Genomic DNA, 108,163 nt, shown 5'->3' on the forward strand with positions numbered 1-108,163 from the left:
GTGTTAATTTTTCCAAAGCAGGAAGTCCAAGGACCCGACATAGCTAAGGTTCTGTTTAACCACTTCAAAAGATGCCAGTGTGTTAATTTTCCTAAAGCAGAAGGTTCGAGGACCCGGCATAGCTAAGGTTCTGTTTAACCACTTCAAAAGATGCCAGTGTGTGTGTTAATTTCCCCAAAGCAGGAGGTTCGAGGACTCAGCATAGCTAAGGTTCTGTTTAACCACTTCAAAAGATGCCAGTGTGCGTTAATTTCCCCAAAGCAGGAGGTCCGAGGACCCGGCCTAGCTAAGGTTCTGTTTAACCACTTCAAAAGATGCCAGTGTGTGTTAATTTCCCCAAAGCAGGAGGTCCGAGGACTCGGCATAGCTAAGGTTCTGTTTAACTACTTCAAAAGATGCCAGTGTGTGTGTTAATTTTCCCAAAGCAGGAGGCTCGAGGACCTGGCATAGCTAAGGTTCTGTTTTAACCACTTTAAAAGATGTCAGTGTGTGTTAATCTCCCCAAAGTAGGAGGTCCGAGGACCCGGCATAGCTAAGGTTTTGTTTAACCACTTCAAAAGATGCCAGTGTGTGTTAATTTCCCTAAAGCAAGAGGTCCGAGGACCCGGCATAGCTAAGGTTCTGTTTAACCACTTCAAAAGATGCTAATGAGTGTGTTAATTTCCCCAAAGCAGGAGGTCTGAGGACTCGGCGTAGTTAAGGTTCTGTTTAACCACTTCAAAATATGCTAGTGTGTGTTAATTTCCCCAAAGCAGGAGGTCCGAGGACCCGGCATAGCTAAGGTTCTGTTTAACTACTTCAAAAGATGTCAGTGTGTGTTAATTTCCCCAAAGCAGGAGGTCCGAGGACCTGGCATAGCTAAGGTTTTGTTTAACCACTTCAAAAGATGTCAGTGTGTGTTAATTTCCCCAAAGCAGGAGGTCCAAGAACCCGGCATAACTAAGGTTCTATTTAACCACTTCAAAAGATGTTAGTGTGTGTGTTAATTTTCCCAAAACAGGAGGTCCGAGGACCCGGTATAGCTAAGGTTCTGTTTAACCACTTCAAAAGATGCCAGTGTGTGTTAATTTCCCCAAAGCAAGAGGTCCGAGGATCCGGCATAGCTAAGGTTCTGTTTAACCACTTCAAAAGATGCTAGTGTGTGTTAATTTCCTCAAAGCAGGAGGTCCGAGGACCCGACATAGTTAAGGTTCTGTTTAACCACTTCAAAATATTAGAAGATATCAATATTTACCTTCAAGAACTAGCCTCGCTGCAAAGCCCCTTTGAATTGCTCATATGTTGCTGCCACTTCCTCTAATGGAGGTTTAGAGAACTCGGCCACCAAATTCGCGAGGACCTGGCCCCTGACAGAGGTACGAGACATGTACTTGATGTCAAAAGCTCCCAGAACTGTGCCCCATTCAGCAATCCTCCCCGTATAATCGGTACTTTGTAGTATAGACCTGAGCGGAAGCTAAGTTAGGACAACAACTGTGTGCCTCATGTAGTAACTTGCTCACATATCAAACTGGCCACCATAATGGCTTTCCCCAGGGACTCTTACTGATGGGGGCGTAATTGTATCATATTTAACCGTTGCACTCACTATCACACAAGCTCTTCCCACAGATGGCGCCAATTGTAGGGATACAATTTTCAGACCAAGCCCAAAATGTAAAGGATCTTGGCCCAGTGAACCCAGTATAATAAATTTGTAGAGAGTAGGTCAAAAAGCTAGGCTTTAGTGCTTGGATAACGATTAATATGGTTTTGGATGATGAGCCAACAAGAATTGAACCCGGTTTGTGCGAGAAAGTTGGTTCTCGGCACAGTCCGAGGATTCTGTTCTAGCATATATTGGATGAAAATGGTTACAAGAGTTGTTGAGATTGCTATAGTGCTTTCTCTCCTCCTTTTTTTCATCCCCCCTTCTTTGGGATCTCTACCCTTATTTATATTACATCTCTCCCTTCATCCTTACCCTATACGTGGACCACTTGTGGACAGTTGATGGTTGTCCCATCAGCCCCCTCTAAAAGTCTTCTAGGGTGGCTGTAAGGCTGCCATAATACTGTTATGAGGTCACTTCCTCATTAATGCGGTGGTAGCAGTTTTCCCTTAGATATTTTTGAGTCCTTATCCCTCTTGTACGTTCATGATGCTCATTGCCATCATTAGAACTTCCTAGAAGGTCATCCTTGATCATTAGGATCTATACTAGATTTTGGCTTTATCCGAGGAGATAGTACTCCTCGGACTCAGACCACTCATGCTTTTCGGCCAAAACCACATGCTCTCGGTCAAATCCCAAAACCACGTGCTCTCGGCCAAATCCCAAAATCCATGACCCCACAAAACTCTTAAAAAAAATTGATTACAATAAAAAAAATTTAACCTTAACAAATGCATTTTGAGTCTCGTTATCTGAACTTGAAATAAGCAAAATTTAAACTCATTTTTTAATAAGTTCTAAATTGATTTTAGTTGATACATAATAAATATCCTGTCAATATATATAAATAGTCATGGTCTCGAGGGAGTTAGGGTCAGTTTGGTTAGGCGTTTTGAGAGATTAAAAGAGCATGTTTAATATCTAAAACTCTTTTTTGCAACCGTAACTCTTCATAGCATTTTATTTATTTATTTATATTTTTTACAAACACTTGTTTTAAATTCAAAACATAGTTTTCCAACAATTTATACAAAAGAACCCTTATTCTTGGACCACAACTTTTGTACCACAACTTTAATGTGTTGTAATTAGTTGTCTATAACTTGCACATGAACACAACATTTTTATAGAAAATTTCTGCTAATGAATGCTTTAAGGGTATTAGTTTAGAACATGTTTTTATAAATTTTTTAAGAGAGAAGAAAAAAAAAATTTAAATATTTTTTTTATAAAAGTGGAATCAAAATTTTTCTAAAATAGTTTATTAACAAATACCCTAGACCATTCGTTTACTAGACCCTTTATAAAATAAATAAATCTAGTACCACAAACAAAACCACAATTTTTGTCACAATTATCTACATGATGATTGAAAATCATGTAGTTAAATCATAAACAATTGCCTTAGACCATTCGTTTACTAGACCCTTTATAAAATGAATAATTCTAGTACCACAAACTAAACCACAATTTTTGTCACAATTATCTACGCGACTATTGGAAAGCATGTGGTTAAATCATTAACAAATGCCTTAAACTATTCATTTACTGGACTCTTTATAAAATAAATAATTCTAGTACCATAAATTAAATCAAAATTTTTATCAAAACTATTTATGAGACGGTTAAAAAATATGTAAATAAATAATTAAATTTATTATATCCCAATCATTTAATTTTTTTAAAAAATTAAAAAATTAAAAATTTTAATTATAACAAAAGTGGTGGCTTTAGTAAACCTTACTATCATTTTTGTTATAGAATTATTGATCTCATCTCATAGCTCTAGCTTTGCTCCACTCTATTATGTGAGAACGCGTAAAACGATAAGATTCATATTCATTGTCGAGCTCAGACCCTCTCTCTCTCTCTCTCTCTCTCACTGTCACTGTCACTGTCACTGTCACTTGACAATTTTGCTAGTTCATGAGTCTGAGAAGCTGGTCGTGGTGGACCCACAAAGCCGAGACAATATTAACTATTAATTAGGCCACCTAAATTACCCAAAAAACATAAATGTTTTTTGTTTTGTTCTTGAGTGTTTTTGTGGTCCGAAGAAAAGAGTGTCGGTTCTTTCTTGGGTTCTCTGCTTTACTACTACACAGTCTACACGTACACTCTTTCCATTTCCAACTGAAATATATAATATTCTTTAAAAAAAAAAAAAACTTTTCTTATTTCTTCAGTGTTTTTGTGTTCATATAAATAAAGCACTACTCTCCCCCCCCCCCCCCTTCTCTCTCTCTCTCTCTCATTGTGGAAGCTCCCACTTATACAAACTGGTTTTTGCATTGTCGGGAGCTCTCAGCTCTATACAGGGTATTATATTTAGATTTGTTAATTACTAAACTGGGTTTTTTTTATATACATTCTTTCAAAACAAGTTTGCTTGAGATTCCCTCCTTTTCTTGGTAGTTCTAGCTAGTTCAGGTACATGTGGTGATTCTTTTACTCTATATCTACTTTTCTTTTTTCTCCTCTTTTTGACAAGCCACCTTTATTTTGTTCACAAATTTGGAATCTTTTTTCTGTTTGTAAGTATTAATAATGGTCTTTCAATATGGTGCAATGGATTGATTTTTTCTTCTTTTCGTTTTGCGTTTGTGATGAAGAAGTTGCTGTATATATGTGTACAGTTTAGTGGGGTGGTAGTATACTGCTTATTGTGTTAATTGGTGTCTGTGTGTGGTGAAAGTGTTTTTTTTTTTTTTAAAAAAAAAATTTATGGGAATATGTTTATTTTGGATATTTCCATGGGTGGAAGTAATGATGGTGATGTTTCTAATCAATTCCATCAATTATTTCACCAAGTGGATTTTACTATTGTATATAATTGATTTCTCAATCTTGATAATGAAATATGATAGATATCACTGCATGATAAGGATTAAGTTTGTTTTCATATCTTTGGTCTGAGAAGCAGGTGTCATTTGCAATCTATTTCTTTTTCGTTATTGATAGTAGTGACGCGTATTTGATTATAAATCAGATATCAGTAATTGCATGTATTTGTTGATTATGGACAACTTAGTTTCTATCTTTGGTCTGAGAAGCATGCGTCATATACTCATATGTGAATCTATATTTTCATTATTGATAGCAATGATGTGCCATTTTATCCTATCCTTTGTTTCTTTTTCTTTTCCCTTCTTTTTAATTTTTTGTTTTATGTGTAAATAATTTATCAGTATTTTGTACCTATCTGGGCATTTACATTTCTGGATTTACCACTGATGTAATTGAGTTAAAGTATTTGTTCATAAGCCAATCTTATCCTATCCATCCCAACTTTGTCAGGTTACTATTTTGTTACCCCATGATGATATATATATATAAGTAGCACCTTTAAAGGATTTTTTCATGAAAGTTTTGATTTAATTGGGTTTTGGTTTTGTCAAATAACTCAAGTAAGTATTTTACACTAATGATATCATGTCAGTGCAAGTTGATTATCCATGGTAATCATATTATAGATTTTATGATTTCCAAGCAAAAGAAGAGGAAGATGGAATTGATATATTTTTTTTGATGCATGCTTCATATCAAATTAGTTTATCAATTTACTCAGGATTATGATTCTATTATCTATTTGGAAATTATGTATGGAATGAAGTCATTAAGCTTTTTTTTTTTTGGGAAGTCATTGAGCTACTTGTTGATCAATTTACTCATACTTATAGAAATTTCTGAAAACAATGACCTGATCTGTTTTCTCCTCTGCGTTATCTTAGTTTTCTTCAGAATTTTCTGTATTTTGAACAATAAATTTTGATATGCACAGAATGGCTGGGACAAGATTAATCCAATGGTTTAATCTTCTAGTATTTGCACTTGTAATGCTCAAAACAGAAGGTGTTAACGTGGGAATTACTTTTATCCAGAGTGCAGTGGCAAAAGGAGCTGGTAAGAAACCTCTTGAAAAATAAACTCAATAAATCCTTTTCCTTTCATAAACAATAAATTGTTTCAAATCTTCATTTCATTCTGTTCTAAAATTTGACATATGGAGCAGTTTGTCTGGATGGAAGTCCCCCAGCTTATCACTGGGATAAGGGAGTTGGTGCAGGAATTAACAATTGGTTGGTTCACTTTGAGGTTTGTCCTTTTGTCATATCCTGTCTCGTGTTTAGCAATTTCTTTACCAACTAAAGAAACAATGGAATGATTAATGCTTGAACAAATTGCCTACGGAAAAAAGAAAAGGGTAAAGTTGCTAATACTCTCCAACAGTGCAATAATGCAAATTCATCTGCTTTTATTGATTTTTTCTAAATAAAACTAATAGAAAAGGCTGAATATTGTAATTATCCTAAAATGTTATGACATTTGATTTGAATGCAAAAATTTTCTTTCAATTCTACTTCTTGAGGGCTTTAACAGTTTTTTTTAGTTAAATTCTTAAGTTATAAAATATTTGGTCAATCTTAAATTTCTAATATCTTTATGTTATCTATATGTTACTTTTTTTTCCGGTTCGTAGGGAGGTGGATGGTGCAACAATGTCACCACTTGCCTTTCCCGTACAAAGACTCGTTTAGGTTCATCTAAGCATATGGACAAGGAAGTTGCCTTCTCTGGGATTCTGAGTAGATTCCAAAAGTTTAATCCTGGTATGACTTAATTGTTTATTGATTTAGCTATTTTTCTTAAGCTTTTGACAACCTTGTTCGCTGAATTCATTAATGGAATCTGTTTCAAATATCCAGACTTCTACAATTGGAACAGAATCAAGGTTAGATACTGTGATGGGGCATCATTTACCGGTGATGTGGACGCAGTCAATCCAGTAAGTTATTTGAAATTCAATTGGAATTTCAATTTATAACTTCAGATGAGAACCTGATTCTAGTGTATTTTTTTGTTTATTTTTTCTTTTCTTGTTGGGTTTTAATTAAATAATAATTTGATCAGGCTACTAATCTTCACTTCAGAGGAGCAAGGGTTTGGCGCGCCGTAATTGAGGACCTATTATCAAAAGGAATGAAAGATGCAAAAAATGTATAGTCGATCCCTATAATCATTAGTTGATTTTTCCCCTCCTGTAATTCTCACCCTATAACTCGTTAGGACTTGACTACAGGCTATTCTCTCTGGTTGTTCGGCTGGTGGATTGACTTCTATTTTGCATTGTGATAACTTCCGATCTCTTGTACCTGTTGGTGCTAAAGTTAAATGCCTAGCAGATGCTGGTTACTTCATCAATGCGTAAGCTCATATATTTGTTCTTCTACTTTTACGTCATAACCTAATCAGTTTGAGAGTTGGTGTTGTTACACATTCATGTAAATTTCCCCAAACGTTGTCTAACAGGAATGATGTTTCTGGAGCACAACACATTCAAGAATTCTACAGTCAAGTGGTTGCAACACATGTATTCATACCTCTCTCTCTCTCTCTCTCTCTCCCTCCCTTGGATGAGGAACTTTTGTTTTGCAATTTGATGGTTTTTGCACCTATACTGCTATGATTTGGCAATTTATTGTTTATTTTCCCAGTTCCTCACTTATTCAAGTGTCTCTTTTTTATATATAGCAAGACAATAGAATTTATCCATTCTCTCTTTCGAGAAAGGAGAGCTCCTCCATTTTGTCAAGCTTTTATTCTATTTTAAAAATTAATACCTATTCTCCACCAAAAAAACAAAATCAATACTTGATTCTCAACGTAAATCTTTCTTTTGGATTCTAGGGTTCAGCAAAGAATTTGCCTTCATCATGCACTTCAAAAATAAGCCCAGGGTTGGTAAGTGCGTCTCTTGTGGTATTAGTTTCACACTTCACCATTTGCTTTTCAACGTTTCCAACTTTTACCAACATTTCTCAATTATATTGTAGTGCTTCTTTCCCCAAAATATGGCACAGCAAATTCAAACACCAATCTTTTTCGTAAATGCAGCCTATGATTCATGGCAGGTAAACTCATTGTAGTCTATGACAATGATTACTATTTCTTGAAGTTCTTTTTAATTAGATGTATTAGATATTTACATGTACTCTTCTTCCTCTGCTTCTAGTCTATTGTGAGAATTCCTTTAACACTTTCCTTCAAATAGATACGCATGATAATTCCATTGCCTTGAAGGTAAAATAAATGTATGAACTGAAAATTAGATAAGTGGCCACTAGCTTGGTTTAAGAAGTATGAATTTCTTCTAGAATTGGTATTTCACTTGCTGTTGAACTTATGTGCATTATTACTTCCTAAGCAACATTATTGACATTATTTAAACTTTGAGAAGCAATTTCAAATGTCATCTTTTGAACTCTGGCCTTATGGTTGATGTAATGTAATTCATTTTCTTTTAAAATAATATATATTGAAGTTATCTCATTTTTAGTGAAATTGGAACCCAAGGTCAGCCCCAAATCCACCTTCACTCACCTCATGTGACTCTGTGTTTTTGGATTTATCTGTTTTTCTCTTAGTGGGATGTACCCATTTAGTATTTTTTCCCTCTAAAACTTATATTCTGCTTCTGGAAAAAGATTTTGAGAAGCATTCTCTGATAATGAAAAAAAAAAAAAAAAAAAAACCTCAAGAACAATATGATGGAAAAGCATCATGTGATTATTGGACGTCTACTTTCTTTCTTTGGTGATTATCCTACTTCACAATTTCTTTGCCCAATTATTTTCATAGTAGTGACAAATAATCGCACGCATTCTTAAATGCTGATGACAAATAGTAACACGCATATCTATAAATGAAATTATTACTTTTAGTGTTTACTTTCAGTGAAAAATTTCTCCCTTTCATTCCTCTAATTGAATCTATAAATGAAAAAAATTTCTCCCTTTCATTCCTTTAAGACCTGAATTCATTGTATTCTTTCAGGTAAAAAACATTTTGGCACCAGGCGTAGCTGATCCCCATGGCACCTGGCATGAGTGCAAACTTAATGTAAAGAACTGCTCACCCAATCAAATTAAAACCATACAAGGTGAATACCAAAGGCCTCTTTCTTATCCTTGAACAATTCTTCAAGGAGGCAAGCATAGAGTTCTTCAAGCATGTAGAATACCATTGCTATATATCGAGGAACAGGGTTGGTAATGATAATAATTGGCTTCTGGATACTTATTATTATGATGTTTATTTTCAGATTTTAGGGTGCAATTCTTAAGTGCATTAAGTAAAGCCGGGACCTCTTTATCTAAGGGACTATTTATTGACTCTTGTTATGCCCACTGCCAAACCGAAACACAGGAGACATGGTTAAGGGATGATTCTCCAGTGCTGGGTAAAACGGTAAGGAGCAGCTTTATCCCTTTCTTCCTTTTTTGTTGTCCATTATTTTACTATCACATTTTTCTTCATCTTATTTTTAACCTTTCATTGTTGATTTCCTTTTTTATTTGCTATGGAGAAACTCATTCCATTATTTGTATGAAAAACTATTCTGCAGACAATTTCAAAGGCAGTTGGAGACTGGTATTATGACCGAAGTCCCTTCCAAAAGATAGATTGCCCTTACCCTTGCAACCCCACTTGCCACAACCGTATTTTCGATCCAAAAGAACATCCAGAACTATAGATTTATGTAAAATTTATCATTTCTATGAATGATAGTTATAGGTAAAATGAGCTTGAATAAGAAAAAATGAAAAGAAAATTAATGATTTATCAAGACTTCAAAATAAGCGAAAGGCACCACTGCACCAAATTGTGTGCTAGGCATCTTTCCCTATTGTTTATGTATTCAATATTTACTCGAGACAAAAAAGAAAAGAAATCAACACATTCAGTGTTGATTCTATTATGAGCAGCTATATCATGTTGTAAAAGAATTCTATTATGAGCATCTATATCATATGGTAAAAGAATTCTACTCTGAGTATCTATATGTAGCACTGGGTGTTTATCAAAAAAATATGTAGCACTGGGTTTAGCTCCAGCCATCTTGCAACGATGTAGTACATCAAAAGTATATTTAGTTTGAGAAAGGTATAAATTGGATGCATTGCTCCATTTCTCATACCCGATTTATCATAAGTAAACAAAGATTAATTAACTGAATCATAAATTAGAATGAAAATCTTCATACCCGATTTATTAGTAGTAAACAAAGAATGATTAACATAAGATTCAGTGTAACCAAGACTGAGTAAGATTGTGTAAGTCAATTAAACCAAGCACGCTTGAAGATCGTTGATGGTTCTTCAATTTGCACATGTAATTTGGAAAAGTCGAATCAACAAATCCCATAGGTTGCTCCACATAAACCTCTTCTTCCAATGTCCCATGTAGGCAGGCATTTGAGACATCTAATTGTCTAAGAGGCCAATTAAAATGAATTTCAAGTTCAAGTACCACTCAGGTTGCTGGTTTGATAACAGGACTGAAAGTCTCTTTGTAATCCAAAGAAACCATCTGTTTGTTGGAATCCCTTAGCCACCAATCGGGCCTTGAACCTCTCAATAGAGCTTGCTTCACTTTATAAACCCATTTGTTGCGGATTACATTCTTGTTGGTTGGTCTTGGACATAGGCTCCAACTATCATTAGCATGCAATGCAGAAAATTCATCCTGCATTGCCTTTTGCCATTCCTTAAACTTGACAGCTTGAGTGTAAGAAGAGAGTTCAGTAGTAATTGCAAGAGTATGCAATGCACAATGAATGTTTAGTGGAATAATAAACTTGATAGTCTAGAAAGGTCTTTGGGCAATGAATACCAGATTTACTAAGTAACCACAGGGTGATCATTGTGAGGTGCAGAAGATGAGTCCAATGAGGAGTTTGATGATAGGGTGGTATCTGTTGTGGGTTGATTTGATGATTCAAGAGGGGTTGTAGGGCTGTTACAACAGGTGTTAAATAAGAATATGGTCGACGGGTCTTAGGTGCTGCTATATGTGAATGAGGCAAGGTAACAGCAGGTAGTGAAATTGTAGTTGAAGGAAAAGAGGATATTACCTGATTTGTGGAGTTGGAGTTGCATGGATTCTGTCTCACTTGGTCAGAATCTGTTGCAGCAGACTGAAGTAAGTTGAGACTCTCCCTTCGGGCAGGAAATTGAAGTTCATCAAAGACCACGTGTCAAATCATGTACACTCTGTTGGTACTTGGATCAAGACACCTATATGGCTATATCCTCTGTGATTAGCACTATTCCACAAGAATATGCACCCTTTGGAATGAAAAAGCAGATTGTGGATTGTCATAAGGCCTGAGCAAAGGATAGCAAGCACAACCAAAAGTCCTAAGAATGGAGTAATCAGGTGTTTGACTAAGGAGCACTTGAAATGGTGACCGATTATCCAAGACTGTTGTGGGTAATCTATTAATAAGATAAATGGCTGTATCGAAAGCTTCAACCCAAAATGTTTTTGGTAGATGAGATTGAGCAAATAAAGACAACCCTGGTTCCACCAAATGTCTGTCTTTCCTCTCAGCTAGGCCATTTTACTGAGGAGTATGAGGACAAGATATGTGATGCATCATTGTTAAGGATAAAGATGAGTTTGTTAGTGACTCAATCTCCAAAAGAAGTGCTGGCGTTATCTTCACTTAGTGATAGACTTTGCAAATTGTATTTGTCATGTAATTTGAATTGAAAGACTTCAGAGTGGAAGATCTAGTGTGTGTAATGCACAAACATGAGCCATTTCTTGCAGTAATCTCATCACCGAGGTATGGTACACTTAGTTCCAAGTTATTTATATCAGCAGTGATATGATTTTTTGCTCCACTATCAGCAAACCAAGTTTAATCTTCATCTGAGTTGAATTCAGCAGCCATAGCTACCCAATTGAGCTGGTGGGTATCGTCCTTAATAAGCAAAATCCATTATGTGAAAGCAATCAAGAGCTTGATGTCCATGCTTACCACAAATCTGACAAATTGGTCGGCTGTTGGCTAGAAAGGTAGAAGAGCCACTGCCTGGATTTTGTGAAGGATTCTTCTTCTGATTTGATAGAGAACCTATAGATTGTGAAAAATTTTGACAAGGAGGTCCAGAGGGTTTGTTCTGTGAGTATAAAGAAAATCCTCCAAATGCTATTCACTGGACTGCCTATGATTAGTAACATGTCACAATTAAGTTGTTCAGCTTGAAACTCATCAAAGGACCATTCATTGTGACTGAGTGGCTACTGTATAAAATGTGATAAAAGGATGATAGTTGATCAACCAATACTTAACTTGCAGCAGGAGATCAGAACAAGACATGGATCCTTGCTGCAGGGACTGCAATTGGCCCTTGAGCTGTGATATTCTTGATTTGGATGGAGAGGCAAATCTGCTGGCCAGACAGTCCCAAACCTGCTTAGAGGTATTGAGACCATAAACTGAAATAACACTCTCAGTCATGGTGGAATTGAACCAACTTAACAAGAGCTGGTCCCCCTTTTGCCAGAGAACAAAATCTAGATTGAGGGTGGTATTCTTTTTGTCATCATTAGAGATGAGCTTTGGTGGACACAGTAGTGGCTCCAGGATATATTTTTAGGAGATTAGTAAGATGATGCATATTGGGTAAAAAAAAGTGAATCTCGTGGTCTACGTGATTTCTTTATTACAAAATTTTTCATAATACATACTAACAAGAGAATAAAAGACAAAAAGTACTATATTCACTCCATTTTCACTCCACTTTTCCAACAAATTTTAGGGGGGGGGGGGGGGGAATGCTCAAAAACTCCTAAACTTTAAGTTAGCGGCCATTACACTCCGAACTATTTCAACTTTGCACATGTGCGAAATTAGTAAGCGTGCATTTAGATTGGGTGTTTGATGTTTTGGAGCCCTAGTCTCATGTACTGTTTATGTAACAGGCTCTACAGAAAAATGCAACAAGTGCATATACTGTTTACAGCTTTTAAAAAAAAAATATTTTGTTATAGTGTTTTTAGTAATAAGTTTTTAGTAAAATAAGCGAGATTAAAAAGTACCGGACTAGTCGTGTGGGACACACATGAACATAAAAATTATCTGAAACCAGTGGAAAGGAGAGAGAAACCTGCGTTCAGTTTAGAGAGAGAAAGATACCTAGGAGAGAGAGAGAGAGGATCCCTCTCAATCCAACCGCACCATCCCTCAATCTTGCCACTGATCTCGCCTTTTTTAATCTCAAAGGAGCTGAATTTCTTTGCCCCGTTGCAGTTTGTGTCTCGTCGTTTGTGGGTTAAATTTTCTGCAAGAAATCGTGGTTCGTGGGTTCATGGTCATCAGTTGGTCACACTCTATTAGCAACTAGGAGTAGGAGATGTTAAGCCCATTTAAAATGTGTCACTGAAGAAGTGTGAGGAGGAAGGTTTTGTATCAGAGGTTGAGTCAGTATATGACTTGAAAAAAACAAAAAAAAAAACTGAGGAGATCCTCTTTCTCTCTCTCAACTGAATGCAGGTTTATCTCTCTTCTCTCCACTAGTTTCAACTGATTTTTTTATCATCATGACTGTCTCACATAAATGAAGTACTAAGTTGGGACATTTGTAAAGTTTGGGGAGTAAATTGGCTAAAATGAAAGTTTAGAGTTTGTAATGTCCATTAAACTAAAGTTTAGTGGGTGTTTTTGCATTTTTTCCAATGTTAGGTTATAAGTTGATATTAGATATAATTTAAACTTATTATTGAAATTACTTTTTTTTTTTTCTAAATCAGTAACAGCAAGCAGCAATCTGTCACTTAGACTTTGCTGTAAGTGAATTACGAACATAACGTTTCTCATATAAGATAAATTATAAGTTTATTGCATATTGTTTATTGTTTATTAATATGATGAAGATACTAATTATTGTTGCTAAGATTAAATTTTGGAAATCATCTATTGTTTTTAAATACAATCAACATATGAATTATTGTTGTTAAGTGAACTCCAAGCGATATCAAATTACAATATTACAATAAACTTTTATATATTAGTTTATTTCAAATTTGTTAAGATCTATATGATTTTTTTTAGATTTAAGATGAACAAATTTATATTTTTGTTGTTAGGCTTACTATTTTTTGCCCCATATTTTAGATCAAATTGGTTTGTTATTGGGGTTTTTTTTTTTTTTTTTTTTTTTAACAAAAGACCAAGATATTGTCAAGATGACTATATTCAAGTTCATTTCAGCTAGGCTTGATTAACTCATAATTAACTGAGTCTCATTGCATTAGAAAGTAACAAAAACTAATAAATAAATACTTTTTTCACGGAATGTTATGTAGCTCTCCAGAAAATATTAAGGGCCTGTTTGTTATACCATTTCAAACTCACATTTTTATATTTTAAACAATATTACACACATTTTCATATACTTTTTTACCCACACGTATTTAAAAAAAATTACAAAAATCTCATGTCAAACTACTCTATCAAACACCCCTTAATGATTGCAATAAAAAAACTCAACCTTAATCATTGACACTTGTTAACCACACCCTACAAGAAATAAGCAAATCCAAACTCATTTTTCAATGAGTTCTTAATTTATTCTTATCAACGCATAACATAATTGACTTCAATAGTAAATCCATATAATAATTGATATTACTCTATTTTGTAAAAAAAAAAAAAAAAAAAGTTATGAGTCTCGAGTTATTCTAGGACTGCTATTTTTGCCACCACTCATATGACAGGTTGTGACTAGATGTCTATCATTTTAACAGAGACTCACTATCTTTTCTTCACCATTCAAGCTCTAGACTTGCTCCACTCATTTATGAGAGAACGACGAAACATGATAAGATTCTTGGTGTCCATTTGGGAATTATTATTTTTGTTACTGGTATCTTATTTACATAATACTAGCTTCTAAGCATGTGTTCTTCTATTATTATTCTTTTTTATAAAAGGAAACACACCTCTTTGTAAAGAAAGATGATGATGAAAAATTGTGGATATCAAAGGAATTGTAGAAAGAGACTTGAGAAAGAAATAAATAAGAAGAGATTTAAAAAAAGCATAAGATTAGTAAAAAAATACTGAAACAAAAGTACACAAACTAACATAATAATAATTTAACAATATCAAAGGAAACAAACCTTTCTAAAATTGGATATGGCGATAAAGTAAGCAAAAAGTTGAGGCAATCCAAAAGCCTTGTGCAAGGAAACTAACGTGTGAGATAGATGGTGTGTGTTAATTTTTAGGAAAAAGATACTTGTGTGAGATATATCTAAATAGAGATAAAGTGTGCTAACTCTAGAGTGCAAGGGAATTTTTGAACCATGAAAAGTCCATCCCAAAAAAAGCACCTTAAATAATAGTATAGATAAGATAAAAAGTTAAAACCTAGTCACAGCCTGTCACGTGACATTTCCTTCTTTTAAAAAACTAAAATTTATATTATTTAAATTATAACGGAAATAATAAAAATAGTATGAGACTCACAAACCTTGAATAACTTAAAAGTTAAAAACTAGCTTTTAATAGGTTGTCAAACGCACTCATCTCTCTCTCTCTCTCTCTATCTCTCTCTCTCTACAATTTGTTGAGAAGTTGGTCCGGTGGACCTGCAAGCCCGAGACAAGCACACCTAAAGACCGAAAAAACATTAATGTTTTTGTTTTGTTTTGAGTGTTTTGTGGTTTGAATGAATGAGTGTTGGTTCTTCGGTTATTTGATTACTATTAATTACCCTCTTATCTTGTCCAACTGAAATATTTGAAATTATTAGGTCTACCAGGTTGACTATTGACATGGTCTACCTGACCTTCTAACTAAAAAAATGCTGTTATTTATGCAAATGTGGCATCATCTGATAATTTTTATTTTTTATTTCTCATGCTGAATAGGAAGTTCACACATATATTTACATAAATGACATCATCTCATTAGTCAAGAAGGACCACATCAGCAGTCCTCCCAATGTAAATAATAATTTCTCCTAAAATACATCGGTAAACAAAAGAAAATTATTACGTACTCCGAGAGTTCTATTAGTGGGACTCTCAGCAACGTATAATTACCCGTAAACAAAGCACTTTTCTTATCTATTTCGTGTGTTTGTGTTTACGTAAATAGGAGCTCTCTCTCTCTCATCTTGTATGTAGAAGCTCCTACTAATTCAGTTCTTTCTCTTCATTACTAACAAACTGGTTTTTGCATTGCTGGGAGCTGTATATAGGGGATTATATTTAGATTACAAAACTGGGTTTTTTTATTTCACATTCTTTCAACAAAAAGAGAAAGCTCGCTTGAGATTCCCTACATTTTTTGCTAGTTCTAGTTCCGGTACATGTGGTGATTCTTTTACTCTATATCTACTTTTCTTTTTTACGTCCATTGGGTTATGTAGCCACCTTTGTTTTGTTCACAATTCTGGATTTTTTTCTTTTCTGTTTGTAAGTAATAATGGTCTCTCAATATGGTACAATGGATTTTTCCCTCTTTTCGTTTTGCATTTGTGTTGAAGTTGCTATATGTATGTATGTGTGTGTGTGTGTGTACAGTTAAATGGGGAGGCAGTATAATTTGGATATCATATCTCCATGGATGGAAGTTATGATGGTGGTGTTTATAAGCAATGTTAAAGGTGGGATTTTGTTGGTTGAGACCAGATTGCAATACCCTTTTTCTGGTCAGAGAAAATCATCAAGTCGATTTAACTAATATATGCAATTGATTTCTTAATCTAAATAATGAAATATGATAGATATCATTGATTGCATGTATTTGATGTGAGAGGCATGTGTCATGCAATTGACTAATTGATTGCATGTTTCATTTATCAATCTATTTTTTTTCCCTGTTGATGGTAATAGCGGGTATTTGATCAAAATTCAGGTATCAGTAATTGACTAATTGCATGTTTTTGATATGGACAACTAAGTCTTGATCTTTGGTCTGAGAATCATATGTCAATCTATATTTTTACTATGGATAACAATGACGTGCTATTTTATCCTATCCTCTGTTTCTTTATTTTTATTTTTTTTAATGTGTAATTTTTTTTATCAGATGTTTGTATCTATCTGGGTTTTTACATTTTGGGAATTTCAATTGATATAAGCGTGATAAAATATTTGTTCCTAAGCCAGTCTTATCATATCCATCCCAACTTTGTGAGATTACTATTTTGTTACCCATGATGATATATTAATATAAGTAGAACCTTGAAAGGATTTTTTTCATGTAAGGTTTGACGCAATTGGGTTTTGGTTTTGTCAAATAACTCAAGTAAGTATTTTTCACTATTTTGATTCTATTACCTATTTGGAAATTATGTATGGGACAAAGTCATTAAGCTTCTTCTTCTTTTTTGAGAAGTCATATAGCTACTTGTTGATCAATTTACTTATACTTAATAGAAAATTCTGAAAGCAATGATCTGATCTGTTTTCTACTTTGTGTTATCTTAGTTTTCTTCAATATTTACTGCATTTTGATCACTAAATTTTGATATGCGCAGAATGGCTGGGACAAGATTAATCCAATGGTTGAATCTTCTAGTATGGGCACTAGTAGTGCTCAAAATAGAAGGTGCTAATGTATCAATTACTATTGTTGAGGATGCGGTGGCAAAAGGAGCTGGTAAGAAATCTCTTGCAAGATAAACTGATCAAATTTAGACCTATATTCTTTTCTTTTCAAAAACAATACATTCTTTCGAATCTTTGTTTCAATATGTTCTGAAATTAGACATATGGAGCAGTTTGTCTGGATGGAAGTCCGCCAGCTTATCACTGGGATAAGGGATTTGGTGCAGGAATTAACAATTGGTTGGTTCACCTTGAGGTTTGTCCTTTTGTCACATCCTGTTTAGCCATTTCTTTACCAACTAAAGAAACAATGCTATAATAAATCCTTGAACAGATTGCCTACAGGGAAAAAAGAAAAAGAAAAGAAATGGGTATTAATACTGAAGCAATTTTCCTAATGCCAAATAGTAACAATAAATATTACTCTTCGTCTTTTATGGAAAGAATCAGAAAAAGCTAAATATTGTAATTTTGATCACATGTTATGACATATGAATGCTAAAAATTTCTTTCAAATCTAGTTCTTGAAGGCTTTAACAGTTTTAATTAGTAAAATTATTAAGTTGCAAAAAAAAAAATTGAATAAACTTAATTTTCTAATATCTTGATGTTATCTGTATGTTACTTTTGTTCTGGTTCTTAGGGAGGTGGATGGTGCAACAATGTCACCCTCTGTCTTAATCGTTCAGAAACTCGTTTAGGTTCATCTAAGCATATGGACAAGTCAGCTAATTTCACTGGGATTCTGAGTAGAGTCCAAAATTATAATCCTGGTATGACTTAATTGTTTATTGTTTTAGTTAATCTTTCATGCTTTTTTCAGCTTGTGTCACCTCTGTTCTCCTGAGTCTTGCCTTTTAATGAAATTAATAGAATCTGTCTAAAATTTCCAGACTTCTACAACTGGAACAGAATTAAGATTAGATACTGTGATGGGGCATCATTTACTGGTGATATAGAAGCAGTCGATCCAGTAAGTTAATTGGAATCTCAATTTTTAATTTCAGGGGAAGACCTGATTCAAGTGTATTTTTCATGTTTCTTGGTGGGTTTTAATTAATAATAATAATTTGATCAGGCTACTAATCTTCACTTCAGAGGAGCAAGAATTTGGCCTGCAGTAATTGAGGACCTATTATCAAAAGGAATGAAAGATGCAAAAAATGTATGGTATATGTATATCCCTATTATCATTTGTTGATTTTCCCCCTCCTGTAATCCTCACCCTGCCTATAACTTGTCAGGCTTTTCTCTCTGGTTGTTCGGCTGGTGGATTGGCTTCTATTTTGCATTGTGATAGCTTCCGAGCTCTCATACCTAGTGGTGCTAAAGTTAAATGCCTATCAGATGCTGGTTACTTCATCAATGTGTAAGATCGTATATTTGTTCTTCTATCTTGACTTCATATCATAAACAGTTTTGAGTGTTGGTGTAGTTAGTAGTTACACATTCATGTAATTTGCACCTAGCATTGTCTAACAGGAATGATATTTCCGGAGCACGACACATTGAAGAATTCTACAGTCAAGTGGTTGCAACGCATGTATTATTCAAACCTCTCTCTCCCTTGTATGAATTGGCAATTTATATTGCAGTTGTTTTTTTAGTTGCTCACTTATTCAAGTGTCTCTTTTTTATGTCCAACAAGACAATAGAATTTATCCATTTTTTCAAGCTTTCATTCAATTTAAAAAATTAATACCTATTCTCCACCAAAAAAAGAAATAAGCTATACCTGATTCTTAATGTAAATCTTTCTTTTGGTGTGTAGGGTTCAGCAAAGAATTTGCCTTCATCATGCACTTCAAAAATAAAACCAGAGTTGGTAAGTGTGTCTATTGTGGTATTATTAGTTTCACAGTTCACCATTTCCTCTTCAACGTTACCAACATTTCTCAATTGTTTTGTAGTGTTTCTTTCCCCAAAATGTGGCACATGAAATTAAAACACCAATAATTTTTGTAAATGCAGCCTATGATTCATGGCAGGTAAGCTCATTGTATTCCATGACAAAGTTACTATTTCTTGAAGCTGTTTTCAATTTGATGTGTTACTATCCTCTGCTTGCAAGAAATCTTTTAAACTTTCCTTCAAATATATACATAGGGTAGCTCCTTATCCTTGAAGGTAAAATAAATGTATAAACAGAAAACTGGCCACTAGCTTGGTTTAAGAAGTATGAATGTCTTCAAGAATAGGTATCTCACTTGCTTTTGAACTTTTTTGCATTTAACATGAGATGGTTTTGATATATGGAGACCACTCCATTTCTCATCCGTAAATAATTAAAAGAAGGATAAAATTGGTATTGCCTCCCTAAGTTTTCTCATCTTAGAGGATATATAGCATCATAACTTCTTAAGCAACAATACTGACATAGTTTAAACTTTGAGAAGCAACTTCAATTATCTTCCTTTGGACTCAGGCATTTAGCTTGATGTAATGGTAATTTGTTTTCATTTTAAAAATCTAATTTAAGTTAATCTGATTTTTAGTGAAATTGGAAGCTAAGGCCAACCCCAATCCACCATGCTCATTTCCCCACCTGAGCCAAGGCCTTGGTGCTTTGAAGAATGGTTAACCACCTTCACTCACTTGATGCGACTGTATTTTAGGATTTATCTGGTTTTTTTTTTTTTGTTGTTGTTGTAACTGGGATGTTTCATTCAATATTTTTCCCCTCTAAAACTTATATTCTGTTTCTGGAAAAAGCTTTTGCGAAGTTTTCTCTGACAAATGAATAGAAAAAACAAAAATAATATGATGGAAAAGCATCATGTGATTATTTGACGTCTACTTTCTTTTTTTATTTTTTTGTGATTATTCTACTTCACAAATTTTTTGCCCATACTGATGACAAATGGTAACACATATCTATAAATGAAATTATTATTTTTAGTATCTACTTTCATTTCAAAATTAATCCCTTTCATTCCTCTAAGAGCTGTACTATACTCATTGTTTTCTTTCAGATTAAAAACATTTTGGTACCAACTATAGTTGATCCTCATGGCACCTGGCATTACTGCAGACGTAATATAAAGAACTGCTCGGACAATCAAATTCAAACCATGCAAGGTGAATACCAAAAGCCTCTTTCTTATCCTTGAACAATTTTTCAAGGAGGCAAGCATAGAGTTTCAACAACATCATCTTGTCTTCAAGAATAGAGTTCTTCAAGTATATAGAATACCATTGCTATATATTGAGGAACAAGATTGGTAACAATAAGAACTGGCTTCTGGAAATTGGGCTTATTATCTTGATGGCTATTTTCAGGTTTTAGGCTTGACTTCTTAAAAGCATTGGAAAATGCTGGCAACTCTTCATCTAAGGGACTATTTATCGACTCTTGCTATGACCACTGCCAAACCGAATTGCAGGAGACTTGGTTATTTGATGATTCTCCATTGCTGGCTAAAACGGTAAGAAGCAACTTTATCTTCTCCATTTCTTCTTCTTCTATTATTTTATCAATTATTTTACTATCACGTTTTTCTTCATATTCTTTTTTACCTTTCATTGTTGATTTCCATTTTTGGCTGTGGAGTAACTCATTCCATTTTTTTGTATGAAAAACCATTCTACAGACAATTGCAAAGGCTGTTGGAGACTGGTATTATGACCGAAGGCCCTTCCAAAAGATAGATTGCCCTTACCCTTGCAACCCCACTTGCCACAACCTTGTTACCATTTAACAAGAACACCCAGAACTATAGATTAATGTCAAAATTTATCATTCACACGAATGATAGTTATAGGTAAAATTAGCTCTGATAAGAAATAAAGAAAATAAAATAGTTGATTAATCAAGTCTTCAAAATAAGAAAAAGGCACCACCGCACCAAATGGTGTGCTGGGTGTCTTTCCCCGTTGCTTTTGTATTCAGCACTTAATCAAGAAATTTTTTTTTTGATACATTCAATGTTGATTCTATTATGAGCATCTATATCATATTGCAAAAGAATTCTACTCTGAGCATCAATATGTGTATAATAAACAATTTCACGTTGGATGAAATATACCATTAGTTCTTCTTACAACTTATTCGAATACATAAATAAATATGTTCCATCACAATTCAACCATCCTAAAGTCTTTCAAGATTTTTTTCAAAATGCATAATATATTTATATGTTTATTGTCAATACTTTGGAATGGGAACTTTTTGGTTAGGAGCTTGTTACTCTTCCTAGTAGTTGTGTATTTCTCTACATCATATAACACAATTCATTAGCATGAAACATCAAATTGATTTACACAACGCTTCATGCGCTTGAAAAGGCAGTAAATCTATTGCTTAAAGGTGCTCATTTTCAGAGTTCACAGATCAGTTAGTTTGTAGTACAGTAGGGCCAACTTCCTATAAAGTTCTTAAAATGAACTTCTCATAAGCTTCTCTCTCCCCCACCCTTCCCCCCAAACACCCCCATGCTGCAGCTTAGATTACATGCTCAAGAACAGATTTTTAAGGTCTGCTGTTGTGGATGTTGCTTCAGATGCTACATTATGTGGGTGTCGCAGAGGATAAGGTGTATGTGTACTTCTTACTATTACATAAAGGAGTGCATAGAAACAGTACTTGTTTCCTTATGATACAGAGATTGAAATGGGATAGGCTTATTATTTGTAAGGTACAGAGATAAGGAGAAGGCAAAACATACATATTAGATGAAGTCATTTAAAAGAAAAAGAGGAACTTTTATTCTTCAGTGGTAGGGATATGAATTATTCATTGTTGGCATGGTAAATCAGCACGGGCAGAGTCAGCAGACTATAGCTGGGATATTTACAAGATTTGTTATCAGAAATATTCATACTTAAAATTGGTATCTGCTAAATAACTGCACTTTGTGATCCTTATTTTGGTGAAAGTTAGAGGGTTTGGTTGCTACTTCTAATTGCTTTTATGGTTTTCCTTATTGTTGAACTGCTTAACTTCTCTGTTTAATTTTATTAATATTTAAGTGAGTAAACTCATTGTCGCTGCCCCAAGGGTTTTAAGGAAAAATGGGTTTAGGGAGGTGTGATGTTACCTGTTGTGTGTTGGTTGTTGATTATTAAAATAAATAAATAAAAATAAAAGGATAGTGGTGAGGTTAAGCACAAAGAATACATTCCTATCTCAAGCCTTCTATCGATTAACTAACAGCAAAATCAATCGCTAAATACAAAAATAGGACATAGAATCTAATGGAACTTCAAGCCACTATAGAGTTAGGACGAAATAGCAAAATAACCCTCAGTTTCTAACTATATAGTTAGCAGGCCCAGTTTGCAAACTATATCATAAACTAGCATCTCGAGTCTAAAAGACTCGGATTTGAGGCTATAAATCGAGTGTTTAATGCTCGATTTTTATAGTCTAATTTCATCTGATGTGGCATATTTTCCACGTGGCGTCTAGTTGGAAATCGAGTATCTGAAACTCGATTTATATCCTTTATATATCCTCTTCTTTCTCTTTATTTTTTCTGGGTTTCACTCTCTTCTCACCTGATCTGCTTCTTTCTTCCTCTTCCATGCTGATCTGCCCAGCCGCCAGCCGCCGCCGACCCACGCGAACCCAGGCCGCCGCGCCTCAGGTCGCGCGACCCAGGCCTCTGCGCCCCAGGTCGCGCGAACCTGGGGCGCGGCGGCCCGGGTCGCGCGACGGGTGCGACCCAGTTCGCGGCGCCGGGGCGCGACCCGGTGCCGCCGCGCCCCGGGTTCGCGCGACCTTGGGCGCGGAGGCCCGGGTCGCGCCTGCGGCGCGAACCCGGGTCGCGCCCAGTCGCGCGACCCAGGCCTCCGCGCCCCAGGTCGCGCGAACCTGGGGCGCGGCGGCCTGGGTCGCGCCCAGGTCGCCGTGGATCTGGGCAATGGTTTTTTTTTTTTTTTTGTTTGTGCGTACTGGGTTCTGCGTGATCTTCCCATGGTGATGAATTTTGATGGTTGTCGTGATGAATTTTGATGGCTGTGTATTTCAGGAACAGATGGTAAAAGACTTGGATTTAATTTTTTTTGGGTTTGTAAATCGAGTCTTTAAGACTCGATTTTCAGGTATATTCCACGTGGAAAAAATGCCACATCAGACAGAATTAGACTATAAAAATCGAGCATTAAAGACTCGATTTATAGCCCCAAAATCGAGTCTTTTAGACTCGAGATGCTAGTTTATGATATAGTTTGCAAACCGGGCATGCTAACTATATAGTTAGAAACTGAGGGTTATTTTGCTATTTCGTCCATAGAGTTAAGTACAACACATACCATCAGTACCAACATTGAGGGCCCGTCTACTGAGTATTGATGTTTAGTTTTTAGTGTTTTGGAAATACGTGTTTGAATATTATAGAAATACGTGTCAAAAGTGTCATTGTTATTTAACATTGAAACCTGTTGTTTAAACAACCGTGCCAAACAGGCCCTGACATTCTCTAGATCACCAACATGACAATTCTCATCCTCACGAGCACAAAGCTCTTTGCCAGCAGGACTGAAATGTGGTCCTGCAAGCAGATAGATAAGAAAACAATAATAAAAAAATTAAAGACAAGAGGGCCTTTAATTGGAACTAAGTGGGAATTACTCTTTACTTTTCCCCAATATGCTTTAGGTACAAAGAAACAAACATAATGGTCATTGGAATACAACAGTCAGTGTAGTTAGAAGTAATGTAGTCCCCAAGAACATGCACAAGGAAGCCAGCCATGGAGTCCAGGTTTAAAGGCTGCCAGAAATATTTCTAGTCACAGTAGTTGCGCCTCAAAAATTTGAAATGAAAACTATAACCTTATGAAAATAGAAATTTACATTTCCTTATTAATCATACAGGAATTTCAAGCTACCCTCTCCTTCCTAAGTGAAGTAGATAGTGCCACAATCACCCTCACTACTGCCAGGAACTGCCACAGCCTTCACCATCATTCTATGTAATTTTTATTATAGAGGCAGAAAGTTTATGCATCAGCTGATACATAATTGGCACTTTGAAATGCTTGAATGGATAAAGAAAAACAGATTGTCCAGTGACCAACTTCATTCCAATATACCTCCAAATAGTCTGATAGTCATTGTGAAGGAGGTAATCAAAGAGAGATTTTGAGGGGTCAAAGGCCTGTTAGTGGAAGAAATTGGAGCTTGACCATTTGGCTGAAAACCTATAGACAACAATATGAAAGAAAAATAAATATCCAAATAAATCACATGAGTTTGATAAGAAATCATCAATCACCACTTAAAGAATTAGAAAAAACGAGAGTTATGATTTGTTAAATTACTTAGAAAAAGATCATTCTTCGCAAAGATTTTTTTTTTCTTTTAAAAAAACAAAACATTTATCTAAATAAAAAATTGACAAGACCTTTATTCATTTGGAAATCACAAAAAAAGAAAAAAGAAAGTAAGAGACAAAATTAATGCTTCTATTGGATCAAGAAGGCATAATAGCTCTATTATGTGTTTCACATGATTGTACAGTACAAGGATGGGGTCCACAAATGTTCCACTCTAAAACTTCCATCTAATTTGATCTTTACCAAATAGGTTCACATGCAATACTTCCTTTAGGATCAACAACAATTATTAGTTAAATAAACACAATATGGTATAGAAAGCCCAAATGTACTCATTTGCAATTCTTGAATCATTTACCATAAAGTCTTTGTAATTAGCATATTACAAACAATCACTTCTCTCCATCCATTACAAAAGCTCAATTGTCAACAAGCAATAATAGAAGAGAACATATGAAGGTGGTCTCAGTCAAAGACAAACCTTGATTTGAAAACCTTCCCACATGCCAAATTTCACAAAAGAAAATTCCACCTTTAGCATGAACATAATCCACAATGGGTTTCCATGCTTCAACCTGCTCTTTTGTCCATATACTAGGTGTGTTTGGATACCTTCAAAATAGCAAAGAAGCCTAAGATGTCAAAATTTTCAAGGGAAGAAAGGGAACCCTCAAAATGGAAATTGTCATTCACTGTGAAACATGGTAATAATAATATGATTAAGCCCCCTTCTATATGTTATAATAGATACTCAAACATACAAAAGGCAAGTAACAAGTAAAAGGTGACAGAGACAAAGATAGAGAAAGAGAATGTTGATATGATCTACATACTTAAACGAGTAAGAGTGATAGAGACAGAATGTTTGATATAATTTTTTTTTCTTTAGAGTTTGTTCATCGTTAAAGTGCAACCATATTGTCATGTATAAAAGATAAATTCCACATATTGCAGTATTGGAGTGGGGAAGAGCCTATAGGTCCTTCAACTATGACAATTTCTACATCATTCATAGCTAATTTGCTATGCACTTGAAAAAAAAAATTATGTTTAAGATTTTTTGTTTTTTCACTTTAGCAATTTAGAGAGGAAATTTTTCTATGCTTTCATCTAGCATTTCGAAAATGAAATTGGAAAAAAAAAGAGCTATGTTTTAGAAATACAAAGAGCAATTGGATTAGTTCAAATCTGAATCTGCAACAGGAACTACTAGAAAAAGCTTCATAGATCTGGAAATGGCGATATGAAAGCATGTGATTGTTGTTGTTTTTTGTTTTTTTTTTTAATTGAACAGTAATTTGGTTCAAAATTTTAACAATTTCAAAACAAGATCAATGAAAATACTAAGACTCTGTGTGATCAACTCACTAAGACCTTAGATTACTTGGTTGGTTAGGTTCTAGTCTTCTAGATGGTAGGTTTTCCTTCAAGCTCTTTAACCTTTAGTATTTTGCTTAATGATCAGTTAATTAGTCATGTAACGAAAACAAATAATGATTTAATAATACTTGCAAACTGTTAATTAATTTATCATCTAGGTTTCATCACATGCTTTTATGCTTAATTTTCCCTTACTTTGGACCAATGAAAATTAATCTCTAAATTAATAAGAATTTATCCTATTCAAAGATGAATTAAAATTAATTAACATTTATCATGTGTACTCTAGCCCTTTTGAAGGATGCTCTTCAACCAATGAGAATCAAGTTTTAGTATTTTCCTGAATGAAGTTTTCAATTTTTGTGCAATAGATGACTAATTTACTTTTGAGGGTCCAATTTTAGCATGAATTTCATCCTAAATCAAACTTAAGTTACGTAATAGTGGTCAAGAACTTTGTAACTTTATTGGCACTACCACTTGATGTTTCAAATGAAGATATTTGAGATTTAAATCTTCCTCCACAAATGATCAAATAAAAAAAAGTTGCATGATAGCATAGAATGACATTTTAACGATAGGTTTGTGAAATTACCATTTTCACGTTAGCCTTAGAGTTTTCAACCAATAATTTGGATTATTATAGTTGCAAAATGAGTTGTATATAATAAATTACAGCCTTTACCAATCCTTGTGGAAATAGGAGCATGCCATTGTGGATTTTGTTTTAGGATTGGCTAGAACGACTAGGAAGCATGATGTAATTTGGTTGATTGTACATACATAGACCAAATCATCTCATTTTTCTGCCCATTAAATATGACACAATCTTTAAAAAGTTTTGCCATTGGATTATGATAATATTTCTTTCAAATTGACACTTTGGATAAACAAGGGTTCATAAATTGAATACCTAGGTCCCATTTCCTTTAATTTATGGGCTTATTACCTACATGTCACAATTTTTATAATAAAACATGATTCCTAGCTGGATCGTCTCCAACTAAGTAATTGAGCCATTTCTAAACGAGTAATATTATAGATATAACAATTTTTACAATAATTGAATTTACATGTTTAGTAGTTCTTATTTAAGTATTTGAGATTCAATCTCGGCCTACACCAAAAACCAATTAGTGTCTTAGTCTGATGATAAAGAACTATTATTAGGAGCAGACACCATAAGTTGAAACTCTCTAAAAAAAAGTAGTTCTTATTTGAGCTCATTACTGACATCATCTACTATTCACAACTTATCTTGACAATCCATAAAATATTTTGTGAAAATTGTTAGTGAAAAAATTGATTGGGCTAAAATATTTTGTGAAAATTGTTAGTGAAAAAACTTATTGGGCTGAAAAAATTGTTACTTTCTATTCTCAATTCTCATTGGGCATAAAACTTTGGGCCCACACCCACATCTAAAAGCGGCCCAATAATGTTTTAATTTTTTTCCTCAGAAAAGACCTTAATAAAATTCAAACCAGATTGTTCATTTCCTTAACAGCATCAAACACCTTGTGCCTCGCCTGAGAGCCTGAGAGAGACAACTACTTCAACCAGTACTGAGAGATCGTTTTGAGAATAAAAATGGAATGGGGTTTCGTACATAAAGTTTGGGACAAGTGGGCTTCTAACAATATCTCCTCTTCTTCTGGTAATTACAACCCCACAAACCACAAACCACAACTACTATGTAGTACTATGTTTTGGTTTTGCTTTTATTTTTGTAAAAATTAAGGAAATATTTGCTATTATTGCTTCTTTCTTTGCAGGTGAGCCCTTGAAAGCTGCTCTTCTAATTAACTATGACCCAACTGGACCCTCTCGCTTGTTGTCTACAATGTAAGTACTAATTAGATAATACTACATACTTCTTATTATAATTTTATTTGGTTATTTTATACCAAATGAAATCTATGCTTTCCCAGTTAGTTATTGCTTCTCCATTCTCAATACTTGTCTTTTTTTTTGGTTAGTTATTGCTTTGTGAGTTAGTACTGTATCATGTTTGGTGGCAATTGAAGCAAATTGTCAAATTAAAAATTCTTTGATTGAAATTTTGTTTTGGGGGGTTTCAAATTCTAGCCCAGGTGATTTTTTTTTTTGTGTTGATAATTCGATAGTTGGGGGGAGTGGAATTTGAACCCTGGATGTCTCTGTTGGAAAAGGGTCTTGGCAGTGTGTTTTGAGTTTTGACAAACTTTTTCAATGCTAATTTGAGTAACAGGTTAGAGGTTAGGTTGCTTTCATGGATTAAAAAAAAGTTTTAATTTTTGCTGTGGGTGGAGAATTTAAAGTGTATTTGTATGAAATTGGAATGTCTAAACCACCTCCTATTAAATCCGCTAATCTAATACAACCTTGGTGCTTATTGAATATGTTTAAGTTGTACATTAATTCATGCCCAGTTGTTTCCCATCTATTTGGATTATTGTTGTCACATTCTCTTTTCATCTCTAGCTTTTATTAGATGCTATAGGAATTCTAGCATTGATGTTTGAGATTTCTTTCGGGTGTGATATGTCCGACATATAATTCATAAGAAAAAGGGATGGCAATGCGGTGCACTGATATAGGTTTCTTGCAATTGGCATATGACGTTCTCTTCTCCTAGAGTTGATAGGCTGGTTTTGAGACTGGGTTGGACAAGACATGATGCAGACAATAAGGAGTTTAGGGAAAAAGAAGATTAAATACAAGATTCAAGAATTGTGGTCTTGTTTTGATGCAGAATCTTGGCACCTTTCAGGTTACTTTAGTTATTATTAAGTCTTTAGTCTAAGTTTTTTAGTTTAGAAAGATGCTGGTTTAGTTTTAATAAAATTGGGGTAGTTTGGTAGTTTTTAGATTTTCTTGAAGGGGCTGTTCTAGAGGCCCATGGGTCTTATCTTGTGTTTTAAGGCCTTTTCCTATATGGTTTAGAAGTTCTTAACTACTTTTTTTTTTTTCCTATTAGTAATTCTAGTCTTTCTAGGAATAGGTTATTTAGAGTCTAGACCTTCTGAGATAGGACTTAGCTAATTTATTTAAGGCTTTATTGTTGTCAATAACATCGATAGTGATACTGTTCTTGATAAAATTCCAGCAGCTTATTGTAAGCTTTGAGGGTGTAATTTCCTTCCCCTACCTAAGTGTGATTTCTTAGGAAAACCTAGGTGTGATTACTTAGTGTTTTATCTCTCTTCATTTCATGTTATAGTCATTGTTTTAATTAAAAAAACAGCCATGAACACATTTAATTTCTCATCCAGAATCTAATTTAGTGCCAAATTCCTAACGATCCTACATCAAGATGTTAGTAAACTTCGGGTTGGTAGATTTTGATTAGGGAAAGTTTGGTCTTTAGGAATTAGCGATTCCCAATTGGGGGGGAATCTAGTAATTTTGTTTTTATGGGCAGGATGTTGACCATTGCTTCTATATTGCCCCTCATTTTCAGTCATATCATGGCATATTTTTGGGTTTGTGTGGAATCCAGTGGCTAATGCCTAGCATTTTGGCAACTTGATGGATGGTTGGGAGAGTCAAAGTTGGTAGCCTAGAGGATCAAAAGAATCTTTGTTAGCAATCCTTTGTGCAGTTTGGGAGGACAATAATAGGAGCATCAATGCATGGAAAATTTGGTGTGAGTATAATAGGAATCTCTATGCTCTAATGATACACTCTTTTTGGCCCCATGATTTAAATGTTTGGATGGAGGTTGATGAAGGAGAGAAATTTAAATATTTAGGGTAAATTACACCAATCTCCCTTGAGGTATTACAAAATGATACTCCCTCATGACAACTTTTGCATTTATACAAACCTCAAGGGGGAGTGTCATTTATACAAACATTTGGGGAAAAGTGTTATTTCAATAAACCTCAAGGAGGTGGTGTAATTAAGTAATTTACCCAAATGTTTGACTCTATGCTTGGATGGGGATGATGAAGGGAGAGGAGAATGTTCACTACATTCCAGCCACCCTCTCCTTCTCCCCTTCCCTCATCTTCCTATGTTCCAAACATATGCTAAGTCTGTAATGGAGTCACATTACTTTGATTGCTGTTATATTTTACTTATGGAAACCTTTAAGGTTTCAATGAATATTTCATTGGTTCATGTGTTTCTTGGGTTGTATGAATAAAAATTGATAAATTGGCAGAACTTGTTCTCTCTGTCTCTCCTCTCCTCTGCTCTCCTCTCTTTGTCTCTAGCATTTTTCCCCTTTTCTTATCCATTGGTTATCCTGTTCCCTAATCCCTTCCATTTTACTTCCATACTATCAAACTCTAGCCAATTTTTAGCCCTAACGTGGTCCTTTCTTCTGCAACAATCCATAAATTCTCCTAGCCCAATAACCCACCAAAAGCACACATAGATTTCCCCAACCTGTCCAATGCCAATTACCAGCTTGGAATCTTTTTTTTTTTTTTTTTTTGGGGATAGGTAATAAGTGAACTTTATTAACAAATGAAAATGAACACTACATCAGATCTTTGAGTCAATGAGTATACTTTTATGTATAGCCACATGAATCCTAAAAAACTTGAAAAATTTCTCTCCCTTAATTGTATTCCATGAGTTCATCTTACTGAGGCAGTCTTTAATTGTCCCAGCCTTTCCTGTATTTCACTTTCATGCATTGTATCAAGGTGAAGGATCTTGTACCTGTTAAAGTGTGGTTGAATTCACTTTTGAATTGTTAGTTCATCAACTCAGGAAATATGTGAAGATGGTTTTGGAAGACGTCTCAATGCACATAAAAAATCCTGAAACAGGATCCTCATCAAGAATTGTGAAACTAGAACACAAGCTTTCATTTTTAAGGGGTGATGGACGCACTCTCTTTTCATGTGAACCTATGATGCATAATTATTTGAGTTTTCTTTAGAGTCATAATTATATTGGCTGTGTTGTTTTATTTTAGGAAGCCTTTAGGATTCTCAATAATATAGGTCCGGTTAGTTTTTGATAGATTCCTTGGAATTCTGGGTTTGTGGTGCCTAATTCAGTTCTATTTTTTCTGAAATGAAATGGAGTTTGAAGATGTGTAAAAGTTGATATTTGAGTGAGTTTCCTCTTGGGGGCGAGCTAGACTTTCTGGAAAAAAAATAAAAAAATAAAAGAAAAGTGAGTTAGCTGAATTTCCCTTTTAAACCTTTTGCCAAATAAGTCAAAAAGATTTTAGGAAGCATTCAAAACCTTTGTTTTGCAAACATTTTTAATGTCGCATGCCTCTTAAATCTTTGAATTGAGTTAGTGTAAAGTGCTGGTTTGTGTCAAATTGGCAAATTCACCTGATAGCTTCATTTTTGAATCAAGATTTATGCTAACTAGAGCAATGTTGTTTGTGTGTGTGTGATCCATTTATCATAACCACATAAAAGAAAAAACTAAGTGTAATTCCACATCTAATAATGCTCTAAGCTCACAAGTAATTGCTAACATTTAGCTCGTGAGTGTTAAATCCAATGACATCTCCTTTTATAAGAGCATTGGTAGTAGCTTCCCTAAAACAGGGTAAGGGGTCAATATAGGTAAGAAAAACCAAATATCACCCAAAAAACAACCCACATCACCTCCCTATCCATTCCTGTTTTAGGTTTTTGTAACAGTGAATATTTAGGGAGGCATTGTTCATTCCCTAAATCAGAAGTTTATTGTTTTTTTGTCTTGGTCACTGTGAATAAAGAAATGTGGGTGTTTTGAAAAATGAGAGAAATAATAAAAAATGAGTGAGGAAATGATATTGAAATGAAATACAGTTCAGAATAGGGAATTTGATGTGGGTGAAAAAGAAAAATAGTTAGCTAAAATAAGAAAAGTAGGTTCTTATCCTAAAATAGAGAGAAAAGTTTTGGTAAGCTACTACCAATGCTCTAAGAATAGGATGGGAAAAGGTTGTGGGTTTAAGACCCACTAGGTGCATATGTAACTTCTCTCCTCTAACAGCACTAGTAACCCCTTCTGTAGCCAAGAATGATGTGAGCAATCTGGGACAATCTCCCCTTGACGGGCCTTCTGATAGTTTCTGGAAACATAAACTATCTTCTTCTCAAGAGATCCTTGAATTTAAACTAAAATCAAGAAAAAATGTAATTGCTAACATTTAATGGTCCTTTGACCAAAAGGCATCCCCACCCTACCCCTCCCACCCCCACAAAGGATAAATTATTATAATTAGCCTTTTAATGTTTTGTATGTATTTCTTTCTAAAGAAATAATAAATCAATAACTATGTCAATTTGATTGTTGGATATAGATTGCACCCTATTCATCATAGCTATTATGAAGTGTGCATGTCTATGTTTTTGTATTTTGCCTTGCCTTTTGCCTTTTCAAATAATTTACACATATCGTTTCTTTTTGATGATATGACCTGTAATACTAAAATGGAAAAATAAGTTTTTTTTTTTTTAATTTTATTTTTTATAATTTTTATATAAATTTCCTATTGCTCTGAGAATGCTTTACATGCTACCTTTGCCACTTATGGTTCGTCCACTGTTCATTTGGGATGTCCCAATGTACTGTCCATTCAAAAAGTCAACAGGCAGATTATTAATAACTTTCCTAACAGTTACACTATCTAAAAAGTACCCTTTTTTGTTTACTTTATTTGAGTGTAAATTTTCGGATGGCAATTTTGGAAAATGATAACTATACAATAGAATCCCTATAAAAATTTAATTCTTCTATGCTGGACGAACAAAATGGGATGGACGCAAGGAGTAAGTCACAAGAAATGTCTCTTACATGTTTTTCAGTTCATTTTGTTTAGATGTACTGAATTTGATGGTTGACTAGATTCTTACAGTGCAAAACAAGAAGGAATTAAAGTAAATCCCATTGAATTGAGCCAATTTGTGGATTTCATCAAGTGTGACAAACTCCAAACTGAGACCTTCATTATTGGGCCAAACCAGTGTAAGTTATCCTTTGGCTGTGACCAGCAATTATAATGCCTATGTTCTGGAAAAAAAAGAGTTAATTTTTAATATATTTTGCTTAATATGAAATGGAAAAACAATGTGAAGGTTTATTAATATTTCTCATTACAGAAAACATGTAAGAAAAAAACTATGATCTGGAAAAACAACAAATCCATTTTTTACTTGGTGGAGTATATGTTAGGTGAAAGAAACACCAAGAATTGCTGTTTTAGTGCGGACTGCAGCTTTGGGAAAGATTTGGACAGTTGATATATGAGGAATCAAAATTTAATTATAGTAGTCTGGTGCTGTATGTGCAAGACGAATGGCAAGATTGAATCATTTAGTACTTCATTGTCCCATAGTGAGAGATCTCTGGTCTTTCCCCTCTTTTTTATCCTCTTTTTGGTGTTATGCGGATGATGACATATACTATGGTACATCTGTTAGCTTGTTGGAAGGGTTGATTGGGAAAGCATAAGCATAATATTATTTAAAATATGTTGTATTTGGAGTGAATGGAATTCCTACATTTTTTTTTTGAAGGACGTGAATGTGCAGGCAAGATGTCAATCTCTTGTTCCTCAGAACATTAATGGCTATACTTTTTCTCCTATGTTAGATTTTGTTGAGCTGCTAAACTTTTGATGTGAGCTTCTTTTATTTTCTCATGTATACCTCTAGTTTACTAGGGTTGTGCACCCTTTTTTCACTCTTTTAACATGTTTGTTACTTATATAAATAAAAATGGTAATGAAAAATATATGTTCTGGAATCTGTAAGCAACTGCACAGTACCAGGATACTATCATTTTATAGAAAACCTAGTAGAACTATGTAGCAAATGGATCATGTAACTTCATGTCTAAATCATTTTAAACATAACCTATATGTATTGTAAAGCTTTTACAATTCTAATAATTGTTCTATTGATTTGAATCATGGAGGAGCCAATGACATTTCGGTCAAATAGCATTTTTTAGTGTTTCTGATTGAGACATCCATGGTTCAAATCCTTGTCTCCCCCCCCCCCCCCCCCACAAAGAATATATCAAATTTGAAGCATAGAGGTACCATGTTTTGGAACAGTTGCCACTAGATTGCCAAGCAGTAACATTTTATGCTATATGGTGAATTTGCTCGGCATATCACATCATGTCAATCCATATGTAATAGGTTTTATACACTGAACCTATGTGTCTCATGAAGCTTTATACATCTTAATTATAATGATATAGCTGCTTTATTGTTTTAAAGTTTGGTGGATGGGATTTGATGACAGACTTGGTCACTTCAATTCATGAGAATTGGTTCTGTGCAAGGTGCATGAACACTTCAAAACCTGCTGGTGAAGGTGCTATTATCATGCAAACAGCAGCATTCCTCTTGGTTGCATTGTAAGTATGCATGCACTTAAATGCATTTTGTTAATGTATGCTTTCAATACATTTAGGTATTAGGATGGAAATTTGAATGGGATATTGGGATGGGGAACAAGAGGATATAAGTTTTCAAAGGGTTTTACCTTTTTGCCTACTTTCACCCTTGTTTGGCAGGTATGATGGTTCTATTGGATCAGCATCACGTGCTATGGCGGCTGTTGATCAGTTTGCATGGCAATTAGGTCGAAGAAATCTTTAACCTTGGTTCTAGTGATAGTAGATTGTAAGTTGTTATTTCCAGTTCCATTTGCTTGTTGTTCTTACTTTATATATATATATATATATATATATATATATAAAATTCTATTCTTCTTGTCATTGTGATCCTCATCATTATCACAATCTTATTAGGCTTATTAAGTGTGCGTTTGGGTTAGGATTAAAAATTAAAATTATTTCACTATTCAGCTTATTTTTGCTACTATTTATGGGCCCTACTGCACTTTTTGGCACTATTCATGGGCTTCAGTGTACTATTTCAACTAATTTTTACCTTTATCTACGGTACTTTTAGCAATAATTTTTCAGTTTTAGCAAAATAAGTAGTATCCAAACACACCCTAAATGATTTGATACAGGGGTTATCTACAATGAATGAATCAATACATAGAAAGCATGTCTGGTAGGATGGTTTTTCTTGGTGTTTTTTTTTCCTTGACTTGTTGGTGCCTTGTAATACCAGATTTGTTAGGATATATATAGAGGTTGAATATTTTTGGGTGTTGATAGCAAATTTTAGAAAGTAACCCTCAAATCAATTGTGCTAGCCATGCCTTGGTAATTTCCTAATATCTGGTATGTGTAGGGATACTTTAAGCAAAGCTGAACTGATTTCTATGCTGTTTTGACCTAGGTTTGGTCATTGGCTTGGCTCAAGCTTGAGTCAAGCAGTTGAACTTTTGTAAGTTTGTCTAGGCAATTCTTAGCCAGGCCTGTGCTTGGCTTGATTTAGCACTTTTGCGGATTTGATTTTTTGTATGCAGATTGGGAAGCAGAAACATAGAGCCACATTAACTCTTTAACCAATTTATATCAACAAATAATGGAACATTTAGGAAAGTCCCCATTCTTGATTTGTTTATCTGAAACCTAACTATAGAAATGAACTTTTGTAAGCATGGGCTGTAATTATGGTCAACTGGGTCTTATTTTGGGTTTTATTTTGTTATTGGGCTTTGTTTGTGGGTTGTAATGGTTATTTAGTTTGGTTTTCATAGTCAAAACCTATAGAGTCTTGGTTCTATTAGGTTTAGGTATTACTTGCATATATATGAGATGAGTTTAAGTTATACCTAATGTAACTCTTGTAAAGTTACACATTTTTTAACCATTAGATCTTTATTACTTGCATATATACACACACACACACACGCACACACACATATATATATATATATATGAGATGGGTTCAAGTTACACCTGGTGTAACTCTTGTAAAGTTACACATTTTTTACACCGTAGATTTCTAAAAGATCTAATGGTTAAAAAAGACACCATTAAATGTTATTACTTTCCACTTTTGTCTCTCTTCTTATTTATTGTTTTTCACTTAATTAAAGGGCACTTGCCATTTTCAACAACCCACTTTTCAAATGAGTCATTAAACTCTCTCCACCCAACCCGTATTCTTCTTCTTCTTCTTCTACTACTCTCTCTCTCTCTCCCTCTCTCTCTCTCTCTCATATCTGTCTAGACCTCTCTGAACTCACCTCCTTCTCCTGCATTGACCCACACAACTTATTGGAGCTACATGTTAAATTTATTAGCTTGTTAAAATAATTCAAAATTCATGAATATATGTGCCCCCAGAAGGAGGTGTGATTTTTTCCCATTTCTGACTTTATCATCTTCCATGCCAAGACTGATGCATTACCTGATAAAAATGTCTTTTTTCCTTTAGGACAGTCATGCTATTTGAAGGTTACTCAACATACGGGCGACATGAGTATATGTGCCCCCAGAAGCACTTAAGCATCCAAAGACTAACTCCATTTTATAACTAAACAATGTCATTTCCTATACATGTATCCTATTACAGATTAGCTACTTTTGCCCCATCAATTAGAAGGTTCTCAGAGAAGTATTTATTAGTAAATGATGGAAAGCTTGGATGTTGATATTTTTCAATGAGTCGCAGGAAGCACACAATATTGTAGGCAAAGAAACAAATTTCAAGTTAATACTTCATTTTTTTGAACAGCTATTAATTGATCTTCAATTTTTTCCTTACGTGCCCCACCTAGAAATACCACTCCTCAAAAACGACACTCAAATTCTGTCACTGAAACAATGAGATTCAAAGAAAACAGGAAAAAAGAAGAGAAAAGAAAAAATTAACAAGGCTGGTAACTTCTGTTTACACTTCTTGGATGATAACCTCTGGATGCATCTGATGGACAAAGTAAGGAAAATAAGAGCTTGCCTCAGGCTTCCCAGCCCCTCAAGAGGGTAGCACGTGCAACCCGGTTCACCCCCAAAGTGAAGGCCCCCATTCTCAGGTTGCAGTCATGAATTTTACACATTGCCTTCATTTCATGGAAAGCCCTCCTCATGTACAAGCTAATAAATTTAACATGTAGCTCCAATAAGTTGTGTGGGTCAATGCAGGAGAAGGAGGTGAGTTAAGAGAGAGAGAGAGAGAGAGAGAGAAAATAGTAGACGAAGAAGAATACAGGCTGGGTGGAGAGAGTTTAATGACTCATTTGAAAAGTGGGTTGTTGAAAATAGCAAGTGCACTTTAATCAAGTGAAAAACAATAAATAAGGAGAGACAAAAGTGGAAAGCAATAATATTTAATTGTCTTTTTTAACCATTAGATCTTTACAAGAGTAGAAATTTATGGTGTAAAAAATGTGTAATTTTACAAGAGTTACACCAAGTGTAACTTGAACTCATTTATATATATTACTCCTAGAATCTATAGTACAAATGGGGTTCAAGTGATAGTTCAATGGTAATGACATAATTTGTGGTGCCTCATGTTTGTGGTTCGAACCTCATCTCTCTCTCTCTCTCTCCTAGTATCTACCTATTGCAAAAAAAAAAAAAAAAATCCTATAGTACAAAGATCTAGCTCAACTAACATTTATTAGCTGCTAAACTAGATTTGCTACAATTCCTGATTTAATGTTCACAATTCTGAATTGAATATGATTTTCTTTATTCACATAAGATCAAATCGTAAGAGTTTCTTTATTCACATAAAACTAAACTGTGGCTCAATAAAAAAGACTAATAAAAAAGTCAAATCAAGTAAACAGATTAGTATTGTCGATGGACTTTATTTTTCACTAGTCACATCAAAATTTTGCACGTTTACAACTCAACGACCAGAGAGCTGAGAGTTGGAGACAGTGGCATTGGAATTAGAGGAGCCGGTGGAGGTGGATGTGTCTCCATGGACTACTCTTCTATCAGAATCAACAAAGGCAGGTCTATTTTGTGGCCTATGCTCCAGCGGGCCCTTGCTTTTGAGCAAAACAACAACTTCAGACATTGTGGGTCTCAGGGAAGCTGATGCTTGAGTGCACATGAGACCTATCTCTATGATTTTTTTCACATCTTCTGCTTTATACTCTTCTGGGGCTAAATTTTCGTCCACCAACTCCAAGTGCTTATCATTCTCATAGAGTCTCCAGGCCTATGTCATATGATAAAACATAATCAACTTGTAAAATGGGAAGTTTAAGATTTGTTCTTTTAGTCCCAAAGGAAATTTTAGTGAAAACTATTCTTTTAATTTGAATCTTTTTCTCACTTGTAATTTAGGTAACATAAACACATAACAACTACCTTATATCAGCCTATCCATCTTTTGGGAAAAATATTATGAGACATTAATGAGTAATTTCCTCTTAGGATAGGACAAACTTTTATTTAAAATTTATTTGAGGAATCTCTTTTAATCTATTATTTAGTAATTCTTATAGTTTATTACTATGCCTCACATCAATTCTCTCTTTATTATCACAAAACTTTTGGAGATGTTGCCACAATATTAGTAATGTCATTAAATCTTAAGACTTTTGAATATATGATTAGAAGCACAGATATATGGTCACTTAACAAGTTAAAAGGGTTGTTTCCCCTCCCCAAACTAATTTGGAGCCCAGTTTTATCCAATTAAACAACAGTTCTACAATCTCACACATGGATCTACCACTTTTTCCCACCATTCATACTTGCACACGTCAAGATTATGGAAAAAGTACAAAAAAAGTTGTTTCCACCGACTCTCATTAAAAAAATGAGCACTAAGTAGTGTTGTTTACATGCACTTGATACATATTGGCTTGATTTCTTATTGTTCTACATTGCTAACAGGAGGTATGTAGTTTTGAGAACATACCCGTTCAAGTAGATATTCGCTGTCAGCATCAACATTCACGTTGGTAATCTTTTGGCCACTAACAATTTCGAGGGCAACAACGCCAAAGCTGTATGCATCAACCTTCTCTGATAATTGACCTTGGATTGCATACTCTGGCGCTGTGTATCCCCTGGTGAGTAACGAGATGAGATCTAATTAATACATGTCTTGTAGAAGCAAAAAAGGCCTTAATGGAGCTTTTGGTACCAATTGGTCCCCATCCGCATGCACAAATATCTTGCATCAGTTGATTACATTTGTAGTAACATGTAAATCAATTTACTTGTTAAACTAAAAACCTTATATTGAAATAATATTGACATTCTAAAATTTCAATTAACCATCTAATTTGATATTCCCTGGGTGATTTTCTAATCTTGATGATGTCTTGGTATCAGACTGCTAGCTAGTGTCATCCAGTAACCTCATGAAACTAATGAGATGTGATTAAATAAGTGATCCAGAAATCTACTTTGGAAAATTTTCAATTAATTACTCTTCAGAATTGTTTACACCATCAATTTTTTAAATTTTATATATATATATATATATATATATATATATATATTTGGTGTTAGAAACACCTTTGCAATGTTGTTTCCCCCCCCCCCCCCCCCCCAAAAAAAAAAAAATCTTTGCCTTTTGGTTTTCTTTACTTTTTAATTCCCATGATTGGGTATTTTGCAAAAATGAATTAATGTTCTAAAATTATAGATGTACATGAACTCGGTAAGAAATGTTGTCTAATACAATTACAAATTCCCTTGGACTCTGAACTAAAAATTGTCACAATTTTGTTCTTTTAATAATTAGTTGTTACTATTTTGACTTACAATGTTCCTGCGAAATTGGTGCTGAGATGACTTTGATCCTCTGGCAAAAGTCTTGCCAACCCAAAATCTGCAATTTTTGGCTGCATGTCGTTATCAAGAAGAATATTGCTGGTTTTTATATCTCTGTGAATGATACATACATGGAATTGCTCATGTAGATAAGCAAGACCACTAGCTGTGCCAACTATAATATCAATACGTTGTTTCCAGTTGAGAATGCTCGTTCTTTCACCTATTTCTCATGGAAAAAATGCACAAACAGAAATTTTTTTAATTAAATACATAAGTAAATAAATAAATTCTGACAAGTGAACTTTAGCCTCAAGGTGAGAAAGAAGGAAAAAGGGAACATATTACACTAGTTGTGCCAAGGTGTGTAATTTTGTGATTTATAAGCTAGATTGACACCAACCTATATAATAGTAAACTCCTAGAATAACAATGTTCTTATTCTCTTACAATAACATTCAAGTTTTCTTGAGATTAGAGAGATGGGCTTGGATTACCAAATAAGTATTTGTCAAGGCTGCTGTTTGCCATGTATTCATAGACGAGAAGTAGTTTTGGTCCTTTGCTACAGCATCCAAGAAGACGAATAAGATTCCTGTGATGAACATTACTTATAAGCTTGACCTCACTTTCGAAATCTGCCTTTGCTCTGCGGGATTGGCCTATGACTAGCTTCTTCACTGCAACTACTCTCCCATTCTTAAGAATACCCTATTTGATGTTGTAATAAAAACAGAGAATTAACTTAATGTAAGTATTGTCCATTATCTAAACATGATTAATAGTAGCAATTTCACATGGCACATACTATGGTTATGGTAGTCAACTAGTTTCAAGAAAAAGAGTCATGTAGATGAGATCCATATTTTGAGTTATATATGTCTATATATACATACACACACACATAGAAATTCAATTTGTGATGTTTGTTCCATGATGATTACTCTTTATCATCAAGTCTAAGACACTAATTAGTTTTTTATGTGGGTGAGGTCTAAACTCTAAATTTCTTATTCGTTACCAGCTAAGTTAATTGAAACGTACGCAATATGATAGATTTAATGGCAACTAGGTTACCTAAATTCATAAAAATGACATAAGCTCACTGAATAAATTAAATGATCACACAAGACGTGCATGTAATATTTTCTAAAATTTCATATTTTTCTCTAGTCTTACTTACCTTATATACTTCACCAAAGCCTCCTTCACCTAATTTGTTTTCTTCACTAAAATTTTTTGTAGCTGATTTCAAAACATTATACTTGTAATTCACAGGGCCTCGCAACTCAGATGCTCCTAATATGCCATCTGTCAAAAAAAGAAAGTAGTTGAAAACCATCAGTGTTATATGTAAGGTCCGTTTGGATAGAACTTATTGCTGAAAACTGAAAACTGAAAACACTGTAGTAAAATAATTTTTAAAATGGTAAAAAATACTGTTCATTCTAGAAGTTACTGTTCATTGGCCTAAAATCACTGTTCATGGCCAATGAACAGTAACAAACACGCGTTGAAAAAAAACAAAAAAACAAAACGTGGACGCAGCTAAAAGAAGCTGGATCCAAACGTATTCGTAGTAAACTTGTATAGATAAATCATTGGTGAAAGATGAAAACTATAATGGAGGTATGTATCCAAACTATAAAAAAATTTAAATGATATGGCACCATATACACCGTTAAATATAAAAAAGAAAATATTAATTTTGAAATAGGTTCTCTTCGATCATTTCACTTGAAATGGAGAGGGATGGAGAGGATCCTATTTTGTTGGTTGGCTTCTACGTTGGTGTTAAAAAAATAAGGGTAAAATATATATATATATATATATATATATATATATTTCTGAGAGAAGGTAAGGACTATATTTGATCCTTAAAGGTTGGCTCAATTTTTTAGTTTTTAAATTTTTTTTTTTTTAAAGCAATCCAATCCTTGATTAATTTAAAATGGTCCAATTTAGTCCTTACCATAATATTAATGATGATGTTTCATCTGACTAGCTTATTTACAATAATAAAAATGTCTAGGTATTTCATAAGATACATACACAACTTAGGTGAATTAAAATTGTTATGCTACTTGACTAACTGAACTATAATTCCATGTGACCAAGTTGGAGGCTCATCATTGCTACATGACTACTATTTTACTAAACTTGCACACATTCTAACACTCAATTTAACAACTTGATGATTTGTGCGATTGTAAGTAATTGATAAAAAATTGTAGTCCATGTAAACATGAATGAACGTAGAGTGTCTACCATAGTCGTACACTTCAACAAATTGTGAAATTGAGTGTGAGAATAGGTGTGTCCCTAAAATTATTCTAGGAGAGGGGGTTGTTTTTATAATTTGGACATTCAAAATTTTAACTTTGACCCTCCTAATTTATTTGAATTTTGAATTAGTCTAATGATTCTATAAAAAGATATATAAAATTTTTTTAGAATCAAATGGCACAAACGTCTAGCTTAGGGTAAGGATCTAATTTCATTTTAGATTGATTAAGGATTTAGTTGCTACTTTTAAACTTTTAGAACTTAGATGAAAAAGGGGACAAATTTAAAGGACTAATGTAGACATTTTCCAAAATGAATGTGCCTAATCAGATGGCACGTAAACACCTAGATTAGGGTAAGGACCTAATTGAATCATTTTATAGATTAATTAATGATTCAGTTGCGTGGTAAAAAGTAGGGCTGGTTCCTATGTGTAATCATACATGATGTAGAAATTAAAAATAAAATTAAAAAAGAAAGCTTGAATCTAGATTATTTCTTACAGGATAGTAGAAACCCTCACATGATATTAGAGATTACTATAATATTGTTGTGTCTAATCAAACTCATTCGCTTATATTTTTTTGGATTAAATATTGTCCAAATATTATAAAAACAATTACCGAAGAATTTTGAATGTTAAAATTTTAAGTTTCTTTAAATATTGCAATAGATGGCATCATTTGAGTAGGAACCCAAGTTTACAGAAAAATGTACAAATGTTTTTTGAAATCAGAATATGTTTTGCAATCGACTCTGATTTGAAGACAGAAGGATTGAGGAAAAGGCACTAGCGAGTTAGAAAATATATTGGATATTGTTAAAAAAAAAGGTAATCAAAATATAAAGGAATTGTGTGAGAGAGTGGGGCTCATATTTTGAATGAGAATATAATATTGATATCTAGTATAGAGGTTTCATACGCGGAAGAGTAAGTTTAGTGCTATAAACTCTTTCACAATTTTGCCACAATTTTACTGTGTGGCAACTCGTGAGTGATGGAAATAAAATAATAAATCTATGTGGGTCCATGATTTCACCACTCACGAGTCACCATATAACAAAGTTGTAAAAAAATTTGTACCACTAGACTTATTCACAGGGGGAAAGAGTAATGAATGGGGCAAAAGATAATAGGTTGAAAAGTTCGTGACATGTATTTCAATAAAGATATATTGGGATTTTTAAAGAACCAAGTTAAGGTTTTGACTTTCTCTTAAAAAAAGAAAAGTTAAGGTTTTGACCCAGAATCAAAACCTTAGTTTTTTAGTGCGTGACAAAACTGTTGCCACTCTTGAGGATGTTGGCACTATTGAATTCAGATAAAACTTTTTTTTTAATCTTTTTAACTAAGGTAAATTCCATTAACATATCCTAAGATTTGGTTTAATATTAATTAGGTCCAAGATTTTTCAAAACTGTTCTACTTGGTCTCCAAAGCCAACTTAGTACCTAAAATAGTTAAGAAAAAGTAATTAACTATTTATATTAGCCTAGTTTTGAAAAGTCTTAAACTTGTTTAATATTAGTCCAAATCTCAGAATATGTTAGTGAAATTTATCCTTTTAACTAAATTACTTAGGTCAACAATCATCAACCAAATTGTAAATTTATGAGGGCGTTTGGATAGCAAAACGTGCGTCCACGTTCAACTTTTTTTTTTTTTTTCCATGCGCATCTGTCACTGTTCATTGGCCATGAACAGTGATTTTAGGCCAATGAACAGTACTTTTTGGAATGAACAGTAATTTTTACACATTAAAAAATTATTTTTGTACAATATTTTCAGTTTTCAGCAATAAGTTCTATTCAAACAGACCCTATAACTACCATTCCAACACCTTCGTACAAAATCAAATTGATTGATGTGCTAAATATGATTGTCAAAATCCACATTGGTTTACCTCTAATCACTTCCTTCCGCTTTCTTGATAGTTTATACCAATAAACAAAGAATACAATGATCAATAAAAGGCATACACCTCCAACTCCTCCTCCAATGATGAATTTCTTCTTGTTTGAATCACCTGCAAAAAAAATATGGCAACACCAACCAATATTGGAAATACACGTATAAGTGAAGTCATGCAATATTAAATACTGAGAGTATGAACCAATAGTACTGCATTAATATAGATAAGGGGTAGGTGGTTTCACTACTCACCATTTCTTAGAAAGGGTGTGATATTAGTAGTTTGGTTATCAGCAAAGAATGGTGTGTCTGAATACCTCAGGAAACACCCAGCATCCACTGCCCTACCATCAGTTTCAGGAACGCAGCTCTCAATGTTGCCATACGCCACCTTCAAGCATTCTTGACAAGCACCTTTACTGGCTGACTCCACGCATTGTGCCACACCATACACTGTCATGTTATTACCACTATCACTTCCACCACCACCACCACCCACTTTCTTCTTGATTGCTGCAAAGAAACCATCAATTCTTGGGACTGCAACTTGGAGCTCTGCTAGCACTCTCTTCACTGTCTCAACAAATGCATTACTCTGAGATGCAGTCCGATTCCCACAGAAACCAAAATGGCCAGGCATTGTGGATTGGTCATAGAATGCGTTGCTTTCATACCTAAACCAACAAAATTAAAATTAAAAACATCCAACATGAAAGAAAAAAAAAATTCTGAAAAACTAATAAATAGGCATCACTTTTTTAAATTATTACTATTCTCAATAGATAGGGATAAGAGATTTAAATCCTAAACATCTTCATTAAAACATTAAGAAGTGCAAACTAAGTTACAAGATTCTTGACGAGATTGGATATTGTTAATACAAGTTCATTATAAAATATTGATTCTGACTTGTCACAACTTCCATCCATAAAACAAGCATTTTAAATGTTACCTTAAAAAGCAGCCATCATAGGTAACACGGGCACCGTTGGATGCATTGCAGTATCTGCGGATATCAAACGTGGCGGCATTAAAACATGCGATGCAATCATCCATAGACAGGTACTTCCTACACTGGAACATGGCATAGACTGGGTCTGAACCCCTTGCTTGTTGAGAAGTGGCAAAATGTTTGCTTTTGTTGTTGTTGTTGATCAGCTGTTCCTTGAGGTCCAAGAATGCTGCGTTCAGATTGGTGTTGAGGTCCAACAAATCAGCTGCAGTGTATGGGCTGCAAGCCTTGTTTAACAGATTAATCTGTGGATCTGCTGAACTCTCTTTCAATAAGCACAACAATACTAATACTATGGTTGTTTGTAGAACAATATGAAACATCTTTCCACGTGGGTTCATTTTCATTCACTTTCTACAAACATATACTATATGATTATTGAGTAGCAAAATGGAAGTATGGTTGACAATAGTATTTTTAAAGGCACCCAACTATGATTTGAACTATATGCTGGGGGATAAATTGTATTGTTTCTCAATTGATGTGTCTTAATGAGCAAAAAGTAGCTGTTTAAATAAAGTTCATGAAAGTTGAATTCTCAAAAAATACTAAAATTCATGGTCAATTAAATCTATACGATAATATGGAAAACATGCATATACAGTGGACCGCAACTGGGACTTTGAAAATCAAATTAGATCTGGAGTCTTCATTTATACATATATTTAATGCATAATAAAGTTTTTTTGACGAGTCGTCTCTATTTAAGTTTGTTTTTCTAAGTTCTACTAGCCCAACCTTTACGCTAGTCAGTCTTACTATAATCGCAAAATTTCCTAATACATACATACTTTTGTTCATGAAGAGAGAGAGAGAGAGAGAGAATCATAGAAGATTCAATGTCCGGCTAAACTTTCAGGCTTCCAGCATGGATTTTAAAAAAAAAAAGTTTTTGTTCTTTTGTTCTTGGATTTTTTAATTTCTTAAGCCATACTACTACTAGTAGTGACTGCCTCTTAAGTCATAATCATCAATCAATATCAATATATATATATATAAAAGTAGAGACTTCATGCGAGAGTTCATAAGGTCTTGCCAAGTGAGTGGCACTCTAATTTTGCATTTAGCATTTTCTGACATTTTTCATTAAGTTTTTTTTACTGTTATCTAAAAATTTACATTAAATTATTTTACTATTATCTCATTAATCTCTCATTAATTGCTTAAGCTTACACCACACCTTTCTCTCTTCTTCATGTCTTTTAGCATACCCACCATTGTAATATTTTAAAAAAAGCAAAAAAATAATAATTATGGACTAATAGTAATAACTAACTAGATAAGGTCCTAGAGAGAGATAGAGAGACACAAAAATGTTGCGGATTGTTAAATAAAATGCGTTGTTTCATTACATATTACCAAAATAAAAGACCTAAGATTGACAAAACATTTGAAAGAGAGAGAAAGAGCAATCTGAGGGGCCATTTCCTTTGTCATATTAGCCTCCCACCACTATCAAGACGCCGAAACTCCTGCGGGTATTTTTTTTTTTTTAAATTAGGGGCTTGAATATGATTTAGGTTTGGGTAATTTGGTTGAATAGTTTTTTTTTTTTTTTTGTATATAAATAGAGAAAATATTTGGTACGCAATATAAAGCCATATTCTACTATGATTTTAAATCATCTATAAGACAAATGTATACACACTTGTCCACACCATGTTTTAATGTCACACTATCGATGAGTGGAAGACAGTGAGAGATATAGACATACTTTCATTTCATAGTATGAAATATGTAAATACAACACAAATTAATTGATTTTTATGGTCTCATTACTCTTTTGCGTTTATTTTTGGTTTCTTGATCTTAAAAAAAAAAAAAATTAATCTTACCTTGAAAAGACTATAAATATGCAGAGAAACTACTAAACTAATTTCTAATATCTCAAAATATATATGTTTCTTTACTCTAATTTAGTTTACTTTTTTTTTTTTATAAAATATATGTATAACACTATTCAAAACTATCTTATCTAAAATATTACCAAATTATACGTGCATCACATGCTTAACTTACTAGTTACATTAATTATGTGAAAAAAGTTTCAATGGTCATGGTCTTGATCAACAAAAATTTCCTTTTGACAGTGTCTAATTAATAACCACGCATTTCTTTCTAAATTCTATACGAATCAAGGTGTGTTCAAACTTCAAAGTATTCATTGCAAAATGCAAACTGAAGTCAGCACTTTTACTGGGAAAAATCATAAAAATTTAGGATTTTTTTTATAAAACGTTTAAGAGAAGTAAACACGCCAAACACCTACATGATCCACCGATTTCTTTCCTCCCAAATTGAGAGGAAAGGGAGAGAGAAGAAAGAGTTTTGATGGTAGAACTTGGACCTTTGTACCAATAAATTATACTTCTTTTCATTTCGGAAAAATACGTCCGTAATAGGGTATACTTCCTCCGTCATTTCTCTCTTACAAATCAAACAACTTCATGAAATTTTTTTTCCTCCCTTCCCTTTCTTCTCCCCTCTTTCTCCCTTTCCTTTCTCTTTTCTCTCTTCTCAAAGTAATATTACATTCATCCATCCTAGGGTGGCCTAAATTTTAGGATTAGATAAAATTTTGAGAGAGAAAAAATAAGTGTAATACTAAGTTCACAACAATTTCATGTACCGGTCCTATAAAAATAAACTCTAATTTTTTTAAAAAAAATTCCAAAAGAAAAATTCCAAGGGATATAGCTTTTTGTTGAATATTTTTTTTTCTTTTATTCTTTTTTTGCTTAATCTGTTATTGTTTGAGCTATATTTGTTGTTATTTAGTATAACTTTTACCATTGTTATTTAAGAGTTTTTTTCTTTTTCTTTTTCTTTATTTTCTTTAAAGGGTAAAGGGCGTTATGTTTGGAGAGCTAGTACTATTTTTGGAGTAATTCTATGGACACAACAAAAGGTTACAATAATTTCACAACATTTGTAATTTAGTATGCCATATCATTATAAAACAATTTTAAAAATCAAAGATTGTGATTGGCCCATATGTGAGTTTGTATGCTAATTAGGAATGTTGTGAATTAATTATGGTCTTTTGTTCTGTTTTTTAGGGTGATTCAAAGATCAATATTAATGCTTTAAATATATTGGTTTTAATCTTTCTTCTATTGATCATTTAGTTAAAGACACTTTGTCTATAGCTGGCTCTCTAGTGAGTTTTTCCTTCTCTCATACTAGGCAGTAGGGCAATGCTATAGCCTATGCTTTAGCTAGGAGAATTAGGTTTTTTTTTCCGTTGTTAATTTGGATGGAGTTGATTCTTCAAACATTTATAGTTTTTTTATTTTCCTGATAGTTAATAAAAGTTAATTGATGTTGATTTTAAAAAAGAAAGATGTTCAAATTTTTTTTAAGGTAGACGAAATAAGTTAACTATAAAATAATTATATATACTGCAAGATATATATATATATATATATATATATATATATATATATATAGGTAGAGCCGCAATTGAAGACAACATGAAAAAGTAGAAGAATTGCGATAGATGTTTCAAATGCTTACTGAGTGTCGAGGGCTAAATTTTAAGCCTTTGGGCCAAAAAAAAAAATCCAAATAATTATGGGTATAAAATAATGGAAAAAACAAATATTGGCCCACTTACCTTTACTAAATAGGTTGGACAGGCCCATAATTACAACAAATATAGATCAGCTCTTATCTCCTTCAAATAAGCTGCCAGAAGAACTGCCCCAAGACAAAAAGTCATCATCCTTTCCATTTTAAGTTGCTCAAGCCAAGAACTGTCCCAACACAAAGTCTACGGGTGTGTTTGTTTAGAGGGATTTTAGAAATGATGGAAAATTTAGGAGAAAAAATGGAGAGAAAGAAAATTGTGGTGTTTAGTTAGGAGGGTGAGTGGAAAATTTTGTAGTGGGTCCTAATATTTTTTCTCGAAACCCACTAAAAAATTTTAGCTCCAAAATGGGGAGAAAATTAAGAGAAAAAAAACATGGGTTCTAGCAAAAACCAAATTTGCCCCTCTGCGTTGAGTTACGTTTTCCATTTTTCCTTCTTGTGATTTATTTACTTTTTCAAGCTCCTTGAATTTAGGTTGCTTTTTTTTTTCTTTTTCAAGCTTGAGTTTATGTTGCTTTTTTTTTTTTCAACGTTTGTTCTCGTACAACAAGAGGTTTATTCCAGGATTTATGCTTGCCATACTCCTTTATGGCCCAAACACATGCAAAACTTTGTTCTCCAACTGTCGCAAATCTAATCAAAGCTAGTTTCTCCCTAAATAACGAAACACATTTCGATTCAAATTCATGGCCTGCTCCAATATCAAAGCAATGGGCAGGCACAGCTAGTTCTTCAAATGTCTCATTATTGACATCAAATGACAAAATCATTTCAGTCTTGTGCTTCTCTTCGCCTTGTATGATATCTACCAACCAATGCAGAGCTCCACCAAAAAATGGGGTTGGCAAAGAAATATTAAATCCAAAGTCAATCTTGGGTCCCAATGAAACGTCAAGGCCCTCAAGTGTTCTCCACGAATCCGATTTTGATGTGTACACCTCAACCTTAAGCTTTTTCCTGGAATATGAAATCTGGACAGCTTTGTAGTCATTATTCTCGGAATCATAAGCAAATCCGAGTGGATTAATAAAGCAGTCAAACTCAATATCAGGCAACCTCTTTAATTTTCTAATACTGGGATTCCACAAGTAGATAATAACAAACCAGTCATCTCTCCTTCCTTACTTGAAATTCCAAACACGAAAGGCCATTGCACGAACCGACTAAGTTAGCTTGATAAGGCGGAAACCTTGAGGGAATTTCAAACTCTAAAATTTTATCAAACCCATCATGATCGCTAGAAAACGTAATGACTGGTCTGTTGGAAGGAGGAGAATAAGAGTTCTCTTCATACCAGGGCATGTTAACAATATAATCACCACGATTAACTTTACTGAAATATAAGTGGGTGGAGATGAAATATGGACTGGTGATTAAGGAGTCCCAAGATTTGAAAACACACCTGAATCTTAGGAGTGATTTAACTGGTAGCCTTGCCAGGATGTTGAGTGCAATTTCGTAGTGAAGATACTTCTGTTGTCGAAGGGTGGTCGGTGGCTATTCTCTTGCTGGTTCTCTTGTTTGAGACATTTTTGAGAGAGAGAAAGAGAGAGACGTAGGGGTTTTATTAATATAAAGAGAGGTAGGGTTTTTATTAATACTCCTGATTAATTTCTCGGAATATATATATATAGGGAGAGAGAGGTTCAAGTTATACTGGTGTAATTCTAAACCATTAGATTTAAATAGATTTAACGATTAAAAAAAGACTCTCATTAATGCTAATATTTTGATTAGGATCTTATTAATTATTACTCATTTATTATATTTTATATCTATCTCTAAACCCAAAAAATGTGTTATATTTGACTCTCTCTCTCTCCCTCTCTCATAGCAAACCTTGAAGCCTGTTCATCCATAGATTCTTCAATACCCTATGAAATTTCAGATAGAGATGTAGAGCTTTTAACACTCACAGGAACACTGACATAGCTTGTAGTCACTCCAAAATCGGCACCAAAACTCAACTTGGTTCTTTCAAACTCTCTATGGATGCTAAAATTGGTTGTTGCTGCCTGTATTCCTTGAATTGTTAAGTCAGACTGTATGTAGTCCAGGGTAGATGATTTTTATTCTTATATGGGGCATGTGTACTTTTAAATAAGAGTTTGCTGATTTGGTTATCCAATCAATTTTAAAAAAAAATAATTGAATTTAAAAAAAAAACATATATAAATTTTTTTAATAAAGTAATTGTAATATAATAAAAAGCCACGTCTACATAATAAAAAAAAGTCGGAACATTGAAAAAAAATTGATGATTCTTTTAAAGCAAAAATAAAGGGTAAACTATATGTTTAGTCTCTAATCTTTACATCATATTTTAATTTAGTCCATAACCTTTTAATTGTGTCAATTTGGTCTTTAACTTTTCAATATCATGCCAATTTAGCCCCTGGTGTTATATCTTAGATGAAAATTACTGAAATAACAAACGGCTAAAATAAAATTGTAAGTTTATTATGACATAAATGGAAGCTAATTTTTTATTTTGGCCATTAAAAAACTAAGAAAAGTCATCAATTTTCATTAAAAAAAAAAACAATTGCAAAGACTAAATTGACAAGGTACTAAAATATTGAAGACCAAATTGACATAATTACAAAGTTAGGAATTAAATTGAAATATCGTGTATAGGATAAGAACCAAATACCTAATTTATCCAAAAATAAAATGAATTTAGGAAAAAAAAAAGGAACAATAAGGAAGAGTGGAAGTAGGGTCACTCTATATATCTACTTTAGAATTTGTATTACGTACCTTTATATCTATTTATCCCAATAACTAGAGATCAGTTTGGCAAAGTATAATTTGCTTTAGAATTTGCAATGAAAGTCAGAGCCCCTATGATCACAATCCTGCAATTAATGATGAACTTGAAGAGCAAATCGGCATCGATTTCAAGCACAACCATCGATCTCAGTTCGGTCTTAATTAGCTTCTCTTTTGTTTTTTGAGTTTGTGAGATGTGAAAAATTTACAGATCTGTGCAAAAGAAAAAAAAAAAAAAAAATTTGGTCCCACAATTGTGGCTGGGGGTACTAGATATGGATTCTGTGGTTCTCTCATCCATGGACGGAGCTGTTCATTGACCCCAAAAAAATTTTAAAATAATAATAGTTATATATTCTGAATTCTTTTAACATTTAGGTCCAAAATAATTACTCTTGGCCCCCCTCTCCCCAAAATTTTATTTATTTATTATTTTATTATTATTATTATGTTTAACAATTGATAATATTGTGTTGATTTTTGAACACTATAATAGAAGTTGTGATATGAAAAATGCATTTGAAAGATGGTCTTTATATTTATTTGGTTTATTTTAGTCAAATTTTATATTTATACTAATTTAATATATTAATTTAAATTTTAAATTAATTATGACGTTATCACGGTTTGATTTCAAAAATTTTGAACCTCTTCTTTTTGTGGTTCGATAAAAAATCAGGGTTTCAAAACCATGCTCATACCGTGTTCTTCCTTTTCTTCCCTTTCTCAAAAATTTCTCTTTTCTGCCACCGCCTCAATGAGAAACAAAGAGAAAGAAAGAGATGCCTCTCTTGATCGTCGGCCAAAGAACAAAGTCGCCAAATCAGGCCTTCACGGCCGAAGCTCACTGAGGTTCTCTCTCACTCTTGTTCCATATCTCTCTTGGAATTTTTTCCATCTCTTTACTAGTTCTGTTCGGGATAAGTTTGTTGGGTTTGGGTTTAGGTTTGTAGTTTATGATCAAGATGAGGTGGTGCGTTTGTTGGGTGGGGAGATAAAGGTGTTTGTGAGCCTGGTGGTGTGTTTGTTGGGTGAGGAGTTGAAGGTAAAGTGAATCCGGTCTTTGGTTTTGTTTTGTAGAACTTAAGGGTCCATTAGGTACGTGTGTTTAAACAACAGTTTTCAAGTTTAAAAATTTTTTTTGAAAATACATGTGGGTAAAAACATGTTTAAAAATATGTGTAATGTCATTTAAAAACTGAAAATTGTTGTTTGAAAACATGTACCAAACACCCCTCAAGTTTCTAAGACTCAAGTTCCACATGTACTTTTTTCCACGTCAAACTACCACTACTTAGAACTTCAATCTTAGATACTTGAGTTCTTTCTTTGAGCTGAAGTCTCTAAGACTCGAGATTTTAGTTTGTTTGCTAAAATGTTTAGGAAACTTGCTGACTAACTAAATAGTTCCTAAAATGATGTTAAATGGCAAATTTGGCCCCAATTTTAGACAACTTTTGCTGCACGTTGTACAGTTATACCTAATTCGGTTCGTGCATCTTATTTTAACTTGGGGATTTCGAAAAATACAATTATAGGTACTAGGAGGAAATCTTGAAAATCCCTTAATAGTGCTGATACATTGTATGCTAAGTACTTAAACAATAACATACCGGTTGCTACTAACAATTGTCAGGTGGGCATCAACAGGTTTGGGAAGCATTGCCCCAACACAAACAGAACCGTGTTACAAGCGAGTCAAGTTTTACCTTACCAATTCAATGATGGGCCCATAAAACGGTTAATTCATGAATCTCAGGAGAGTTAGCTTGTCTTAGATAGTTATTCTTTTTTCTTTTTAAATACTGTTATGATTCGATAGTTACAACAATGAAGAATGGAGGATTCCAACCATGAAAGTCTCCGTTGAGTGCTAGTTCACCTTGGCAGACATTCATCATATTTACTCCAACATTGACTGCACAAATCAAACACTAAACAAGTTCAAGAATTATAAAGAGAAAGTAGCACAAATAAAGCAAGATGCAAAGAATTTAGGACACATCAGGGGGAACTGCTCAGCATATTCACAATATTTCTTTGCAAAAAAGAACCAATGCTTTCTCTCTCTCTCAACCAAACCCTACCCCAGGGCAGTGGAAAGTGCCCGGGTAAAAACTGAGTTCTGGTTGGAGGCGTGGCTGATTGCAAGTAGTTCAGTCTAATTCTATGAGGGTTGGAGGTTCCACTGTGCAATTAGAGCAATTAACCACAGCCAAGAGTGAAAATTACAGCAGAAAAAATACCCTAACTTCTTGAGCATCATACTTTTTCTTTTTCTTTTCTTGCCAAGGTGGAAAACTTCACTCCTCAAGAGCTCAGGGGTTTTAAGAAAACAGATTGCGAAACTGGCCACTTTAGTTTTCTGTAGGCAACGAATCAGATCTGCAGATATCCCCCCGACAAAGTGGACATACCCTGTGCACCATAAAAGGAAAATTGTCTTAGCGTTGGTGGCACCAAACAACACTTTTATTAATAATGCAGCAAGTTAGATTTAGGGAAGTGGACTGATGAATGAAACTTGCACTCAATCATGACAGGTAAATAGATCATTCATATGGAGAGTACCAATGACATATGCTCAATCTTACCATGGATTTTTTTTTTTTTATCTCTTATGATAAGTAGCGTATCACGGATCTTTTCTACACCTCCCTAACATGTCAGTCCATTTTATGATTTTGGAAAGCCTTCTAATATAGCTAGCAAATGAATTTCATTGTCAAAACAAAATGACACCACAAGATAACCAGTGGCTATAGAAAAGAGAGAAATCAAAGGGTCAGACATAGTAACATTGATTACACTTGTCCAATACATAAGCCATGCAAAGACACCAAAAGGAGAAGGAAAGCCTACAACATCCATCACTGGCACATTATCTTTGACAGAAGAGCCCATCATCCCCCCCACAACCCCCAGCAGGTGCACAGAGACATCAATGACATTCACTCTCTTTTTTTTGAAAAGTATCAATGACATTCATTCTCAAAGGCAAGGAGTACATATAATTGATTCAATATCTGAACTGGGAAAAAGAAAATAACCCCCTTTTCATGGCACTCTTATACTTCTAATTTTGAGTCATCTATTGGAGCAAATCCAAATAATGTCTTGGGCAAAATCATTTAGTAACTGGGTTCAATAAGGGGCTACCAAAAGACATTTTCCCTATGTTGTCAGTCACATGAAACATGACCTTAAAATCTGAAATATCTCCTTATATTTGACCTGTGAATAGTTCCAAGTTCCAACTCTAGTTTCATTGAGTACACTGCCAACAGAAAACATTAACAACGGGACAACTTCTGGCATATGCTTGATAAGCTCATTCAGGTTCAAAGATGGATAGACCTATTGTAATTGGAAACACAATTCCCCCTCCTCTTATGGCATGGGACAACATCCTATATACATGTTTTTTTTTTCCTTGGTGCAAAACACTCCTAGTTAATATCCGAAAAAGATGATACCATGATATTTTCTACTGCATGCAAAAAATTTACTGCTTTAGTTAGAATTTCAAAAATAAAAAATTATACCAAATTTGAGACTAAACTACTAGGTTTTAATCTCTCTCTCTCCCCCACCCCCCCCCCCCTTTTTTTCCCTTAATTTACAATGACAAAAGATTCTGAAGCAAAATTATACCAGCATTATAAACTTGACAATTGTTTGTAATTCCAAAGATCCAAGTCTGCAAGTTGGTACAAATTACATGACCATAGAAATGGGAAAAAAAATCCAAGGAAACTTTATTCTTTTTCTTTAGGAATACCTATCTGCAGAAAACATATGTAACCAAGTAATGAAATTACATGAGCATTTGGGGGGGGGTTTTCGAGTCTGGTTGGTTCAACTCAAATTTTGCTAATATCATGATCAATTAGCATTATTCTTCACCGTGTCACTCTCAAACTATACAAGAGGCTGCGGAAGCCCTTATCCACATTTTCACTTTCTAGGTCAGCTAAAACCAATTTTTGAGTGTCACAGTCCAAGAAACAAATATACTGGCACTTACTCAACAATGCAATTGTAAACAAACTTACACATGTATGCAATTGTATTCATATATGGAAATCATATGTAAGAATGATAGATTACTAGACCCATCTCATACCTGTGAATCTCCTTGAGCCACTTGTCTACACATGTTCTATGAAATTCATGATGGCAAGGCAAAATCCGCAAGCTATCTCCCTCCTCGTATTCCACAAGGCATATATAACATCTACAAGATAATCAAAAACAGAAGGCAACTTAAGACAATCCAGTATAATGAGATACAATTGTAATAGAATTTCAAATCACTCTAAACTATATTGAACCAAAAAAAAAAAGAAAAAGAACAAACTTATTAATTACATCATATTCACAGAAGTGTATGAGTAAAAGAAAGAGAAAAGGGAAGAAACTTCATGTAGCAGTGAAAGGTAATAAAGGGCAGCAACTCTTAATAATTACAAATAAAAAGGATAATCCAAAAAGAAAAGTTTCTTCCAAACAATTTATATAAATATTAATGTTAATATTTTAACCCAATAATCGATTGATAGCACCAGTTCATGCAAAAAATGATGAAGGGTAGAACCATATCTGAGCCACCCCCTACCGAGGTTATTAAAATCAATATCCTACGGGATTGGTAGAGGAACCTTACAGATCAGATCAAGAATCGTAAGATTAATGATTAAGTATGTCAAACAATAATTAAATTTTTCAATGAAAAAGTGCAGTTCCTCATGGGATCATGCTTGATGTATATAAGGCCAAAAGCAAACAAGAATTAGAACAATTTACTTAAAACTCATTTTTTAATGGTATAATGCTTAGCGGATGGTATCCAATCCTTTTTAAAAAGGAAAAGTCTCATTTCTGCATGTCTTTCCTTTTCTGTTAGATAAATTTTACTTATCTAATTAATTCGATTTGAATCCTAATTTAGGTACCATTCCATATTAAAAGAAAGTTTCAATTAAAGGAAAAGGGATAATGCTACTTCACTCTTAATAATGAAACACACATCTCACCTAACCCAAAAGAGGTGCTGTACTTAAATAAGATTCTCTATAATGTTGGTGCATTTGTAATATCACAAAAAATGGTATTGCTTGCCTTGAAGAAATATTTAAGAAATGAAACCAGTGCCTGTATTCTTTAACTAGAGAATTTTCTAAAGAAACTTCCATGGATATGCAGGCGCCAACAATGACGATAGAATAATTTAACTCAGTATCAGGGCCAAACTAAAAGCCATTAAAACAATTTAGAAAAAGTTGTGAGATAACAAAGGATGCCAACGTCAACATCTATCCAATTACATAATGTTGACACTAATGTTGGTACAAACACCTGAGTCCAGTGATCACATGCTTTGCCTCTCTCTACAGTGATTTTTGGGTAAATTTTTAGGCCATTAGTGAGTTTTCTAGTTTACAATGATTTTTCAATTCACCAGCATATTTTTTCAATCTTTGATTTTGGAGCTCTTCTGCTGTTTTTGTCAGATGGGCTTAGATCCATAAGTTTCAAATAGGTCTTAGAAGGACCAAATTGATGGTTGTTTGCTGATTTATGGAAGATTTAAGCCATTGTTTATGAATTTGAGGGACTTCGCATTACAAGTGAGTAGGAAGTACACCATAGGTTGAATTCTATTGACGATTGGTTGATTTATAGTTTTTTTTTTTTAATATAGTTCTGTTGATTCTTCGAATTTATACTGTATTGATCTGATTGAGTAAATATTTACTCTCAAGGCTGAGGGAATACCAACACTACTTAATGATGATGGTATGCCTAAATAAAATAACTTAAAAAAATTGAATAGTCTAAACTATCTAGCTCGGATAACTTTTCTTTTGATAGATACAATATAATTTCAATTTATGGAGTCCACTTTAAGATGATTTTTTTATCATCAAGCCAACACACCAATTGATTTTTGATATAGGCAGGGTTTGAACCCCAAATCTCTCATTCAACAACAAGATACTTTACCAGATGAACTAATTGGAATCCACTATCTAGCTTGGACACATGCTGTGAAAATCTTTCTATATCGGCAACAACAATTTAAATGTTTAAATGATAACCCTCCTAAAACAGAAGATTCAAATTATGAGAACATGATGAGTGAAAATTCTATTGTTATGAGATTGAAGTAGTGTAGGCATTCTATCGTTATGGCTAATTTGAGGTAGCCAAGCCTCAGTTTCCAGCGGCATAGCAACACCAAGGTTGAAACTTTTCCTTCCATACTCAAGCCCTACCCCTACATTCCCTCATAACTTGAAAACACCAATCTTTTTCCCAAACCTACTGACAAAATTAACCCTAGAAAACACTCTTTTAGCCACGACAGAGTAAACATCGGTTTGGAATCATCTGAAAGAAACAAGCATTCAGCATAATATCTTGTAGTAGAGCTATATTTTTAACTCAAACACTGCTGCCAGAGTATGTGATTGCCCCCTTTCCAAGCCATATTCCTAACTAAGTACCCCACACTCTGATTATCAGTCATGCCCAACTCTCTCCCTTATTTCATTCCCAGAACTCGCCATCAACCAGACAGTAAGAATTGTTTTCACTTGAAGCTCACAGCTAGTAAAATGTCATAGAGATGTTGTGTTAATATGTAGACCCTCTGCCAAGAAAATCTTCCAACTCATATGCAATTCAATACAAAATTCAAAATCTCTCTCATAAGTTGCCAAAATCTCCAGCTACCCTACACCTCCTCTTTCATCTAGTCTAGGAGATAAGAGCTGCCTTCCACCTGTAAATCCCTTTTTTCCCCTCAATTAGTAAAAGAAAGGGGTGCAACACAGAGACTGCCTTACACCAGTAGACCACTGAGAACTTGAAGCTCCACCTCAATTGTAAACCCTTTGCCTTTATGCATCAAAGAGCTGTGAATACAGTCTTTATTTATTGTTCAAGGCCAAGTGAAATTAAAGAAGAGTAGTAAACCATGAAATGAAGAGTAAACCCAAAAAGAAGACAGACCTCTCTCTCTCTCCCTCTCTCTCTCTCTCCCTCTCTCTCTCTCTCTCTCTCTCTCTCCTTTTATTCCTTTTTAGGTAAATACAACTCCCGCGTATTGAACCCTGGTCTCACCTACCACCACTTATTTATGGGGGAAGGTGACATTGGTCTAATGACAATTGGCAAAAAATAGCTAGAAAGTAGAGCGAGGCCAAAAAAAAGCCTTAAATTTACTTTTCTTCATTAAATGTAATCCAAGTTCAAGTTTTACCCGTCAATTTAAAAGTTGAAATCTTGAATAAAGCATACATTTGGTCTTCCGTCCATCCATTGTTAACGTTATTCTAGGCTACATCAACACTCCACCTGCCATATATGCAATTTCTTTAATGGTAGATGGACAAAAGGACCAAATGATATACCTTCTATTTTTTTTTCAACAATAATGCAACTTTCTAAATTTGAGAGACAAAAATTAAATTTGAACAAAATTCAAGGCCAATAAGTATATTTTAGAGGGAAAAAACTTCTTCCGTCTTCTGAAAAAAATCACACTTTACCTTTACAATCTTCAACAGGTGAAGACTCCTCTCCATCCAAATAGACCAACAAACAGACAGTACCACTATATTCAACAACATTTTGCATAGCTTCCCCATATTTGGCAAGCAGGCTCTCAAACTGGTATATCAAGCCAAATAACAGTGTTCCTCTGCTTCCTGAACCTCCCTTCCTTAACATCTCAACTGTTGTCTTATCATATGTATCATCACTTCATCACTGAACCCCAAAAACTGTTCCTCATCATTAAAAACCAATGTGAAATTTGCGAACTTATTTCCAAAATATTAAACAAAATCCCTTGTTTGACATCAAGATTCACTTTTAGTTCAATTGGCACACTCCTGCAACCATTGTTCAGGATGGTTTTCTTTGATAGCAAAATCTTACATAACTTCTCTTTGTGGAACAAGTTCCTTGTCATTACATAACAGAACTAGCTCAATTTTTTTATTTGGGGGGGCTGATAAGAGTAAAAGCACTTAAATTAATTGATCTTTTTTTTATTGCCTCAACCAATTTATAATGCAATATCTCATTCCCTCTAAGGCAACTTTCACCACTTGACAAACTTCCCACACCCCCCCCCCCAATCCTTTTTTCCCTTCATCTTCTTGATAAAACTTGAAATAATACCATCCTAATTACACCACCAAAAGCCATGGGTATGGAAACAATCATGAGCCTACACCTACTTCATTACATTCCAAGAGCTCATCAAAGAGCTAATGGATTAGAAAAAGAGATGGTAAACCAAACCATGACAATGACCTCTACAAATGAACATAACAAATTGGCACACCCTTGATATATAAGGTTACAAAAAAAGAGTTAGGTGATTTGATAAGAGAGTCCACAACCTAGACAGCCAAGCTGGCTGCATCCACCCCACCATTAGCCCTTAGTTAAAAATCCAAATCAATTTGCTCAAAAGTTTAAACATTTCCACGTGTTGAAATTTCTGACTCATTCTGCAGTAAACAAGTACTGCAGTTAATCGCTTGCAAACAAAACTACCAATGTATTTTCCACTTGTTTCTCTTTTGGCATTGAATGTGCAGAGAATGACGTTACTATACATAAAGTTAGAGACTAAGAAATTGATAGAAGTCCCAATATGTTTATGATTGCTACATGCATAAGTGATACAAGCAGTTTAATATTCAACCACCTCAATTAAAGACATCTAGTGAACTGGTCTGACAGCCAAACAGTAGAGAATATAAAAAACTTACTGTGCAGCCTCCTCATTCTGATGTTTTTGCAACTTGGTGTAAAATTTGACAGGCAGAGACTCTACAACTTCATTAGGTGCAGGGACAGATCCAATCGAAGATACAGAAGGCCGGGAGGATAAAACTACAGATTGCTGGTGAATTTCATCCAGAACCTAATTAAAATATGTAAAAAATATTCAACTTGTATAAATAATGTAAAAAATGGCCATCAGAGAGGCTATTACATATTAACATTACCTCAAATAATGCTTCAGCTAACATAACAATTCTTGATATGCTGGCCCTAGCACTGCTGTCATCGTTTAAGTTGGCATCCCGGTTACTAATATGACATGTACAACGACCCGTCCGATGTTGACCGGATAATATACAAGACCTCTCATGTCCAGACAGGTTTTCAAAACGACTTCCCAACCGCTGAAGAGCACGAACCTACACAATGAAATGTTAGTCACCATGAAAAACGTACACATAATGATGGATAACCTTATTAAAATTTCCTTACAACAAGGGGGAAAAAAGTATAGGTGGGAACTAAGCAGAGTCCAGCACAACAAAATGCGTTTAGATTGACCAATAACCACTGAGATCAATGTTGGGCCTAGTCATGTTCCAAATGAGGCTGCCAAATGGTAAGCACCACTAACCAACATGTATGGCATGTGCATTGCTATGCTAGATAGTCTGGATTTGCAATAAAATAGAAGACTTTCTCAAAACGTAATATAAATTAAAAAATTGAGATCTAGATACATCTTTTTGGGCTAAAGATTTCAGCAGACCACAGATATTTAATTAGTGAGAAAATTTACAAACCTGGGATCGTATTCTTCTTCTCCGTTCGAGGAAATTTGATCTATGTTCCAGAAGATCATGATACCTGCCTTCTCGCGACCGGGAAGTTTCCACCTCGTAATCTTGGATACTGTATAAGGAGCTAGAATTACTGGGTGGAGGATAACCAGAAGTAGTTGGAGTATTTATGGCACTAGCTTCAGCTACTGATTCCCTTGTCTCACCCTCCCAGGCCTGTCTACCACTACGCTGACTAGCATCTCTCACTTCTCCCTCTTGTTGCAAAGGACAAACTGTTAAATCAGACAACGATGATCGACGAAGAACTCTGTCACGAAGTCTCCCAACACTTAGGGTTCGACTGAAACGAACATTACGTTCAACAGGTTCGCGAGCTCCAATCCGCCTATCAGAATGTCTAGTCTCAACACTCTCAGTTTCCGGATGAAACCTTGGTGAATACAAGTTGACATCAACCCCATTTCTTGTACTATCACCATCTCTAGCCACATTGTGGATATTAGACATTGTCTGATTGTCTTGCAAATTGTTAGAACAATCAGGTGCTGGAGCATTTAAACTCAAACTACTGTTAGTATCTTCGCAACATCGCGTGGATGTTTCATTAATCAATGATGCAGGAAGCAAGTCACTACCTTGTTGAGTTTCATTTCTATGAATGAAGCCATTGGCAGGTCCTGCTCGTAGATGAAGCTCATCTTCATCATTCAATATTGCAAGACTTGTCGAAGAAACAGGATAAGGCCTCGATGACCCTAAACTGGTCGCCCTGCTAAGTCTGAAGCTTATATTACCAGGAATAAAACTAAAGCGAGAAAGGAAACGACTTGAAGGGTTTAAGGATTGAGTTGAAGAAGCTCGGGCAGAGCTGCTACCAGTTCTGGATACAGTACTTGTAACACTTGATTGTCCCCATCCATCAAGATCAACATCAGAGGATAGACAAGGCAGTTCATCAGATTTTTCATCTTTAACCTTTCCGTAACACTCAGTTTTCTCCTCATCCGACTCTGTTTCAGTTCTACTTGTACATGGAGCTATACCACCACCATTTTCTGCCTTCCCGTAATTGCAAACCTGATGCATGATTTACATATGACACATATGTCATTTGTAAAAACTGATAATAGTAAACTTTTGGATCAACAACAATAGTACAATACAAGCACAGATTAGACGCATAAAATGTCAGGTCCAACAAGACTTAACCAAATGATTACATTTCATCGTTATGCCCTTCGATACTTATAGCACTAAAAATGATTGTCCGTCACTATGCACATACGCAGAACTAGGTGGTAAGTTGGGGGGCCATCCCCCCACCACCCTTTTCTTTCCCATTGCTTCCCTCACCCCAAAACAAAAAAAAATAACACCGCCCCCCACCCCTCGCCCTTATCCCCAACCAAAAAAAATAGACATCTTTCTTAAATTCAAACATTTACAAAATGAAAATAAAGGTATAAGCATATTACAAAGATAATAAAAAAGTTCAATTCACTTTTTTTTTTTTCTTTTTCTTTTTTTGTGTAAAGAAAAGTTAAGTTCTTTAAAGATTCAATTTTTATTAATTCAGTCATTTCTCAAAAAGCATTAAGTTTTTAAATTATATTCTCTAAACAAACACAAACCCGCACTCGCACGCGCGCACACACACATCTATGTATGTAATGTTTATACATATATATACCCAATTGTGTATGTAATGTATGTACCAATGTGCTTTGGTCTGTGTATGCAGTTTAAGCAAAAATTCCAGCATACATATATGTATACAATGCAACCCGGCCCGGCCTTCACTCACATTGATTCGATTCACTAAGAAAAAACAAAACTGCATAAATTTCCTTAAACCAAGATGTGATTAGAAAGATCAAAGGTGGGTCATACTCATACATTAACACCTGATCTAAATCTAATAATAAAAAAATAAAAAATAAAAATTTAATTAACAACATTCAAAACAATGTGGGATCTGAAATATGATTGAAATGGGAAGGGGCAAAATGGGAAGAGCCAAAAGGACCGAACCTGGTGATCATCGTCTTCATTGGTAGTAGATGTGGTTGTTCCTCCTTTTAGACAAAATGACTTCAAAACTCCACCTCCTCCTCCTCGGTGCCTTCCACTACTACTAAACGACGTCGTAGCAGCAGAAGCACCACCACCAGGACCACCAGCACTGCCACTGCTTGACCCTTTGCTACCACTGGATCCCATTTTCGGACAAATGTGTGTTTCTGACAGACAGAGTGAGTGTCTGAGTCTGACTGTGTTTGCAGTTTGAAGTTTGGTTTCTTTTACAATGTTGAATGAATCTATTTCTCTTCAGATCTACTACTACTACATCTACGTGTAATGTGTTGAACTCTCAACTCACTCACATTTTACATTTCTTTTTCTCTTTGTTTTTTTTTTTTTTTTTGAGAAAACTTTTTCTTTTGTTTAAAAAGTGTGATAGGGAAGGTAATGAGTATGATTATTATATGAGAAAGTTTTGAGTAAAAGGAGGGAGATTGTTTTTTTTGGTGGAAAAACTTAGATAGTCCAAAAGCAGTGCTTGGGCTCTCACAAAGTAGGTAGGTCTCACATGTTTTTAGGTACTTTCTATTCATTTTCAATTTCTCTCTCTCTTTTTTAATAATAAAAGTTACCATCGCTTTCATTTTGCATGATGGTTACTCTATAAGTATAAATGTTTGTAGAGTATGAGCGGTAAGAAACGAGGTTCAACTCTCTAAAAGGGAGTTTCACACATATTTACATATAGATTAGACTAAAATATAATTCTATCTTGTATAAAAAATAATAATAATAATAATAATAATAAAAGTTAGAATATTCTCATACTCAACTTTACAACTTATTTATTTATGTGATTGTAAATGAACAACGAAATTTGATAGGTCAATGAGTAAAAAATGTCCATCATTCCCAATTGCAAATAAGTTTTTTATTTTATTTATAAAAAAAACTTATAGGATAACATATAAAAATCATGAGGTTTTGAATAATATCAATTGATACTAAAACTTTTCAAAAATATCTTATTTGCAACTTTAGAAAAGAAAGATGAAGGAAGCTAGAGAGTAACTATCATTTGAAAGTTCCCTACTTTTCTACTAAGTTATCTATTTCCTTCCAATAGCTTGTCTTGATGGCATAAATCTTTAGGTGAGATTACATTATGGCAATTGTATACGCAAATAAATGTTTTGAGAATAAAATAGAGAAGTAGTGAAATTTACCCACACAATTGGTGCCCTAACGAAAAACGACTCAGACTCCCATGTATATTGCATGGGTTCGAGCACGCCCATCAGCACTTTATAGGTGCCCCATCTATTTGCGCCCTAGGGCGAGTTGGGTGCTGTTATGGTAACTCTCAGGTAGTGTAGCCACGTGGGTCCTTCCCCCAACTCATTTTTCTTTACCAAGAAAAAAAAAAAGTAGGGAAATTTTCAGACCATACTTAAGTAATGTTTATGCTTAGTGAGCATACTTGACTTGATGTTTTTGAAAAGTTCTGGTAGTAGGCATTATTAGCCCAAAAACCTCAATGGAAGTTTTTGTATTTAATCCAAAATTTCAGGGTTTTGATTATCTGAGACTTGGTAAATACTAAATATCATGTCTTAAATGTAAACATTTTATATTAGTGTCCATAGGAGGAGTGGCGTGTTCATGAAACTGTAATTTTCCTTATTTTGATTAGGCAGTAATAGCATTGCTAGGTGACTAAGAATCTGTTTGGATACCACCTATTTTGCTTAAAACTAAAAACTTATTATTAAAAACACTATAGCAAAATATTTTTTAAATAGCAGAATACTGTTCACACTATGCTGTGAGTTTACGTTTTTCTTCATTTGTTTGCAATAGTTTCATGGGTCCCACACTTAAAACGCGTGAACAGTGTCTAACGCTGCAAAACGCGTTACCCAAATGCACGCTAAGCATTTTACTTTTTTTTTTTAAGGAATATAGCATTTTCCTCTAAATAATCGATCCAGTTAACAAGTGCTCTTAAAACATTTATTTATGAACTATTTTTTTTAAATTGAAATATAAAAGAGCTGTTAAAAGAATTAGTAATACATTTTTTTTTCTCACTAAAAGTTTTTAAAAATATTTTCTAAAATGATGTTTATAAGGCATCAGTTAACTTTTTTTTTCTTTAAAGAAAGGGAATAATTATTATGAAGTAGGTGTAGGTGTATTAATTATTGAACAACCATGGTGTTGTCTGTGCCGTGCTTGTGTTGTTTTGGTCTGCTTTGAGTGCCTCTGGCCCAGGCCCTCTGCCTTTATTTTTGGGGAAAGATTCAAATTTCGCTTTTATCACGATGTTCACGTCTTCATGAGCTTTCTAAGTTTTGCGCGTGCTGTGTAAGCCATGAGCTTCTTTTTTTTTTTTTACTTTTTCTTTGTTTTTTTTTTTTTAAATTCAAAAATAAATAAAATTTAGTTTAGTTTGCATATAAAGGTTTTGGATGAAGTGTCCGTAGAATTGAATTGACCTTGAGCTGTGTGTTGTTGTGGTCAAACACTACCAATCTCTCAACATATATAGTTTTTTTTTTTTTGGGTTTTGTTATTAAATTCATTTTAAAGGCTTTTCGTGTTTATAAGACATTTAGAAAACTCACAAATGATACACCTATTACATAGACCAAATCAGTGATGGAGTCAAAATACTTTTTCAGTGAGCCAAAATAAACATAGCAAATTTAATCTAATTCTATTCATGATTAGCCATTATTCAAATTAAAAATACACATAATTAAATTTATTCATTCATCATTCCTTATTTAAAGATTTAGCAATTGTTCCAAATACAATTTTTACATTCACGTTAGATGAGGAAGAACTAAAAAAATACTTGATTGTAACTATTATTAGTGGGATACTAACATGTTTCATGACTTTACATTAAATAGTTGATGAGGAAGGATCATATGTGGAACACTTAATTAATTAATTTATTTTTAAATATAACAAAAGTCTAAAGTGGCTCTTGGTGAGTCTAGAGAGAAGGAAAAAATTAAGGTAATAGGTAGTGGTCTCATATTGACCATGTTATTATTAAGATGTATGTAATGAGTATATTTAGCTAACACATATAAACATATAAATAAGTCTATGCTTGAATTGTTTTTATCAAGCCTTATAGTTCACGAGTTTGTTCGTGAACAAATTTTTTTACTTGGGCTCGGCTTGTTTATTAAACAAGACTAAAATTAAGGCTCAAACTTGACTTATTTATAAACAAACAAACATAAACGAGTTTTTTATCCAGTCGAGCCCAAGTTGTTCATGATCGACTTGGTTCTTTTACAACCCCAAAGATGGTACATTTTTTCAATTTACAAGATCTAAAAGAGATGGACACCAATATTGTAATGTAAGATTGAGATTCGTCTTGACATAGCTATCATAAGCAAATAGTTGAGAATTAGTGCCAAGCAAGAGCATGCCTGATTTCACATCAATCTATCTTCACGCCTCTGTTTCCTTTAGCTTATTTTTTATTTATTTATTTTTAGGATCTTTATCTTTAGCTTTAGCTTCACCTAAGTCTCTCCATATACCTCCAAAAGCCCTATTCCAAAAGCAAATTGGATAATCTTGTGTCTGTTTGCCATGGCTTAACTTTGCCCACTTATTTTACTATTCAATTTATTTTTGTTACTATTCATAGATCTCATTGCATTTTTTAATACTATTCATGGGTTTCACTGTACTATTTCAGCTACCTTTTACCTTTATCTACAGTACTTTCAACAAAAAAATTTCAGTTTCAGCAAAATAAGCGAATCCTTTTTAAGGATTTTTTATGCAACCGAATTTAAAATTTTCACTTTCTGGTCCAAAAGTTTGACCATTTCATAACCAATGTATAGATAACTAGACATGAGTCAATTGTGTTTTAAATAATTAGGTAAATTTCATTAATCACCCCTGAGGTTTGCGCTAATACCAGTCAGGTCCAAGATATTTTAAAATTAACCAAATTGGTCCATAAGCCCAATTTAGTTCCTAACACAGTTAACCCACCCGTTAATGATTTCCTTCCTCTCTTAGACTTGTCTCTTCTCTCTTTCTTTGTGACTTTCTCCTCTTTTGACCCCTCTCTCTTAGACCTTAAATCTGCTACAACCAAAACACAGCCATGCACAATAACAAAACCTAAAATTAAGAAACAAAAAACCCACAACAAACCCAACAACAATACCGCCACCATATTGGTACCCACTACATGAATTAGACAATCACCACACGGATCAACACAGTGGGAGATTGAACTGCGGAGAGAAGAACCCGAAGCACGTTGAGCTCAATTTGTTCCTCTCCAAGCCCCCTGGACTTACACATTAAATCAATAATCTTGTAAACAATATTGGTATTGGAATTGGAATTAGAATCGGAATCAGAATTAGAGTTGGGATTAGGCCAATTGATCTCGGCCTTGACGAGGTTGAGGGAGAACAATTTGAAGACACAATCGAGAGCGGGCTCGATGACTTTGGATTCGAGAGCGAGAATGACAAGTTGGAGGATGGAATCGGGCTTCAGAGGAAGAAAGGCCGAAGAGAGAAGACTGGTCGAGATTGGTTGAGTTGGAGATGGATTCGAGCTTGTCCAAGACGGATTTGCAAAGACACATTTACAAATGCCTTGATACTCCAAATGACAAGCCCACCATGTCGTCAAGTTAACCTTAACCAACCACCCCCATTGCAAATTCACCCAAAATAGAGATATGTTTGTAAATTTATACAAATTACATTTTCTATCACCCTATTTTTCTTCTTAACCAAACAAAAAAGTTTTCAATTTCTCAACTTTACTACTCCTTCAACTAAACACAAATGAGGGGAATTAAAATCTCTTCTATCCTCCAATTTTTTCATTCCCTTTCAATTTTCTATTTTCTCACTTTTTCATCTCTCTGACAAAATAGACCCTTAAATTCACTAACGTTCTAACCAAATTTGACACACACATGGATTGAAAAATAAAAAGTTTCACCCGATTAAAGGAAAAAAGTTGGGGGTAAATATAAGAAAATGCGTAAATTGCTCAAAAATACTTCTACTCTTTAGTATAATTCTACTTTAATTTAATTTATGTGCATATATGTGTATATATGTGTGAAGCTCTTTTCTGAAAATTTGAACTTCAACATTTGCCCCCACACCCCACAAATACATATATTTATGGAGTGACCATCACACTAATGGTATGAAATGATGTAACTTTTGGATTTGGAAAGCTTTGGTCTTTGTTATCTCCATTAATGGAGGCGGGAACATACACAATGCTGTTGGGACCTTAAACAACGAGATCGCCCCAATTCCTTTAAGGGGGATCCTCTAGTTTCTCTCTCACAAAGACTAAAACCCAATTTTCTCTCTCTCTTGATAAGGTGAAACTTGTTTTTTTTTTTTTATATATTTTATTTTATTTACCCACATACTAGTCACGGGAGGACTTTAGTGAATTTAATCGTAGACCAATGAAAGTCTCAATTTGGCAAACGGCTAAAATAAAAGTTAAATGGCTTAGTAATCACCTTACTCTAAGTTTAAGGGATGTCAAATCATTTAAAAAAAAAAAAAATAATAGCAAATATTTCCACTGGTATATCCATAATATTTTTGCAATAATTTATAACAAAGGTTTGATGACATTTTGATGCCAAATATTTTGTCCCAAAAACGTTATTGATTGTTATTATTAAAGTGTTATTAAAGTTTTTCTCCAACTCAATGAACTCATACTACCAAGTTAAAAAAAAAAAAAAAAAATTTGTGAGTTTCAATTAGTTAAACTGGTAAATTTTTTTATGATTAAATAAGAGATTTGAGTTTTAATTTATGCCCAAACAAAAAATCGATTTATATATTGAATTAATGATAAAAAACCATTACGAGAGGAGACCGGTGAAATTAAAAAACAAAAAACAAAAAACAAAAAACAAAAAACAAAGAAAGCATGATCTATCTAAACTTAACAAATAGCAGCAACAACAGACAACTAAAAACCACTCGCCACACAGTACTCGCTACTACTACCACAAAAAAAATCCCCCCCACCATGGACGAAGACGATACCATTACCACTACCACCGCCACCACCAACTTGGTAGTACCAAACCCGCAGGCCCAAGCCCAAACCCAGACACGCCGGCCACGTGGATTCGCCGCCGTAGCGGCCGGAGGCGCGTCGGGAAACAAGGGAAAAAAGGAGAGGGAGAAGGAGAAAGAGAGAACGAAGCTCAGAGAGCGACACCGCCGCGCCATTACAAGCCGCATGCTTGCCGGTCTCAGGCAGTACGGTAATTTCCCGCTCCCGGCGCGTGCCGACATGAACGACGTACTCGCCGCGCTGGCGCGTGAGGCCGGGTGGGTCGTCGAGGCCGACGGAACCACGTATCGACAATCGCCGCCCACACCCGCACCCGCACCCGCACCCGCACCCGCTGCTTCCCAATCCCAATTGCCGCAATTGGTAATTATCGATTTGATACAAAAATTAGGCGATAATTTGAAATTCAATTTGGATTGTAATTGTGCTTTGAATTTTAATATAATGTGTATGATTAATGTTTATAAATTGGCTTTTATCTCTGTTTGGTTGCTGAGAAAGTGGATGAAAGAGGGGGGAAAATTGAGCTATGAAAGTAATGGAATTAAAAAAAAAAAACCACTATTTAGTCAGTTAGTTAGTTAGAAATTGGCTGTACTTCTGTTTGGTTGCTGAGAAAGTGAATGAAAAGAGAAAAAAAAATGATCTTTGCATGTTGTGGGAAAGAAAACAGATCTTTATTTAGTCAGTCAGTTAGTTGAAAATAGGCTTTGTCTATGTTTGGTTATTGAGAAAGTGAATGAAAAGAGAGAAAAAAAAATTTGAGCTTTGAATGTTATGGAAAAAAAAGACAAACCTCTATTTTAGTAAGTTAATTTGGTTTGTATATTGGGGTAACTCGTTCTCGTTCAGTTCTTATATAAATATAAGTAGAATTTGAACTGGTTTTATTTGGGGGTCACTCTGTGGTTCTACATATGCCTTTTGTATTCAGTTAGAATTAGTTAGTTTGCTAGTGATATTTTCTTGGGCTACCTCTTGTATATACAAGAGTGTTTAGTGATGTAATTTAGGCATGTCAATAATACAAGAATTTTATTTATCACACTCTATTTTTTGACAATTGGAAAATTTTGGTTTCACACTTGATGATGTACACTCCCGTACACACAATCTACTCACTTTCACACAAGGTATCCGAATGTTTCAAGAATGTTATACATTTAATACATGATGTGTACGGAGAGTACGTAAAGGGAGTGTGAGACAATCAAAGCCCTATATAATTATGCAATTGTGTATGCATTGACAGGCAGCGGCATTTCCGGTTGAGAGTCCACTATCTGCTTCTGCTTCGGCTATGAGTTTGACACATTGTTCTGTCAAACAAACAACATTAGAGTGTTCACCGTCACTTCTTGGAATTGATGACAGCTTGTCACCGGCTTCTCTTGATTCATCCGTTGTAATAGGAGAGAGAGACAGAGAGATGGATACCAAATATACCACTGCAGCCTCAGCCTCTGCAAGCCCCATCAATTCGACTTCGGTCCAATGCCGTATAGAGGTAGACCCTCATCACCTTCATTTCTTTTACCAATTTATCGATATGAATGCTACCTTGCAAACAGGGTTATCAACATGTCTTTCGCTCAAAAAATTTGTTCTACTTTTGTTGGCAATGTCAACTTATTAATTTTTATTGATAAGTTGACCTCTAGGTGAAAGTGGGTAGTTTAATATTTCCTTTATGTGCAAATGCCTATATCTACACATGTGTAGGTGGGTGGGGTGTGATGCAAGAAATGCAAAGAAAATTTAATTTACTTTAGTTTTTTCTAATTTTATAAGTCAATTGTTTTTTACTATTGGTCCATTGATTATTCTGAGCGATTAGTATTTTATTTAATCCCTTAAGAAAGATTATCTTTGTAATGCAATATTTAGGCACACTATTGTACTCCAATGGAGATTGTTTACAGTTTGCTTTGGTAATCAAGAAATTTGTTGGAGTTTCTTCTCTTAGTAGCTGCTGATTCTAGGTGACCCAACGTGCTGATTCTAGGTGATCCTATGTGAAAATTCCTAGGTTTTAGTTGCTTGCTTGAAGCCAATTCCAAACAAGTGGTGCTGATTATTAGATTATTTTATTTTATTTTGTCCAGATTTACATTTGTTTTGGATAATGTGCGAGGACAGTTTTATTTTAATTTAGCTCTGTTTAATTTTAGAAGTCAATTATATCTTTTACTTTTGGTCTGCTGGATTTTTTTAAAATCTTATTAGTTAGTTAGGTTATTGGTATTTATTTGATTTCCTAGAGATAGTTTATTTTTCTAATTCAATAATTAGGCTTTTCTAAGTCAATTAGAATTAGGGTTAACTCCTATTAGTCTATATAAACACACTATTGTACTCCAATGAAGATTGTTCATATTTGCCTGAGTAATAAAAATAATTTGTTGGAATTTTTTCTTCAATTCCTTGGTGCTGATTTTAAGCGACCCTAGGTGGTGTGGATTCCTTGGTTATGCTTCCTTGTTTGGTACCAATTCCAAACAAGCCAAAGTGCTTATTTCAAGGTTATTTTATTTTTCATTTCTTTAATTTTAGAGTTGCATCAGTTTTGGTTTTGTCTTGCGTCAGGGTATGTATTTGTGTGCATGTGTCACAATATTTTTGGTTCATTGGTCACACACGAGACATTTGTTATCTGATATAATTGTCTGGGGAGCTTCATTGTTGTTTGAAGTTTTTCGATGGCTTTCTTTCAAACTTGTTGGGATTCTCAAATCAAACATCATGGTTGTGTTCCACCATTTCCATGATTCTGGTCAGTTTGAAAAAAGCTTGAATGCAATTTTCATTGCTCTCATTCCTAAAAAAGCTGCAGCAGTGGAAGTTAAGGACTTTCGGCCTATCAGCCTTGTTGGGGGGGTTTATAAAATTCTTGCCAAAGTTTTGGCTATTCGTCTTCGCTTGGTTTTAGGAGAGATCATCTCTGCTCCTCAGAATGCCTTTGTTCTAAATAGGCAGATTCTTGATTCCGTTCTTATTGCTAATGAATGTCTTAATAGTAGATTGAAGTCTGGTCAGCCAGGGTTGTTATGTAAATTGGACATTGAGAAAGCCTTCGATCATGTAAACTGGGGATTTCTTTCTTATTTGCTTGAGCGTTGTGGTTTTTCTGATAAGTGGAGGCGATGGATTTCTTTTTGTGTTTCAACAGTTCGTTTCTCTATCCTTATTAATGGTACTCCCCATGGGTTTTTTGGAAGTTCAAGGGGGTTGCGGCAAGGTGATCCTTTGTCCCCTTTGTTATTCGTGTTGGTTATGGAAGCCGTTGGTAGAATGTTGGACAAGGCTGTCCATGAAGGTCGTTTGTTAGGCTTTAGTGTAGGTGTTTCTGCTGGAAGACCTTTGATGGTTTCCCATCTCCTTTTGATGACACTCTAATTTTTTGTGATGCTGATATTGATCATATGTTGATTCTCCGTATGGTGCTCTTTTGGTTTGAGTTTGTGTCAGGTCTGAAGGTAAATTTGGGTAAGTTTGAACTGGTGGCTGTGGGGACAGTTCATGACATGGATCTTTTGGTGGCTGTCTTAGGCTGCAAGCAAGGGTCCCTCCCAATGAAATACTTGGATCTTCCTTTGGGGGCAAAATTTAAGGACAAGTCAATATGGAATCCTATTCTTGAGAGGATGGAAAGAAAATTAGTAGGTTGGAAAAAATTATATTTATCCAAGGGAGGTAGAGTCACTTTAATTAAAAGCACTCTCTCTAATCTTCCTACTTATTTTCTTTCCTTATTCCATATTCTTGCTTTTGTGGCCAATCGTATTGCTAGACTTCAGCGGGACTTTTTGTGGGGTGGTCTAGGAGACGAGCCCAAGTTTCATCTAGTTGATTGGTCTACGGTGTGTAGTCCGCTTTCTTCAGGTGGGTTGGGGATTAGGAACTTGAGATCTTTCAATGCAGCTTTATTAGGGAAGTGGTTATGGAGATTTGGGCAAGAAAGGGATGCTCTTTGGCGTCAAGTGATAGAGGCGAAGTATGTTTGTGATTGGTGTGGTTGGTGTTCTAACTCTTGCTCTGGTCCATATGGTGTCAGTTTGTGGAAAAATATTAGACGGGGGTGGCACTCTTTATCTCGTTTTATTATGTTTGAAATTGGAGATGGATCAAAAGTGTAGTTTTGGCTTGATCGTTGGTGTGGAACTTCTTCTCTCGCAGACCACTATCCTGAATTATATAGGATTTTCCGTAGCAAAGAGGCAAGTGTGGCGGATCTAATGAGGCCCACCAATGGAATCCTCGATTGGGAGTTACAGTTTTGTAGGGAGGTGCATAATTGTGAATTGGAAGCTTTTAGGAGCTTCATCAATACCACTTATAGCACTCCTGTAAGGGGGATTGGGGAGGATAAGAGTTGTTGGCTGCCTTGTAAAAGTAAGGGGTTCACGGTTAGTGCATACTATCATCTCTTAGCTGGCCATAGTGAGCCGTTTTTCCCTTGGAAAAGCATTTGGAAGCAGAAGATTCCCTCTAGAGTGGCCTTCCTTGTATGGATTGCAGCCTTGGGGAAATGTCTGACAATTGACAACTTAAGGAAAAGAATGGTTTGCATTTTGGATTGGTGTTATATGTACAAGTGCAATAGTGAAAGTGTTGACCATCTTTTTCTTCATTGCCCGGTTGCTTTGGAGTTGTGGGATGGTGTATTTGGAAGGAGTGAAATAGTAGATGTTTTGAAGACAATGAGAGTTCCATGCCTGATCTCAAGCTTTTATTTTTCCGAACCTTACTTGACTGGTTCTCTGTGTGGAAAAACCAACCTTTTTCTTCTCTTTTGGATTTACTTGACTTTTGTAATGTTCATTTTTGATTTGTTCCCCTGTATACTCCCTGTGTACTTGGGTGTAATGTCCCTCTCTTTTTTTATCAATGAATCTATATTACTTATAAAAAAAAAGTAAGAAAATATCTGATCAGGTGGTTTATTGGTGCAGCTTATTCAAGATATTCATTCTGGGGAGCATGGGAATGATTTTACAAGCACTCCATATGTCCCTGTTTATGTAAAGCTTCCGGTAGGTGTTTTTCATTTTCTGCTTTATAATATTTTGTATTGAGATTAATCTTTTGACAAGTGCTTACTTAATAATCTGCTTGCTTTTTTCATATTTTAATTTTTTTTATACGTTTTTCTTCTGCGCTTACAAATTATATCATGTGTACTCTATTTTCAGATTTTGTAATTGTTTCTATGTATTGTAAAATCCTTAGACTTCTGTGGCAGACTGGTGTTGTCAACAATTTCTGCCAGTTGATTGATCCTGAAGGTGTTAGACAGGAGCTTAGTCATTTGAAGTCTTTAAATGTAGATGGTGTTGTTATTGATTGTTGGTGGGGTATTGTTGAAGGCTGGAGTCCACAGAAATACGTATGGTCTGGCTATAGGGACCTCTTTAACATCATCCAGGAATTCAAGCTGAATTTGCAGGTAGACTCCCAGGATTTAATTGAGTTATGTATATGGTATTTGGCATAGGTTCAAATATTTTAAACATGTGCATAAGCATGTCAAATATAATATGTATATGTTGGTGAATTTTACCATATATAGATTCATAGGATGTCACCCATGTACATACAATGTCTTTACTTATTTATTTATTTTAATGCTGGCCATCAATAGATTAAGTACCCCTTATTTGAAAAATAACAAAGTAAAGAGAATAAAATAAAAATGTTATTTTTGTAAAAATTGATCATACATTTTTTTTTCTCACACTTGCAATGCCATTTATCATTTAAATATAAAAAAAGATCTGACCCATTCTACCAATTCAAGTAAATATGAAAGATCTCCCCATCTTTGTTGTTTGTAGTTTAAGTTGAATGGTTTGGATCTATACAATTTCACACTGTATGTTCCTATATTGTTAACAGGGGGGCCTATTGGCGGATTCATGTGTAGGATTGAAATTGTCAAATAAATCTAAACATAAAATCAAATCTTCCCAGTTTATATGAAGAAATGATACACATCACATAAGATCCATCACAAATACACACATACATATATAAATATGTTATGTAATGTATAAAACTAGTGATCACTTGTCTTTCAAAAGAATGGATTTGTGTCATATATTTATTTATTTATTTTAATATACAACTAGCTTTTGTAAGGCGGTGCTTTCTTACGGAATAATTTAGTTTTGATCTAAGTGTGACCATCTTCGATGAGATAGACCTACCAAAAGTTGAAAACATTTTGGAAAAGTTTAAGTTACTCGTGTTCTCGTGTCATCTACCAATTTGGCGAGTCAAATAATGTGAGAGGAACCTATTTTGTTCATGCCTTTAATAGAATTTCATGTGTACATGTTGATTAATTGAACATTTTGTTGAAGATGTTGTAGATCACATCAACCACAATTTTCTGAAAGAAATTTCAGTCACTATGTAGAAGAGTTTCATTCTGTCAACATGTCTTCTAACTTGTTTAACATTAGTCTCACATAAGTCTAAGTGTATAGGCTTCTAGATGTATATTTTTTTGAATACCTTTTTCAATGTTTCCAAACATTTCTATGTTTCTGATTTTTTTACATTCTATAAAGTTGCATTTCTGAAATTTTCGAATTGTATTTTTTCTTTTGATGGATGTAATGGCAGACTCTAACATATTCGTAGTGTATCGTGTCTTGGGTCTTAGTGAAAGTCATTCTACTGTGGATAAATTGAGTCCCCTCTCATATTATTCATTTATTTGTAACTGCATTTTTATAATTCTTTATGATTTTTTTTATAAGTAAATTGAAGTTTGTCTATTTTATTTATTCATGGATACGATAAGATTTGAGGTTGTTCCTTATCAATAAAATATGTTGCTTGTAAAAAAATAAAAATAAAAATAATGTAGCACTCCCTGAGAACCTACCTTTACACTGTTGTGTGTCTGTTTATTAGTCTCTCAAGTTTCGGCGTATTCTTGAACCCGACCAAGTATAGGAGCTCAAAGTGCATTGCTACCTAAAATTTTCATGTTGAAAATTCTAATTCATGATTCTTTTCTAATCGGTGAGAATGTAGGGTTATTATGGAAACATTATTATGACTGATTTTTATAGGTAAGGGTTTCTCTAATTGACAGTTTGTCTTTTTAAGAGAGTGCATATTACTCATTGTTGTTGAATAATTTTTAAAATATCTTATAAAATTCCAAAGGTTGTGATGGCATTTCATGAGTATGGAGGAAATGACTCTGGTGACACGTTGATTGCCCTTCCACAATGGGTTATGGAGATTGGAAAAGACAACCCGGATATATTCTTCACAGATCGTGAAGGTAGGAGGAATCCTGAATGTCTATCATGGGGCATTGATAAAGAACGAGTTCTAAAAGGAAGAACTGCCATTGAGGTATTTATTGAATTGATAAATTTGTCTTTCTTTATTATTGAAAATGGAGCTATAATAAATTTGTGTAATTTTATTTTATTGAACTTCTACTAAGACATTGCCGCCTGCTTTGTCTTGTTAATGTTCAGCTTTTTTTTTTTTTTTTTTTCATGTTAGGCTGCGTTTGGTTCAATGTAAAATATTTTCTGAGTGTAAAATAATTTCAGGTGAAAATATTTTTGGGAAAGGAAAATATTTTCTAGTGTTTGGTTGCATTTTAAAAATTATATTAGAAAATAATTTCAAGTGTTTGGTAACATTTTAAAAATGCAAATTTTCTATTAGTTTCTCACATTTTCCCAACCATTTTCTCAGCTCTCAAACAAATTTTATAATAGAAAATTGCAATACATAAACTTTTAAACAAACAAAAATCAAAACAACACCATTCTCAAAACAATAAATCATTTGGTCAAACTGAGAGAGGAAGGAGGAAGAGAGAGTCATCACAAGCTCGACGGAAAGGGAGAGGTAGATCGAGAAAGAGAGATTGGTGGTCAGGGGGTCATGGGCGACGAGACCAATCCAACGGCGGTAGGCTTCGGCGATGAGATCTCACGGCTCAATCTCGGTGGGACGATCTAGCCAGCGCGAGCTCTATGGAGTGATCTCGCTGCTTGATCTCGCCGGCTCAAGCTTGACGGCGCAAGATTGCGGTGCTGGGTCTTCTTGCTGTTTCTCTCTCTCTTCTATTTTCCTGGGGTGGAAATCATTTGAAGGTAAAATAAAACTTGAAATTCATTTCCGGCTTGCTGGGGTTATTTTACAGTCAACGCGAAAATTGATTTCCGTTTGACCCAATTTTCTGTGCTTACCAAACACATAGGCTAGTGTAAAATGATTTCCTGAAATCCTTTTCAGTCAAAACAAACGCAGCCTTAGTTCATCACAAAATGGTACTTCATAACATGAGTCTTTTATGCATAGGACCTGTTGTTCTCAGTTGCAAATCATTTATGCTTTTTGTTGCTCATTAGTAGTCTCACATTTATGCATATGTCTATTGTAAATGTTCTTCTTTTTTTTTTTTTGGTTCAAGTTAGTTAATCTCAAAATGGTTCTTCATAACAAGTCTTTTATGCACAGGACCAGTTGTTCTCAGTTGAAAGTTAAAACTCAATTATTCTTATGTCTTTTGGATTTTTGTTACTCATCAGCAGTCTCAAATATGTGCAGGTCTATTTTGATTTCATGAGAAGCTTCCGGACAGAATTTGATGACTTGTTTGCTGAGGGTCAAATTTCTGCTGTAGAGATTGGACTCGGGGCATCTGGGGAGCTGAAGTATCCTTCTCTTTCTGAAAGGATGGGATGGAGGTATCCTGGTATTGGTGAATTTCAGGTATCTAGTAAACCTAACTGCTCCATATATACGCGCGCACGTGCGCGCACACACACACACACACACCCCTTCAATTTTATTTATTGTAACTATATAGTCGACATTTTCTTCTGTATATTGTGAGTTTTTATTTTTAAATGGAATAAGAACGCATTAACATCTTCCCATTGCCCTGAAATCCTAGTTTTTTTTAATGTATGGAAAAGAAATGCACTAGGCCATACTGCTATCCATTGGTTCATCATTTTATAAGGGTTTGTTTCAGAACCGTTCATATTGATACATGTGCTCACCAATTACCTTTAGATAAAATGCATTTCCAGGTGTTTTCAATGGAGACGTCCAGGGTTTGAAGCCCCCCTCCCCCACTTAAAGTGTATCAAAAAAAGTATTGATATATGTACACAAATAATATGATGCCCCTAATCTTTCTATCTCTGACATGGTCCTACTTTACATTGTTATTTTCCAAACTGAAATTTTCACAATATATACATGCAACATAACATGAATGCATACTTACATCATAAAAGCACACATACACTGACAGAAAAATACAAACATGCTAATACTTGCATGGAATACCAAATACATGTTATTGTTTACAAAACTAATCTTATGATTGGGAAATTTATGCCTTACCTATCATCTATCAGTTAACAAGGCCATGAGATATTAATCAATTACATGATATAGTAATCTTATGATTGGGAAATTCTATACATGTTTATATCGTCACATTGGTTTTGCAGCAAAAGCTTGCATGACTACTTATTTGAAATTTGAAATTATGCTCATTATAATTGTATTGAACTTCTGTAGTTCTGTACATGTTTATGTCTAATCTCATTGATTTTTCAACAAAAACCGTGCATTGCTTGTTATTTCAAAATTAAAACTGTGCTCATTATAATTCATTCCACTTATATTGATTGCATTTATGGCAGTGCTATGATAAGTATCTACAACAAAGTCTGTGCAGAGCATCTAAATTGCGGGGGCATTCATTCTGGGGTAAGTGTCCTGATAATGCCGGTCAATACAATTCTAGGCCACATGAAACTGGGTTCTTTTGCGAACGAGGTGATTATGATAGCTACTATGGCCGCTTTTTCCTCCATTGGTATGCACAGACATTAATAGACCATGCGGATAACGTTTTGTCTCTTGCAAACCTTGCATTTGAGGAAGTAAAAATAATTATCAAGGTAAGCATTGGTGCATCTCAATACATCTATCCAATATTTAGTACGTTAAGTTGTATTTTCATCTCTCTGTATGACTTGCTCAAGTCACTAAATTCTGTTGGTGTTCCTTATACAAATTATAACCAATAATTGTTTTAGAGATGCCATTGAAAGTCAAAAGAAAAATCCATAGTGTTTTGCTGACATTTCAGGCACTGCCTATCTTTTCAAGCCAACCTCTGTAGATCACAGTTCCTCTCTGAATTAACCTCCATTGCCACTATCACTTTCATTGCCTCCAAAACAAGTCTACCTGTGCTTGAATTTTGGCTGAATTACTGAACTTAGTTTAGGGAGTATATTTGATTTTAAAATTTGGTTCTGGTGGATGAATTGCACCCTGATCATTTCAGTCATTCAGTTGGTCTCGTTTTATGATTTGGCTACTTGTTAGAGTTAGTTTGTATTATTTTTTTTGATCACGTTGATTTACATTAGCACTCTTGTCATCATGCTATAAACCCCAATAAAATATGTACTAGGGTGAGGGATTGACTTATGTAGCCTTGCACCTTTTCTCAAATCTGTTTCACCCTCTCCATTCTTCTTTTCTCCTTTTCTCTCTTTAACCATATCTAATTTTACAACTCAACTGTTCTCTATGATTTAATATTCAGGAACTTGCACTCTCATGCTGCACCTACATTGTGCAATTTGTACTAGCCGCATCCTTTTAAGAATGTAGAACATTCCTTTTTTTTTTTGTCCTGAAAATGCTGTCTAATGTTAAAAACCAAAATAATGATATTCATAATTTTATTGCAATAGTCTTTTTATCAATTTTTTTACATGCAACATGATATAGCCCTTTGTCTTGAGAGACTACAGCGAGACTTCCTGTGGAGTGGGTTGGGGGAGGAGTCTAAGCTACACTTGGTTAGTTGGGATAAAATATATTTGCCTTATCAAAATGGTGGGTTGGCTGTAAGAAAGCTCAAAATTTTTAATGAGGCACCATTGTTTAAGTGGTTGTGAAGGCCAACTAGAGAGGGACTCGTTTTGGAGGCAAGTGGTGGATCTGAAGTATGGCTGTATGGGACGTGGTTGGTGTACAAAACCAGCCACTGGGACATATGGGGTGAGCCTCTGGAAATTCATCCAGCCGGGGTGGATTAAATTTTCTCAATTTATTAAATTCAAGGTGGGTGATGGTACTAGAGTAAAGTTTTTGTTGGATGTGTGGTGCAATGATACTTTTCTTAAGGAGGAGTCTTTTCCGGAATTATATTGTATTGCTCAGAGTAAGGAAGCTCCTGTATCAGGTCATATGAAGTTAATGAATGGTTCGATTTTCTGGCAATAAAATTTTATTAGGCAGTTCAGGATTGGGAATTGGAATCTCTTATGGTTTTCCTGGATCTTTTATATTCTAGTAAAGTGACTGAGGTTTGTTCTTTTTATAATATGTTAGCTCCCTTCTGTGGTGTTCAATTCCCTGGGGAAAATATTTGGAAGCCAAAGTCCCCTCTAAAGTGTCTTTCTTCCTCTGGGTGACTTCTATAGGGAACATTCTAACAGTGGAGAATTTGAGGAAGCATAATATTATCCTGGTTAGTTGGGTGTTGCATGTGTAAGAGGGATGAGGAAATGGTAGATCATTTGTTAATGCATTGTACCTTGGCTAGAGAAATGTGGGATCTTGTTTTTGCCCTGTTTTGGGATATATTGGGTGATGCCTAGGAGGGTTATTGATTTATTAGCTTGTTGGCAAGGAGGTTTTGGGCTCATCAGTCTGTTGAAATTTGAAAGGCTATTCCTTGTTGTTTGATGTGGAGTATTTGGAGGGAGAGAAATACGAAGAGCTTTGATGAGTGTGAGAAGACTATGATAGAGCTGAAAGCTTTCTTTACAAAGACACTTCTTGAGTGGATGTCAGCCTCAGGGATGTTTTTTTTTTTTGATAGGTAATCAGAAAACTTATATAAAAAAGGGGTAAAAAATAAATGTGAAGTACAAAATGTTCATGATGATGAACAACGAGAGAAAATAGAACACACAACTACAAGGGGAGAGTTAGGAAACTAAGCTAAGGGAAGACATAAACTCAGAGAGAGAAGAACACTCAGTAAAACCCCAACAACGAAACCACTCCAATAGATTGTGTTGGCATAAAATCTTTAAGTCCTCCAACGTTTTCTCTTTATCTTCAAAAGATCGACGATTTCGCTCCAACCACACTATCCACATTAAGCACCCTGGAACCATATTCCAAATTTCCAAATGTTTTCTTTTGCTAGTTTAGTTGATCTTGTTGATTTTTATAGTTTTAGAGCTTTACCATGATGCTCTGTTAGTATATTCTTCCAGTGTACTTGCAAGTAATTTTGTTAATAAAGTTTTCTTTATTACCTATCAAAAAAAGAGTGTACTTTTTCACTCCTAGTGTCCGTTTGGCAAAGATTAATTTTTGCCAACTTATTTTACTATTCAGCTTATTTTTGCTACTATTCATAGATCTCACTATACTTTTTGGTACTTTCAGCTAACTTTTAGCTTTATGGGCAAAATTTAGGTATAGTAACTTAGGTGTGATTCCTTAGATTCCCCAATTACATCACTAAATGTGGTCAATACATGTCAGCAAACAGTGTTAACCTCATTTTTAACCCTTACCTAATTTAAAAAAAAAAAAACCCAACCAGCCACCGTCACTCTCAAACCTCAACCTCCTCCTCCTCCTTCCCCCACAACCTCTCTAAGCTCCACCACTCTGCCACTGACATCCTCTCCCTCTCTAGAAATGTTTCCAGTGTCCCCTTGAAGACCAAAACTCTATCAACCCAAAATTTCGAACACTACTAAATCCAATCCAAAAAAAATAAAAGGGAAGGAAAACCCAGAAGCAGATGAATCCAGTACAATACCTTAATCAATTCACTGAAACCCAACCCATGAAAAGCAAAACCCAGAAGTGAGAGATTTTGACACAATCAGAAGACTGGTGTTGGTGAGCGGTGGAGGAGAGAGAAGTGTTGGGATTGATCCAGGTGAGGCCTAGTGGGTGATGGGTTGGTGATGCCTCCATGCCATTGGAGGATGAAAGCCAAGGTTTGCGAATGCAAGAGGAAGGAGGTTTAGCGTTGACAGGGTTGTGGCGGATGTCAATCTTGAGATCTTGTACTGCCTGGGAACTTGCCTGAGAGGGAGAGGAAGTTGGCGGCGGTGTTGCAGAGCTTAGAGAGGTTGGGAGGGAAGGAGGAGGAGGAGTGACATCTGGCTGGGTTTTGCTTTTTTTTATTTTTTATTTATTATTATTATTTTTTTATCAATCAGATGATTCAGACCTAAAAATTTGTTAGGGTTTAAGTTGAGGTTAACACCGTTTATGCTTATGTGCATATATTGACCATGTGTTGTGATGTAATTGGAGAACCTAAGGAACCACTCTTAAGATATTGTACCTAAGTTTTGCCCATTTATTATTTACTAATTAATTTTTTATGTTGAAATCTAGAATGAATGGGAAACTGAGCATGTTCTGCTAATAGTTTGATCCAATCTCAGTCTTTGATACCATAAGATTAATTTAATATGAATACTGTGGTGGATATGGCTAGTGGTTCTTGGATGGAAAAGTATGTTCGAGGCAAGGTGGAGCATGAGAAATGGGGTTGGTGGATGCTTAAAGATGATGATAGGTGGTTGTGGCTGGGTCTTTGAAGACATGATGCTACTCTTTTGAATAGAACCCCTAACCCATTCAAACTCCAATTGATATACCAGAATACAAAAAAATTGAAGCTTTGACATCATATAGTTTAAATCTCATTCAAGACTGTGCTACAAAGGAGATTTCAGGTACAGCTGTCTAGGTGGGGGGGGGGGGGGTAAGAGAGAGAGAGAGCGAGTTTTTTTTCTATTACAAGAGAAAGAAAGAACAAGTGAGCACCTCTGTGTGTTAATTTGGTTCTTCTGCTGGCATATTTACGCAGAACCACCACAAATCACAAGAAAGAGTCCAACGAAACTTCCTGCAAATCAACTAGTATTGACCAACTGATTTTTTTTGGGGGTGTGGGGGGCGGTGCTGAATTTGGTTATACATTGGTTGAGAAAATGAGAGAGCTTCCCTTTTCATAGAAGTTTGACGAGCCATTACTTAAAAAAAAAAAAATTTAAATTCAGTTGTATAAAAAAGTGCTTAATGGGGTTTGTACTTTGTAGCTTTATTTTCTTTGCAAACTGTTTTATGTGTGTTGTTTCAATATAATTTTTTTTATTTTAGTTTTAACTGCAAGTGATTTATAGTTTTAAGTATAAAATGTGTTATAATTTATGGGATTTGAATTTGAATTTTATTTTTAAATTTCTCGTTTTACCTTTATAACCTTAATTTTTCTTATTTTTAATTCATCTTCAATTAGACAATAACATTATTTTTGGAAGTACAGAACAGTGCACCCATAAGAATTCTATTCCAATTTAAAATTGTCATTACTAATTCATTTCAATCACATGTTTTTGTCTCCACCATTCTACCCTATCCAAAATCCTACTTTTTGTCACCTCCTTAAATAACATGTCTTTTTTTACTACTTTTACTAGTATGATATACACGACTTTCATAGTTTACTGGATGGGGTTAGATTCGTCCTAACCTGCAATTTGGGCCTGATTGGGCGAATCCAGTCAAATTCTGATTTTGCAGGTCTACCCAGCCGACCAGCTACCTGACTTGATTGGACTAAATTACTATTTAGCTTTCTGATCCCTGGTCCTAAGGATAAATTACTTTCCTAGGGACCATTTAATATACACTTAGTTGTTATCTATTATAATGTTTTTTAAAGATTTTTAGCTATGACTTTTTGGAATAAATGTACAAATATGTACTTAAATGCTATGGGGGACCTTTTGATCATCTTATTATAGACACACAGCATATATGCAACAACAAGGCCTTAGTCCCATAACTTTTGAGGTCAGTTATAGATCCTCAATGGACTAGTTGGGGTCGACCACGCGTTTTCTTCTCCACCAATTTACCCAATCCCAAATCATAGTCTTTGTACCTCCTTAATTAACTAGTCATTTTTTTACTACTTTTATTAGTTTTTAAATATATGTCTTACGTAATTTACTGAATGGGGTTTGATTCTGCCTAACATGCAATTTAGGCCTAATTAGACAAATCCAGTGAAATCCTGATTTTACAGTTTGAACCAGGTACCTGACTTGATTGGACCACGTGCCTTTTTATCTTCATATTTCTTCAATGTTATTTATTTAGTTTTCTGATAAGGAAGATAAAGTTAATTCCCTAGGGACCATTTAAAATACACTTTGTTTTATCTAGACTAAAATGCAAAACTCATCCTCTAAGTTTCATTAGAATTCATTGTAGTCCTCGAACTTTGTTTTCGTTCATTTCAGTCCTCTAAGTTTCAAGTTTCAAGTTTATTCAATTGAAGTATCTTCGTCAACTTCCGTTAAAATTGTTTTAAAAAATTCTAGAAAATATTTTTCAATCATTAATTGAATTTTTTTAATTAGAAAAAAATTTAAAATTTGGACAATTAACTGTAACATTTAACAAAAGTTGATGGAGAGGCATTAATTGAATAAATTTGAAACTTAGAGGACTGAAATGAACGAAAGCAAAGTTAGAAGACTGAAATGAATTTTGGTAAAACATAGAGGGTGAGTTTTGTATTTTAGCCTTTTATCTATTATGATGTTTTGTAAGTTTTTAGCTATGAAAATTTGAAATTAATGTACATGTGTGTACTTGAATGCTTTAGGGACCTCTCGAACATGGTATGTTACAAGTTTCAGTTTTTGCTCTTGCTCCCACTTCCAATCATGCACCAACTCTGTGTTCTTGGGGCTTAGTGTGCTTGTCTTTGTCCCTAGCACACTTTGAAATGAAAAAGAAAAGAAAAACAAAAAAGAGGACCTTTTATCACCGTGGATTTAAAAAAAAATTGTACATGATTCCTACCAATGGAAGGTTCTGCCTATATACCAATCTTATGGTGGGATGGTGTTTGATTCTGGATGTGGTTCATGCTTGCATTAGTTGAGAATGTGCAGTCTTTTGAGAACTTATAAACTAGGACATAACCATGACTGGAACCAGAACCATCCCAGTTAGGAGGTTGTGTTTAATAATTATGGCCATTTAGTCTTCGAAGTAGATGCTTGGTGATAGTGTTTCTTAATGAATATCTTATACTGGAGTTCATGCACGTTAATAAATGAACTATTATATAAATTTATAAAAGATTCTGATGTGCAGGTGCCTGCAATTCATTGGTGGTACAAGACTGCTAGCCATGCCGCGGAATTAACAGCAGGATTCTATAACCCTACAAACCAAAATGGATACTCTCCAGTTTTTGAGGTCCTGAGAAAACACTCGGTGACATTGAAGTTTGTTTGCTTGAGATTGCAAGTTTCTGATCTGGAAAATGATGAAGCATTGGCTGACCCAGAAGGTTTGAGTTGGCAGGTGATGGCCTCGTTTATTGCCTTTGGACTTCCCATTTATTCTATAGGTTACTTATATATAGGTTTTTCTTTTGAGGGTTAACACTAGCAGCCTTTGACATACTACCTAGAATTGCATGTTGATGCCATGCAGGTTCAGTTAAATATTTTGTTTTGCTCAAATATGTGGATTGATTAATCTCTTCAGTATAGGTGATAGATGATGATTTATTTTACAGGTTTTGAACTTGGCCTGGGATCGAGGATTAACTGTAGCCGGTGAGAATGCACTTTCATGTTATGAGAGAGAAGGGTACATGAGAATTGTTGAGATGGCCAAACCAAGAAGTGATCCTGATCGCCGCCATTTTTCATTCTTTGTTTACCAACAGCCAACCCCTTTGGTTCAAGGAACAATTTGCTTCTCAGAGTTGGATTACTTCATTAAATCCATGCATGGTAAGGATTCTTAGAGTTAAATCTGATTTGCTCTAAATATTTTGTAGGATTGTTTGGACAAATCATGACAAAAACTTATTCCATTGTATGCTTTGCATCACCAATGAACTCTAGCACAAATGATACTTCCTTCTCCCATAAGAATGAGCGGAGGTTGTGGTTGTGAGTTCAAAACCTAGTGGGTGCATTTGTTTGTGTATACACACACATGCGTCATTATCTTCCCTCTTAAATTTGGAATTAAAAATAAACTTTTAATGTTTCCTTCCTTGAATCTCTCAATTGTTCTATTTACTATTATGAACAGATTAATTTCAATTGTTCTGATTTAATTCATTTGAATTGTTTGTAATGCAATTTAAGATATAATGTAGTCTTTTCCTGTGTTTATAGGACATCTTTGAAGATTTGAAAATTTCCTCTGAAAGAGTTAATGCCAGCTGAGTATTAGGGGGGGTGGGGTGGGAGTAAATTTCTTTACATGAAGCAATTTCTTTTAACCTATGACACCAAAGTATGTCATGGTATGTGTCAACTTCAAAGCCTGATTATATGTGACATGGGGTTAATTTTCAGACTTCACTAGTGTTTTTGGGGGAGATGGGGATGCTTATGCATTAGTGATAGTCCCTTCTACACAGTTTGATTATGATTCACTTGTCTGCATGTGTATTTTATATGAAATGAGGATAGTAGTGAATCTTCGACCCACATCTGCTCTCAGCCCACTCTTTTTCCACTGCCCAACGTGCATAATGCTAAAACTGCGGTCTTATCATGTTAATTCTCATGAGAGTATGGCAATCAATGTTGACACTTCCCCTTTTAATGTCTTTTGTTGATTATCCTTTGCAGGTGAGATTGCAGGTGATCTACTACCATGATAAGGTGTGGATCGTTTTTTTCCTTAAAAATGATACTATTAAAACAAACTGGTTTCAACTTGAGGCCATTTATGGGGACGAGTGGCATGAAGGCTACTGATTTTATGGTGGCTTAAACAACCAGTGCAGTTTAATTAGTAGTTACCTGGTGTCTTAGATTATTCTATATTATTATTGGAATTATGTCTCCGCTTGCTAAGGCAAGGGCTGAGGTAAATGGGTGTTAAAAAAGTCAGACTTCAAAAGAATTTTATGTTCACTAATTCCAGACATTGTACATAAATTATGTTAATTACTTAGGAAGTTTCATGTATTCATATGAGCAACCACAGCCAAGAAGGCATTGTTGATAAGGCTGAGTTGATGATGTATTAGCACTTGAAGTAGCAAAGTTAGTGATTTAATAGTAAATTCTTGCAATTGCAATCTTCAATTGATGAGGCTCACTGAATACTTGGAAGCAAGCTGGGTCTATCAATCTAGAGACAGGTTGTGTGCTTAACCCAAGGAGAATAACGCCATCAGTGAAAAAGGAGTTCCAAGGACAACGAAGATTTGAGTACACAAAACAGTTCTGCTGCATGTGATTGCAGGCTAATCTCCCTAGTAATAAAACCAAAAAAGCCTAGGTCTTGGCATTGTTGAGTTTGCCAGTGATTGGCCTTGGGCCTCTCATTATGGTGTTGGGTCGAATTGGGTGCTTTAGTTCCAAGCAGTGGCAACAGGACCTACTATGGTTGATTCTTGTGACTAGACTTGATGCTACACCTGTGATGGCCTCGTTCACTTCCTCATTGTGTCTTCCTCACATGATATCATTGTAAGCCTTTTTTCCTCCTCTCTGTGATGGATTTTGGACGGTGGTGGTGGGGTGGGGAAATGAAGTGGGCAGGCGTCTTTATAGACGAAACTTGGCTCTATTACCACCATTGGTCCCTTGTGTATGGCAGTCTTGTTTAGAGTAGTGATCATTTATGGCAAGACTTGTGTCTTTGCGAGGCCAATGATGGTGTCAGAGCTGAATGCAAATGAAAGTACTGTTATTTATAGGCAAACTTGCACTCCTTGAGAATAGACATATTCGTAATAGACATATTCAATTAATGAACAACTTTATCTAATTCAGGAGTTTCAACCTCACCCAAAAACTCTCTAATGCATCTGTGAAGCAAACATCATTTACTAAGCAGAAGCGGGATTATTATCAATAGTTAGGGTGCCCCATATTATAGTGTGATCGCCCATTGCAAACAAAAATTTCTACATCATTTGTAAAATTTTGCAAAATTCCTTTGTATCAAACCCATTTCCTTGCTTAGTATCATAATTTCATTATTGTCTTATAATTTCATAATTGTCTCAAGGTATGACTAGTAAAATGCCCATGACGAGCAAACATTAGGGTTATGAGTAAAGCCAGACAATATTTTTCAAAATTAGTGAGTTGGTAAGTTGTTAATGATTTTTATATAAATCCTTTACTAACGTGACTATTGTTTACTGTTAATAACTTATCACCTTGGTATTTGTGAAATAGATTTTGAAAAATAGTGACTTGAGACTTATTGTAAGGTCACACTACAAACAATAAGGGAGAGAAAAAATCTACTTTCATGCACAGATTGTAGCACATAGCCACATACATACAATGGTAACCAAAATTGAATGGCTAGTGATTGATGAGCGGTTAGTAAGTACATATATATATATATATATATATATATATATATATCTTCTAGAATTATCGATATATCACACACTTGCATCCGATTACTAAAGAATGACCTCATAAACATGATAGTATCTCATAAAATAGTCTCATGGGACATGTGGGGAGTGAAACGACCCCGGTGGGTATATGGGCCTTTGGGCCATGCTAAGGAGGACCGACCTGCTCCTGGGTTAAGATTTTGTTAGTACTACGGGTCGGCCCATACGCCGAGGATCCGAGGATTCATCCGAGGGGTGATTTGCTCCTCGAACGGATAGGGGAGAACCAGGGACTTCATTATAAAGGTTAAGGGACGACTCGGTGAAGACCAATGGTTAAAAGGGGTGAATCCTTGAATGTCCTAGAAGCACCGATATTTGAGAAATACCAAAGATAAAGGCTGCCACTTCCACATAAAAGACTCTGCACCTACCTCCCTGGCCGCATTAATGGGGAGGTGACCCCTGAACAGTGGAAAGGAAACTTCTGGTCACTATCCAGAGGCACTAAGGAGAAAAATATCTAGGGGGAAGGGGGTGAGAACAACACGTGGACAAAGTATCAGAAAGAGAAGTATAAAAGGGGGGTAAAGGCCAAAAGAAAGGGGAATCGGGAACTAAGAAAGAAAATTAAGAAATTGTAATCTTTAAGGAAGAAAGAGAAATAATAAAGAAGCAGTCCTCGGCTCGAGTCCGAGGAGATCCATTTACAATTATCGTTTGTTATTTATCTGTATTTGTTTCTAAAAGCCTGTTATCAAGCTCCTAGTACTTCAAATCTAGGTTTTAAGCCCACGCTCTACAAATTTTATTGTTTAAGGCTCATTGGGCCTGAGCCCGTGATTGTCTTTGGGTCCAGGTGCAATTGTGCACTTACAATTGGCGCCGTCTGTGGGAACCTAGTCTAGAAGAGGTGGGGATAGGATGGCAGGCTTAGGTTTTCACCATGCAGAATCACAGGGATCACAACCGGAAGATCATTTCGAACGTCTTGAACGTCGAAGGGATCGTGAGGGAAGTGTCCATACAGAATACCCAGACGCTAGCCATACTTATGATGGGGGTAGCACCACCCACGAGGAGGGTTCTAAATCCATGCAGAAGGAAATCAATCGTTTGAAAAGAAAGTTATGCCGTGCTAAACGTAGGTTTTCACCGTCCTCATCTAATCCTTCCTCAGAGGAGGATAGAGGAGGTGGCTACAGCTCAAGGTCGCGCTCCCCCACCAGTGCAACGTCCTCCGGTGAGGAGGACGACCAGCCAACTCGCAGACGTAAGAAGCTTCATTCTAGGGGCTTAGGCAACGATGCTATGAGTAGGGCGTTGCACCAACTCTCCAAATCTCCGTTTACACGGAGGATTGAGAAAGGAAGGCTTCCCAGGAGGTTTACCCACCCCACTTTTACCATCTACAATGGCCGGACTGATCCGGTGGAGCACGTGAGTCACTTTAACCAGAGGATGGCAGTGCACTCTCACAACGAGACCCTGATGTGTAAAGTTTTCCCCTCTAGCCTGGGACCTGTTGCTATGAGGTGGTTTAACGGCCTTAAATAGGGGTCTATAGGTTCGTTTGGGGAGCTTACTAGAGCATTCGCTTCGCGGTTCATTACGTGTAGCAGAGTACCTCGGCCATTAGACTCGCTGTTACCACAATAACAAGCCGAGGAGAGATTACGTTGGGCAGTCCGGCTCGGCAGCACCTCAGGTCGTGAGCACTGTGTTCCGAGAACCAGTACATCAGTTGCTGGAGAAAGTTTGTAAGGAGCCCTTCTTTAAATGGCCTGGTAAGATGTCAGGGGACCCTGCGAAGAGGAATCAGAACCTCTTTTGCCAGTACCATCAGGATGTGGGCCACACTACCGAGAATTGTCGGACCCTTTGGAACCACTTGGAGCAGCTTGTCAGTGAAGGAAAATTGAAGCAGCACTTGTGTCAACCTGGTAGACAGGGCAGTCAATCTGGTTCGAATAATCGGAGGAACGGTTCATCTCGGCCGGCGTTAGGAATAATAAATGTTATTTTTGCTGCACCTGGCAGGACCGGCTCAGGTCCCACCAGGGTGATGGCAGCTTCACATCCTCAGGCCGAGGAACCAGGCTGCAGGCCGAAGAGGTTGAAAGTGACCTTACCCATCTTGGGATTTTCGGAGGAAGATAAGGTTGGTACCATTCAACCCCATGACGATGCTCTTATGGTCACTCTTAGAATAGGGAGTTATGATGTGAAGAGAGTGATGATTGATCAGGGCAGCGGTGCAGATATCATGTACCCTGATTTATTTAAGGGGTTAAGGCTGACGTTGGAAGATCTTACTCCTTATGACTCGCCACTCATAAGCTTCGAAGGAAGGGCCGTTGTGCCGAAGGGACAGATTCGTTTGCCCGTCCAATCTGGCTCAGAAACGGTTGAGGTGGATTTCATTGTGGTCGACACGTACTCCCCATATACAGCCATCCTCGCCAGGCCATGGCTGCATGCTTTGGGAGCTGTCTCCTCTACCTTGCATGTTAAGGTTAAATTCCCCTCGGGAGAGTACGTTGAGAAAATCCTCGGCAGCCAAATAGTGGCCAGGCAATGCATATCGGCCGCAGTGCTTCGTCAGTCAGAAGCTGGGTCATCAACTTTGCCCATCCAAGAGTCATAGCAATTAACAGCTCTGGAGGCATCTGGAGCGATGACAGGAGATGAGGCTGTTTGTGAGGAGTTAGAGAAGTTTGTGAGGAGTTAGAGAAGTTTGTAATAGCAGATGACCCAGAGAGGTTCTTCCAAGTTGGCATACGTTTGCCACATCAAGAGAAGATGGAGTTGTTGGAATTTCTGAAGAACAATATAGATGTTTTTGCGTGGGACCCCTATGAGGCTCCAGGCGTAGATCCGAGCTTCATCTGTCATCATTTAAACGTCAATCCTGCCATTGTGTTGAGAAGGCAGCCACCTCGGCGTTCTTCCAAAGAACATTCCGAAGCTGTGAAGCAAGAGGTGCTTAAACTCAAGAGGGCTGGAGCTATTAAAGAAGTTTTTTACCCTGAATGGTTAGCGCATACGGTTGTGGTTAAAAAGAAGAACGGCACATGGAGAGTATGTGTGGACTTCACAGATTTAAACAAGGCCTGCCCCAAGGATTTGTTCCCAATGCCTCGTATTGATCAACTGGTGGATGCTACCGTCGGACATCCTCGAATGAGTTTTCTGGACGCCTTCCAGGGTTACCATCAGATTCCTTTGGCGTTGGAAGACCAAGAGAAGACTGCTTTCATTACTCCAACCGGGAACTATCATTATAAGGTTATGCCATTTGGGTTGAAAAATGCTGGGGCTACTTACCAAAGAATGATGACCCGAATGTTTGAACAGCAACTGGGGAAGACCATTGAAGTATACGTGGATGATATGGTAGTGAAGAGTAAGACAATACCTTCACACATGAAAGATCTGGCCGACACCTTCCAGATGCTAAGAAAGTATAAGCTGCGCCTTAACGCCTCAAAGTGCTCTTTTGGCGTGGGGTCTGGAAAGTTCTTGGGATGTATGATTACTCATAGAGGCATAGAGGTAAACCCAGCGCAGGTTAAGGCTATTCAGGATTTGCAGCCGCCTCGGAACCCAAAAGAGATCCAGAAATTGACCGGGATGATTGCCGCATTGAATAGGTTTATCTCTCGGTCAGCTGACCGATGTCGTCCTTTCTTCCGGTTGTTGAATAAGTGGAAAGGGTTTCAATGGACCGAGGACTGCGTGTTAGCTTTCCAACAGCTTAAGCAATATCTTTCTCGGCCACCCATTTTGTCTCGCCCCGAGGTGGACGAGGTTTTGTTCGCTTATCTGGCAGTGGCTGTCCACGCGGTGAGCCTAGTCCTTATAAGGAATGAAAGCGGGGTGCAAAGACCGGTCTACTACGTTAGTAAGTCTTTGAATGAGGCCGAGGTGCGCTATCTGCCCTTGGAAAAAGCGCTTTTGGCCGTAGTCCACGCCACACGCAAACTTCCTCATTATTTCCAGTCTCATACTATGGTGGTCCTGACCCAATTGCCTCTTAAGGCGGTGTTACGCAGTGCTGATTACTCTGGCAGGGTGGCAAAATGGGGAACCATTTTGGGAGCCTTTGATGTTAAGTACAAGCCTCGCATCTCGGTGAAGGGCCAGGTCCTCGCTGACTTGGTGGTAGAGTTTACCGAACCATTGCTAGAAGAAACTCCAAAATAAGCACACATGGATGAAAAATCAGTTGGTGTGATCACAGCTGCAATGCCTCCGATTTGGAAAGTGTATGTGGATGAGGCGGCTAATCAGAGAGGGTCTGGTGTTGGACTTGTTCTAACGTCCCTTGAGGGAATTGTCTTCGAAAAATCTTTGAGATTGGCATTCTCGGCTACTAACAATGAGGCCGAATATGAAGCAGTCTTGGTAGGCATGCAGATAGTACGTAGGATGGGTGGAAAGGAAATCCATGTGTTCTCGGACTCTCAGTTAGTGGTCGGCCAAGTGATGGGGACCATGGAGGCTAGAGACCCCAAAATGCAGGAATATTTGGTCCAGGTCAAGCGTCAGCAAGCTGAATTTAACTCCTTTGTCTTAGCTCATATCTCTAGGAGTGCAAACACCCATGCAGATTCTTTGGCTACATTGGCGACATCCTCGGCTCAGGACTTGCCCAGGGTTATCCTCGTGGAGGATTTGTTAGAGCCAACTCTTACCGTCGTTAGTACAGTTCACATTCATCTGATAAGGCCTGGACCTAGTTGAATCGACCCGGTTATAGCTTTTCTTAGGAATGATATCCTTCCTGAGGACAAATCTGAAGCAGAAAAGATACGTCGAAAGGCGCCACGTTTCTGGTTGTCCGAGGACCAGAAGCTGTACAAACGATCCTTCTCAGGACCGTACTTGTTGTGTGTGCACCCTGAATCAACGGAAGCATTACTGGAGGAACTGCATGAGGGAATTTGTGGAAGCCACACTGGGGAAAGGTCCTTAGCCCATAGAGCTCTGACTCAGGGTTATTGGTGGCCCAATATGCAGAGAGAGGCTCAGGACTATGCCAGAAAATGTGATCAATGCTAGAGGTTCGCCCCTAATATTCATCAACTTGGTGTGGTTCTTAACCCTCTCTCCAGTCCTTGGCCCTTTGCCCAATGGGGATTGGATATAGTGGGGCCATTTCCGAGAGCTGCAGGAAACAAAAGATGGCTTCTTGTGGGAACAGATTATTTCACTAAATGGGTTGAGGCCGAGCCTTTAGCAAATATCAGAGATGTTGATTCCAAGAAATTTATCTGGAAAAATATTGTCACCAGATTCGGTATACCACACACACTTATCTCAGACAATGGCGTTCAATTTGACAGCAAGGCCTTTAGGCAATATTGTGGTGACATGGGTATCATAAATAGATACTCCACCCCAGCCTATCCTCAGGGAAATGGGCAGGCCGAGGCCGTTAATAAGGTCATAGTCAATGGGCTTAAGAAAAGGTTGGACGATGCAAAAGGCAGATGGGTAGAAGAACTCCCTCATGTTCTGTGGACGTATCGGACTACACCGCGCAGGTCCACGGGAGAAACACCATTCTCTATGACTTATGGAGCCGAGGCGGTGATACCTCTGGAATCTGGTTTTCCCACCCTAAAGACGAGCTCTTTTAGCCCGGAGAATAACAATGGACTCCTGGAGAAAAGTCTTGATTTACTCGAGGAACGACGCGAGGCAGCCATGGTCCAAATGGCTTATTATCAACAGAAACTAAAGCGGGGATATGATGCCCACGTGAAGCTAAGGCCACTTGCACCTGGTGACCTTGTATTAAGAAGAGTTGTAGGCACTTCTAAAAACCCAGCTTGGGGTAAGCTAGGACCCAACTAGGAAGGCCCCTATCGCATTGTTTCAGTAGCAGGCATAGGGTCATATCGGCTAGCTGACCTAGATGAAAGAATTGTACCACGCCCATGGAATGTAAATAATCTTAGAAGGTATTATTATTAGTAAAATGTGCTTTTGTCAGTTAACGTTTCAAAGTTATGAGTACCTCTGACGCTTGCAGTTACTACTCTTAAGAATCAAACAGAAACTTGGTTAAGTGTAGTCCTTGGACCACAAACCTTGTGGAAATTGATATCTTTTCATTTGTTAAACAGAACCTTAGTTATGCCGGGTCCTCGGACCTCTTACTTTGGAAAAATTAACATTTGAAGTTACTACTCTTAAGAATCAAACAGAAACTTGGTTAAGTGTAGTCCTCGGACCACAAACCTTGTGGAAATTGATATCTTTTCATTTGTTAAACAGAACCTTAGTTATGCCGGGTCCTCAGACCTCCTACTTTGGGAAAATTAACATTTGAAGTTACTACTCTTAAGAATCAAACAAAAACTTGGTTAAGTGTAGTCCTCGGACCACAAACCTTGTGGAAATTGATATCTTCTCATTTGTTAAACAGAACATTAGTTATGCCGGGTCCTCGGACCTCCTACTTTGGAAAAATTAACATTTGAAGTTACTACTCTTAAGAATCAAACAGAAACTTGGTTAAGTGTAGTCCTCGGACCACAAACCTTGTGAAAATTGATATCTTTTCATTTGTTAAACAGAACCTTAGTTATGCCGGGTCCTCGGACCTCCTACTTTGGGAAAATTAACATTTGAAGTTACTACTCTTAAGAATCAAATAGAAACTTGGTTAAGTGTAGTCCTCGGACCACAAACCTTGTGGAAATTGATATCTTCTCATTTGTTAAACAGAACCTTAGTTATGCCGGGTCCTCAGACCTCCTACTTTGGGAAAATTAACATTTGAAGTTACTACTCTTAAGAATCAAACAGAAACTTGGTTAAGTGTAGTCCTCGGACCACAAACCTTGTGGAAATTGATATCTTTTCATTTGTTAAACAGAACCTTAGTTATGCCGGGTCCTCGGACCTCCTACTTTGGGAAAATTTACGTTTGAAGTTACAACTGTTAAGAATCAAACAGGAACTTGTCTAAGTACAGTCCTCGGGCCGCAAATCTTGTCACTGTTCTTATTCTTATCACATGTTATAGGGAAATTATTATCTCTCCATTCGTTAATTTGGATCTTAAGTTCTTCATTTTTGAGTGACAAATCAATTCTTGTGAGGAATGGTCTTTGGACTTTACGCCCTACTGAAAGTAATACGTCAGGTTACAAAGGTTTAACATCTAAGGTTATGTGAGTTATCTACACTGTGACAGTATTTAATATCTAAGGTTATGTGGCAATTTAGAAGTCCTAATGGTTTGCATGGTGGAGTCATATTTATTCTGTTTTCCCTGTCAACTATTTGTTATTGTGAACTTTCGTGGCAAACACAAGAAGAATAAAGCAAAACAAAGGCAACAATATTGAAAGCCGAATAAAAATGTTTTTCATTAATTATATACAAGGAAGGGGAGTACAAAAAAATTCCTAGACTAGGCCCTAAACTAGGGAAGGGGGGTCTTGGTGGGAGCTACTGCCAGCCTCAGTACTCTTCAATTTCAGCTCAAAGGTGGACAAGACTTGTTTCCCTTTGTCTGTTGAAGGAATGAGGGGCTCCACGCTCTGGATCTGCTCCTTCTCGGCACCACCGCACTCGTCTTTCTCTTTATGGGAACCATCAGGTTCTGTAGGAGCAGGAACGAGCTCTTCCACCACAGGAGGAAGGGCAGGAGAGGCAGCAACATGAGGGTCTTCAATTTCCTGTATGTCTAGGGGAAGCCAAATGTTCTCGGGCTTCCTCAGTTCCGAAACTTGAGGAACCCCTGCTGCATTCATGGCCTCCCCCAGACCTGCTGACAGTACTCACGGCACAAGGCCGTAAAAGCCTCTATCAGCTCCTCTTGCGTTTTGATAACCCCCTCCTGATAACTGGCCTTCTTCGCGGCCTTCAAGGCGTGCTTGTGGGCGTGGGCTTCCTCTTTCGCCCGTGTAAGCTCCTTTTCCAAGTCGGAGCGTGCCTGTTGGACTTGGGCAAGCTCGTCATCCTTTTGACGGAGGAGCTTACGCTGGCCCTCCACTTGACTCCCCATCGTCTTCAAGCTGGCCTTGTCACCGTCTCTCTCTCTTTTCAGGTCAGCCAGCTGTGAAGTGAGCTTCCCTTTCTCTGCCAGGGCCTGATCCAGAGACCTTTCTGCCTCTTGTCTTAACTCCTGCTCCATCCCAGCGCGCTTTCGAGAATCCTCCACGAACTTCTCGGCCGCAAAAACCTCTTGGATGGACTGCAAAAATGTTAGGAGGGTCAATGCAGTAAAGTGTTTATAAATAAATACAGAATATAAGTGCGAGGTGGAACTTACCAGAGCTAAACCCCTTTTCAATGAGAGGAACAGCTGCGGCTGGCCCATCTTCTCCAAGGATTCCATATCATTGGGCAACAGAAGAGGACGCTCCAACACCTCGGCTAGATGGTGGGCGTGGCCTTGTTGGACTGCCTTGATGCTAGAGTGGCAGGGAATAGGGGCGCCGTCCAGCCTCATGTCAGGAGACCAGGTGGCTGGTGCTCGTCGTACCTCGGCCACTTCCCTGATCACCCCACTCTCAACTGAGCGGGCGCGCCCTTTGCCTTTGTCCGGCTTCTGTTGTTGGGCCAACGGCGGTTGCTGTTTTAGTTTCTTTGCTTTCTCCCCACCAGCCCCCTCGACGTCCACCTTTCTCTTCTTCTTAGAATCATCTGTGGGAGGTTTTGTCTCGGCTGGAGGAGGGGGTGGTGGAAAAGCAGGGGGAGCTTGGGCCCCTTTTGCTCCTTTCTTTGCCACTCGGGCACCTCTATCGGTCATGAGATCCTTAAGCTTGTCCATTTCTTCTTCGATTGAACTGTCGTCTGGACGCGCTATCACTAGACCCGCGATCCCAGAGGCCTCGGCTTCTTCTTCTTCCTCGTCGGAGAGGATAACAAATGGGTTTCCGCGAGGTCGTGGAGAGTCCTCGAGCTGGAAGTGTTCTATCTCCTCGTCCAAAGAGTTTGAAGAGGATACTCGCTCCTCTGGGACAGCAATGCCCTGAGAGTGCACGGTGAGGGGGATCGCCGCTATGGGCTGTGTGTACAAAACGGTATTAGGTGCGTCAGGGAGATCGTGGTCTTCCAAAAAGTGGGGCCGGGCTACGTTTATCTTCTTTCGCCTTCGGTCACCCGCGATTATGGCGTTTTCTATCTCCTGGAAGTCCAAAGAAATGGGATCGTACCCCAGAATCAGATGAGCAGCCCTGAGTTGTAGGTCCTCGCTGACAAACACCTCGGAGCGCAGTACTCGGTTTAGATCTGCAACGTTGCAGTGGCTTAAGCATAGGCGCACGTGTTGCTTATCTGCAAAGAGAGACATGAAAGCAAACGAACATGGTCAGATTCACATAACATATAATAAACTTAAATAAACATGAATACATGTGAATACGCATTTTTGTGAGTGTTAGAGGAAGTTGTGCGGTGGGGAGGTTAATCCTAAGGTGTTGCACCTGGATCTCCCCACTCAACTGGGCAGTGGAGGCCGTCGTGCCAGTTCCCAGAGACGATCAGGTAGTCATCCTTCATGCCTTTGTTGGATTTGGGCAGACAGGAGATTAGCCTAACGACTCTGGAGCGGGATTTAATGTAGTAACCTACATTGGTGAGTTTATGGCTCTCGTACAGAAAGACGACATCGTGCCAGGTGAGGTTTAGACCCATTTGCTCGTTTAGAGCATCGACGCTACCCAAAACTCTAAAAACGTTCGAGGTGCACTGATCGAGACACAACCGGTGGTTGTGGAGGTACTCCATAGTTACAGGCTTCATTGGGAGGGTCATCCCACCCTCTACAAAGGCTACCATTGGGATGATAACCTCTCCCTCCTTTCTAGAGCCGGCCACGGCTTCCGCCGGGCAATATTTTAAACCTACATCGCCGGGAATGTGATACTTGGCTCTGAAGCCTTCCATTCCAGCGGCGGTATCAACTAGACACTTAAATTTTCCCATCAGAGAGGGACGAAAGACTAAACTCTAAAAGGGAAAATGTCTACAAGGGTAGCCGAGGACAAGATCCGAGGAGAAAAGGTTAAGAAAAGAAGAATAAAAAACTTACGAATCTCAAGTTGTGCAAATTTCCACGGTTTTCTGCGGGTAAAGTATGTTTACTGATGTTTTGATGGGATTAGTCCCTGATGAATTAAATGAAGGCGCAGGTTCCCGAAGCGTCATGGTGTGCGGAAGGCGGCCTCGAAATTATATTTGTCCCGCCCAAATTTTCGTGAAATAACGAGGATCGTTGGATGCCCATCTCACCGTTGAACGTGGGGGACAAGGTATAACTTATAGTAATAAATGCGCGCGTTTTTGAAAATGAAACCGCCAAGTGGCGTCTTCTGGAACTCGAAATGGTTTCCACACGTGCAATCATTCACAAAGTATGCAGAGGTAGTTCTCATCGGATCAAAACCCTATTTTTCTTCTCGGATGTTGAAAATTAGAGTTTTGAGGGGCTATTGTGGGGAGTGAAACGACCCCGGTGGGTATATGGGCCTTTGGGCCATGCTAAGGAGGGCCGACCTGCTCCTGGGTTAAGATTTTGTTAGTACTACGGGTCGGCCCATACGCCGAGGATCCGAGGATTCATCCGAGGGGTGATTTGCTCCTCGGACGGATAGGGGAGAACCAGGGACTTCATTATAAAGGTTAAGGGACGACTCGGTGAAGACCAATGGTTAAAAGGGGTGAATCCTTGAATGTCCTAGAAGCACCGATATTTGAGAAATACCAAAGATAAAGGCTGCCACTTCCACATAAAAGACTCTGCACCTACCTCCCTGGCCGCATTAATGGGGAGGTGACCCCTGAACAGTGGAAATGAAACTTCTGGTCACTATCCAGAGGCACTAAGGAGAAAAATATCTAGGGGGAAGGGGGTGAGAACAACACGTGGACAAAGTATCAGAAAGAGAAGTATAAAAAGGGGGTAAATGCCAAAAGAAAGGGGGATCGGGAACTAAGAAAGAAAATTAAGAAATTGTAATCTTTAAGGAAGAAAGAGAAATAATAAAGAAGCAGTCCTCGGCTCGAGTCCGAGGAGATCCATTTACAATTATCGTTTGTTATTTACCTGTATTTGTTTCTAAAAGCCTGTTATCAAGCTCCTAGTACTTCAAATCTAGGTTTTAAGCCCACGCTCTACAAATTTTATTGTTTAAGGCTCATTGGGCCTGAGCCCGTGATTGTCTTTGGGTCCAGGTGCAATTGTGCACTTACAGGACATTTCTCTCACAATATGTGAAACCCACACATGCGAGAAATGTCTTATAAAACTGTTTCATAAGATAATTTTTCTACAATCGAGTGATGATTTATATTGAAAATAGAAAACAGAAGACATTTCAAGAGTTACCAACCTAAGCACAGTTTTAAATTCAAAGTAAAAAAAGGAAAGTTTAAAGCAATTGCATCGGTGCTTCTAAAATTTTCTGTCTATATTACAAAAAGAACCTACTTTTCTATTTTATACCATTATTTTTATTAAGCACCCATATCAGTTTATCTATTCTTCACCCTCTTTTATTTAAATAATCATTTTATATTCTTTTTTATTTATTTATTATTTCTAACAACCCACATCAAAACACACATTACTCTCTCTCTCTCTCTCTTTTCTTTCTTTTTCTTCCCTCTTTCTTTACGGGTCAGTTTTTTCTTCCTCCCCTCTTTCTTCACCAAAAAAAACCCCATAAACAAACCTCAAAACTCCGTAAACAAACCTCCAAACTTCACTTCGGCACAAGCCCATGCCAATCCTAGTCCATTTTCAGCATTTTTAGACAAACTGGGGATGTACCATGGGATAAACAATCAAGATCTCATATTACAATGGTCAAATCAAATCAAGAAGAGAACGACATGAAAAAGTCTGTAAGGCAAAACTCCAATCTGGCAAAGTATGAAAAAAAAAAAGAGTTAATTTGACCATTCATGTACCTCAAAATATGATCAATTCACGATTTTGGTTGTTTTTTGAGCTGTGTACAATTAGGTAAAATAGTTTGTATGTAAATTTTCTCTCTTTTCCGACAAGGCTACCACTAACTCAGATCTCTAGCTTCTTCTTCTTCCACTTTCCCTCTTTTCATTTTTTCCCAAATTAAAGACCCCAACTTACACTATATATATATATATATATATATATATATATATATATATATATATATAGAGAGAGAGAGAGAGAGAAAGAGAGAGAGAGAGAGAGAGAGAGAGAGAGAGAGAGAGAGAGAGAGAGAGAGAGGCTCAAGTTACACATTTTTTAAACCGTTGGATCTACTTAAATCCAACAGTTAAAAAAAAGATCCTCATTATTACAAATATTCTTATTATGATCTCATTAATTACCCTCATTTATTACTTTCTAAATCTATCTCTAAACCCAAAAACGTTTGACATCTGACTCTCTCTCTCTCTCTCTCTCCTCCACCATTGTTCCACCTCTACAGGTTGCCAACAAAAGAAAAAAAAAAAAAAAACCGAGCCGAATACTTTATGAATAAGATATATAATCAAATAAGGAAATACCTTAAATGAAAAACTACTTAATTCGAATACTTATTTCCCATCTTTGAGAGTAATTTAAAAACATTTAAAATTATATATTTATTAGAAGAAGTTCATATCTAATTTAATATGCTAATTTCTAACTAAAATGTCAATTTATTGATAATTGCAGACAATTGATGTTCATGTACTTAAATGATACTCTAATAAAAATAATTTAAAAAAAGAAGAAGCAAACTTAAGGCTTGTTCTGTGTATTTATAATGCTACAGTGGTATTCTAAATACTAATAATAACAATAAAGAAGAAGAAGAAGAAGAAGAAGAATAGTTCTATTGAGCGGTGCTTTTGTTTTCTTGTTTTTAGCTTCCACCTCTACTTCCACACTCACCATCATCAATATGATGTTGTTGCCAAAGAGGTATTCAATAACATGGCAGTGGCAATAGCTAGAAACTAGGCGAAAATGGGCAAATGCCAATTTCGCGCAAAAAAAAAAGGGCAAATGCCCCATTTTTCAAACTAATTAGGAAAATGCTCCTTTTTTGAAACTCGGTTTTCTCAAAATCGAGTTAAAAAAAAAAAAAATTCTGAAGCTTTAAAGTGACATTTTAAGGCTCTATAGCGGCGTTTTGTAACTTGAGCTCCATGAACTTGAGTCCCATGAAGGTTTTTCTTTTTTTTACTTATAACTCGATTTCATAGAGCTCGAGTTACAAAACACCGCTATAGGTTTCTTAAAACGTCGCTATAAGACTTAACTCGATTTTGAGAAAATCGAGTTTCAAAAGAGGGGTATTTCCCTAATTAGTTTGGGAAATGGGGCATAATGCTGTTTTTTTTTTTTTTTTTTTTTTGGCGCAAAAAGGGCATTTGCCCATTTTGGCCCTAGAAACTGTAATTATTATTTGTACTTAAAGTGAAGGGAACAAAAATCAAAAAGTTTGTATTCATAAATATCAGCCAGACAACATTAATTTCAGCTTGAGAGATTAGTTGAGTACATAAATTATTTGTAGGTAAAATGTGGGTAGTTGTGTTATAGCCAAAGAATTATAACAAAGAAGACTTTGCAAGTTGCGCAAATTGGGAAGAGGAGAGCTGAGATTGAAAAGAAAGTTAATTCAAAATTCAAGATGCTTGCAAAAATGTGGAAGGGATGAAGTAGACGTAGTAGGTTTCAATGAAATATTGAAATAATATCCGAGATATAGATAGTCTTTGTACAAAACAAAGATACCACACTGAGTCACTGAAAATACTGTGAAGAAGAAACCTCAATGAGCGGCAGATTTCAATTGTGAACGGCTTATTCAAAATTTTGATGAAAGTGGATTAAAGTATATTTGTAATTTAAAAAAATTTTAAAAAAAGAAGAAGAGGTTGTCATACTAATAGTGTATAAAAAATATTGTTAAGTAAAAAAGTAACGCAAGTTTTGTTAGGTTTAACACCATAAACATGTGGAGGAAGATCTTCTATCCACACTATTAAATTATTAATATGTCTTGCATGTTTAGCTAGATTATAAGTTACAGAATTTTACTATCGATGATATGCGAGAAAATAACATCGTTAAAGGAGGTATCTGTAAAGGACTTTGCAAAAGTGAGCAAATGTTTAGAAGGTTAAAGATTCATCCTCACTTCTCAAGGCTTTGATGAATTCGATAGATTTGTTGAGACAATTGGCATCAATGTTTAATAAAAAAAGCTAGAGTTACAAATATATATATATTTTTTACAAATAGTGGATATTGTGAGTGATTATTAGTAAGTAAAAAAAAAATGATATAAGTAATGAGCTCAAATGAGAATCAATAAAAATTTGTCACATCAACTTTGTGTAAAAATATTGTTAATATTTTTTTCGTTTATAGCATTACTCATGCTTAATATATGTTCATCATTTAACTTATTTAGAAAAATGCTAGTTGTTGGGCATGAAAACCAATAAAAAATTTGGCCACAGCAATAACTTATAAAAAACATTTGCGAGGTTCAACCCAAAATTTTCATTTATTTGACTTACTCTTGCTCTTCTATAAATAGATCACATTATTACTTTAGAAAAGCACCAGTACTCCCCCTTCTTTCTCAACTTCCTCTTTTCTCTCTTTCATTTTTTTTTCTTCTCCCCTTTTTTGTTCCCTTCCCTAACCCTCACCTTCTCCTCCAGTGAGGTCCTCAGCCAAAGCACTATTCTCTGTGCTCCACGGTCTATCCTTCATGGCTAGGCTTCTCTCTATAGTCCCTGCTCAGAACACTCAATGAAAATATAGAAAACGATGTCCTTGCCTTTGCGGTATTGGTGTTGCTGCTTTTATTTAGACACTAAAGAAGTTTCTTTTTTCAATCCCTTAATTTTTTTTTTCAAAGCCAGTTTTTGTTATTTCTTACCCTTTTTTGTTATTTATGAGATTGGCCAGTTTTTGGCCAATCACAATTACTTCGATTTTTAAATTCCCTCTCGACTTCCCTCACCATATTGTCTAGCTTCTTGTCAGCAGCATATTTGCTATGACTTGATGCTAATACCCCTTCATTGTGAAAAAAAAAATTTTACCCAATACTTTTTTTTTTATAGGATTTACCCAGTACTTGAATTCTTGAAAGTCAAGTATCATACAAAAAGAAAAAAAAGGTAAAGATAAATCACTCCACAGTCGATCCACACTCTAAATAACAATTGTTTTCTTAAATATTTATAATTCACTTAATAATATAAAATTTACAAAAGATAAAAAAGTGAAAAAAAAGAAATTCATCCAGTACTTGATTTCTTGAAAGTAAAGTACGACATACAAAAAGAAAAAGAAAAAGAATATAAAGATAAATCACTTTACAGTCCACACTCTAAATACTAATTACTATCTTAAATATTTATAATCCACTTAATAATATACAATTTACAAAAGAAAAAAAAAAGTGAATTTTTTTTTACTCAGTATTTGATTTCTTGAAAATAAAGTACCATACAAAAAGAAAAAGAAAAAAAAAGAGATAAAGATAAATCACTCCACAGTTCAAACTATAAATACTAATAACTATCTTAAATATTTATTATCCACTTAATAATATAAATTTTATAATATAAAAAAAATTTAATCAGTACTTTATTTCTTGAAAGTAAAGTACCATACAAAAAGATAAAAGATAAAAAAAATCATTCCACAGTCCACACTATAATTACTAATTACTATCTTAAATATTTATAATCTACTCAATAATATAAAATTTACAAAAGAAAAAAAAGTGAAAAAAAATAATTTACCCTATACTTGATGTCTTGAAAGTAAATTACCCTACAAAAATAAAAAGAAAAAGATAAAATAAATCACTTCATGGTTTACACTCCAAATACTAATTACTATCTTAAATATTTATAATCCATTTAATAATATACAATTTACAAAAGAAAAAAAAAGTGAAAAAAAATTTACCCAGTACTTGATTTCTCGAAAATAAAGTACCATACAAAAAAAAAAGGATAAAGATAAATCACTTCATAGTCCACACTTTGAATACTAATTAATATCTTAAATATTTATAATCCACTTAATAATATAAAATTTACAAAATGAAAAAAAAAAACCTAATACTTGATTTCTTAAAAGTAAAGTACCATATAAAAAGAAAAAGAAAAAGATAAATTCTTTCACAATCTACACTCTAAATATTAATAACTATCTTAAATATTTATAATTCACATAATAATATAAAATTTTTACAAAAGAAAAAAAAAAGTGAAAAAAAAAGTTTACCTTATACTTGATTTCTTGAGAGTAAAGTACCATATATAAAAAAAAAAAAAAAGGATACAAATAAACCACTCCATGGTCCACACTCCAAATACTAATTAATATCTTAAATATTTATAATTGACTTAATAATATACAATTTACAAAAGAAAAAAAAAAGTGAAATTTTTTTTTACCCAATACTTGATTTCTTGAAAGTAAAATACTATACAAAAAAAAGATAAAGATAAATCATTTCACAATCTACACTCTAAATACTAATTACTATCTTAAATATTTATAATCCACTTAATAATGTAAAATTTACAAAATAAATTTTTTTTTTTACCCAATACTTGATTTCTTGAAAGTTAAGTACCATATAAAAAGAAAAAAAAATAAAGATAAAGATAAATCTTTCTACAGTCCACACTTTAAATACTAATAACCATTTTAAATATTTATAATCCACTTAATAATATAAAATCTACAAAAGAAAAGAAAAAAGAAAAAAAAATTCAATATTTGATTTCTTGAAAGTAAAGTACCATATAAAAAGAAAAAGAAAAATTATTCCACAATCCACACTTTAAATACTAATAACTATCTTAAATATTTATAATCCACTTAATAATATAAAATTTATAAAAGGAAAAAAAAATGAATTTTTTTTTTTACCTAGTACTTGATTTCTTGAAAGTAAAGTACCATACAAAAAAAAAGATAAAGATAAATCATTTCACGGTCCACACTCTAAATATTAATTACTATCTTAAACATTTATAATCCACTTAATAATATAAAATTTACAAAAGAAAAAAAATGTGAAAAAAAAATTTACCAAGTACTTTATTTCTTAAAAGTAAAGTACCATACAAAAAGAAAAGAAAAATAAGATAAAGATAAATCACTCTATTGTGGGAGTGGGTTAGACCTTGTAAGTTTTGAGCTACATGTGGGTGGAGAGTTCAGACTTAGGTCATAAATTATAATGGTTGAGCTTGGGCTTTTTGTCTATCTTGAGAAGGTAGTCATCTGTTTTTAGAGATTTACATTTGTTTGGTCTAATTGTTAACCTCAACCCATATCAATAACTAATAGTAAAAATAAGTTACTATAAGTTATTAGGTAATAGTTGAAAAACTTAATGAAAAAGGTTTAAAAAATAAATGGAAGCTTAGAGTGCCATAAGGCGGGACTCATGCATTCCCACATAAGGTCTCTACTTTATATATATATATATATATATATATATATATATATATATATATATATATATATATATATATATATATATATATCTTTCAAATCAATATCTTCAATTTTACATTAATGTTTATTGAATATACATCAAAATACTTACAGTAGTAGTAGCAACAAGATTACAGTGATCAACAGGTTGGGTAAACAGTACAAGGCTTGAAAGCTAGTCCTGGTTCCTAGTTACAAGCTTTGTGTAATCAGTGAGATATCTTGATCTAAGGAAGTCCTAGAGAGAGTTCTAAGGGAAATCCTAGAAAAGATTCTGAGCTCAACAATAAGGGACAACCCCCCTTATATAAGTGAATAAAGCAGTAAATAGTACAAATAGTGACATTTTACTATTTATATCAGGACCCGTGAGGGGCATTAGGAGCGCAATATCCAGAAGGAATTAGTAGCCTTTATGCAGGCTGAACAAATCAGGCTCCTAGGTCAGGAGTATTTTCATCATATTCTTCATCATGTGCAAACTAATCTTTTGGATAAGGTTGAGGATAAGGGTAGTAAGGGCTTTCGGCAACAAGGCTTTCAGCAACAGATCCTTCTTCTTCAGAATTTCTGTTCTCAGCCTCCTTCTCTTCTTCAATCTTTTTCTTGAGAAGGGCATATAAATCATCTTTACTTAAATTATCAATATCCGAGGCCTGTGAAGTAGAGGGAGCCTTGGAAGTAGACTGGGCACTAGAGATTAGATGCTTGGGAGGTGGTCTCTAGTAAACATTATCCAATATTTGTGAAACATGTCCAAATTTGTCCCACCATTTAACATACCAATGTCTAGTAAGAATATCACCTTCTTTCTCATATTGCCACTTCAGAATCCAGGGGACTCTAAAACGTTTAACAAATAGGAGAAGGGCAGGAAATTTGGCATTATGAGCATTTACCTTAAAACCTTGCTTTCAAAAATTGAAACAATCAACAAGAGGTTTAGGGAAGATCTCAATATCAAAACCAAAATGATTCCACCAACGGATGAACCAAAGAGGCAAATCAACATTGTTGTCAAACTCTTTATCAAAGTTAATAAACCATGAATGAGTCATTGTCTCATTTTGGTGAAGCATAAATTTGAATCAAGCGTCAATATAATCATGGTATGAATATGGAACAGAGTGCTTAGGGAGATTTTTTGTAGAGGTAGGGGAATGTCCTCAACTGGCTTCAGTAACAATATTTTTTAGGTAAACACTGTGGTAAATAATTTTGGTTTTATCATCTAAATCAAAAATAGTTTTAATAACAGTAGCATCTTCTTGGAGTAAAATGTCAGAATAAAATTCTAACCTTTTAGCACCATGTTCTGGAACCCAGTGACACAAAGGAGGGAAATAGCTTTTTGCAATCTGAAGAGGGTTCTTAATTGTTGCTCGGTTTAGTTCAACAAAAAATAGGTTTTGAAAGTATTGTTTTTTAACATATTGGGAAGTATTGGGTTTTCTTGGGTAAATAGTTCGGACAGGCTGGTTAACAGGGGTTAAAGCATAAGGGTCATAGGCAGAAACCAAGACAGAGGAATAATTAGGCTTAGGGATTGATCCTAAAGTGGTAAGGCGGTTAGCAATGTCTCCTGGGGAGACAGGTTCTCGTTTAACAATTTGGTCGTGTGTGGCCGTAGGACCTTTATCCTTGGATCTTTATCCTTGGATCCTCTACTTGCCATTGCGGCACTACAGGAATTCACGGGTAAGAAAATCAGGAATAGAATTTTGAAAACCTTTAATATATTCAATATCAAAATCAAAAACACTTAAAATAGCTTGCCATCTTGCAAAAATATGTTTGGAAGCAATATTCTCAACATCTTTTTCAATAACATATTTAGCACTTTTACAATCAATTCTTAATAAAAATTTTTGGTTTAACAAATCACTTTGAAATTTTGAAATGCATAGTACTATAGATAAAATTTCTTTCTTTATAGTGCTATAGTTTAATTGTGCCGCATTCCAGACACCAGAGTAGAAGCGAACAATTTGCTCAGAAGAATCAGGTGAAACTTTTTGTTTTAGAATGCCCCCATAACCAATGTCTGAGGCATCTGTTTCAATAATTTTGAAGGCATTAACAGTTGGGATACCAAGACAGGGCAAGGTTTTAACATGGGATTTGATCTGTTTAACCAGAGAAGTATGAATATCAGACCAAGAAGGAGGATTACTTTGTAACCGATCAAAAAGTGGTTTGCACTGTTTTCTTAGATTCTTGTAAAAGTCAGCAACATAATTTAAGGATCCAAGAAACCTTTGAAGTTGAGTTTTATCCATAATTTCATCAGGAAATTTATCAGCAAATTGAATGGCTCAATCAATAGGATGGATCTGTCCTTCGAAAATATCATATCTGAGAAATCTGACTTTGGTTTGAAACAGTTTGATTTTCTTAGCAGAGACAACAAGACCATTTCATTTGATAGTGTCCAGAAATGAGTACAAATGTTTTCAGTGTTCACTAATGGATTTGGAGAAGATCAAAACATCATCAATGTAGACAATAGTGAAATGGCTGAAAGAATTGAAAATATCATTCATAATATTTTGGAATTCAC

The 108,163-nt window shown here is 35.4% G+C and overlaps 7 protein-coding genes across 13 annotated transcripts; 4 read left to right on the forward strand and 3 right to left on the reverse strand.

Moving 5' to 3' along the window:
• Nucleotides 1–3,715: 3,715 nt before the first annotated feature.
• On the forward strand, nt 3,716–9,489 carry LOC142613037 (pectin acetylesterase 8-like). Of its 3 annotated transcripts, none has more exons than XM_075785216.1 (13): nt 3,716–3,973; nt 5,436–5,557; nt 5,667–5,749; nt 6,135–6,264; nt 6,361–6,440; nt 6,566–6,652; nt 6,735–6,859; nt 6,965–7,025; nt 7,343–7,396; nt 7,489–7,566; nt 8,489–8,594; nt 8,757–8,902; nt 9,060–9,489. In XM_075785216.1, the coding sequence occupies exons 2-13, from the start codon at nt 5,437–5,439 to the stop codon at nt 9,186–9,188; spliced, it is 1,200 nt and encodes a 399-aa protein (XP_075641331.1). In that variant the 5' UTR covers nt 3,716–3,973; nt 5,436; the 3' UTR covers nt 9,189–9,489. The 3 variants fall into 3 exon arrangements, with proteins under 3 accessions (XP_075641331.1, XP_075641333.1, XP_075641332.1); XM_075785218.1 differs by lacking the exon at nt 3,716–3,973 and adding an exon at nt 4,559–4,577; XM_075785217.1 differs by lacking the exon at nt 3,716–3,973 and adding an exon at nt 4,952–5,061.
• A 3,082-nt stretch (nt 9,490–12,571) lies between these two features.
• On the forward strand, nt 12,572–21,108 carry LOC142613038 (pectin acetylesterase 8-like). 2 transcript variants are annotated; one of them, XM_075785219.1, is made up of 13 exons: nt 12,572–12,998; nt 16,996–17,117; nt 17,239–17,321; nt 17,709–17,838; nt 17,959–18,038; nt 18,144–18,230; nt 18,310–18,434; nt 18,548–18,608; nt 18,837–18,890; nt 18,976–19,053; nt 20,038–20,143; nt 20,345–20,490; nt 20,656–21,108. In XM_075785219.1, the coding sequence occupies exons 2-13, from the start codon at nt 16,997–16,999 to the stop codon at nt 20,761–20,763; spliced, it is 1,179 nt and encodes a 392-aa protein (XP_075641334.1). In that variant the 5' UTR covers nt 12,572–12,998; nt 16,996; the 3' UTR covers nt 20,764–21,108. The 2 variants fall into 2 exon arrangements, with proteins under 2 accessions (XP_075641334.1, XP_075641335.1); XM_075785220.1 differs by lacking the exon at nt 12,572–12,998 and having other exon boundaries at nt 17,226–17,321.
• Nucleotides 21,109–27,223: 6,115 nt separating this feature from the next.
• On the forward strand, nt 27,224–38,785 carry LOC142613039 (uncharacterized). 2 transcript variants are annotated; one of them, XM_075785221.1, is made up of 6 exons: nt 27,224–27,379; nt 27,498–27,567; nt 32,525–32,634; nt 33,921–34,035; nt 34,195–34,303; nt 38,404–38,785. In XM_075785221.1, the coding sequence occupies exons 1-5, from the start codon at nt 27,313–27,315 to the stop codon at nt 34,277–34,279; spliced, it is 447 nt and encodes a 148-aa protein (XP_075641336.1). In that variant the 5' UTR covers nt 27,224–27,312; the 3' UTR covers nt 34,280–34,303; nt 38,404–38,785. The 2 variants fall into 2 exon arrangements, with proteins under 2 accessions (XP_075641336.1, XP_075641337.1); XM_075785222.1 differs by lacking the exon at nt 38,404–38,785 and adding an exon at nt 35,981–36,697.
• Nucleotides 37,158–44,842, reverse strand: LOC142613510 (cysteine-rich receptor-like protein kinase 2). Its single transcript, XM_075785885.1, has 8 exons — nt 44,442–44,842; nt 43,742–44,163; nt 43,482–43,604; nt 40,475–40,602; nt 39,789–40,002; nt 39,283–39,514; nt 38,429–38,579; nt 37,158–37,720 (listed from the first exon to the last, which is right to left on the reverse strand). The coding sequence occupies exons 1-8, from the start codon at nt 44,840–44,842 to the stop codon at nt 37,403–37,405; spliced, it is 1,989 nt and encodes a 662-aa protein (XP_075642000.1). The 3' UTR covers nt 37,158–37,402.
• Nucleotides 44,843–48,179: 3,337 nt separating this feature from the next.
• LOC142613511 (F-box/kelch-repeat protein At3g06240-like) lies at nt 48,180–49,394 on the reverse strand. Its single transcript, XM_075785886.1, has 3 exons — nt 49,282–49,394; nt 48,638–49,166; nt 48,180–48,200 (listed from the first exon to the last, which is right to left on the reverse strand). The coding sequence occupies exons 1-3, from the start codon at nt 49,392–49,394 to the stop codon at nt 48,180–48,182; spliced, it is 663 nt and encodes a 220-aa protein (XP_075642001.1).
• Nucleotides 49,395–52,712: 3,318 nt separating this feature from the next.
• Nucleotides 52,713–62,982, reverse strand: LOC142611806 (uncharacterized). 3 transcript variants are annotated; one of them, XM_075783954.1, is made up of 7 exons: nt 62,507–62,982; nt 61,111–61,552; nt 60,476–61,020; nt 59,897–60,091; nt 59,657–59,811; nt 54,991–55,101; nt 52,713–53,282 (listed from the first exon to the last, which is right to left on the reverse strand). In XM_075783954.1, exons 1-7 carry the CDS (start codon nt 62,693–62,695, stop codon nt 53,222–53,224), a joined length of 1,698 nt encoding a protein of 565 aa, XP_075640069.1. In that variant the 5' UTR covers nt 62,696–62,982; the 3' UTR covers nt 52,713–53,221. The 3 variants fall into 3 exon arrangements, with proteins under 3 accessions (XP_075640069.1, XP_075640067.1, XP_075640068.1); XM_075783952.1 differs by having other exon boundaries at nt 60,476–61,552; nt 62,507–62,938; XM_075783953.1 differs by having other exon boundaries at nt 59,657–59,790; nt 60,476–61,552; nt 62,507–62,929.
• A 5,526-nt stretch (nt 62,983–68,508) lies between these two features.
• LOC142613648 (beta-amylase 8) lies at nt 68,509–87,517 on the forward strand. Its single transcript, XM_075786087.1, has 10 exons — nt 68,509–68,989; nt 69,879–70,133; nt 73,579–73,659; nt 73,869–74,072; nt 75,806–76,000; nt 77,216–77,380; nt 78,328–78,588; nt 84,866–85,078; nt 85,296–85,515; nt 86,371–87,517. Exons 1-10 carry the CDS (start codon nt 68,576–68,578, stop codon nt 86,397–86,399), a joined length of 2,037 nt encoding a protein of 678 aa, XP_075642202.1. The 5' UTR covers nt 68,509–68,575; the 3' UTR covers nt 86,400–87,517.
• The last annotated feature ends 20,646 nt before the right edge of the window (nt 87,518–108,163 follow it).

This window comes from Castanea sativa, chromosome 10 (assembly GCF_040712315.1).
Source record: "Castanea sativa cultivar Marrone di Chiusa Pesio chromosome 10, ASM4071231v1".
Lineage (NCBI taxonomy): Eukaryota > Viridiplantae > Streptophyta > Magnoliopsida > Fagales > Fagaceae > Castanea > Castanea sativa.

Bases quoted from the DNA above. Each gene is read 5' to 3' on its own strand.
- LOC142613648 (XM_075786087.1), top strand. From the start codon at position 68,576: ATGGACGAAGACGATACCATTACCACTACCACCGCCACCACCAACTTG. The intron at 74,073-75,805 runs GTAGACTCCCAG...AAAATTCCAAAG, and splicing joins AATTCAAGCTGAATTTGCAG to GTTGTGATGGCATTTCATGA. The intron at 85,516-86,370 runs GTAAGGATTCTT...TATCCTTTGCAG, and splicing joins CTTCATTAAATCCATGCATG to GTGAGATTGCAGGTGATCTA.
- LOC142613038 (XM_075785219.1), top strand. From the start codon at position 16,997: ATGGCTGGGACAAGATTAATCCAATGGTTGAATCTTCTAGTATGGGCA. The intron at 17,322-17,708 runs GTTTGTCCTTTT...TCTGGTTCTTAG, and splicing joins ATTGGTTGGTTCACCTTGAG to GGAGGTGGATGGTGCAACAA. The intron at 20,144-20,344 runs GTGAATACCAAA...GGCTATTTTCAG, and splicing joins TCAAATTCAAACCATGCAAG to GTTTTAGGCTTGACTTCTTA.
- LOC142613037 (XM_075785216.1), top strand. From the start codon at position 5,437: ATGGCTGGGACAAGATTAATCCAATGGTTTAATCTTCTAGTATTTGCA. The intron at 5,558-5,666 runs GTAAGAAACCTC...CATATGGAGCAG, and splicing joins TGCAGTGGCAAAAGGAGCTG to TTTGTCTGGATGGAAGTCCC. The intron at 7,397-7,488 runs GTAAGTGCGTCT...ATTATATTGTAG, and splicing joins CAAAAATAAGCCCAGGGTTG to TGCTTCTTTCCCCAAAATAT.
- LOC142613510 (XM_075785885.1), bottom strand. From the start codon at position 44,842: ATGAACCCACGTGGAAAGATGTTTCATATTGTTCTACAAACAACCATA. The intron at 38,580-39,282 runs GTAAGTCAAAAT...GTTACTCACCAG, and splicing joins ACCAATTTCGCAGGAACATT to GGGATACACAGCGCCAGAGT. The intron at 37,721-38,428 runs GTATGTTCTCAA...CATATGACATAG, and splicing joins GCGAATATCTACTTGAACGG to GCCTGGAGACTCTATGAGAA.
- LOC142613511 (XM_075785886.1), bottom strand. From the start codon at position 49,394: ATGCCCTGGTATGAAGAGAACTCTTATTCTCCTCCTTCCAACAGACCA. The intron at 49,167-49,281 runs GTTTCCGCCTTA...GTGGAATCCCAG, and splicing joins GAGTTTGAAATTCCCTCAAG to TATTAGAAAATTAAAGAGGT. The intron at 48,201-48,637 runs GTACGAGAACAA...GTCTTGGGGCAG, and splicing joins CCTGGAATAAACCTCTTGTT to TTCTTCTGGCAGCTTATTTG.
- LOC142611806 (XM_075783952.1), bottom strand. From the start codon at position 62,695: ATGGGATCCAGTGGTAGCAAAGGGTCAAGCAGTGGCAGTGCTGGTGGT. The intron at 60,092-60,475 runs GTTTGTAAATTT...TTCATTGTGTAG, and splicing joins GAAGAAGAATACGATCCCAG to GTTCGTGCTCTTCAGCGGTT. The intron at 55,102-59,656 runs GTAAGTTTTTTA...ATTATCTTGTAG, and splicing joins CAGAATGAGGAGGCTGCACA to ATGTTATATATGCCTTGTGG.
- LOC142613039 (XM_075785221.1), top strand. From the start codon at position 27,313: ATGGAATGGGGTTTCGTACATAAAGTTTGGGACAAGTGGGCTTCTAAC. The intron at 27,380-27,497 runs GTAATTACAACC...CTTTCTTTGCAG, and splicing joins CAATATCTCCTCTTCTTCTG to GTGAGCCCTTGAAAGCTGCT. The intron at 32,635-33,920 runs GTAAGTTATCCT...ATTTGATGACAG, and splicing joins CATTATTGGGCCAAACCAGT to ACTTGGTCACTTCAATTCAT.